This window comes from Carya illinoinensis, chromosome 1 (genome assembly GCF_018687715.1).
Source record: "Carya illinoinensis cultivar Pawnee chromosome 1, C.illinoinensisPawnee_v1, whole genome shotgun sequence".
In the NCBI taxonomy this organism is placed as follows: Eukaryota; Viridiplantae; Streptophyta; class Magnoliopsida; order Fagales; family Juglandaceae; genus Carya; species Carya illinoinensis.
In genome coordinates this window covers 5,092,156-5,199,117 of record NC_056752.1, presented here as the reverse complement: position 1 = coordinate 5,199,117, position 106,962 = coordinate 5,092,156, and the positions used below count along the sequence as shown (strand labels likewise).

The 106,962-nt window shown below is 34.5% G+C and overlaps 8 protein-coding genes and 1 long non-coding RNA gene across 23 annotated transcripts; 5 read left to right on the top strand and 4 right to left on the bottom strand.

Moving 5' to 3' along the window:
* Nucleotides 1-2,705: 2,705 nt before the first annotated feature.
* LOC122307305 (splicing factor U2af large subunit A) lies at nt 2,706-9,755 on the bottom strand. Of its 10 annotated transcripts, none has more exons than XM_043120098.1 (13): nt 9,475-9,754; nt 8,020-8,300; nt 7,691-7,804; nt 7,007-7,086; nt 6,299-6,369; nt 6,172-6,219; nt 5,943-6,002; nt 5,764-5,824; nt 5,536-5,648; nt 4,987-5,433; nt 4,741-4,876; nt 4,395-4,462; nt 2,706-3,135 (listed from the first exon to the last, which is right to left on the bottom strand). In XM_043120098.1, exons 1-13 carry the CDS (start codon nt 9,598-9,600, stop codon nt 2,998-3,000), a joined length of 1,743 nt encoding a protein of 580 aa, XP_042976032.1. In that variant the 5' UTR covers nt 9,601-9,754; the 3' UTR covers nt 2,706-2,997. The 10 variants fall into 10 exon arrangements, 9 of the variants coding, with proteins under 9 accessions (XP_042976032.1, XP_042976041.1, XP_042976089.1 ...); XM_043120107.1 differs by having other exon boundaries at nt 6,172-6,216; nt 9,475-9,752; XR_006241727.1 differs by having other exon boundaries at nt 3,051-3,135; nt 4,395-4,614; nt 9,475-9,755.
* A 14,803-nt stretch (nt 9,756-24,558) lies between these two features.
* Nucleotides 24,559-28,119, top strand: LOC122307298 (zinc finger protein GAI-ASSOCIATED FACTOR 1-like). The gene is made up of 4 exons (XM_043120084.1): nt 24,559-25,382; nt 25,480-25,876; nt 25,992-26,209; nt 26,739-28,119. The coding sequence occupies exons 1-4, from the start codon at nt 25,256-25,258 to the stop codon at nt 27,518-27,520; spliced, it is 1,524 nt and encodes a 507-aa protein (XP_042976018.1). The 5' UTR covers nt 24,559-25,255; the 3' UTR covers nt 27,521-28,119.
* A 7,641-nt stretch (nt 28,120-35,760) lies between these two features.
* LOC122307293 lies at nt 35,761-36,839 on the bottom strand. The gene is made up of 2 exons (XR_006241723.1): nt 36,142-36,839; nt 35,761-35,913 (listed from the first exon to the last, which is right to left on the bottom strand). It is a non-coding gene; the product is annotated as an uncharacterized LOC122307293 (long non-coding RNA).
* Nucleotides 36,840-36,939: 100 nt separating this feature from the next.
* Nucleotides 36,940-41,616, top strand: LOC122307276 (probable protein phosphatase 2C 80). 3 transcript variants are annotated; one of them, XM_043120064.1, is made up of 5 exons: nt 36,940-37,066; nt 38,006-38,754; nt 39,183-39,507; nt 40,433-40,582; nt 41,165-41,616. In XM_043120064.1, exons 2-5 carry the CDS (start codon nt 38,165-38,167, stop codon nt 41,459-41,461), a joined length of 1,362 nt encoding a protein of 453 aa, XP_042975998.1. In that variant the 5' UTR covers nt 36,940-37,066; nt 38,006-38,164; the 3' UTR covers nt 41,462-41,616. The 3 variants fall into 3 exon arrangements, with proteins under 3 accessions (XP_042975998.1, XP_042975980.1, XP_042975989.1); XM_043120046.1 differs by having other exon boundaries at nt 36,944-37,100; XM_043120055.1 differs by having other exon boundaries at nt 36,944-37,100; nt 38,003-38,754.
* Nucleotides 41,617-41,895: 279 nt separating this feature from the next.
* On the bottom strand, nt 41,896-45,481 carry LOC122307269 (vicilin-like seed storage protein At2g18540). Its single transcript, XM_043120037.1, has 5 exons — nt 45,129-45,481; nt 44,818-44,999; nt 44,560-44,640; nt 43,443-43,742; nt 41,896-43,355 (listed from the first exon to the last, which is right to left on the bottom strand). The coding sequence occupies exons 1-5, from the start codon at nt 45,466-45,468 to the stop codon at nt 42,195-42,197; spliced, it is 2,064 nt and encodes a 687-aa protein (XP_042975971.1). The 5' UTR covers nt 45,469-45,481; the 3' UTR covers nt 41,896-42,194.
* An 8,040-nt stretch (nt 45,482-53,521) lies between these two features.
* LOC122307260 (scarecrow-like protein 15) lies at nt 53,522-55,620 on the top strand. The gene has a single exon (XM_043120026.1). The coding sequence runs from the start codon at nt 53,662-53,664 to the stop codon at nt 55,306-55,308; it is 1,647 nt and encodes a 548-aa protein (XP_042975960.1). The 5' UTR covers nt 53,522-53,661; the 3' UTR covers nt 55,309-55,620.
* Nucleotides 55,621-57,891: 2,271 nt separating this feature from the next.
* On the top strand, nt 57,892-62,939 carry LOC122307253 (HVA22-like protein k). 2 transcript variants are annotated; one of them, XM_043120013.1, is made up of 8 exons: nt 57,892-58,041; nt 59,296-59,354; nt 59,672-59,769; nt 60,605-60,656; nt 61,823-61,886; nt 62,046-62,141; nt 62,417-62,489; nt 62,573-62,939. In XM_043120013.1, exons 1-8 carry the CDS (start codon nt 58,012-58,014, stop codon nt 62,677-62,679), a joined length of 579 nt encoding a protein of 192 aa, XP_042975947.1. In that variant the 5' UTR covers nt 57,892-58,011; the 3' UTR covers nt 62,680-62,939. The 2 variants fall into 2 exon arrangements, with proteins under 2 accessions (XP_042975947.1, XP_042975942.1); XM_043120008.1 differs by lacking the exon at nt 57,892-58,041 and adding an exon at nt 58,168-58,215.
* A 4,284-nt stretch (nt 62,940-67,223) lies between these two features.
* LOC122307244 (G-box-binding factor 1-like) lies at nt 67,224-73,293 on the bottom strand. Of its 3 annotated transcripts, XM_043119998.1 has the most exons (13): nt 72,844-73,293; nt 70,806-70,890; nt 70,477-70,617; nt 70,274-70,318; nt 70,054-70,143; nt 69,873-69,962; nt 69,514-69,677; nt 69,311-69,368; nt 69,094-69,142; nt 68,784-69,016; nt 68,307-68,384; nt 67,801-67,926; nt 67,224-67,646 (listed from the first exon to the last, which is right to left on the bottom strand). In XM_043119998.1, the coding sequence occupies exons 3-13, from the start codon at nt 70,534-70,536 to the stop codon at nt 67,545-67,547; spliced, it is 1,095 nt and encodes a 364-aa protein (XP_042975932.1). In that variant the 5' UTR covers nt 70,537-70,617; nt 70,806-70,890; nt 72,844-73,293; the 3' UTR covers nt 67,224-67,544. The 3 variants fall into 3 exon arrangements, with proteins under 3 accessions (XP_042975932.1, XP_042975923.1, XP_042975937.1); XM_043119989.1 differs by lacking the exon at nt 70,806-70,890; XM_043120003.1 differs by lacking the exons at nt 70,806-70,890; nt 72,844-73,293 and adding an exon at nt 71,379-72,812.
* Nucleotides 73,294-98,642: 25,349 nt separating this feature from the next.
* Nucleotides 98,643-101,274, top strand: LOC122307236 (probable NAD(P)H dehydrogenase (quinone) FQR1-like 2). Its single transcript, XM_043119974.1, has 2 exons — nt 98,643-99,422; nt 100,849-101,274. Exons 1-2 carry the CDS (start codon nt 98,881-98,883, stop codon nt 101,075-101,077), a joined length of 771 nt encoding a protein of 256 aa, XP_042975908.1. The 5' UTR covers nt 98,643-98,880; the 3' UTR covers nt 101,078-101,274.
* The last annotated feature ends 5,688 nt before the right edge of the window (nt 101,275-106,962 follow it).

Below are 106,962 nucleotides of genomic sequence, written 5' to 3'. Positions count from 1 at the left end.
GAAGATAAGATTACAATTGCCTATTTGGTGGATGTTTCATGGCCTGCATTGGTGGTAGTAGCACCTCCCTTTAGAGGAGGCTGTACAGCACAAGCAGTGGGAAGTATGAAATGCTTGGGATCCAACAATGTCCCGAACTAGGAGGAATCTTTTTAAGAGACATATGATTAAGGATGAATGCTGTCCCATTTGTTTTCAAGCTGCAGAACCAAATTCTCATGTGTTGTGGGGATGTGGCAGCCCAAGATATCTAGGCAGGTAGCCAGTCCTTTATAGAAATTTAAGTGTATGGAGATGGAGTTTAGTTTCATCTGGGAAGGGTTGATTATGCAATGTGAATCGTCAACTCTGAAACTTGTCTCCTGTGTTTTTAGACATGTGGCTGAGGAGAAATAAGCAAGTGTTCAAAAAGGTGTGTGATAGTCTTGGTCAATTGTGGCTTGGTGCTAAATTTGTGTTTGAAAATTTTCAGCTTACACAAAGTGTGCATATTAATCAGGGAGTGGGGCTATGGGGCACTAATGGTGTGATGAGATAGGTTCAACCAAAGGAGGGGTGGTATAAAGTAAATTGGGATGCTTATTTTGATGAGAAGAGGAAGAGAATGGGGGTAGGGGTAGTAATATAAAACTGTGAAGGAGATTTAATAGCAGGTGGTTGAGGGCTTATGTACAAGGTCCTATTATTGCCGAGATATTAGCATTGGAGAGAGCAACTGAGTTGAACATTGAGATGGGCTTACAACGGGTCATTTTTTAAGGTACTGCACTCCCAGTGATTAGGGACATTTTGAATCCTCATGCAAGCTGAGCTTGGTATGGGCATTAAAATTGAAAACTTGAAAAAGTTTTTTGCAAGCCCAAGGTCCTATTATTGCCGAGATATTAGCATTGGAGAGAGCAACTGAATTGAGCACTGAGATGGGCTTACAACAAGTCATTTTTTAAGGTGATACACTCCAAGTAATTAGAGACATTCAAAATCCTCATGCAAGCTGGTTTTGGTATGGGCATAAAATTGAAGACTTGAAGAAGTTTTTTGTACCTGGTTTCATTCTGAATAGGAGCCTGTGATTTACTCCTAGAGATGGGATTGTTGTTGCCCATCTTATAGCCAAACTAGCATTAGATTTTGATGAAGAGCATGTATGTATGGATGGAGGAGGGTCCTCTTGAGATTATAAGTTGTATTGAAAAAGAGCATTATGTAATTGATGATTGATATTAATGAAGGGCATGTTTATTTCAAAAAAAAAAAAACAATGTCATGAGCATTTCTCCCAATACATTGTTTTTATTTTTTATTTTAATTTAATGATTAAATAAGTATTTTTATTGATATTGTGAATTTTATTTTTCTAAATATATATATATATATAAAAAATTACATTTATCGAGATCCAAATTTGAATCCAAGTCGGTGATTGTAGATCCACTCTTTCCGAATATATGAATACTTTACAAAACACGTGTATTATATTTTCAATTTATACTTTTGGAGTTTTCACTTTTAAATTCATTGTGTTTATAATTTCTTTTTAAAAAAATATAGAGATAAAAACTAGTATATATATAGATTAGGAAAAAAAAAAACACGATGGTTGTGGTGCGACTAGGTGGCCAATTCATGGTTGCACATGGATGGCCGATTCAGGGGCAGACCTTGGTAGCCGATCTAGATGCCATGAAGAGCACCCAATTGGTCATTATCCTCCTTTAATTTTACTTGTTTATATATATATATATATATATATATATATATATATATATATATATATATATTTATAATATCATTAGATTTTAAGTTGAATAATGTTACATACCTATTATCTACTTTTTTCACTCTTGAATCATCTCTTATTTCTTTAAAAATGATATTCAAAAAAAAAAAATACTATAAACACACAAAAGCTATATAAAAACAAACTTATAATTATAATATGACATGACTTCTTATAATCCATTAGATCTATTTTACGATACCACATCAAACCACGTTATTCTTCAATGGTTGATGAACAATACTACCTCATCCAATAAAAGTGAAATAGTGATGCAATTATTAAAATTTTCCTTTTTAAGTTTTTAACTTGCACTCTCTAAAAATTACATTTTTTCTTTTTTCTTTTTTCTTTTTTTTTTTTTTTTGTAGTTTTTGGCACATTTATTTTTTAATTCTTATATTTTTATTCAATTCATCATCTCCAAATTCCTCATCCTAAAAATATTTTTTTGCCACATCAAATTTTGTTAGATCATTGGACTATAGGCCATGGCAAAAGGTTTTTATTAATCATTGGAATCATGGAAAAATAGATGTAATTATGAGAAAAAAATTTCGCTCCAAATGTTTGTCGAAACTTAGGCCTCAGAGCTACAGAAAATAAATCCTATAATATATATTTTTATAATACATCCTGTAATATTTGTAAGACATGCTTTATATGCCCAACTTTTTCCCACTTGAGACCTTCAAGTTATGCCTAAACGCCCAAGACTAATATCTTGATCATTTAATTGAATATAATTCTACCAAGATCGCAAGACTTTCAGTTGTCTATTCATACCATTATACGACATGAAATCATTGGAAAAACCCCTAATCACAAGGGGATATGCATCACCCCGAACACTCGAATTTACTTTCCAGAAATAAGCAGATACCATGAGAAATGAAACTAAAAAAATTATTGAAAACTTCCAAGGTGCAAATAAAGCTAATAATACCATATCATATGAAGTGTAAATATGTTCTACCCTAAAATTAAACGGCCAAGCTCAGCAATGAAGACAAACAGCACCAACAACTACAAGTAGTCGCACCCCAAATTGTATTTTGCTATTTGTACCAATCAGCAAGAACAAGGCAATTTAAATTGATTCAATAGCATCTCACATTTGTTACAACTCCAACGCAACAAGGGGGAATATACCTATCCCAAGGCTGTAATATGTCCATCCATCAACATGGAGGCTGTAATATAAGACTGGAGAATAACTATCCTTCGTAATCCCCCTGGGCGAACTTGTTCTCCGGATAAAAGACTGCCATGACTTGATTCCCACCAAATTTTCTTCCATTCAACCCAGAACGTGCTTTTGACGCACCATCAGTGTCTGCATACTCTAGAAAGACCTGATATAGACACACAATTTGTTTTCAGCAATGAGTTCAAAAAGAAAAAATGATAGGAACTGATAAGAAGTTTCAGTTGCAATGTTTGTTATCCTTTCTCACCAAGTAATTGTTTCTTACCTCTTAAGACTTTTTTCTGAAATACACAAATAACCTCTCCCCCACTTCCTCCGCCTGAAGGGGATTGAGGAGGATTCCTCCCTCCTCTCCCTCGCCAATCCTTCCCACCCACTTTTTTACCCTTCTTCTCTATCCTAGGTTGGAGAATGTCCAATCTACCACCTTTAAACCATCAAAAAATCATTCGCACCACAACATTATGGGTCCTGCTTCTAGGCCACCTAGAGTGTACTGCTTAGTGTGCCCCCTAGTGCAAATTGTACTCTTTTTTTTTTCCTTTTTCTTTCAATCATTTTTTAAACATCTTTAAACATTTTTTTTCTTAAAATCACAAATTTGCTCATAGTCACTTCCGTAACCATTAAAAAGAAATAAAATAAAATACATGAGCTGTCAAAATGAGAGGGCAAAACCAGAGGGCAAGTTAACTTTTCCCACCATTATACTTGCCATTGCCAACTTCAAAACTCACATGAAAGCACGCCACCTAGGAAATGAATGAGTTTCATACACCAGTGCACATTTTGACCTTTAATTACCACGTGTACCGCACATATGGACAGTAGTGTCCCTAACCGACGATTCAGTGAAAACGTGGAGATTCCTTCAACAACCCCTCAACAACTGACGTTAGTGTTGCTCTCCTGGATGTGGCCCAAAACCACATTTGAAGGGTCCACAATTGAATTATAAAACCGCTTCTTTAACGGTCCCTCCTTAGCTAAGCCAAGGAACATGGGCACAAGTCCACTTAAATGAATTCATTACCCTTTTTTATAGGTAATCAGATTCATTACCTGTTAATATTGTCTTTTTGCACTACTTCTCCTAGAAATGGGATTTTTGTTGAAATTCCTCACCACTCCTCTTGGATTTTAATTTTAATGAAATCTTGCTTTAAAAAAGTAATTTACTTCATCCCTCACATGACAGGGTCATTTGACTTTTTAAGTTTCCTCGAGCTATAAACCACAATTACCAATGATTTGGGAAAATGGGGGAGAACAAGAGAAAGGACAAGTATTTTCCTGGAAGGACAAACACTCAACAACTAGGACTCTCATACTCTAATTACCATGTCACGTTAGAGCAAAGATTAAATTGCAGGAAAATAAATGGAAATAGGAAAATCATACAACCTTTCCAACTCCAGGTGATGGTTCGCCATTTGGATTTGGGCGGGGAATGACAAGATTTACCAGTGCACCTGCAAATGACATCAACAACTCAAATTGCATAAGATTTATTAAAAATATACAAAGAAACATTCTTAGGTAAACATAAAATAAGGTTATGGAGGCTTCTGTCTGTGTATGTTAGGCCTGATTCTTTAAAGCAGAATGTGGGACTACAAAATGGCTGTAAAACAAAAAGATATAAAATGAAAAAGATTAATACATACGAAAGAACCTTAGCAGGGGAAATGACAAAAACATGGAAGTAAAGACTCTGAGCATGTAATCACTAGTTAGATCGAGCTTTTACCAAATTTTCCGCACTCTTCTCTCATGTCTTCCAAAATGTCTTGATAATCATCATCATCTTTAAGTTCATCAGGAGAAACCACTTGAGTTAGACAAACAACTTTTGTGGCCACTGAGCCAGGTTGTAAGATGAGCTTCTGCAAAACAAAGGGCATATATCAAACATACAAAAATAGTCACTAAATAAATGCAGCGATACTTTGACAAGAGCAAGAAATCTACAAAAATAAATAAGTTTAGGGTTCACCTGCAATGCAATCTGCTGCTGTGCATGCAATAATACATTCTCTTGCTCGGGTTTAGGTTGGCTAGCACCCTGGTTAGCACGTCTAACTGTAAGAGTTTTATCACCCATTTTAATTCCATTCAGAGCTGCACAAGCTATGTCTGTAACTGAAAGATCTTGGTAAACACAAAAGGCATAGCCTTTTGAATTTCCAGTCTCTCTATCTTTCACAAGATCAAAACCCCGAAGTGGCCCAAAAGTCTCTAACAACTCCCTGATCTGGGTCTCTGTAAAGTAATAGGGAAGCCCCCCCACAAAAATGCGATCAGGCCCCTCAAGCCCACCTGCAGATCCAGCTGTTAACCCAACAGCAGCCAGGTTCAGATTAGGATTGGGCTGGCTTGGACCAAGTGTTGCAGCAAGGGATGGGTTGTAATCACTAGGTCTCCTCACCTTAACAGGGGCACCCTGGAAAAAGTAGAAAGAATGAAAGATGTCAGTCCCATGTCATGTACTAACCCAATTTTTCAAGGGTAGACATGCAAATGTCCATCAATTCCAAATACACACCTCAAAAATAATCCCATCTAAAGCCATTGCATTGCTAGCCTCCTCGACAGATCTCATCTCCACGAAAGCAAACTTCTTTTCATGGTTTATGTAAACATTGACAACAGCATCTCCTGCCCAGAGAGAGAGAGTGAAAAAGAAAGAATTGGTAGAGAAACCATCCAGAACCCATCCAACTAAAAGGACTGGTAGCTTATGAAGACAAATTGAACTCAAGCACCAGTATACCTGGACCAGCAGTGTTTCCTCCAATAGCAGCCATAACATGACTGAAATATGTTGCAACAGACTGCAGTAGAACATTTAAGATAATTATGATCAATGGGTAAAGCAAGTTATTCAAACGATAATCAGGTGAGGAGGGACTCAAGATATTAGTAACAACAAAGTCAATGGGGTGGATGAACCTGTTCATTTGCTGTAGGAGGAAGGCCACCCACATACACCCGTCGAGCATGCCTTGTTGCCTGAAACCACAAATATTACATATTACATGTTAACATGATTTAAAAAATAAATAAATAAACTAAATAGATCATGGCCAACAACGCCAATAACTGCAGCACCAAGAACCATCTCTACTAGTGTATTTTAAAGTTATAAACACTTATTATTGTAGGTGCTAAATTAACTAACCTGTTGGGTCATTGCCTGAACCGGCATAACTGGAAGAGCTCCAAACTGCTGCACGTAACAAGTCATATGATAATTGACAATTAAAGCATTATCATGGAAATCATTTGCATGTGCACAAGAATCATACCTGACCAGTTGCTAAAGGAAACATGTTTGGAAACAACCCAGGAATGGCTGGATTAGTCCCAGGAAGCTGACCTGCACATGGATTTGACTATTTAGAATACAACAGTAGCATAAATCTTAGTTTACTTTAATGTAGCTAAACTCTTATCACTTGATTTTCCATGAAAGCACATTAAATTAAGCAGATCCTAACATCTTCAATAAGATTTATCAAATGAGATGAAAGGAATATATTATATACAAGTTATGGAGGTAATATTCGTAAGACTACCAAAACAGGCAATAGTTCCTGGTTGAAGACGAACATGACCCATCAAACCGGTGCATTGTTTCCTCCTTGTACATAAAAGCTACAGAAGTCGGCTCACGCCCATTGTCAGCTCAGTGGGGCAACTAGCCCAACATTGCCTTCTTACAACAAAAGACATGACATAGAAACAAAACAAACAAACACCAAACACAACAAAAAAAACCAGAAACATCTCTCAGTTCCGATTCCAGAATTATTTCACCAAGTAAACAAAAAAAAAGTATAGTCATCCAGAGACCACAGCTTGAAAAGCTGTATGTGCAAATGAAAGAACAAAAGATATAGCTTACCAAATCGCACCATGCAATTTGATACGAACTTTCCACACTATATCCAAAAAAGGAAAAAAGCAGTTAAGAAAATGATAACATTCTTAAATAAATAAGAGGGCACATTTACCTGCTGCAGCGACGGCGGCAGTGGCACCAGGCAACAATGCAGAAGCAGGAGGAGCCATATCAAAACCACTAATCCTTTTGCTGCACATAAATATTATTAGTATACCAAAGAGCAGAACAAATATTAAAGTGACACTTTCGTTTAAAAACCAGACATCTGAATAAATAAGGGAAACAACATTAGTTAAATATCGAGAAATGCATGTGTTGTACAAGAAAATACAGCATCTCCATCTTACCTAGTCGTTCATCATAACAAATATTTCATATAAAAATGCACGTGTCTGTATAAAATACTGAGAAGATCACATGGTATTAAAAAAGTATATATATAAGAAATCAGTTACAGGAAACTTAGTAAATCTGACTACTTATGTGAAAGGCAGATGACACTAAAATACTTATTACAGATCTCTAAATGACCTGAAAAGAAGAATGTACTTAGGTGTTCTTTTGTATACTTCTCACGTATTAAAAAAAAAAAAGGGACCTGAAAAGGTAAATAACAATGAAATTACATGCATAAACTGCAGCCGGCAAATACCATAACAAAAAATCTTGTTGCGGGCATAGTTCAACAATAAAATCAGTCCAAACAAAGTCTTAATCATGAAAAATCACAGCAATCTGTCTCCATGGAAGCCAGGTTTATCCTAGACATACTAATTAATCTTGCATAAAATACCTCTTTGAGCGAGAGCGAGAACGTGACCTTGATTTGTGCTCAGATCTAACCCCTGAACGAGATCGAGACCTGCGCCTGCGCCTATCCTCTATATCTCTGTCCTGATCCCTTCGTCTGTTCATCAATCAAGCAAAATATCATCATCTCAAGAATCAAAACAAGCTTCAGTAGTATTTCTCAGAAGACATGCACAATAATAGGCAATATAATGCACATACATGTAATAACACCCAATTATTTCATCGGAATTCAGTATATCAACGACATGAATGGTAGCTGATAAATGAATACATGATAAATAAATCAAAATGTATCAGTTCATGTACTACCTGTCATGATCCCGACTTCGATGATAATCATCATCATCTCTATCCCTGCCCCGTTCCCTTCTCTCACTGCGATCTCGATCCCCGTGGCGATCTCTATGATGACGGTCCCGGTCCCTGTCTCTGTCCCTTTCCCTATTCCTGTCTCTTTCCTTGCTTCTCTCCTTCTCACTGCCTCTGTCTCTCTCCCGATCTCTATCCCTATCTCTCTCCTTATCGCGCCCCTTTTCTCTGTCCCTCTCCCTACTTTTTGAAGGTTCTCTTTCATAATCACGAGAACCATGCTGCAAATGATTCAGTTATATTAGAAATTTTAATCAAACAAATGATAATGAGGAACAAAAAAGGGCAGATTACTAGGGAAACTAAGGAATATTACAGGCCCAATATTTTGTGAGTTAATTAATATGCGAAGATCACGAATTAAGTTTATGAAATTCAAATTAATCACAAGCATATCATACCACACATCAAGGAGCAAGTTGTCACTGTACAGAAAGAAGAACCACAAGACACATTAGATAAGCAGCCAAGCATGCTGCACTGCAGCCAGAACTAATAAAAAAAAAATTAACCAGAACAGGCAGGATTCTATCCTCCAGTCTATAAGATCTTATAAGATTAAAGATATATCAACAAGAAACAAAGCTAGTTCCCCAAGCCATCACCTACACCCCAAAACTTTGAATGGAACTAACAAAGATGAATATTTCAATGAGACCACGAAATGACATACCTTATTTGTTCTAATTGATAAAGAAAATGACCCACAGAGAATTGTACTATTAAATTCAACAAGAGCCATGAAATACTACATTTCAGATTAGATCTTTCCAACAATCAAATAAGTAGCAAAATCCAAAATTAATAAAAAACCAATCTATCGCATCCTATTTTTTAATAAGTAAAACTCAAATCTATCACATCTTGAACATGTTTATCATAATAGCGGAGATTTATCCCCATAATGTATCTACATTTTTTTTTCAGTAAATGAACTTACCCATAATGTATCTACACCCAAAAGGCAACCCTAAAAGTCTCGGAATGCAAGGAAAAAGGGTAGAGTAATTTCAAAACCCGAAAAAATAAAAGTTGCTTAGTTCTTTTCAACTAAAAACCGCAGATGCATCTTCCCAGAAATGCCTTAGTTACAACTGAAAGCAGTGAACTAACAACTTATCAATACCATAGCATAAATTAAGATATTGAAAAAATAAAACAACTTCAAATGAATTCAAAATCCAAACATATTAACAAAAAAAAAAAACCCTAAAAACACAATCAACCGATCCCTTTCATTTCAAGCCCTAAAATTCAAATCCACGTAAACCATATCCTTGAAAAAACAAGATTCAACCAAAACCCCTAATATTAATGCCCAGCCGACGCATCCTCTCAGTCCCATGCATACGCCTTCCCAATAAATGAGCAGTAGAACCAAGTGTGTAAGTATACCTGAGACTTGGAGTCGCTGTTATCGTCAGGACCGCCATTGCTACCACCGCGAGGTTGAGGAGGTGAGGAGCCACCGCCATAATTATCAGCGTCCTCCCCGTTGTATCTTACTTCGTAATCAGACATCTTCTACTAATTACTCTCACTCGATCTATCAGCGTGTTCTCGCTGTCTTGCTTCACTTTTGTTTACCGAGAAATTTGGTCTGCGTAATTCAGAGGAGAGACGTTTCCAAGCGCTGAAAATTCTAGGGCTCTACCTACTTTATATCTAGCGGCAGCACGTAGATGATCAAAAAGTAAAAACAAATCGGTCCTACTGCCGAACCGATCAAACCTACCGATAATTTGGTCGATTCTATTTTTAAATATATATAAATTAATAATTACTTTTTTAATTATTAAAAAAACATATATCTAATTATTTCAACTTGGTTTGAATGCTAAGCTGAATTGATTTGAGTTAAATTCTTTATAAATAGTAATGAGTTGAGATGGTAGAATAAAATTTTTGTGAGACTGATCTAAAAGAACTTTAAATTTATTTATACTAAATTGAAAAAAATTATAGATTTTAAGTGTAAATAAGTCTTGATTTAAAAAAGTCTGTAAGTTTTACTTGTAAAAATGTTTTAAATTGAGTGTTTTTAATGATTTGAGAGTTATATTTAAATATAAGAATAAGTCTAAAATAGAAATTAATTAAAATAAGCTGAACTCAAATCAAATGAAGCTTTAAGATTAAATGAACTCAAATCAAATGAAACACAATGAGGATGGGTGTGAGTGTTGAGAAGAGTTATGAATAGTAATAAAAAGTATATGAAAAGTAATAATAAAGTAATGAATAGTAATAAAAAGTAGGTAAAAAGTAAAGAATAGTAATAAAAATAGGTAAAAAATAATAATAAAATAATAAATAATAATAATAAGAGTTGAGAAGTATAGAAAAAAGTACTATTTTTCTACCAAAAGATAGTGTTTTTTTCCTTTTTTTTTTTCTAAATAAATAACAAATAGTTGGATTACATAGAATAATTACTTTATTAGTTAAATATTTATTTATTCGCCTTATAACATTTACAAAATTCAGAAGAAAATTTTTAAAAAAATTATCTTCCCAAACATCATTAAGAGGACATGATTTTTTTAAAAAAACTTTTATATCACCACAGTTTTCTCAGTCCAAAGATTTTCCACTGGCCACAAGTCCTCCAACAAAATTCCATGAAATTACAGTTTAAACTAAGGTTTGGTTTCGAAATTAAGATTTCTCATTTCAAATATAAAATTTTCATTTTATTATTATAACTTTTTTAAATTTTTATACAAAATATAATAAATAATTTAACTTTTTCTTAACTTTTTTAAATTTTAAAATAATAATAATATTAAAATATAATATTTTAATATTTCATCTTAAAATTCAAAATTCTCATATGAAAATTCTCAGTGATCAAACCAAAGATAAAATAAAATAAGATAAAAATTCTACCTTTAAAAAAATAATCTCCAATCCAAAGAATAAAATAAAATAAAATAAAAATTCTATCTTTAAAAAAATAAAATAATCTCCCATCCAAAGAATTTTGGATCGGAGAAAGATGCTTTTTTTAGTTTTGTGAAAGCCCTAGACATGTTTAGTTTGATATTATTTTTAGGTGTATTTGTTCGGAATTTTCTTATTAAAAAAGAAAAAAAAATGAAGAAGGTAGACTGTTAAAAATATGTTTAGGAGAAAAATTGTTGCGGTTTTTCTGTTAACGTTATTTTGATTGTCTCTTTTAATCTCAAAATTGAAGTCAAATGATTAGATGATTTTTTTTAAGAGACGAGGAATTATTTAAAAGCTTAAAAAATGTTTGGAATGAGATTGAAACAAAAAAATTCTAAAAAGTCTAAGTATTTTTATATATAAGCACAAAGACAGGCTTCAACAAATGTAGTAGAATCTCCAAGGGTTGGCCTAAGTAGTGAGAGTCATGGTCTTGGGATTTTACTACCTTCAAGGTCCAATATTTAACATCTCATGAGTGTAAATAATCATTTAAAGTCACACTCTCTAATAAAAAACTAGCAATTTAACCAGTTCTATATAGAAAAATTTTTGAAAGTATGATGTATGAGATCGAGATTTACTCTGCAAAAATAGATTCAAAAGATCCTACTTTGGAGAGATTCCTGATATAAAAAAAAAAAAAAAAAAAAAAAAAAAAAAAAAAAACAAATGTAGTAGTCTTTTTCATTTAGAAGTTAAAATATATTATTTTTCATATTTAATTTTCAATTATTTATTTGTGAAGTAATGCATAATGAGGTTAACGGGCTGATGAAATCTCTCTCTCTCTCTCTATTTTTTAATTGGTATTAGGTATTTGAGAACAAAATTTCGATTAATCTCGAGAGAGTACATCGGTACTCGACAAGAAATCTATAATCTACATCTCTCTTTTTTTATTTGATTGATACTGAATTTTTTACAAGTACACTTCGAGTAATTCAAAGAGAAATTCTCTCAATTTAATGATTTTTAGAAACAGTTTATATCCTAAAGTAATCAAATATTAGACTTGGAGTGAGCATACTACCAAAGTCAAAACCATTATCACTTGAGTTAACTCCTAATTATGAATGAAATCAATAAAATTAGAATATCACCTGATAAACAACACGATGGTAAAATCCAAAGAGGGCATCAAATATTTTCTTTCAATGAACTATCGCACTTAATCAACCCAAAATATATTTTTATTAATGAACAAAATTTTATTAAGCATCAAATAAATAAAGACCCAAGTATAAAGGACATATATAAAAGTATTACTTATGCGAACTAGTTTAGCAATAGAAGAAAGTTATGAAAAAACATGTTATTAAAATCAATTACAATTGACCAATAAAATAAGTAGTGAGAAATTAATTCTAATCTCATCCTTTGACCACTCTCTATCCCCAAAGCTTCTTGCATTCTTCTCCGTCCAAATATACCATTATAGACAAATGAGAACCATTTTTCACGCTAGTGCAATATGAGGATTGTCCCTAATGTCTTGCCAAGAAGTTAGGAGGTCAATTTCACTTTTCAATATCACCCAAGCCAATCACAACTGTGCAAAGAAGTCATTCCACAAGGTTGTAGCAATCCCACAATGAAATAATAGATGATCAACAGACTATTCTTTTGCACATACAACATCAATCTATGAGTATGATGTGATGTATCCGTAGGTTGTCTATTGTGAGTATGATGTGATATATCCGTAGGTTGTCTATTGTAAGAATCTTCCCTAATGAAGCCGCCCAGACAAAGAAATTTGCCTTCAATTGTGCTTTTGTCTTTCAAATACTCTTACATGGAAACAGACTTATATTATATGTGATCATGGCTTGATAGTAGGAGCGGATAGTGAACTTCCCTTTCTTAGAAAGGCGCCAAAAAAACTTGTCTTCAACTCCCCTCATTATATGAGTAGAGTATACTAAATCATAAAACTCCAAAAAATTGTCAACTTCCAAGTCTCATGCGTCTCTAAAACATGTAAAGTTCCATAGGCGAGCACAATGAGATAGAATTAAGAGGTCCGCAATTCAGGTTTCTTTCAATCTTGCTATGCCAAATAATTCTGGATAAGCTTTTTTAAGTGGTCTTTCACCACATCATACATCATACCAAAATTTGATTTTAGACCCATCACCCACCTCAAAACAAATATTCCTTGAATATGTGTCTCGTCCTCTTCTTATGTATTTCCATAGTTCTACCTTATATAGCCTCATTAGAGCACCATCATCCCCATGGTTCATCAAATTTTGATTCTATGACGGCTCTCCATAGAGCTTCCTGTTCGTTGTCGTATCTCCATAACCATTTAACAAGCAAAGTTTTGTTATAAGATTGCAAATTCTAAATGTCCAATCCTCCTTTTAGGGTAAGGGAGCACACCAAGGCCCATTTTAGCAAGTAAAATTTAAACTCATCATTCATCTCCCCCACCCCAAAACAAGAAATCTCATTGAAGTTTTTTCATGCGATGAGCCGCTTTGGTGGAAAACGGAAAGAGTGATAGAAAATAAAAATTCTATGTGCAGTAAATTTTGCGTACTCCTTACGCACTCTATTAATATGATTAGCTGCATCCTTTTTTTTAATATAAAATAACTTATTTAGTCAATCATATCAGTTGAGTACACAAAGAGTATACAAAAATTGTTGTATGTAGTAGAATTTGATAGAAAATAAGTTGGTAAGTTGGAAAGTGTATTTTTTTCTTAAAGTGATCCTACCACCTCCGGATAGAAACATCTTCTTCCAACTAGTCAATTACCGCTCAATTTTTTTTAAGTCCTCATCCCAAATCAATTTCAATTTGAACAGGACACCCAAAGAAAGACCTAGATATTTTATTGACTGCTGGGATAACTTACATTCCAGAATGTTAACCATGCTCTCCACATTCAGAACATTCCCCACTTAGACTACTTTTGATTTAGCCAAGTTTACCTTCAAACCCTAAGCAACTTCTAAGAATAAATAGGTGCCCTCGAAGCTTGAATTTGATCATGAATGGCACGACAAAAGATTACGGTATCACCAGCAAATGGTAGGTGAGATATGCATAGCGAACTAGTATTTGCCTCCCCCACTAAGAACCCACCCTACACGACACCCAAAACCATCTTGATAAAGGCTTCCGTTACAAAAATAAAAGATAAAGGAGATAGAGGGCCACCTTATCTCAAGGCTTGTGAACTTTTAAAAAAACCCTTTGGTGTGCCTTTCATTAAGACAGAAAAACATGCAATAGAGATACACTGTTTGATCCAAGAGCACCATTTTGAACCAAAGCCACATCTCTCGAACATATATATCAAAAATATCTAATTAACACGGTCATATGTCTTCTCCATATCAAGCTCACACAAGAGTCCTAGCACTCAGGCTTAAGTTTACTATCCAAGCATTCATTTGCAATAAGCATCAAATCAAGAATTTGCCTACCTTGGACAAAGGCATGTTAAGGCTTTACGATTAACTTCTCAACCACCATGCTCAATCTATTTGTCAGGACTTTTGAAAGAATCTTATAAATCTCACTTACCAAGCTAATAGGGCAATAATCTTTTACCTCTACAACGTTGAGTTTTTTTAGAATAAGAGCAATAAATATTGCATTAAAACTCTTATCGAACATATCGGTTTCATAAAACTCAAGAACCTCTCGTTATATCTTCTTTAATCACTTCCCAATAAATTTGAAAATAAGCCACAGAAAACCCACCCAGATTTGGAGCTTTGTCACCTGTCATTTTTCTTAACACTTTTCCATTTTTTGTTTCTTCAAAAGGCCCCTATGTTGTCGTGCTTCTTGCAATTCAAGAGCATTCAAAGTGAAAGCCATCTAGTTGCAGCTGCCAAATGAATTGTTCTAAAGCAAACTCTTATAAAAGTTGACAATGTGACTTGTGATCTCAATTTGATTGGAAGAAACCGCTCCATTGACCATCAATGTATCTATCGCGTTGTTCCTCCTATACAAGTTAGCCACCCAATGGAAAAATTTAGTGCATGTATCCCCTTCCTTCAATAAAGGTGCTCTATGTTGCCCAGATGACTAACTCAAGAGAGGGGTGAACTGAGTTGTTTTAAAAAATTAACAATTATAAATCAACTACACATGTAAAATGTGAATAAAGTAATAAGAAGTAGTAAATGAAAGGAGGATGGAAAAGAGAGAACCAAACTCAATATTTTAATAAGGTTCAACCACACTGCCTACGTCATCGTCTCAAGCTACCCCTTAACGACTCTCAATTTTACTATTCAACCTCATTCAGATGAAGATAGAAACATATTACACCATTTAGCAATACTGCTTCAAAGAGATCGTGTAGAACACACTATATACTTAGAATCACCTTACTAGCGATGATTCAACTATCCCCATTTAGAACTTTTACTACACTCACAAGGGTTACATCTACTCTCTTACTATTTATATAAGAGCAGATAGTTGATAAGTTATTAGAGCACACTCTTTAATGAGTAAAATAAAAAAAGTACATCGCAAACTATATTTTTATCAAAATGAACAAATGTTAAGGCTCAATACTTATAGAAAATAGATTGAAAGCTTTTGATGAATAAATGTTGTAAAGCTTGTAGTTGATGTATTGTGTTGTGATTTTGAAGATTTCAAGTGAACTGTTTATAGACAAATGAGACTTCATTTTTAAATTTCAAAATATTCAAATATTAAAAGGAGCATCACTCATTTTTCAAAAATTTCAAATAAAATTTTATCCTTTTTGCAAATTTTAAAGATAACATCATTTATTTTAAAATTTTCAAACCAAATCTTCTATTATTTGCATATGTCAAAAAGAGTATCAATCATTTTTCAAATTTTTTAAAATTATCATGCACATGTAAGAGATAACAACCAATTATCTTTCAAATTTTTAAAATTTAAACTTTCAATCATATCATGCGCATGTAAAAAATGAAACTTAATGCTTTATGATAAATGATTCTTTTTTAGCCTTAACCTTTTTTCAAATTTTGAAAAAGATGTACAAAATTTACTCTAAAAATTTTATTTGTAAGTTTGCTCCATTTCTTACTTATGCTTGATAAGTTGATGTGCTTAGCTCTATTATGTGTACAACTTGAGTTTGAGACTCATTTATACTTGAACGTGTTGGTTATCATCAAAATACATATATTATATGATGCTTGAAATCTTAGGTTCAACACTCTCGACTTTTGTCTCCAAGATATTTCTTCTAATAGAGAGACACTTTCGAAATTCGCAAATACTTGAATTTAACAAGCCCTCTCCATTTCAAATAATACCCTCTCTTCCTCTACTCCCTCCAATCCTTTAAGTTCCTCAAAGATAGTAGACTTTTAAGCTTCCACATGCTTGCTCATTCCAAGCTTTCAAATCTTTATTCAGAGACTTCAATTTACATGTCATGATATAACTTAGGGGTTGTTTGGATACAAGAAGTATCTCAACTCATCTCATCTAATCATTATAACTTTTCCAAACTCCCACACAAAATAAAATAAAAAATTCAAATTTTTTAAATTTCAAACAAAAATAATATTAAAAAATAATAATCTAACAATATCTTATTTAATTTTCAATTTTCATATCATCTAAACTCACTATCCAAACCTCTCATTATATCGCCATGGAATTGATAAGAAGACCACCATTGCAAACTCGATCTAGGAAGCCATCTGATTTCAACCACATGTTGGAGCACCTTGGGCCACTATGAATACCTCCATAATAAAAAAGGATGTAAAAGTGATCTAAACACAACTTGGGAAGCCTCTTTTGGATAAGTTCCAAATAATGTGCTTCCCATTCAGGTGATAATAGGAATCGATTGATCATTGACCAAGAGGATGTTCTCGTTTACTTAAGCAAGTGTAAGTGCCACCTGCAAAAGGAAGATTTAGTAAATCTTGTTCATATATGAAGTTATAGAACTCTACAATTGGTGGATTGAAGTTATAACCCTCCGATTTTTCACACGGGAATTGAGTAACGTTAAAGCCACCACTAATACACCAATGTAAATCTCATAGTTTAGGCTAGCCAATTCATCACATAATACTCTTCTTGCACGATCTAAGTTTGGACCAACACTTGCAAAGGTCCACTTATATCCATCCACAACATTCTTAAACGAGCAAGCCACTACATTATCCCTCGTGCAATCTTCTAATTTTTCCACCACTTTTTTTATTCCACATCATTAATATGCCACCCAAAACTCCACTAGATGGTAAATAATGCCCCCTACTTGATTACAACACCACAAACACCTAATAGTGCTCAGGGCATTCACAGCCAATCAGGTAAAGGCTAGTTTAGTAAGTAAAATGTGAAAAAGTGAGTTCAATTCAACTTCAACCGGCTAGTGGTAATAACTTTGGAATTAGCCAGCTGCTACAATGCTAGCAATCATTCACTCAGTAAATAAATATATATTATTAAAATAATTAATTTTTTATTAAAATAAAATAAAGTCAATTACATAAACTGAGACCGGTCTATTCTTTCTGTCTCTTTGCTTGTTGTTCATTTTCACAGAAATGGACAAGCGAGCTTTTAGCTTCAACTTACGATTTTTCTCTCTGCAATTTTTTATGGGCTTTATAAAGATTATGAGATGCAACTGCTTCTAAAATAATAGTTGCTTCACAACTATGGCCAAAATACATACATTTATATGCAGTTGGACAATATTTCTATCTTTAATGCATGCAATCAATGTTTCTCAACATTCTTGAGAAGCCACGAATTTCATTAATTGCTAGAAATCTCGCAACATCATCGTTTGTTGGTGACCTCAAGTATTGTTCCTAAAAATTACAAACCACCACTTTAGCAAATAATTTTAGACTTTCCATTGCAGTGGTCTTTGAAACTCTTAGATATTCATTCATAAAATCACCAGTTACTTCATATGCAATAATTCTTAGTACAACTGTAATCTTTTGAAGGCTAGAACAATTAAGTATTCCAGCATTGTCACTTTTTTGAATAAAACATGGATTGTGAGCTTCAACCTCATATTGAATTCGAAGAAAAACAGATCCACTCATCCTAAACCTCCTACGAAATACTTTGAGAAGATATACTGGTGTTTCAGCAAAATAATCATGAAAAAACCTCTCATGGCCTTGCAAACGATTACGCCAAATGTATTGACGAAATGGTGTCGTTTGTTGTTCTTCTTCCACAATATCATTCATCTCTAACTCATCATCTCATTAAGAAGTATATTGCAAAGAAGAGAAGGTCTTTAAAAAGATGATGAGCCTAAGATTAATAATTGAGATTCAATAGAAAAGAAACAAATGGTTCCTTCATCATATTCTTTAAAATACCATTCTCTCATTCACTAAGAATACTCTCAATGGTTCATTCATCCTATCATTTAAAATATATCACCAAAACTTATTTTTTCTATTTTATATATTAATTTTTATAATAAGTTGTATATCAGTTTATCCATTTTTACTCTATATCATTTAAATATTATAATTTTTAATATTTTTTATTCATTTCAAATATTTTCTCCAATTATCTATAATATCTTTATATATTTTAATATTTACAATATCCTCCCATATACAATCTCATATCATTATATTTTATTTTAAATCAAACTAAAATTGCCATTGATTCAAAATATAATAAAAAATAGAAAAAAAAATTATGCCATATTATAAATTATTTATTAAAAAAATATAGGCCCTTTCAGATATGAAGGTCTTAAAAAATTATGTCATTCCATACAAAATCTGGAAATGAGATGACAAAAAGTTAATGTGTTGCACTTAAAAAAGAAAAAAACATAAAGGGGTAAAATAATTCTGAGGAGAGAGAAATAATTAAAATTATTTTACATGTATGAACAGTAATCTATAAATATAGAGGGATTACTGTAGCTACTTGGAAAATAAAGATGATTTACAATATTCATTGGATCCTTATTTTGATAAACTTTCTTCATATTTTAAAGAAAATTCTATTTTAAAGCATCCATTAGGAGTACTCTTAGAATGAAGTGAATGAAAGTTGAAACAAAAATGAACTTATTTATATTGAAATAAAATTTACTATTGTTGGAAGAATATATTTTTTCAAGAATATGACCGTTAGATGAGGACAAAATTTGAATAAGAATGATTATCAGAAAGTTTTCAAATTTTAAAAATTCTAATAGTTAGAAAAAGACAAATTTTGAAAAATATGATCATTACAAAAATTTAACAATTTTGAAAAAAAAATATTGTTAGTGAAGAAAACTTGGAAAAAAAGATTGTTGTAAATATGAGCGTTAGACAATTGTAAAAAAATTCATAATATTTAAAAAATATAGATTTCGAAAAATATAACTCTTGGAATAATACAAATTTAAAAATTATGATTATAAGAAACATAATAAAAAAAAAGTAAAAAATTAATATTTTAATTAATAAAATTGAACTGCTAATATAGAAAGTGGGTTGTGAACCGATAACATGCCTTAATAGCTCAATCAGAAAAAGTACAAATCTTAGTTAAGTTTAGCTAAAATTTTAGCAAGCTGGCTAGGAATGGTCTTAGGGGGATAGATTCCAATTTGGTTTCTTGTAAGCAAACAAAGTCTGTTTTTCAGCTATGCAATTGGCTTTTAATTTGGAGACATTTTTCCTTCTCATTCAACTCTCTTACATTTTATGAAATAATTTTCGGCTTCATAAAATCACACTCATTGCCCTTTTCTTTAATTTTCCACGGATAGAAATACTAGTCTCTCATACTCTGTTGTTGATTATATTTTTTTTTCTAAGCAAGCAAGTAATCTTTATTAGAAAATTAAAATATGATACATGAGGAGGGGATGTGGTTTCCTAACAAACACCACATAACAATAACAACAGTGCAAAGAGGTGGACAAAAAGGAAAAATATAAATTTTTGAACCAATTTTTTGGTTTTCACTCATATCCTACAAAGAGGTCGTTGTCTTAAAAGATAGTAATAAGCTATTTGCAAAAACTTGCGAACAATGGAACCACCACTAGTGGCAGTGGAACCTTCGTTGAAAGCGGTGAGAGTGGCGGGTGCACTGTTGTTTGTTATCTTGAAATGATTTTTGAATAGATCCGTAGTCCCTTCTTTGAGATCACCACCTAGGGAAAACGATAATATAGTAGAAAGCACGGCATCGGGTGGACTAATATGTGGCCAGTGATCATCTGCATTCTTGCACTCTTGTGATGGCACGAAGCAACCACAATCTGGTGGGAAGGAGATGGGGTGGCCTAGGTCTGGAAGATCTTGGCAAGATGAAATTGTTGGTATGACGCATGTAGCTGTCGGAGGCGTTAGAGCGCGACGATGTGTGAGGCCAACACGCCTAACATTTTGGCACGGCTTCGCTTCGTCCCAATAGATCAGCAGCTATAGGATGGGGTGGTACATCACGTGTAGGCGAATGGCGGCTAGAGAGCAGTAGATTTGGTCAAAACCGAACCGTTGGATAGAGGAGGGAAAAAACACTACCGTAAAAGTGTATACATAATGTGGAAATGGAAATGAGACTAAGAGTAGGGTGAAAGTCACAGCTTCTCCCTCATCTCTGGCAACGGCTCTCACTGAAATGGAGTTTTCTAGAAAGAATGAAGACTATCTCTCTCTAGAACCGTGGGGATAGACAATATCGTTGACTATATGGTTAAGTCTTTTTATTGCTCTAGCTTTCTTCTTTATTGAATTGATCTCACTTAGTGAACTTGAGCAAGCCTATCCAACCTCTATAGCTGCAAAGAGCTGTAAATTGATCCTACAAACCATCAAACAATGTCCCCACACAATATTGAATCTCCTTGACTTTGTCTAAAACCCAATCAAAGACTTGGGTGTTGCTTCTTGGGTGCAACGAATTTAGAGGCATAGGTGCTTTTCAAAATTCCTCCTCACTGATTAAAGGATTTGTTTGTATGTCACCAATCATTTTTCATACATAAGACCACATCTGCCATTGCTCTCCCTCAACCCCATCCATCTCATACATAACCATATCTGGGATTGCATTTTCCTTTGTGTTACCCACTTTGGAAGCCCACCCTATCTTTGATCCTTCCTAGAACATACGAAATTGCCTAATTTCATAGACAACCCTTTATGGGGTGGTACCATGGTGTTCTCCTCCATTTGAAGCTCTCAGACGACATTTTCTACTTAGAATCAATATCATTAGATTGTATTGCTGGCGTAGCCATTTCATCAATCAGAGCCACCGTCTCACCTTCTACCATTGGTGGGTTTTGTTTCTCCAATAAATGCTTTGCTATGCTGAATGATGACCTTGCTTCAAGGCAAAATAAGACCGTGATGTCTTGTACCACTAAGGCCCTAAAAACTTTGGGCCTTAGATCTATCGATGTCGGTAAGTTTTGGGGCATAGAGCCCTTAGAATTCTAGGCTTTTCACTTTCCTATCTCGGCCCTCAAACGTCGTTTATTATTGAGGCCCACGAACTTCTTTTTAGCAATTTCTTTCATTTTTTTCCTTATTCAAGCCCAAGCCCATAAATTGGCGCATTTCCTAGTTTACCCATTATATTAAGCCACTAACATTCTCTCTCAAGTTTATCAACCCAAAACATAGGGTTAAAGAAACAGCACAAGAAATATGACATAGGATATGTTGCTTGCTCAGCAAGATTCATCACACAAGTTATTACTGTAGATGCAATATCATATTATAAATTTATATTCATTTTAGAAAAAATGTAACGTATTATATCTAGCCACGTAAATTTATAAACTTTATTACCTAAGATCTCTTTGTGCACCTAACATTTATTGAAGACAACAATGGCTTTGAAGCAATTAACATTAACTAAGAATAAAAATACTATAAAAAAAAAAAGCATGTTACATAAATTTTTATGTTTAAAATATAAAATGTATATAAATCTAAACTATAATATTATAAGAGCCTTTAGGAATTTTGTAATATGTGATTTCAATTTTCCAATTGATTCTAATGATTGTAGTATATTGGATATTCTGTCTGACACGACTTGAAAATAATAATAATAATAATAGTTTTTTTAGCAAATAACCCTTGCTTCGTCCTTGTGTTTTGGAACAAAAGGGAACGAAGGGAATGAAAAGGGAACCACTCGGCACTACGGAACAAAAGGGAGCGAACGTGGGGCACTGAATCATGTACAAAACGAAGCAACCCTTAACACATGAATTACATGAGAAGTTACCCCTAAGAAGTTACCAAGATGAATGTAATTATAAGGCTACGAGTTTGTACTTGTGAAATTGTATAGGTTGTGTACGAATCTAAAACTTTTGGATGCCCAGAAACGTGATTGGTCCTTGCCGTCTCTAAACTAGGGCCTAGGGGGCCCAAGGATGTTTTCAAGGCCCATATCATACCTACCCTTAATAATTACGAGTTTGAACTAACAATGAAAAGGAAAATTCAAGTCAAAGCAGGTGATGATGGGACTTGGAGAATAACATGTCGGGGTTTCAGGAAAAATTATAAACTTTTAATTATTTAATAATTAATTATGTAAAAGTAAAAATAATATAATTATATGAATTAATCGTAAAAAAAAGGTAAAAAGTTATTAAATTTTTTTAAAATATATAATTATCTATAAAATAATTTTAGAACTCAATCGTATGGTACTTTGAGTTGGTTGATTTTACGGCATTGCTAACGTAGAAGAGCGAACTAAAGAAAAGGATGTGTGAGCCTCCAAAGTCCATGTTGTGTCCTGGTCAGTCCTTCTACGTATGATATAGATTAGGAACAAAAAAATCATTCCTTTGCATATGCCGTATCCGTGCATATCCAATAATTTTACTTAAAAAATTTTACACCACATATTTATAATTTAATTAAAAACTAAATATTAAATATTATAAATTAAATTATTTATATTATGTAATTTAAAGATTTTAAAATAAAACTACTCGTGCATAATTATAATCACAACGCCAAATTGAAAGTTGGAATATGGAAAATATCTGCCCTGGCCAAAGATAATAATAATAATAATAATAAAATAATATATAAATTCTAAATATAAAGCCTTGTGCAAATATTTTATTAAAAAAATGATCTCATTATGAAAAGTTTAAAAAATTTACTATCTTTTTTTAACTCTACTTTTAAAAAAAAAAAAAATTGTACAAAGCTTGTGCATGTTTAAGAGTTGGTTTAGTTATATAAATAATTTCATCTTATATAATTATTATAATTTTTTTAAAATTTTTATATAAAATATAATAAATATTTTAATATTTTAATTTAAAAATAAATTAATATTAAAAAATTATATTATAATAATATATTATTAACATTTAATAAAATATCTCATTTTATTTTAAAAAATAAAAAATATATATTAATAAATAAAAATTTTATATATAATTATTTTTACATATTTTTTATTTATTTTATTAAAGTGATTGTTTGTATTTTTATAAAAAAAAATACATAAAAATAAATATATGACACAACTAATTAGAAAAATCCAATTAGTCAGTATTTTTGACTCTTGAGAACACCGACTCGCGAGACTTCGGAAGGCTTATTCGACGGGTGGTGGGGACCATTGTGAGTAATGAAGCTGCAAGGGTTGAAAAAAACGTAATCTCTTCCCCGCCCCCAAACAGACAAAAAAGCTGGTCATGCCATCTGGCTTCAATTTAATCCAACGTGTAAACCACGAGAGGCCATTCGACCGAAACAGTACTCATCCAGAAGAAGATAAGCTGCAAATAAATCCAAATGAAAAAGAAAATTTTAGAATCTTATTAAGAGTTTTGTTATATATCAATATAGTCGCATATTAATTTGTATATTAATATTAATTTATTTATATTTAAAATTTAAATTAATATTATTTTTAATAAAATTTATTTTTTAACTAATTACATCATATTAGTATATAAATTAATGCATAATTTATGTTTGTAATTATATTTTTTTCCTTATTAGAGATGCTAGACCTCAGTACACAGAAGCACGTGCAAGAACCGTATTGGCCAAAACGCTTGTTTGAAAAAAGAGGACAAAAGTGAGACTTTAGAGTTTATGCACCGGTGCCGCTCGCGGTCCCTGTTTAATGTTTTTATGAACATTGTTCTTCGACAACACAATTGGCAGTCGAACACTTCGCTACACGACAAGCACAGAACAGTGACAGCCAGTTGGATGAGCTCCGACAACGTGCCCAAGTACCGTGGCCTAGAATATCGCATAGTTTAATCCTCCCTCGGTATAAGATTAGAACTTGGTGGTCAAGAAGTTACTGCTCCCAAGGCCTGCCAATCTTTGTTAAAATACACCATTTATAAGAAAAAAGTGCTAAATCACAGGTATTTTAGTAGATTCATAAATGAGTGTGGATATATGTTATAATAAAAATGATCTTCGTTAAATTCTCGTGTTAAAAGGCCAGTTGAGCTTACTCAACAGCTTAACATATTTTAAAGCTACGTCCGTAGTTAATCATTTCTGCAGTCTGAAAAGTTAGAAAAAAGAGCACAGAGCGAAGACTTTACCATCCTCTCTGTCTCTGTCTCTGTCTCTCTCTCTCTCTCTCTACTCTCTAGCGTAGACTTGTACGAGATCTCCCATCCTTCGTAGTTTTCTCTGTCCTTCCTTAGCCGCCTTATAAAAAAACAGACCGTGTCTGATCTTTGTCTATTTCCTCTCAAATCTCTGATTGTTTATTGATTGATCCGAAAGGTTGCGATCCCTGAAACATATTCTTCGCTGAAGTGCTTCCACTTTGTTTGTTTGCCAAGATCAGAAGAGTTGAAAATTTTATTCATTTTGTGACCGTTGGATCAGGTAGTTCAGTTGCCGGAGATCAATTTCCCGGTGTTGATTGTGGGTAGTCTGTGTTTCATTTGCTTTGTGTTCTGGGCTGATAGAAAGCTATTTGTTTCAGTCATTGGGTTTAATCATTGAGGTTCTTTCGAGTCCTGTGAATTTTGGTCAGACACCCGTCAGAGCCGGTAGGTGAGTAAAGGGGAAAAAAATACGATTGACTGGTAGATGAGAAAGCAAAAGGCAGGAAGCCCTAAAACATTGTCTCCAAAAGCTTCTTTCGAAATCTGAGATAATTTATAAATACCTCGAGTGTTTTTTTCAATTTTGTCCTTTATCCCGTGAATCAGTTCCAGTTCCAGAGAGAGAAAAAAAACTAGCAAAAAATTTCTCAGTATCCATGCAGGTCGACTTAGATAATTCCTCTACTGTTTCCGGAGAAGCCAGCGTGTCTTCATCTGGAAATCAGAGTACTCAACCTCCGAAGCCCAGTGCAAAGAAAAAGCGAAACCTTCCTGGAATGCCCGGTACCGATAATAATTCCTTCCGTATGAGTTTTTTCAAATTCTATTGTTACGTAGTTTCTTTGTGATAATTTGCTTTAATTTGGACGGGGCTTTACAGATCCAGACGCGGAGGTGATTGCTCTGTCTCCGAAGACCCTGTTGGCCACGAACCGATTTGTGTGCGAAATTTGCAACAAAGGGTTTCAGAGGGATCAAAATCTGCAGCTCCATCGGCGAGGACACAACCTTCCATGGAAGCTCCGGCAGAGGTCGAGTAAGGAGGTGAAGAAGAGGGTGTATGTATGTCCCGAACCGTCGTGCGTGCATCACAACCCGTCGCGAGCTCTGGGCGATCTCACAGGGATTAAGAAGCATTTCTGTCGTAAACACGGTGAGAAGAAGTGGAAATGCGATAAGTGCTCGAAGAAATACGCGGTGCAGTCCGATTGGAAAGCCCATTCCAAGATTTGTGGCACTAGGGAGTACAAATGCGATTGCGGGACTCTGTTTTCGAGGTTTTGATCTTCTTTTTGGCTCAAGTGTTTGATTTTTGTTTGAACCCGTTTGTTAGTGCAATTGTTGCGTTTATTTTGGTTCTTTAAACTTCATTTGGTTTTTTATTATTTGAAGGAGGGATAGCTTTATCACCCATCGGGCGTTCTGCGATGCGTTGGCAGAGGAGAGCGCCAGAGCTCAGACTAAGACTCCGCCATTAGTGAATCCAAATTCGGAGCCAGACCCAAATACTCAGCCAGTTGATTCATCTCCGCCAGCGCCAGCTCCATCTCCACCAGCTCCGCCGCAGACAACTGGTCTGATATCCCCTGTTTTATCGGACAAGAGTCCTGGTAAATATCACCTAAATTTGGAAATTTTCCAGTCTTTTCTGTTGGCTTTTGTCGGATGTGTGTATTGGTCTTAATAAATGTCAAATATCAGTTCCCTTCCCCCCCTCCTCTCCCTCCCTTTGTTTCTCTCTCTGTTTAGATCTTGGACTTGGAGTTTAGCTATTTTGTCTGTTACTAATCTTGGCTGCCGTCTTGATTTGTATGACAGTTGACTGATTGAGTAGTCAATCTGATAAATGAAAAGAACAAACTTATTTGATTTCCTCCGAACTATTGAGATTCAATTCGTGTAATCTTTGTAAAGCAACCCAAGTGCTTCAAAAGTTGAAAAATAGGGGATTAGGGGTCGAGGGAAGTGGATTTAGAGAGGGTTTAGAGAGAGGAAACCATTATTGATTCTCCCTTTTCTTCTAAAGTTCTTCATAAAGAAAACCTTTTAACTTTCTATGTCTATCTCGGTTTTTAATTTAAACCCTTTTGCATTCTCTTTCATCTTTTGGCTTCTTCTTTTTTTTATTCTTTTTTACAGAATTGCCGGAAAAGCCCCCGCGTATAGTAGAAGCACCGGTCACGACAGGGTTAAATGGGAACTGTAGCAGCACCACAAGCTCGAGCAGCAATGGCAATACAAGTTGTAGTGTATTCGCAAGCTTATTTGCTTCCTCAACTGCATCAGCAAGCTTGCAAAATCCTCAACCTCCTGTCTTTACAGACCTAATACATGCTATGGCACGTCCTGAACCCCCAACAGACATGGCACGGCCTTCCTCTACAGAAACCATTTCTCTTTGCCTCTCCACTAATCATGGATCATCGTTGATTGGGACTGCCGGGCAAGAGCATCGGCAATATGCACCGCCACCACAGCCAGCCATGTCTGCCACCGCACTCCTACAGAAAGCTGCTCAAATGGGGGCTGCCGCAACAAATGCATCGCTGCTTCGTGGGTTTGGTATAATTTCTTCATCGTCTTCATCTGGGCAGCAAGATGGTTTACATTGGAGTCAGCGGCAAGTGGAGACGGAGAGTTCCTCAGTTCCTGTGGGACTTGGACTTGGGCATTGTGATGGTAGCTCAGGATTGAAAGAATTAATGATGGGAACTCCTTCAATGTTTGGTCCTAAGCAAACTACCCTAGATTTTCTGGGATTGGGAATGGCCGCTGGTGGAGGCAGCCCCAGCAGTGGCCTGTCGGCTCTAATCACATCTATTGGCGGTGGCCTCGATGTGGCCACAGCAACTGCGGCAGCAGCAGCATCCTATGGAGGCGCAGAGTTCTCCGCCAAAGACGTTGGAAGGAGGAGCTCATGACCCATTTGAAAGGGATTGTTACAATGTATTTCTCTGCTGATATGGAGAAAGGGTACTACATGTTAAGAGTGCCCAACCGGTCTTGGGCAATTTGATATTTTGCCCTTAGGAAGGCGCAAGCATTTAAGGCCACCGGCAGTTGGGTCTTTTTTACTGTTCTGCTGCCTATTGGAGACTGCAGAGACTCGTGGATGAGCTAGACGATGGCCTGAGACCCTTTATTTCCTCGAATACGTTAACCCCCGGGGGGGGGGGGGGGGGGGGGGGGTGGTGGTGGTCCCTTTTTTCGCAGTATACCATGTACCGATGGTCCGATAGTCTGAATTTGCAAGATTGCTCAAAGACGGGGAAACAAAGGTACCGGCAGCATGTCAGCATCCTCATTTAATGTGTGGGTTCTGTCGAGCTAGAGCTTTGAAATTGCAATGCAGGCGAGGATGTGATGAGGGTCTCCCATTTTGTAAATTCGGAATTGTGTTTTGGTTAGGAGTCGTGGACTTGGTCAACCTTTGATCACTTCTAATCTGTACTTAGTAGAGAAATTGTTTATTTGTTTTGCCTAATTTTTTATGTTTAATTTATATTCTAAGGTTTTGATATGAGTTTCTTCTAAGTTTTTTTTTTTTTTTTTTTTTATTATTATCTAAAAACATTTGCGTTACATTGACTGAGATTTACTTTTTGAGAAATAATATTTGTAGTCATCGTTACGTAAATACCATGTAATTTTTTTGAAAAAAAGTGAATTAATAATGGATTTAAATGAAAAAAATTAATTTTTTAATTGTAAATTTTACTTTTTTTTAAAACATTTGCGTAATGTTTACACCTTTCACGACTGTCTGTAATATTATTCTTATTTTTTATAAAAAGTAAAAAGTTAAGGCCTTATTTTGTTTGATCAATAAATTTAAAAATCGATAGTTGAATAAAGTATTATTAAAATATTATTTTTATTTTAAATTTTTAAAAATTAAATTATTTATTATATTTCATGGAAAATGTTAAAAAAAATTATAATGATTATATGAGTTGAAATGATTTGTGAAATCAAATGAGGCCTAAAGAAATAGCGAGCGGGGAATTCACAAAGCAGACTAGGAAATTTTTTTCAGTTAAGCAATGGGGTTTTAAGTTTTTAACTTTCTAAATTAAGTGTGGGTAATGGATATAAATCAAGAAATTGAAACAATGAACGTTCATTAGCTTGATTTTTAGCATATTTTTAATATTTGTAAATATTGTTGGGTATTAATTTAAGCATATTCTTATGATAAAAGAAGCTAATTAAGTGAGGTCTGGACTTTAGTGACCTAATGAGCTTTTAATATGACAAATGGCAATGCTAGCTAGGTAAGGATAGAGGTTGCTGCAGTTTCTTTTTTCACTAGCTTTTCAAGTTCTAAAACGGAAATACTTTCCAAATGTCAACTTTATGGAGGCCAAACTGGGTAATCAACATTCTTACATATGGAGAAGCATCTTAGCTGCTAGATCCCTTTTGGAAAAATGCACTTATTGGAGAATAGGTAATGGAATGGATGTTCTAATCAGGAAGGACAAATGGATCCCTAAGATTGATACTCACAAGATTGAGAGTGTTGTCAAAGTGCTGAATGTTGATGCTAGAGTCATTGAGCTTGTTGATCCTGATACCATGCACTAGAGAGTTCCTCTGGTTGATGAAATTTTCAAGCAAGAGGAGGTTGAGACTATAAAAAAAATTCCACCAAGCAGCTGTAACAAGCCTGAGAGATTGATTTGGAAAGGAGCAGTAGATGGCAAATTCGCAGTCAGGAGTGCATATCACTTGCATTATGAGATGATGGACCAAGTGAAGGGTCAACCTTCTAGCAACACATGGCCTAGTAGGATATGAGCAACTATTTGGAAGATGAGGACTTCCTCAGGAGCTAAAATTTTCTTATGTAGAGCTTGTAAAGAGGGTTTGCCCACTATGCTAAATTTGTATAAAAGGAAAGTGGTGGAAGAGCCTAGTTGTCCTATATGTATTGTGGGGGTGGAGTCAATTACATATGCCCGTTGGAGTTGTCCAATGGCACAGGACATATAGGGTCAGTGCTCTATAAAACTTCTCAGAAGCTTCAAAAAGGCTCTTACTCTTAGAAGCTTTTCTTGGACTTGATTGAACATCTTTGTGGCAATTTAGATATTGAGGTATGGAAGAGATTGTTGTGGTTTTCGAAGAGGATATGGTATAGAAGCAATATATTGGTGTTTCAAAAGGAGTTTAAACCTCCTAATGTGGTAGTGCAGCAGGCAAAGAATGAGATGCAGATGCTATATAATATTAGATCCCAACAAGTAGAGTAGACAAATTTTGGTAACTTGGTGAGTCAAAGTTGGACACTCCCTCCTCTGAATTTATTTAATATTAATTAGGATGTAACTGTGGATAAGATTACATGCAAAGTGGGTTTAGGCATTATAGCTAGAAATGAGAATGGATTAGCGATGGCAGCTATGAGAGAAAAGATGTCATTGTTCCCTGATCCTTTGTTGGCAGGAGCAACTATAGCTCGTGTAGCAATAAGACTTGGATTATAATTGGGTCTCTCCAAAGTCATTTTCGAAGGGGACTCACTCTAGATTATTCAAGCAATAAAAATAGATCAAGACTCTTGGTCAGAAGTAGACTTAATTGTCAATGATATCAAAGTGCAGCTTCAATCTTTTAGTCAGTGGTCTGTTAATCATGTCAAGAGGAACAACAACTTGGTTGCTCACTCTTTAGCTTGAAATGCTCTTACTCTATCTGATTCTAATGTAATTATAGAAATGAACGAGGCACCTTCATGTATTATTCAACTCTTATAAGTTTTGGAATCTATGAATAAAGATAAAATTTCCTTTTAAAATAAAAATCTATAGCGAATTTGAAGGTGGCGGTTTTAGATTTTGAAAAAGTTTTTCAAATGAATTTTAAGTTCGTGACCAAAATTTTCATGTTGATTGTTTTGTTGCTTTCTTGGATTTTGGCTTTGATATTTGTGATCATATCTGGGATTGCTTTGCAATTTATTGGATATTGGTCTATTAATTTTCGACTGATTTTTAAATATTTTTATAACTAATAAATGTTGTTGTTATACATATGAAAACTCGGCCATTATTTATATCTGTTATTTTTCAATTATACGGTTGCATTTGGGGAAAGTTCTTTACGGTAAAATCCTTAATGAATTTTAGAAATTTTATATGGTAAGATACTTCGGCTTTTTGGATGGTTTTTTCGTTTTCTTTTTTTCACACACACATAAATTTTATATGTTTTAGATCTTGTTTGGATAAAAAGTTATCTCAATTTATCTAATCATTATAACTTTATTAAACTTTCAAACAAAATATAATAAATAAACTTTTTTTAAAATTTTAAAATAAAAATAATATTAAAAACTATATTTTATTCAACTTTCAATTCTTATTCTCATTTTATCTCAACTAAACTCACCATTCAAATATTTAGAGAATCATGTGTTCCAATATTATCATTTTAAAAATTTGATGTGCAGTCATTTTTACATATTTTCTATATATTTTATTAATATGATTGACTGTATCACTTTTTTAATATAGAATAATTATTTTGATTAATTATATCAATGAAATGTACGAAAAAATAAAAAAAATTACATATTTATTTAAAAACATTTATTTAATCACTAAGTTAAAAAAAAATTAAAAAAAAAAATTCGGTAAAGACTTTGGATACAAAATTCCTATGACTAGTATCTTTTATTTATATTTGAGCACGTGTCTTGTACTGGGTTGCAATCATCCATGCTTTAGTACCCATCGATGATGAATATTCACAACTTCAATGCTTAGTTGACAGTACGGTGCCCACTGCCTTGACATTGATATCATGTCTATCTACGTATTAATGTTTTCAACTTACGCACAGTTCAAGAAGTTTTTTTAATAATTTAAAACTGGAACTTGGGTCTCCACAGCAATAATTGAACATGCATCACTTCCCGGCATCTTTCACATAAATACCAGCCTTTGCTACGATCAGCCATCTGTGGAAAATAGCTTTTATAGGATTTATAATAAAAATTCAGTTTTGTGAAAAAATAATAGTATTCTAAACAGAGAATGCTAAAAAAAAAAAGGAATTTTAAATACCATCTTTATTTAATTACAGTTTCTGTATATTTATTAAATTATTAGGGACTTTAATTGACGTACTCTTGATAATTTTAGAAAAGTCTTTTAATACTTTAATATTTTATCTTATATAATATTCAAGATAAGAAAGAATTTATTGTGGTCAGTGTTTTGGAAGCCAAGTCGTACCACAGCTGGAGTGGACCACAAAGAATCGCCATTTATTGAATTTAGACTTTAGATGTCTCAAAACACATCATATTTCCAGTATGCGTGAGAAAAGATGCAACTTGGACGGTTCTCCATTTTGTAGACACCAAATCATATTAATAAAATAAAAATGATATTATAAAATAATATTCTAATAATATTTTATCTCAACTCTCATCTCATCTGTATAAAAAATAAAATCTATAGAGTCATGTATGGTTGAAAGATTGTATTGATTCCATCATGATAAAAATAAAATATAAAAATAATATTAGATATAGTTTTAGAGTACACTCTCACTCACTTTCTTTAAAAAAATAGAGTTTATCATTTAAAAAATAAATTTTTTATGTGGTTCTTAGATTTAGTTGATTTTTTTTTTATTTTAAAAAGATTGTGGAGATTTATACATTCAAAGACTATAAATATTATTTCTCATATTTAAATATAGTTTTAAAATTTATAAATCTCGCATATTTTTTAAAGGAGCGGGTTACTCTGTTGCCTGTATAGTACCGCTCTATGTGATTGTTAGTTATTTTTTTCATTTTTTTTCATTTTTTAATATATTTAAATATTAAATATATATATTAATATATCTAAAATCACTCCGTAAATTTTTTTTACCGAATGGCACATTTGAACAGTACATCTTGTAAGAAAGATAAAAGTGAAATCTATCACGAAAAAGTTAATTTTTTTTAACGGGAATTTTAAATTTTTCTTGACAAGAATATGCGGAGTTTGTAAAGAATTATATAAATCACTTTCTAAAATTAAAACTAAAAAACAAAAACAAATCAATCTGATATTCTCTGAATCCTTTACAATTTTCAGAGCTGAAGTTACAGTTCCGATCACTAAATTCAACCAAAAGGAAACAGTGAACATTTCGAATACAATGCATGTGAAATTATTATTGTGATGTGTTGTTCTCCTTTCGCTTTCAGTTTCTTGTAGCAAGCTGGATTAATATGCCCTTTCGGTATTTGTAGGGATTTGATATAAAGATAATGCGTTGGTGTGGTTTGTATAGTGAGTTAAAATGAGATAAATTTAGATTAACATTAAAAGTTGAATAAAATATTATTTTTTAATATTATTATTATTTTTAAATTTAAAAAAATTAAATTATTTATTATATTTTTTGTAAAAATTTAAAAAAATTATAATAATAAGATAAGATGATATAAAACATTTTTATTATCCAAATGGAATTTAATAAGTAAAGAAGTATTTTTTGATAATATTGTGAATTTTTTTAAAAGTTTGAAGATATTAAAAAATGTATGGAAAAAATGGTAAAAAAAAAACCATTTGGCAATCTTAGAGTATGTCCATTGGCTTGGCCAAATGAGAAGTATGGCTAAAATATACTTCTCATTTGGCCAATCTATGCCAAAAAAACCCTATATTGGGTTGGACATATTTAAAATAATTTAGATTTCAGTTATAGTGTTTTACCAAAGATAGAAGACCATTGTTGGTTCATCAAATATTAAAGTATTAGTTTTTCACTCCAAGCGAACACAGTAGTTTTGGAGGTAGCGATGATAATTTTGAATTTGAGATGAAAATTTAAAATATTAATTTTTAGTATTATTATTGTTTTGAAATTTGAAAAAGTTGAATTATTTATTATATTTTGTGTGAGAATTTGATAAATTTGTAATGACAAGATGAAAATTTTGAGTTTGAAATGAGAATTTTGAGTTACCACGTTTCTCACTCCATGAAAATATACTGTTTGGTTAGTAATTTAGAAATTTAGATAAAAAAAATTAGATAGAATTTTAGATGAGTTTAATCAATTATTTTTTGTTATTAGGATTAAACGACATTAGAAAATATAATTTTTAATATTAATTTAATTAAAATATGATTATTATTATTTATATTTAATTGATAGAATTATAAAATGTGACAAAAATAAATTAAATAAAAAATTATTAAATTAATAATATTTTATTATTATATAAAGTATGAATAGATAATTCAATATATGGATTGAATTTAAATTGAAATAAGTAAATATAAAAAAGTGTAATATTAATATTTTAAAGATACATTTGATGAAGTCAATGAAGGTATTATTGGATAAATAAATTTGAATAAAAGAGTACTTAGCCAAAAAAAAATAATAAAAATCTCAGGCCTCTTCTCTCCGCATATAGTTTGTCCCTTTCCGGTTCCGAATCTTCAAAGTATTATTCGACTCACCCGTTGGCATGCTGGTTTTGTCCCTTTCCAAGTAACGCGGATCATATTACCCTAATATACAAAGGATCGAGAATGCTACTCTTCGAGTTTCCGTTGGATTTTTTAATTTAAGTTTCTTTATTTAGTGATTAACCAGTATTTTTTTTTTTAGTGATGATGTTAACTTTTTTATTTTTTTTTAAAATATTTAAAACTATTAAAAAATATATATATACAAAAATATAAAAATAAATATAGAAAATATACAAACAAGAGTCCCCTAACGAGAGCTCAGAGTGGTGGCTGTAGAACCACCCATATACAAATAATACAAAGAAGATAAACATATATAAATAATCATGTATCTTCTAAACAAACATAGATTTGTGGTAACAATTCTACACCCTTTTATTCATGAATCCCCATAGCTTAAAAAAGCTTGCCAGTTATAAGAGTGTTTGAAACATAAAAAATTACTTAAAATATACACTAATGTCAAATATATTTTTTGGACATGTAAATCTCACATATTCATTTTTTAGAAAAGGAAGTGGTTTATTATTAAAAATTAAATGTTTTTTTTTGTGAAAATTTCAAATATATTAACTTTTTAAAATAAAATGTATGAGATTTATATATTCGTAAAAATGATTTTCCGATAAGGATTCTATTCAACCTAAAATGATTGGGCCTCTCACAAATAAGAAAACAAGCAATATGTTCTTCGACTTTGAATATGGCCGAAAGCCCATGTTCCCGCAGGAGGCTTTAGCTTTGTATTCCAAACCCAAAGGGTAAAATAATATGGATATATAAGTTTTGAACCACTTGGGTCAGCTCTAAATAAGTTTTGAAACAATATGGATATATGAGATTAATTATTAAAAAATTAAATTTTTTTTATGTGGTTTCTTATTTATTTATTTTTTAAAAATAATTACGTAATATTTATACATTCACGACTCTAACTATCATTTCTCTATTTTAAAAAGGCAATTCTACTATATTAGCTCAATTTGTCTATTTGGTATACCTTAGTAGAAGATGAAAGGATAAAATGAAAAGACATATAACATCATTCATTTTAAAATAAGTAATTCTATTTATAGGCAGTCGTGCGATATATATATTTATGCAATTTTTACTATATGTTTTAATTTATAAGATTTAAAATTTTTACTTTCACATTTTAATAAATTCTATCATATCAACAACGTGAAAATATGTTCTCTGTGCCGACATACAACAGAATTCTTCCTTATTCGATGAGGAGCATAATTTTCCGACACGATGATATGAGTTCAACTCTTGTGTGTCTCAGAGGTGAAATAAAAAACTGTATTATAACGCATGGAGGACAGGATTATTCATAAAAAAATTATAATATTTGAGAGAAGTGTTATATATCATATTTTCATATCAATTTAGTTTTTAATTTTCAATACGATATTATTCATTATTTATTAAATTTTTATTTAAAAAAATAAATCCAGAATTTAATAGATAATTACAAAAAGAGAGGCAGAACCTAGAATATAGGTGAAGCCACATGCCTCTTATCACGTGCCAGGATTCCACGTTTTCGCGCTTAAAAATGTTAAATTACCATATACCTTTAAATGATTTCGATTTTCAGGCCCTCTTCTGAACGGTTACGCCGTTCACAGTCCTTCAACGGCAACAAATAACAAATAGACACGTTAGCAATCCACACTAAATTCCATGAACCACATTACAGGGGATAGCAAACTGTGAGCGAGTTGGACCAGTTCTTCACTCTTATCGCAAACGTTTTTTGTGAAGCTTTGAATAATGCTAGAAAATGGAGACCCAATCCGTTTAACCTCTTGCACCTGTTTCAAATACAATGAGTTATGCAAGATTCAAAACCCAAATATAGGTAAAGGATACCATCAAATTCAGAATTTGCAATGTAAAGGAACCATATTCATCCAAAAAGATGACACTTTCGCAAAAAGAAATTTCTGAATAAATGGCCGAAATCTTTCATTTTCCAGTAAAAAGAAATCCAAAACAAGGAAGAAGAAAAACTTAAAAGTAAAATATAGAGAAGCGCGTACGTTATCAAAACGTTGATGAAATCGAAGGGGCTTCCGGCTGTGGAGCTGAGTTTGCAGAGAATAGAAATGACAAGATCATCAGGCAAGGCATCGAACAAGTCAAACTTTGTGTTTCCGTCAATGGCTTCGATTTAAGATACCAACTATTTCTCTTGCTTGCTCTGTCTTTCTCTCTCTTTCATGGAAACAACTAGTTCTTTGTTTTTGGTGCTGAGCAATGTGTGAAAGGAAGTCTTTATTTTCACGATCTAAATTTTTTCTTTCCTCTGAACCATGCCTTTTCACCAAGTGGGCTTCTTGTTTCGTGCATAAGTCATTCAAAAAGTTGCTCTGTTTTTCTCTATTCAAGCCCACAAGGTTAGGGTTAGAGAAAATAAGGGTTCTTTGCTTTTGCATTTTCTTGTACCCTTTACTGTAAAAATGTTTTGAAGGTCCTAAAGAAGTGGCTCTGCAAATTATGGTTTGTTGCATGAGGTAAGTTGTCCAATTTTCACTGAAATTTTGGTTGCTTACTGCTTAGGCTCTTGGTGGCTAGCGCTCGATGGAGGGAGTGGTTCCTGAGGGAGGGAGGGAGGGAGATGGAAAAGGGAGAGTTTCACTGCAATGCGGCTACAAGGTTTGAAAATGGAGTGTCTACGTGGCACATTCTCATTGGATGCCGTTTTTTAGGGGAGAAAGGCCACGCCTGTTTGAAGGTTTTCTCTTCGATTTTACGGTCGCTTTGTTCCCCCGTTTCTGCGCGCGCTCATGGGGACTTTTATGTCCAAAAAATTATCGGGGAAAAGTACAATACCGATGACCATCTGGTCCCACGTGGTCCTCTTTAGGTTGTTTGTGTTTCGCAGAAGCGGAAGCGAAGAGGAGCTTCCGTATGCAGCCAGCTGGGTGTTTCTGTAGATAGATCACATTCGGAGCTATCTTCTAGGTAGGGCTCAAATATCGTATTCGGTCCGAACGAGGTGAGATTTTTTCAAAAATTCTGATAATCCCGTGTTAGAATTCAACCTTTTTCTACTGGTTCGATTTTGAAAGCGGTTTATTTTTCGATTACTTTGGGCTAGAAATGCATAGATTGTGGGGTTTTGTTTTGGGAGACTTATGCAGTTTTTTTTTTTTGTAAATGGGGCAAGCTGTTTCTGCTTCTGGGAATCTATATTGTTTAAGCTAACAAATTTAAAAATGGGTTCGGTTGTTTCTATGTAAATAAATATTTCCAAGTAATTCGGTTATGTTTAAGTAATGTTGTAAAGTTCGATTTTTTCTTTTCTCTCTATCTCTCTCTCTCTCTCGAGTTTGAGTTTAAGTTCACTATCTGTTGTTTTTTTAGTTTAATTTTAATTCCGAGAAAGGAAAGCAACATCCCAGATAGCTTTTGGCCACTAGATTTTTTTCGAAGCCAGAGGATTGGTTTTCGGTTAAATAACTAGGTGGAACTCTGGTCGTCTTAGTGAATTTGTTTTTATTCATGCACATGTCGTTGGCACTGTCTGTGGAAATTTCAACTATCTTTGTAAAATCATCACTTGTCTAAAAAACTTAAGTTTATGAGAAGATGTAGATTTAGTTATTTATATTATATTCTTAACACTTCTCCTCACGTGTGAGTTAGGCTACCCCTCAATGAGTATGCCCAACACGTGAAATATTTAATTAAATAGGATAGAGCGTAGAGTTGGGATTCAAACTCAGGACTTCTGCTATGATACTATATAAAAACCACAATTTGTCTCAAAAGTTTAAACTTATGGAGAGGTAGATTTAATTATTTGTAATGTATTCTTAACAATCTCTGCCTTTGTGTGTGTTTTTGCATCTTTTTAGCCGTTCATGCCTTGTAATACCCCGTTTTCTATTTTCATAGCAGGCTTCGAAGTGGTATATTTCACATGAGAAGGCTTTGCATAAATTGTGTATAGGTTAATTGGTGAGGGGATAATGATATCTTATGTTATAGATGATATCCAAGGTTGGATTTTCCTGGAGAGAGTAATTGATTTGAGGGCATTCTATCTACAAGGCTAAGATGCAATCTGGCATTTTCTCAAAGCTGAATACTACTATCTATTCTGTTTTCCCTCGGGCAACAGTTCAGCAACAAGGTGGGTGGCGTTGTTCAATAAATTTGCTACTTGGTCCTGGGGATTTGTTGTTTGGGAATTCAGCGCTGTTGCATTCCTTGCCATATTCAGCTTCTTTTATATCTGGCACTTCTCGGTTTCCTCTTGGCTGTGACCGCAAGAGAAAATCTATGGCTGCTTCTACTTCCAAAGCTTTATTGGGAGATGTTTATGTTGATGAATTGATCACAAGTTGCGGAAATGCATTAGAATTCTCAAAACCTACTGGTGTTTTTTACAACAATGGAAGCCGTAGCAGATGCCGCAAAGCTACCTTGAGTTTCAGAAGGCAAAAATGGCCCAGCAGTCATCTTATCTGTGGGAATTTCAGTTTTGATGGTTTGCAGTGGAATGGTGACCCCAGTTTATTTGTCAAGCCATGTTCAAAGAATGTCCATACTTCATCTTCTGCATGCTATTCTACAGGGGCTGATGTTTCTTTTGATAGCAATTCTCGTGATGAACAGCTTGTGGATTCCACCATTTTGTCTGGCCAGTATGCACTCTCATATTCTTCAATCTTTGCTTTTCCTAGTCATCTTAATTGATTGATTAATGATCTCCATTGTCTATCATTTGCTTTGTACTTAATTGGTAGTTTAGTTGATATGGATGCTACAATTTAAGCTTGTCATCTATAGCGTGTACTCACTATTTTCTAATGAGAAACAGAATTGGTGGGCCTGAACCAACTTATGCCTATGAAATGAATATTATCATTCACCTTTTGTAGTCTGGACTGTGTGTGGGTCCCCCTTCTCCAAATACCAAAAGGGATAACAAAATTTGCTGATAGAGGGTTTGAACTTTGTCAAATGGGCTTTTAGCAGTCTGAAAGAGGAGGGTTTCTGTAGCTTTACAACGGAGTTTGATTTTTGCTGGTTTCTCACTGTTTTTACATGGATATCTTGTTTGGTTGTTCAGAATTATTATGGGGGACAGAACCCTGAAGCTAATATCAGGATCATGTTACCTGCCACATCCTGATAAGGAAGAGAAAGGTGGAGAGGATGCTCATTTTATTTGCATAGATGAGCAAGCAATTGGTGTTGCGGATGGTGTAGGTGGCTGGGCAGATGTTGGTGTTGATGCAGGACTATTTGCACGTGAACTTATGTCTTATTCGGTGGCTGCAATTCAGGAGGAGCCCAAGGGTTCTATTGACCCGGCCAGGGTGTTAGAGAAGGCCCACTCAAGCACAAAAGCCAAAGGTTCCTCAACAGCATGTATCATTACTCTCACAGATGAGGTTTTTACCCCCCCTCATATTCACTAGACCACCCCCCCCCCCCCCCCAAAAAAAAAAAAAAAAAAAACAAAACAAAAAAAATCTCCCATTTCTTAAAAGCCCTCACTTTTTGGCGGAGGAACACCTTTTACAATTGAATTATATTCACAAACCCCCTATAAATGTTGCTTTTATTGAGTTTTGATAGCTATGGAAGTCAAAATGTTTTACACTTAAATATTGTTGTTTGGGGACATGCTTTTGATGAAAAAAGATATGACTTTCTCAGGCCTTTTTCTGACATTTAGGACATATATATTTTGTTTATGCTTGTATACATGCACATATATCTCTCCATCTCATTGAGAGTCTTGTCTTGATACTACATGTATGCTTAAATTTATGAACTTAAACTGAAGTTTTAGCAGTTGTGGCGGAACAGAGGCTCTTCCCTCCTTTTGCTGTTCTTTCTAGATTAGCAGATTTCATGCGTTTGAATTTCTGGAGGGTTACCCCTGTTTATGTCTTCAACCAAGTGACATTTTTGAAAAATGGCAGCTGTTTTTCTTGGTTGTATCATGTATGAGAAATTTAATCTTTGTTTACTGCAAATAACTTTCTTACTTTGTTCACCTGGGATTATTGCAAATTCCCAACTGTTCTTTTTTTCCCCTGTTAATTGGAAGCCTCTTAAGGCAAAAAGGCTGACTAGTTGCAACTGTTAGCAGTATGAAATCACTGTGAATGGTGTGGTAGACTGCAGGCATTGGCACAGTTAAAATCTGAATGGAATATGTGATGGAGATGCGGGTCACAGAAACCTTTAGCAAATTCTTGCTGTCCATGTTTGATTATGTTTATGGCCCCTTTGATTAATTTACTCGAGATTAAAACGAAATTTTTCATTACCTGTAATATGGTTTAATCTGTTTGGTTTTTTTGGCAGGGACTACATGCTATTAATCTAGGAGACAGTGGATTTGTAGTGGTTAGAGATGGATGCATTGTCTTCCAATCCCCAGTGCAGCAGCATGGCTTCAATTTTACATATCAGCTGGAGAGTGGCAATGGGGGTGATCTACCCAGCTCTGGTCAGGTCAGCTAACTCTTCTATACCTTGCAAGCATGTATTCTGTGCTAGTGTCTGTGACATATTGCTCCGGATATATTCGAGAAAAGAGTTTCAGCTTACTTCTGTCACGTATGTGATGGCATAGAAATTTGTCCTCTTAAAGTTATTGGTATGTTATAATGAAGTTATATGATTTAATGAGTTTAAGAACTTACACATGCTATAGTGCCACAGACAACAGTACCCTATAAGGCTGCTGTCATATTCATTGTTGGAGAATATTTGGTGCTCTCTCTCTCTCTCTCTCATAGACACAACATTTAAATTCTAGACGAGGTTAACTGGTTAAGTAAATTGGCTCATGAGTTTTGAAAATCTGCATAGCATTAGGTTTCCATAATTCTGGAACCCTTGAATTAAGTTATTGTTAACTAAACAGCTGGGGTTAATTATATGATAAGAACATATCGTTTTTTCCTTAAGTAAGCTAAGAAAGGTATGTCTTGAATATTTTCCCACCGATAGTATTCATCAATTTGACCACAGCTTAATCAGTACACTCAAGTGTCACAGACTTAACCATGTTTCTGGGATCAATATATCCAGGTATTTACAATTCCCGTCACCGCTGGGGATGTCATTATTGCTGGAACGGATGGATTATTCGATAACCTGTATAATAACGAGGTTACAGCTGTTGTTGTTCATGCGGTAAGAGCTGGCTTGGAACCTCAAGTAACTGCTCAGAAGATAGCAGCTCTGGCGCGCCAGCGAGCCATCGATAGAAGTCGGCCAACACCATTTTCTACGGCTGCTCAAGAGGCCGGGTTCCGCTATTATGGAGGCAAGCTTGACGACATCACAGTTGTTGTGTCATATGTAACTAGTTCTGTCGGTGTGTGAGTTTCTCATCTCCAACTCCAAGTCCATTACTTAAAAATTTTGGCCGTGAAACTCCCGGGAACTTGTATTTGATATATCTTGCTTATATTTGGTCCTCTGACGAGCTGAACTTTTTTGAACTACAATGGCAACGCTCATTTATTTTTATTTTTATTTTCCGTCCTAGTCCAACGTATGACCTACTGTATGCAATATGAACTGGGAAACTTTTTACTGGTTAACAGTAACTCTGGAGAATAGGACTGGTCAATTTTAAGATACGATCAACAAGCTGTAGTTTGATTGTGTCGATCCAATTACACAAAGCTTTGAAGGAGAAAATAGCACTGTGCTTCTTGCCATATCATAGGAAACTACACCTAGGAAACATCGAGCAATCCATGTTTCGGAGTTTGGTGAGCGAGCACCAGAGCTGACTTTGTCATAACACAGAGTAGTCAGAAATTCTCAGAACCAATTTAAGGTTGGACAACACTGCTACACAGGTTTAAGACTGAAAAAGAACTACAATTTGCCTCTAGCCATGTTTATTTTCAATTACCGATGCAGAATTTCGTACCCATTTATCAGAAGAGTCTCATCACAGCTACTGAAGTAAAACTTATTGAACTATCAAACGGTACGGACATGGGTCAGAAAGCTTATTCTACCAAAGAGACGTCATAAGATACAGACATCCGACATGCATGCTAGATTTGATGAAAAATACCCAATTAAATTGGGTATCCAGTTCTCAAATACTCCGCATCCTTGGAGCTTTTCTACCCCCTTCCCTGCTGTCTTCCTCCTCTTGCTCTTCGCTTGTAGCTTTCTCATTCTGTCTCCTTTGTTCTTCTCTTTGTTCAGGTTGTCTTCCAGCAGGTTCTTGTATTTCCCTCTCTCTTCTTGCTTCTTCTTCCTGTCTCCTCCTCCTTTCTTCTTGGCTCCTGGTCTCTTCCTCCTCCCACTCTGCTTCTTCTTGTCTCCTCCTCCTTTCTTCTTGGCTCCTGGTCTCTTCCTCCTCCCACTCTGCTTCTTCTTGTCTCCTTTTCTCTTCCTCTTTCTGCCTCTCTTCTTCTTCTTCTTCTTCTTCTTCTTCTTCTTCTTCTCGTTCTCTCTCCCTCCTTTCACTTTCCCTTTCTTCTCTCTCTCTTCTCGCTTCTTCTTCTTGTCTTTGTTCCTTTTCCTCTTCTCGTCGCCTCCTTTCTTCTTCTTGTTCTCTTTCTGCTTCTTCTTCTTCTCTCCTCTCCTCCTCTTCCTCTCTCCTTCTGGCGTCCTCTTCTTCCTGTCTCTTCCTAGCCTCCTCCTCCTCTCTCTTTCTAGCTTCCTCTTCCTCCCTTTCTCGCTCTTCTTCTCTTTCTTTCTCTTCCTCTCTCTTCCTAGCCTCCTCTTCTCTCTTCCTCGCTTCCTCTTCCTCCCTTTCTCTCTCTTCTCTCTCTCTCTCTTCTTCCTCTCTCTTCCTCGCTTCCTCTTCCTCCCTTTCTCGCTCAATTTCTTCCTCCAATATCATTTTCTCCTCCTCAGCACAAGAAGTACACTCCAGTATGAATGACTCAGCCTGCCCAGACAAAAGATTATCAATCGTACTGTTGGTGACATTGAAGGATACAGCCAAGACTTGCTTGTCCAAAGTTTGAAGAACTGAGCTCCTTCCTGCCAGAAATTGAGGGTGATTTCTCCTTCTTGTTGTGCTGAATCCCATGAAAACAAACGAGTCATTGTTGAAAGATATCTGAGCCATGGGATGGAACCTAGGTACAGCAAAAGCATCTCCTTCTTTGACCATAAACCTCATATTTTTGCATTCTGGTTGTTTAGCACTGCTTGAACAAATCACCCTTACCATCCCTTGCCCTTGTAAGACAATTGCAATCTCGGTTGCCATTGGATTCCAATGGGGCCCCATCATTGAGCCCTTCCAAAGAAAAACAAATGTTAGAATTACGAGTTGAGTTTCCAATTACGAACAAAGCAAAGGTGTTTGCCACCACTCATCACTAACCTTTGTCAAGTTCACCATGAAAAGACCAATATTGGAACCCTTCAATAAATTTGCATTTCTTCCGGTCACTGTTAGGCTCCACCCGTTACAGTTCTCGAAATCTGGGTCTGCATCAAGAATATTATAGGCTCTTGTTTTCTTCTTCTTGTTGAATGTCATGCCGCCGGCTTTGCCTCCAAGGAAGACTTTCAGGAACCGAGCCTCCAATTCCCAGAAGTTTTCTTCTCTTGTTTGCACCGCATGCACTATGGCTGGTGCTGGGGTTCCTTCTATTATTTCTTCTATGACTTCTTCAGGGACCTTGAGAAAAATAAAAAATAAAACATCATCGTTTTATAGTAAATCTTACATTATTACACATAAAAAAACATCTCACGGTTCCGCTTCTGATCATGAAGTGGTTCAGAGGATATTCCTAGTAACTGGGATACGTAACATAAAGTTAATCTTGATAGAGTTTTGTTATATACAAATACAGTCGCGTACTAATCTGTGTACCAATACTGATTCATTCATACTTAAAATTTAAATTAACACTGTTTTCAATAAAATCTACTTTTTAACCAATCATATCGTATTGATGCACAGATTAGTACACAATTGTGCTTGCAACTATATTTTTTCATCTTGATATCATCTCAACTAAAACGTCAAAAAAGCAGATAATGTCGTGTCAAATACAAATTATAAAATTGGTTAACCTTAACAGCATTATGCACACAAAATTTGGCCGTTGATAAGATAGAATATCGATCTCATCATTTGAGTTAAGATTAGAATATTTTAAAATACTTGTGAAATAGTTTAAATTAATATGTTTTATTAAGTTTTGGAAAATAAAAGAAAAAAATTGAATAAAAATATTAAAAAATAAAAAAATTATTTGAATATAATTTTTGTTAATTGCATTATTTTTTGTATTTTGTTAAGTAGTTTGAAAAAGATGCAATAATTAAATAATAATTAGATGAAAAAAATTGAATATTTGAATTTGAAAATATTTATATTTAAGTATTGATTGGAAAGAAAATAGGTGACAATTACTGAGAATACTTTAATACCTTAATTGTTGGTTAACCTTAAAGCATGGCAAATGTCAGGATAAAACAGCTTATACCTTAAAAGCTGCTCGTAGGACTCTCTTATCAAAGCCTCGGACAAGGTTGCTAATGCTCGAGTATGCTCCAATTAACGGATCCTGTAATATTGATTCTAGAAATTAACATCAATTAAATAGCAAGACAATTAATAGCTAGGCAACTAATTCATGTCATTCATCAGATCTGCTGGAAAATGACAAGAAAATGGAGAAATTAATGAAGATATGTAACAAGAAAAGGAGGTCTGCTAATTATTTAAGAAGCCAGACTCATACATAGGAGTCATCTGGTGTGTTGGAAAACATTGCATGTATCCTAAGCTTCTTGCGCTCCGGTTCTAAGCTGCTGTTCACATAGAAGATAGAGCCTGCCCGGAGCATGTAGATGTCTCCTCGACGTAAATTCACCCTCTTCATTTGATTATCATCATCTTCAGCCCAGCTCAACCTCCCACTTCCTACACATACAAAAAAGTAACAAAAATCACAAAAAAATAACTTTTAATGAAAACATATCAAACGTACCGATCAGATGCTGAGGCAATGATACATAATGATCTATAGAGAAAAATCTTTCAAGACACCACCTGTGTGGACATAGAAGAACATGTCTGCATGGAGGAGTACTGGGAGAAAGAGAGAGTTTGGCTCCAAAGTGATGAACTGAATGTGGTAGAGCCCGATTCCATCACTGATATCAGTGGCTGTGACCTCTCCGTACTCGGTCACAACAAGGGACCTCCTTTGATCTTTCCTCACCAGAGGCCCCACATCTGAGACATTAAAAGCCTCTGCATGCAAATTAAAGAAAGAGTGACTGAGAGCTAACAAAAGAAAGAGGAATGAAAATGGTGAAATTAAAGCTATGTTGCTCATTGTTTTTTCTTGCAGATCTAGAGACGAAAGTTGTTGAGATGAAATGATCATGGGCTCATGGCGTTGGAATTTGAGGGTATATATAGAAGAAGGTGACGGGAAGCAAAAAAGAGATACGTGTCTTTCTTCATGGACACGTGCATGTTCATGCACACGTGGCAGATGATTTGGTCCAGTCTTTCCCGCAAAATTCCAACCAGATGAGAATCTTTCTCATCCGGAATGGAGGGGTTTCTAATGGTGTATATATATAGAAATAAGTGGGCTTCCGACAATGCAATTAAGGATGGTCTGCGATCAGAGTTTAGACTCTCTATCCGGGTTACTTGCAAATTGGGTTTTGACTTTTGAGTTCTACTTTAGGTAGATTGATAAAAAGGGTTTTGCTTAGTACGTTTATATGGGCTTTCCAATAGTTTTAGGAATGGGATCTCAGGCTGATATATGATCGAGCCCTTTTGGACTTAAAGTTCTGACCTTTTGGGCTAAAACCTGCAACTAGGGACAAAAACTAACTGAAAAACTAGAAAATGGGACTGGATCGGTCTGAATTGGTGGAACCGGTTTCCTTAATTTCAAATCCGGCCAGTACCGGTCCTATACTTTTTAGGGCTATATTATATATTTTAAATTAATTTTTTTAATATTATATATAATATTTTTTATATTATATATATAATATATAATAATATAAATTATAATTATATAAAAGATAATATTATTATAATTTATAACATAAAATTTTAATTTTAAAAATGAAAATTTATTTGATCATATGTTTTAATCATAAAATATATATTAATAACATTTTATGGCCTAATAGATTCTCAATATATTCTTTTTGATAAATATATTAGTAAATTAGTAATACTATTAATGTATATTAATTACAACTTATATTTTATGGCCTAATACTAATAGTCTAATACTATATTACTATTAGTAACATATTTTAAGTCTATATATAAATTACTATATAAATCACTATACTAAATAATTATATATGAAATGATATAGTAATACTAATACTATCACTAACAATGATATAGTTATAATAAATTAAAATCACTATAAAAAAAATACAAATATATCGTTATTCTATTCACTATAATTAATATTAATATATATACTAATACTATTAAAATTGGATCAGAAAAAATAAAATTGAAAGTATCAGTTTAAGAGGATAATCAATGCGTAATTTATTTTAAAAAATATAAAATATATATTAATTTAGTCTCAAATTTTATCCAAAATGGAACAAAAGTGTACATGTTACACCTATACCTGCAACAATATATTGGAGATGCCTTGATTTGATGGAAGCCTAAATCACGGGTTCGGGACAAAAATCATGGCTGCTTTAGGGATTTGCCTTTCCAGGTACAAGTATTTAACTTGCAAAAATTGCTTATCAGTAGCCATTTCAAAGAATCTATTCAGAAAGTTGGTTTGGACAGTTTGTATTTGAAAGCCAACGAAGAAAAATGTCCTATTACAAAAAAAACTTTAGGAAAAAGTTCTTCATTAAATTTTATCATCACGTAAGGTACTGCTGTACTATGTTTTAAATTGTGTGATTACACAATTGAGATGAGATGAGATGAGATATTTTATTAAAAATTAAATAAAATATTATTATAATATAATTTTTTATTATTAATTTTGTTTAGAATTTGAAAAAGTTAAATTATTTATTATATTTTATATGAGAATTTTAAAAAAATTATAATGATTAAATGAGATGAGATGAGATGAGATAAGATAGTTTGGTATTTGGTATTCAAACCAAGCCTAACTTTTTGTTGAAATGATTAACTTCATAAATGATTTGAAATGCATTATTTTACAAATCCAAGATGAAGGGCTCGCTTAGAAACTTAGAGTATCTCAAAATTTTTTAAATAGTAGTGAAATAGTTTAAATTAAGATATTTTATTGAGTTTAGAAAAATGAAAGAAAATATTGAATAAGAATATTATAAAGTTAAAAAAAAATTTAATATAATTTTTATTTTGAAGTTCGTAAAAATTGTATTAATTTTTGTATTTAGATAATTATGAGGTAATGATTAGATTGAAAAAATTAATATTTAAAATTAAAAAGTGTTTTATATTTAAATAATATTTAAAAAACGAAGTTATGAAAAATTTTAAAAATTCTGTATCTCATCTTTACTACTCAAAATCCATCTCTAACGTACATGATGAGTTTGAAATTGCGTGTCTCATTTCTGTACTCAACCGTCCCCAAAGTTTAAGTAGCAATACTCAAAATCCACCTCTGGCCTGAAGATCAGTACTTTGAAAAACGGCCTGAAAAATCCTAATCAAGTGGAAAATCCGTGTCGGTCATGTTAGTTCAGGTGGGCACGAAAGACACCGCATAAATTTAACTGGTGATGATGAGATCAGTACTGAAAGTTGATAGATGAAAGAGTGGGGCCTGTGGATGAAGGAATCACATGATATAAAAAGAAATAACTCATGGTGGTGGTAAAGAAACTAATAATTGAATCAAGGGGTATTTTTCTTTCTTTTCTTTCTTTCTTTTTTCTTTTCTCCAAAGCAAAACCAACATATCCTAAAGATCCCCTTCATGTCAAGGAAGGATTTCACGTACAATTAAATAAACGATAGAAGATCCGCCACGGCCATTATACGTACCCAGATCGTATTTCCAACAGCTCCACTGGCTTTTCCTTTTGAGAAGTGGGGGGGAGACCCATTCATCTTTTTTTTTTGAATGCATGATATAAAGATGATCAGGAGAATCTCAACCCCTATTCATCTTTTGTATTCAACAAGCTTCCTCCCTCTATCCCCGCGTGCATTCAGTGTTTTCAGAGCCTTACTTGCTAAGTATTTGACGAATTTATAATTTATAAGTAAAATTCTCAGAGATCGAATACTTCATCATGATCGTGTCCTTGCCTTTGTACGTACGTGAAACACGAGTTTGAGTGATTATTAAAAATATTATTTAGTTACACAGTTTAGATGAGATGAATGAAATCATGTTTTGAATGGTAATAAATAAAATATTGTTATAATATAATTTTTTAATATTAATTTTATATTGAAATTTGAAAAAATTAAATTATTTATTATATTTTGTATGAGAATTTGAAAAAATTATAATGATTAGATGAAATGAAATGAGATAAGATTGTTTAATTTTTAGTAATCAATCTAGAAAATCATGTGTTCCTAAATATATTGTTGTTTAATTCGAAGATGCTAATTAGCATGCATGAATCCTTTGAAATTCTTATTCCAGTGTTTGGTTTTTTTCGTTTTTCATTGTAGTTTATATTATATGTTCTTGCTCTCCAAGTATGAACTAGAAACTTCTAATTAGGAACCCTAGCTACCGACATGACGCTCATGATCTATATTCTTTTTTTTATATTTACATTGATTATGTAACGTCATTTTTTTAAAGATGCTGCTCAATTAATTTTGTGACATAATCAAGATGAGATGCGATGAAAATTAAAAATTGAATAAAATATTATTATAATATTATTTTTATTTTGAGATTTGAAAAATTGAATTGTTTATTATATTCTATGTGGGAGTTTAAAAAAGTTGTAACGATTAGATGAGATGAGTTGAGATATTGATCTCTCAATCCAAACAAGTAAATGATTCCAATTGCACTGGTTCTAATAATTATTTATTAATCAATGTTATTCTTTTGCCTTTTGTTAAATCCTTGAATTTCATGCATGTAGCTAGCTAACTAGCTATATATATATCCTATTTGCTAAAGTATGTGATATTACAAAACTCATTATATATATATATATATATTTATATATATATATATATATATAATTCTTTTGCTAGAGTTAAGTATTTGATGGGTGATTTTTTCCCTTCAATTTTATCATCTTAACAACATGTTTCATCTCATCTACTCGCATGATCAAATTGGATGATCTAATTTTAAATTAGAAAGTATTAGACACATCATCGCATGTTCCGTACCCGACATCATTTAATGTTGTTCGTGTAGAATTTTCGAGCAATATTGATCCTATACAAGCATATAATATTGTGTCTGTCAATCTGCATCGGATGATCCAATTCTCGGTCAAACAATATAATTAGAAAAACGACTTCAATTGTCCATTCTCATTTAAGCTATAAGCATGATAACCTCTCTACTTTAATTTATTTCATCAAAATAATTCCTTAGCTAGCTTCAATATTAAATATTGATTCAAGGCTGCCAAACGTAGTCGCATTGGATACCTCATAAAGAACTAGTATAAAGAATGAATCATTTATAAACCATATATAACTATATAGAAAAGAGGGTATAAGAGAATAGAAAAAGGAAGTTGGTGATGAAACACATCATATCATGCATGCAGCTTGCTTTGATTGAGACATGAGTGCTGCTCGTCCGGCCATAAGAGGACCCAAAACATCTTTTTGCAGGTGCTCAAACTTTCCCAGCCCCTTGTTAAAGGCATCATACTGAACAACACATGATCTCAGCCATGGACACCTGCTCTTTCACTATCACCACTGTAGATCAAACGTCAAGCAACGAGAAACAGGATAATACTATAAGAAATTGTGATTTTTGAAGACTGAAGAAAAAGAAGGAAAAAATAAAAAAAGAAGAAGAAGAAAGGAGTACTCATCTTCTTTTCTATCTAATAAAGAGTTCATTATTGGGTATGCTTTTGGTAACGTCGGAAATGTCAAAAAGGCTATTAATCCTTTCCACTCCTTCGTACCACATGCAAGATTTATTTTTTTGTCGTAATCATGTTAGTAATATTCTTAGAGAAATAAAGTAATTACAATGTAGGGGTCAAGAGTATTATTTCTAACGATTTTTCAAACTAGTTTCTAAAATGCTACAAAATGAAAAAAATCTTGAGATTAAACTACAATAACTCGAAAATCATGAACTACTTAAAAAGAGTGGCAATTAGCTATGACTAATGCTAGATACCATTATCAATTGTGTAAATGCCGTACACTCATTTTGAAAAATAGTGAGATCTATTATTAAAAAATTAATTAATTTTTTCATGTGGGTCTTATATTTATTTACTTATTTCAAAATAAATGCGCGGTACTTACATACTCTATGATTGCAAATATAATTTTTCATGAAGTACTATGTAGTGATCATGTATTGCATTGGTTGGTAGGGTGCATGATAGCAACAAATATGGTGTTACATTGATGTAGCGGTGTATTTTTGGTTTAAAACGGATTGTTGTAGTAGTTCTCCATTCTTAGGATGTAGGAGATCATTACGAGCATGAGAGCACTTGATCTTAAGAAAAGCAGTAACATAAACGGATACAATAAATTAGATAAATTATAATTTTGTTAATTTTTAAGATATAATGTAAGTTTAGACGGTGACAGAATGTATATGATCGATTAAATCTTAAAGATCAAAGATCATAATCATATTGATTTAAGTGGTACTATGTGTGTTTATATATATACATATATATATATATATATAGCTTAAGCATGGTGGCTGCAAGACTCAAGCACTAAGCATTTGGTTGCATACATTGCTTTGAAAAGTACTTTGGGGTACTGTGATGTATGGTAATGGTGAAAACCAAAGGTACATATTGGTGTTGTTTTGGTCCAAAACAGAAATTGCATTGATAAGGAAAAAATGTGTAAATCTCAATCAAAATTGGCCTGTGAAAGGGGAAAAAATCGTCGATGTTGGTCTCTGCATAAATCCAGTCAGTTAGCCGGTATCATTAGTGGCGTGATGAGAGAGAGAATGGAGAGAAGTGAATGTCAACGATTGTGCCACTGTCGCGTCCACGTCGTGATGAGAGAGGGAGGTGTGATGATGTCGCGATGAGAGAGAGAGAGAGAGAGAGAGAGAGAGAGAGAGAGAGAGAGAGAGAGAGAGAGAGAGAGAGAGAGAGAGAGAAGAGGGAAGGGAGGCGAGGGGCTCAAGGCTTTATTCAAATCCTAATTCCAAACGACGTTGTTTGGTTTATTTTAAATCAAATGGTGCATTTCGTTTTAACTTTTTTTTCTAAACGGTATGTGTAAAACGACATCATTTCACTTAAAACCGTCTTCGTTTTATATAAAAAAATATATATATTATATCGGTTGGTTCGATGTTCAAATCCGGATTGAACTGGTCGGTATTGATTTCATCAAATTTTTACAACTTGCTAACCTTTTATCTATCGGTTCCTAATTTTGGCGGCCGGTTCCTATCAGTACTAGCCAATTCTATTGGTTCTTGTACATGCCTAATGTATGAATAAAAGAGGTGCAAAAGATAATAGATCAAATATTTTAAAATAACCAACCTTGATATATATAATTCATGATCATGAGAAGTTGAATTTTTTTTTGAAATTTTTAAAACAAAATTATGAATCCAAATGTATCTCTGAATTGATCATATGGAATTATTGGAAGCACCAAGAAAAAGAAAAAAGAGTAGCTCGGAGCTGGCTTTGAACGAAATTGTACACGTGTATTCTTATAGAAACGCAAAGGTGGGGTTGGGGATTAGCAAAATAGAGTGCCGGAGACAACGGTGGGATGTGGTTTCTTTGCTGTACGTAAAACTGGACGGACGGACAGATGGCTTTGTGAGTGACTGATAACAATAATAATGCTCCATCACCGGATTGGAACATATTCTCTCCCTTTTTTTTTATTTATTTTTCCTTAGTCTACCGTCGCCGCCAAATTAGGGCGAAGGTCCCCAAAAAAAAAGAAAGAAAAAAGAAGCCATTTCCTACGTGGGCGTGTTTTGTACGCGCTGACGCTAACTACCCTAGTTTTGTCTTGTGGAGGTATTGGTGTCGTTGCATGCAATCCATGCATGCATACCCGACAAAAGTAGCCACCAGTGGGTCCTACAGAAGGTCATCCTATTGGCCAATCAGGCCATACAACCTTCTCAATTTTGTAGGGCCTACGTGCTTTGATGGGTCACTTATCTCGTGCCAACAGGCCGATTTGTGCTTTCTTCCTTTCTTTCTTTTCTTTTTCTGGTGTGAACGTACGTTGGAGAGGATTCTTTAGCAACACGTACATGGGCTACTTTCTCTAACTCGTCAATTTCTCTAATTTCCGTGAAACTCTTCATCAGATATGATATCATATGATTGAAAATTATAAAGTACGCGTGGCGAAAGTTATTAGTAATTGAGTAAGAGTACTTACTAGTAAACTGGGTTTTACCTTGCTACCATGCATGCATGTGAATTGTCAAGCTGGAGAGGATACAACATTTGCCAATATTTCTTTGGTGAAGATGACCTAGTTAATTAAAGTAAGTTTAAAGTATAGTCTCCTCTCAAAGCACTTCATTATGGCACTTTCTCTAATCTTTTTTTTTAAAGGGAATAAGTAAAGGTGGGGGTGGTGGAGTTTTTTCTTTGGGTCTGTACAACTTTAGACACAAGTGGAAGGCGACAAAACAAACATAACTTTAACGCCACCAATTTGACTTGTTTGATCTCTTAATATTTCGGTTAAGAACATGATTGATTTGAACCTATAAGCGGTTGTCATGTAATGCTAGCTCTTTAAATTTTAGCCTTAGTTTCTTGGTTTAAATTAACGAGGGTTATTTTGTTTTGTTTTATATATAAACTAGGGTTCAACACTAGATGATACAATATACATACATACATACATAAATGTATGAAAAGAGAGAGAAAGAAGGAAGACTACTCACTCTCGCAAACGCATACACATCTTGATAAGATTATTGTCAAAATCGACAAACTTGGATTGTTTTAAGAGTAATTACCAAATTTTAAAAGGGTGCTCGACTGATCTGTATATATGGTTGTAATGCTTGCATAAAAGCAAGCCTAGTTGGGAGAGCAACTCTGTGATTGCATGGGCAGGTCGCAAGCTTAGAAAATAAAGGGAGAGAATCACAAAAAGCGAAAAAAAAAGCATAATTAGTGACTTGAATTAGAAGCTTCAAAGAGATAAAAAAAGAAAGAAAGAAAGAAATAAAGAAAGCAAGTAGTCCTCCGAGCGTGTCGAGCATGTCATGCATGTGTGAAACCATGTATATACATGATCTCCCCTCCCATACATACACACACGCAAAGATAAAAGGCAGCCATCATGACCTCTAAAAGTCCCTCTCCCATTTCTCACTTTGAAAAGGAAGCTCAGAGCGCAAGAAGTAGAGACATTTACGTACCTACAGCTCTCTCTGAGCTCCGTTTCTCACTTTTCGATATCCCTAGCGATGAGAGTTACCGTCAATCCTCCACAAACCAGCCAATCTCCAAACCCTAAACCGGTTCCTTGCAACAACAACACTGTCCGAAATATCGGCTTCCACGGCTCTGTCAATACTCCCAACCAGCTTTCCTACGAACCCACCTCGGTTCTTGACATACGTCGGAGCCCTAGCCCCGTCATCGAAAGACCAGCCTCTACTACCGAAAGCTCTGCCCTTAGGGACGTGTTGTCACGGCCAGAGGACCCGATAATTGATCAGTGGGACGATCATGTTTTGCATACTCTGGATTGGGATTCCATCATTAAGGAGTTGGGTTTACACGACGATCCTGCCCCTGCCTTGAAGAGTGTTATCCAGTTCAATCCATGTGAGCCTCATGTTCCTCACCTCCCGGAGCTCCCACAATCTCACCCGTTCGATCCCATTCACTTTGTTCAATCTGATTTCAATCTCTCTGAAGTTTATTCCGCTCACAATCTGGCCCACAGTCTGAATTCTGTTGATTTGGCACAAGATTTTCATCATTTCGGCCTCAACGGGTTTGAGATTGTAGAAGACCTTCTTCGCGCTGCTGATTGCTTTGACACCAACCAGTTGCAGCTCGCCCAAGCGATATTGGAGCGGCTCAATCCACGACTCCGATTACCAGTCGGAAAACCGCTCCAAAGAGCCGCGTTTTACTTCAAAGAAGCTTTCCAGACCCTCCTAACCACTGCAGGTTCGAACCGGACGCCTCGCCTCTCGTCTTGGTCCGAAATCGTCCAGTCCATCAGGACGTACAAGGCCTTCTCTAGTAACTCCCCCATCCCCCTCTTCTCTCACTTCACCACCAACCAAGCTCTCCTCGAAGCTCTTCATGGCTCAAACTTCATCCATGTCGTTGACTTCGACATTGGTTTTGGAGGTCAATACGCTTCCTTCATGAAAGAAATATCCGAGAGATCCACCGAGCCTTGCAAAGCCAATAACTCGCCGGTTCTTCGAATCACCGCTGTCGTGCCTGAAGAATATGCTGTCGAAAGTAGACTGATCAAAGAAAACCTCACCCAATTCGCTCATGAACTCAAAATCAGACTCCAGGTAGAATTCGTGCTCCTTCGCACCTTTGAAATGCTATCTTTCAAAGCCATCAAATTCATGGACGGCGAGAAAACCGCTCTTCTGTTATCTCCAACCATCTTTCGCCGTCTCGGGTCAACCAACAGCATCGCCACTTTTCTCAGTGACCTACGCCGAGTCTCGCCGAGCGTCGTCATATTTTCAGACAATGAGGGGTGGATGGAAGGCCCTGGAGTGGCGTCATTCCGACGGAACTTTGTGAACAGCCTTGAGTTCTACTCCTTGATGTTTGAGTCTCTGGATGCAGCCGTCGGCGGCGGTGATTGGGTCAAGAAAGTCGAGACGGTGTTGTTGCGACCGAGAATCGTTGCGGCGGTAGAAGCAGCCGGTAGGCGGGTGCCGCCATGGAGGGAGGTTTTCTGTGGGGCGGGAATGAGGGCGGTGCAACTGAGCCAGTTCGCTGACTTTCAAGCCGAGTGTCTGTTGGGAAAGGTACAGGTCAGAGGCTTCCACGTGGCTAAACGACAGGCCGAGTTGGTGCTTTGCTGGCACGACAGGCCCATGGTTGCCACTTCAGCTTGGAGGTGTTAGGCAGCGAAGCTAGGTTTAGGGAGGGGGGGTAATTAGTAGGAGTAATATGGATTCAACCGTAATTAGCCCCGACCATTATACCACATATGTTTCCTTACGTTTGTATTGTTGTTTGTGCTAGTGTCCTGTTGGAGAGCAGCAGGCGGCTTATATAATCCGAAGTGTCTGACTCTCTGTCTTTGTATCAGTACTGTTTGTCCTTAAGAATAGAAGCCCATCCAAAGAAATGGGTATCCGTTCAGGAAATCATGGAGGTATCATATATTAGGCAACCTGTACTTGGAATTATGTTACGTTCTGATCTTCTTCTCATTTTAACCTTTCTATATTCTTTCTCTGCATTTTTTTTATAAATTTTTATACGTCGCTGAATTGCCAATACCTTTGACCCATTTCTATTGCAAGTTGAGCACAAAATTAATCTTTTCATGCTGCCCTATATATAGGAGGTTATTCCTCGAGATTGGATGGGTTTCCACACAGTTTTTCTACGTTGAAGCCTAAAATTACTTGTGTCAAAAGATGACTTTGATGTCAGGGAATCTTGTACCAAAATCTATATAGTAATATCTATATATATATATATATATTAATGTTGCGTGATGTCTGCACTGCAGTCATTCAAAGAAAAAAAGAGAGTAAAAAGTAGGATGATTAAAGATGATAAATTCAGCATGGAAGAAAAACATTTCTCGTATACTTGTTATATATGAAGATACTCTCCTGTAAAGATATATTATATGTTTTAGTAGAATATCGTGTCACGACTCCCAATCCAGTTCTGCATCATCATCCTGTTTATACTCATTGACTTATACATTAGCAATGAAACGAGCAATGTTCTTGGTGATCTTGACTGCTTATGAAGTTTTGGGCTATAAACTTCATTTCTAGCTCGTTGTTAAATCCGCACGTACTTCCATGAACAAAAGCAGATGATCCGTGGCATTTAAGACTGAATTTTTTAAAGTTATTTTCCAATCATACAACAACAATGTGGTATTAGATGGATCAGTTAAATTGCATATTGAGATTTTTTTACAAATTTTTGTCAGAATTTATAGAGTGATATATGTAAAATGCACACATCATGTTTATATCTCTCTCAGAGCATTCCCAATGATGCTTTATAATACAATTTTCTTTAAAATATAAAAAAAATTCTCACAAAAATGTCTTCTAATAAATTTTGTATTCCATTTTTATTTTACACTCTGTTACAGAAACCGCTAGATGTGGAGGGAGCTGTGTATCATTGTAAACATTTTAAATTAATCTCTCTCTCTCTCTCTCTGGGTGTTGATTTTCCCTCTTTCTTCAAAAGGCATATATTTTTCATTGAGGAATGCTACACATCATCCCACACCACACACTTTATATATTAAAATATTATTTTTTATTTTTTTATTTTTTATTTCATTTTATTCTTATTAAACTAATTAAATTATTTTATTTATCATCTACATACTACATATTTATTATAGAAAAAATGAAAAAAAAATTAAAATAAGTATGGTGTGTGAAGTGTGAGGATGACAAGAAGAATTTTCCTTTTTTATTTGAGAGGCTCGATCTCTCTCGTGGGATGCTCCCATGCTTTCTTCTTTGTGTGTGCCAAAGACAAACTAAAAGTTGAATTAATCTTTTTTTTTTCATTATATAATCTCTTCCTTTTATTTTTTGAATTAATTTATATTTTGGTTTAAATTTGTCTTAATTTAAAATAAAACATAATTATATTACATTGTATATATGAAGATATTACAAATATAAAAAGATATGAGGATATTATTAGTAGTTAGAGAAAATATTTGAAATGAATATAAAATATTAAAAAGTATAATAGTTAAATGATATGAAGAAAAAATAGATAAGTTGATATATAGTATATTATAAAAATTAATATGTAAAATAGTAAAAATGAGTTTTGATGATATATTTTAAAAGATAGAATGAATAATCCAATGAAAATGTTCTAAGTTTCGTAAAAGAATTATGTTGTCTACCACACTTATCTCGCTTATGTTGATATTCCCCAATCAACCATTATATATAGTTTTGTTTTTGGATAATAACATATACAATCTTAAAGTGTGTAGTTCCCGTATACTACATTTGAGAAAAAGCAGCTAGGGGTTATTATTAAAAAATAATTTTTTCATATAAATCTCATATTTATTTATTTTTTAATAGAAATAAATGAAAACTATATACTTTAAAATTGTAAATATCATTTCTCTCTATTTTTTAATAAAACATTATGTCAATGAAATGATGTGCCGTACATATGAAGTAGATCTAACAAACGGATTACATAAAAGTGATTCTACAAACTGACATAACTTAATATGATTCGTCAGATTGTAAAGTTATTTTTATTATAAAATAAATCTAACATATTACATAAATCTATGTTAATATATAAATTTATTTTTATATAATTTTTTTATCCCTGCAATACTCATTTTTTATTTAAAAAATAAAAAATTCAAGCATGCTTTAAGAAATGGGCTCAACAGGTTGGTCAATGAAACATTAATAACCCAAAAGAATACTACGAGAAAAGCCCAGACTGACTTGTTCGACTATTACTTTCCAAAATCCAAATGGAGTCTGACGATACAGTTTCTTCTCCAGTTCCGATTAGGATTATTATTTAAAGGAGTTGCACAAAAGAATGATTAGGCAATCGGAACGGCAGAAATGGCTCTTCTGGGACCCAACGTAAGCGAGGTAGGAATCATCTTTCTCCGTCTGTTTCGATGCGTGTTCTTCTTCGCTCCTTCCGGCTAAGGTTTTCTCGATCTTTCTCTGTTAGAGTGTGGGCCCAATTTGGGACTGGAGTGTTTACTTGTTTCGATCCTGAAAATTTCCATGATCGCCACTCTTAGGAACCTGCAAAATTCGGTAGGAGTTCATGTTATGGAGGTTTAACATTGTGGAAAGAATATTTACAAATTGGCAAGTGAGGGCTTAGAGACTTGAATTGTTTTTTTTTTTTTTTGGACTTTTGATAGTCTTTCTGCTTGGTTTTGATACATGAAGTAATTCCTAGAATTCATATTATTGAATTGGCTACATATGTTTACGGAGTGAAGTATAATACATGAGATCAGGAGTATTTAGATCAGGGCTGTGCTTTTTAGTGAACGGTAGAATATTGCAGAAAGTACCAGCAGATCAAGAGTTTTGTATCAGATATAGGAAGAAACATGTAATTATCTGATACAAAGAGAAGCAATAAAATTATTATGAGAGATTGTAATGATCTTTTGTATAACCAGTATTATCTCTATGTTATCTAAAGCTGACGTATGAGATTGTATTACTGAGTTATATAAATTAGGTCTTGTTGTTTTATTTCATTTCATTTCAGAGTAATATGATGTTCACTGGCACTTTCGGACGTGGTGGTCTTAGTTTGGATATGAAACTATATAAATTTTTGTTGATCTTCTAAGTGTGAGAAAATAGTTTTTCCCGGATGGGTGTTGGTAGTGTAAGAGGGATGATTCAGTTAATGTTTTTTTTACACTATTTATGTATTGGCTTGGAATCTATAGGTGTTTGTTATTTTTGCTTTACATATTGGGGATGAGTTGGGTAATGTCACTCCTTTTGTGTGGGTGAACTGGGGTGTTTTGAAAGATAGAGTAGAAAAAACTTGGAGGGTCTGAAGTGTTTTGCTTTGGGTTAAAGCATATAAGCAAGCATCTTCTTGAGATTTTTCTAGAATTGATTTAAGTTGTGAGAGGGCTTTGTTTTCCGGAACCTTTCTTTATATGCCATGTCTATTTCCATTTATGTTTATTCTCATCAAATTATTAATTTGTAGTGAAGTAACTGGTACTATCATTAAACAACTTATCAAAAAAAAAAAAAAAACTGGTATTATCATTAAACTTGTTATTCTGTATCATAGAGTATTAGAACTACTTTTTCTAACAGATACAGGATTAAAATGACGTTAAATAATATTTCATGCAGGTGGGTTTGCGGTTGCTTCTTTGTCCTCTCGGTTCTAATATTGTAATACGGACAGCTTGGTGAGCTTGATCAATGTTGCTTTGCTTATTATTATTGAATGCCTTTGTTGCATCTCCTTGCTTGATTTATTTTTCATTTTTAAGCTAGACTCTTTGGCATGCAATAGCACCTTGAAGATTCTTTTGGAGGTCTTTTTGGACTTTAAAATATGTATTCACCTGGCAAAAGTCTGGCCTAAAAAGGCCATGTTTCATCATCCAAGATTTGATCTTACTCTTTAACAACTCAGTGCTGATATGTGCTCTTTCCTCTACAAAAGAAAAGCAAAATACTCTTTTTTGGCATGTAATTGGAATTTAGTCTTCTGCTTGTGCAGCTGTTCTGTTGGGATTGCTTTACCTGTGTACTCTACATTCAAGGCAATTGAAAGGAAAGATCAAAATGAGCAACAAAGGTTGCTTTTATATTGGGCAGGTTGAGTTTTCAGATTTTGTCAATGTTCTGACTGTAGTCCATCTGTGTTATAAAGTTTGAATATTATGTTTGTATTGCACTTTTTCTCTTAAACTTGATTCTTAGTTATTGTGTCCTATAGTGGCTAATTTTCATGGTCGGACTGCTGGCCATTTTCTTAATGTTTTAAGTTAGTGTTATGGCCCAGAATGTTTCTAGTTTAGATGCTGTGCGAGTAGGCTCAAAGGCTTTTAGAGGTTTGGGAAAGCCAAATGGGGTAAGGGTCAACTCTAATTTGTAAAACACCCCTTTTCATTGTAGGCCCAATGTTATCGTTTTGGGAACCAATGAAAGCCTTTTTTTCTCCAATTTTCAGTTTTGTAAGGCAGGAGATGGAAGGAGTAGATTGAATTTCCTAAAAGGCTAGGGTTAAACTTTGTCACATTCCTGAATAAGAGTTATGAAAATCTACATATATGAACCCTGATTAGGTTGAATGGACAAAAGAAAGCTTTTCAGTAGCTAGCTCCATGCCACATGGTTTGAGCTGCATAATGGATAAGGAGGTAAATCATCAAGGTTTTTTTGTGACAAGAATTGAAATTGAAGAGTCAACCAAGGAGCCATTATTTCATGATAGTTTTTGTGGTACTCTTGAGTTGATGGAAAAGAGCCACACAACAATAACCACTCTTGGTGACTTAAATGTGCATTTTTTCTTTTCTGGTATGGGACAGGTACAAGTTACCTAGATGATATTATTTGTCGTGGTTCCTGAAATTTTTGAAGTACATGACCGCTAGCCTCTACATGCAACTACTCTGATCCAGTTCATGTCTGATTTGAATGATTGCAGCTTATGGATCTTTCAGCATTGTGGAAGTCTTTTCTGACAAGCTTCTTTCTTGGTATATATGAACCCCATTTTATCTGATCATAACCGAAATTGGTTATATTAGACATGCTGTGCCCTTAAGAGACCCTGTACGAGAGGTCTAGGTGTTGGTTGGTATAATCAATGTGATAATTACTTGATGGTATCTTATTTACATTCCTCCCATGTTTACCCAGCTTTTAAATACTTGTAGATTCAAGCAATTTTTTTCTCTCTTTTGATTTTGGTGATTAGATTGGTTAGGTTACAAGTTATGAGTAACATCAGTTATCTAAGTTAATCAAAAAACATTTTGAAAAATTAAAATATTGTCTCATGCGTGAGCTGAAGCTCAAATTGCACTTCCTTTCCAATTAGAGTGGTCTGGAGGGTAAGTTCAAGATCTACTTGATGGGGTGTGTTCGTTTCCAATGTGGAGACAATTTATCTCCAGAATGCTTTGTGCTCTGGTCAGCTTTTTATACAATTGAGCATTACAAAATCTGTTTGGCAAATGGTGATAGCTCACAAATACGTTAAATCTCCTGTTCCCTTCTACTGCACCTCTTTAGTTGCATGCTTTATATATGTTGGGCAGCCCTTTCTTCAATTACTTGTGAATCTTTTTTGGTTGGTAGGTAGCAAATGGAAATTAAATAATCATGGACCCTCCCTAACATTACTACATGAAAATCAGACCATTTCACAAGGAAGATGTCCTGAAGGGAACTCAAGAAATATTACTATAGTCATCTTCTGACACAAAATTGGCATGTAGTCACCATACTTGTGAATCTTATGATAAGAAAGCAGTTGGACCCTACCAATCAAATTGTTTATGAAAACTCAGGCTGGCAGATTGAAAAATTCTTGTTGGCAAAATTGATGACAGAAAATGTTCTTGAACTCTATTGACTATTTCATGTGATTCATTAACAGCGGACAAAGTGATTCAAATCTTATCCAAATCTCGAGTAAAGATGACTACTCGTATGAGTTTCTTGAAAGACGCATTTATTGTATGGATGCATGTGAACTTGATAAGTTTCCTGATTTTGTTCAAATGAATTTGAGCTCAAATGGCACTTTATGGCCTTGTAAGAACAAGGTGAATGGTGATGTTGAGGGTTCAAAACTCACTGGGTGCTTGTAACCAGTCGAAGAAAGAAAAAATTTCCTTATATTTTTCATCCTGTGCAGGTTTCCTTTGTACTACCACGTGAAGTTTGCATTTCTTGTTTGGCTTCAACTTCCATCCACAGATGTGAGTTTAATTAAGCTTATGCTTCTTTCGAGTATGTGTCAAGTTCTGAGAAGAAGTTGTGTTTTGCTTCTAACAATGATTTGTACCCCTTGACTGTAGCTTGCTAAGTTTTTGATGCGAATAAACTCATAGTTTGAATTGACTGCTTGCTTTCACCAGGGGGCCAAGCAATTATACATGAACCACCTACGACCATTCTTCTTGCGGCATCAAGTTAGAATTGATCAAATTATGGGTATTGCATATGGTGAAATGGTATGTCTTTGAAGTCTTCGTATATTTTGGTATATATTGTGCGAATGTGTAAATGTAAGGTATTTATGTAACTTCGCAGATTAGAAATTAGTGTTAACTTAGGTTGAGTACCTGTAATATATTGGGATAACTGAGGTGCATTTACTCGATGCATATTTACCCTGGTTGATAGTACGCTTGAAGTTTTTTTTTAATTGAACTTAAAAAATTGGTGTGCTGACTGTTATATATGAAATGCTGATTTAGCAAGGTTCTCTGGTTATCTAAATTTTCAGCTTAAACTTATAAGCGCACATCAAACTGAAATTCAATTCGCTAGGAATGTGTTTGTGAAGATTATGGGGGCAGGTGAGGACTGGTTGACAGTGCTTTCAGTCGCTTGACAAGCTTTATCTTTTCAAATTCTAATTGTTTTACTTCTCTTGGACCAGCGGACCAAATGTTAAGAGGGGCTATGAAGCCCGATCAACCTCGACAGAACACTGCAATTGAAGGCCCGTTAAGATCCCCAGATACCCACTCAGATCATAACGATTGATTCCTCTTGTAAGTTTGCATACAACTGAATCATTTTTCCTTGCCGATGAATATAGTCAGCTTGTAGCTGTTATCACTCTTTTTCATTTCCTTGTAAGATGAAGGACCCTTTGCTGTATCTTATCCAGGGGATAGGTGGTATTAGTCTTTGAATGTAAATATTCGGCCATACATGTGGACCTTTAGCGTACATGCGGTTGATTAAAACTCGTATCTATTTGTTTTACCCTGTAATAACACTTCATTTTGTTTTTGTTTTTATTTCTTTTGTGGTATGTACTAAGAACATCTTGATGATTATGGAAGTAAGAAAATAAAATTTTAGTGCATCCTCTGTTAGGAATTCAGTCTCATGCTTTCAAATGACATTTTTCATGGTCCATTGGCCCACTGGTATAGCCTCCGGAGGAAATGAGCGGAAGAATCTCCACTTAATGCAATGCTTTCATTGCCTTGAGTCAGACCGCATGTTGATTCGCGTTATTTATTTATTTATTTTTTTGAAGTTTAAATCATTTCCAATCTATTGAACCAAAGAAGAGATGCAAGAAGGAATATCCTCCTAAGTTACAATGAAATCATCAATGGAAAGAGCATCTTTTGCTAACAAGTGAGCCATACAATTGCCATTTCTCTTAACATGAGAAGTCTCCCACAAAGTTCTTAATTAACGTTTTGCTTCACAAGCAAACATACTAGCACTATTGCTACCATTGGAGTCCCTTCTAATGGCATTGACAACTTGTAGGGAGTCCCCCTTGAGGATCACTTGTGATAGGCTAATGTCCAAACCAAATTGCATAGCTATTAGAGCTCCAAAGGCCTCTGTAAGTAAGGGGTTAGGGAAGAGATGTTTCTTTGTCCTCAGTGTAGCAATGATCTGACCTGCATTATCCCTAATTGCCACTCCTACTCCAGTAACACCTTGTGCCGTATTCACAGCACTATCTCAATTCATCTTGAGCCAGCGGGAGGGAGGAGCCTGCCAAGCCTCTAGAGAGACACAAGCCTTGCTTGCTCGTAATGCTCTACTAGTGTCCTCCTCATTCAGTAGATCGAGGGTATCTCTAGCTTCCTTAATAATATCATTAGGATGAGCAAATTCTCCCTTAAAAATGAAGTTGTTCATTCTCCACCATATTTTCCTGGCAACCACAACAAATTCTTGGATTATCTGACTGTCCATGGACCTGAGTAAGCCTTCAAACAGTTGCAACATAGACATATGTGGGAGGCAACATTTTTGTAATCTTTTAGAGCATTGACTCCACACGTCCCTTGCAGACTCACATCTCCACATAGCATGAGTTAAGTCTTCTTCCTCCCTGTAGTAGATAGGACAGAGAGATTGATCTACCACTCTCTTCTTGAACATGTTTGATTAAAGGTGAAAACCCTACTTCGGAGAGGTTTTTGGGCAAAAGCGACACCGACTGACGAGAGGAGAAACAGAGGAGCAATCGATTGTAACCAGTCGATAGGGAGGAGAGAAACCGACAGAATCGACCTTGGTGGTTCTTTGACTGTTCTTGATTCCTTCCTAGCGGCGATGGTCCTCTGATAGAGTAGAGAGAGAGAGAGTTGCAGATGAGAGAGAGAGGGCGAGAGAAATAGCGAATGAATTGGTGGAAGAAAAAAGGTGAAGAAGACGATATAAATTCAGAATGACGCTGTTTAGTTTCACTTTTTTTTTTTTTCCTTCCATACATAATGAATAAAATGACGCCGTTGGATTTAATATCAACGACGTTGTTTCAGGTATGTTTTAAACACAACTCCAGTCATAAAACAACTTTGTTCTACTTAAACTTAAGTGGGATAATGTCATTTCACATAGGTATAATATAAAAAAAAAATAAGGGTATATGTAATCGGCCGGTTCAGCAGTTTGAATTAGCCTTAAATCGCAACCAAACAAACTGCAACCAAACCGATGTCAGTCTATTTTGTTAAAACGTTGTCGTCCACCGACCTGTTACTTGTTGGTTTCGGCCGGTCTGTGTCGGTCTCGGCCGGTGTTGCAGTTTTTTGTACACCTCTAGGTTTGATTGAGTAGGAAGGGCCTCTATGCAGGCTCTCCATAAGAAGACTTTCACCCCTGGCTGCACTTTAATCTGCCAGAGCTGTTGCCAGAGGTCTTTGTAAGAGGTATTGCTCGAGGCTTGATCACAATTAGACATGCCTCTTTCCAATTCCTTGTGGTAAGCACTCCTAACCGAAAACTTCCCATCCTTAAAGCCTTGCCAAAAAGCCTATCCCTACTGTTTAGGCAACTTATGGGAGTTTTCAAGATTGTTTCAGCTTCTCTTGGATAAAAAATCTCCTGCACCAAGGCTGAGTTCCATTGCTTTGATGTAGGGTCAATGAGAGCTGAGACTATGTCCTTGTGCTCTAGCAATTTGACAGCACTTTGAATCTTGTTGAGAGTGGGGTCTGCAAGCCATTTTTCTTTCCATATCTGTATATCCTTTCCATTTCCAATCCTCCAGTAAGAGCCTGCCTCTACAAGTGATCGAGCTGCAAGAAAACTTCTCCAAACATAGGATGGTTTAGAGCCCAGCTTAGCCTCCTGAAGATTGGATCTTGGATAGTACTTAGCCTTCATCACTTGTGCTACAGAGACTAAGGGTGTTGGATCAATCTCCAACATTGTTTGGCCAGTATTGCTTGGCGAGGTCCCTAAAGCCCATCCCCACTTCAGATTTTTCTTTGCTCATCATTTTCCAAGAGACCTAATGGATCTTATGTTCTCTTTCTTGCTGCCCCCACCAAAAATTATGGATTACACTGTTGATGTCTTTGAGGAGGGACTTGGACAGCTTAAAAGCACTCATTGTATAAGAGGGGAGAGCTTGGAGCACTACTTTTATATAGATCTTCTTTCCTGCTTGAGACAACAGTTTAACTCTATAATTGCTTATTCTAGATCATGCTATCCAAGATCCCTTCAAAAGATTTCCATTTTCTCCTTCCCACCACTGAGGGCAGGCCTAAATATTTCTTCTAAGTCATGACATTCCTTACCCCCATAATGGATAGTATGTATTGTTGGGCCATCTTTGCTATGTTATTGCTAAAAATGATAAGAGGTTTTCTCCAAATTGAGTCTTTGGCCCAAGGCTGTTTCATACACTCTCAATAAGCCAAAAAACCTGTTCCATTCAATGGCATTAGTCTTACAAAAAAAGAGGTTGTCATAAGCAAAGAAAATGTGGAAAATTTTGAGCTTGCCTTTGGCAACAGGGATGAATCAGTCCATTACCTTCAGCCTTGTTAATCTAGTTACTCAAGGCCTCTGCACATATGATTAATAGATAAGGTGAAAGTGGGTCACATTGTCTGATGCCTCTAGTTGGTTGGAAAAAATCCAGTGGGGTACCATTCACTAGGATTGCATAGGAGACTCTTTCAATGTACCTCATCATCAACTCTACCCATTTATTGCAAAAGCCAAATTTGTAAAGCACAACCCTTAGAAATCTCTACTCAATTCGGTCATAAGCCTTATTCATGTCAAATTTTAAAGCGATATAGCCCTCCTTACCTGTCATTTTACACTTCATAGTATGCAAGGCCTCAAATGTCACTATAACATTGTCAGATATGAGTCTATTAAGAACAAATGCAGATTGAGTGTTAGAAATAATATGGGGCAAAATAAGCTTTAAACTGTTTGCAACTACTTTTGAAATGAGCTTATACAATACATTACAAAAAGAGATGGGTCTGTATTCAATCACTCCAGGGGGTTCTTTTTCTTGGGAATGAAGGAGATAAAGGTGGTGTTGACTTCAGTGAGGATGCCATTAGAGTTCAGAACAGATAGGATAGCTTCACTTACCTGTGCTCCAATAAGAGGCCAGTGTTTTTTATGGAAAGCTACAGGGAATCCATATGGTCCTGGGGAGCTAAGACCATCCATTTAGAGGAGAGCCTCTTCAACTTTCTGATGGGTATATGATTTGGAAAGCATGTCATTTTGTGTTGTTACACGTTGCTGCATGGACTCTAAACACTCATAAATGTTGCCAGGGTTCAAGGTGGTAAAGAGTTATTTATTGAAATATTGGAAAATGAATCTAATGCCCTCTCTGGATTGCAGTTCTTGCCCATTATCATCCACTAGCTTCTTCTCTCTCTCTCTCTCTCTCTCTCTTTTCACTAGCTTCTTGATCACATTATTCTTCCTTCTTTGTGAGGCACATTGATGAACAAATTTTGTAATAGTAATAAGTTAAGATAATGAAGTAAGTTTTATAGATTGCACCTAAAATGAGTTTAGATATATTTATAGAAAGTTGGAAAGATTGTAAATCCAGCATATAAATAAATGTTAAGTTAAAAAAAGTTATAAATTTTACATATAAAGAGATTTTAAATTAAGATGAATTAATATTTTGAAAATTGGAGTATTTGAACGTTAGACTTAACTTAAAATTACTGATCTTAGTTTAGTCTAAGTTCCAAACAGGGGTCTTCCATAGTGGAGCTCCCTCGACAGAACAATATGGTATTGATAATTATAAGCATGGCAAACATAAAACATTTAAATAGTCAAGTGCTGATGAGCAATTAAACGTGAATTTCTACAATATCCATTGCGATTGCACTCCATATCTAAACAGTTGCCGTGGAATTCTCCTACATGATAAAACTCTCTTCACAACAGTCCAATACACTACAGATGGAGTCATCAACGTACCCACTCAGTTTAGAATCATAAAAGTTATAGTTACAAGAGGTTATGGCTATAGATTAGTAAGAAGAATAAATGTTCCACGCTCAATGAGAGCCAGTGTCATTACTTCCTGAAGTTTAATTAAAATCTGTTTTCTGACTACGAAATCATCTGTCATAGGAGGTTTACTAACTGTTGTCATCACCATCATCAGACTGAACAACTGTTGCGGTGATGTTTCGTTCAAGGTTAGCGAGTGCATCTGGTCCACATATATGCGTCAATTCTTCCTGTTATAGCAGCAAAAATAGGTAGAACTTTCCCCATCAGACTCGTGGGATCTTCAGGAGATCAGAATTGATTGGAATTGTTTTGACATATTGGACAATCAATTGATAATCAGGGAAAAAAAAAATCAGAAAGAAGAGGGTTCTAAAATTAAACCTTGATGGAACTGTTTTCTGATGTAAGCTTTTCACATTCCTCAGAAAGCCTCTGCATCTCGTCTCTGAGGGTGCGATTCTCATTGCTCAAGTTTTCCACCCTCACCTGTAGTTTTTCACATTCCTCCTGATTGATACAAGTAATGCAAGATTGATTTAAAATATATGCAAAATCACACAAGTATTTCAACTTTCTGACAAGATTTAAAAGTCCAAGCTATTTATTCCTGCAGTATGCATTACAATAATATCAAGGGCCGTAAAGTTCAATTATGAAAATGATGTTCCCTCATTCAACTTCATAAAGAGAGGGAAAACACATGTAGCAACTTGCTTGAAAGATATATATGATTTTTTTGTCACAAACTAAGATGGTTAAAAAATTGAAAGAGGCATGCCTAGGGATTCAAGAACATGACTGAACATAAGAATTCAGGTCGGTTGTAATATTAGTAAAGAAACGGGTAAACAGTTAAACCCAGCAAGCAGCAAAAAGTACATCTGTACCTGTTTTCGTAATCTTGACCTCCGAGCTGACTCCCTATTAGACTGCTTCCTCTTCTGTCTTTTCAGTTCACGTTCATCCTGTTAACATTGGCAGCTAGAATTCAACACACAGGAATTTATAGAGATCTTAATTGGTATAATATAAAGGTGGATAATAAACTACTATAATTACACAAGAAACAAAGTTATTGAACAAGCGTATATGCAAGTCAACCACAATCACAGGAAAGCATATCAAGTGATAAACTAAAGACACCATGCCATATAGACAGACTAGGATATCAGCACTGCTGAGATGTCATAGTTACAGGCGCATGTGTGCACAAGCACGGCCATGGTGGACAATGAGACAAAGGCTCAGAAATTTGACAAGAGATTTCATTGTTAGGTGATTTATTTTTAAATATAAAAAAGTGGAACGGAAAACAGGCACAAGAAAAGAAAGAAGAAAAAACGAAAATGCTTAAAGGCTAGTACCTGTACCCACTGATCAGGCATTACTCCTTCGCATCCAATCATCGTTTGAGGAGCAAGTGCTGATGAGGCACCAGATGGATTTGGTCTCACTTTTGCAGCTCCAGCACCACCAGGGGATGCGCTCCATAAGTCCATTCCAATATTCAAATTAGTTGCAGGCATGGAGACCACAGGCTTCCCAGGAACTGAACCTTGAACAATGCCCCCAGCAGTGCTATTTTGTGCATTGGCTCCTGAGGGAGTCATGGTGAGTACATCATAGCTAAAGGAAGATAAAAGGGACAAATTAGATTGACGATGAAAAGTATACCATCTGCCAGCATCTGGTGAAAGCTTCCCTTCTTACTCGCAGCAAAATCCTACAGAAATGAGCATATGTTCATTAGGAGAAAAAAAAACATCATATCAACAGGCCAGATTAATACAGATATAAGCACTAAAAAATTCCAAATACTAAGGACAGCCATGCAGAAACCAGAAAACATAAATAAGTGAAAAGCACACCTCTTGATATTGATATGATGTACCTGTTGGTCATTATTCTCATCACTTCCATCTGATGAACCCTCAGTACCACTTTCAGCACTGTTAACAAAAAAAGGGGAGGGGGAGCAAATTTCAGATCAGCATGTACTGGTGATGGCAAAAATCTTGATGGCCAATGGCAAGGAAAAATTCATGCAAGAACTTGTCAGAAGAAGATCCAAAGTTACACTTTATGTTGCTGCACCTTTGTGAAGCACCATCATTTCCCGAACCTGAAGTTGCCTTCACACTCTCTCCAGCCTTGCCTGAATTGCCAGAAGTTCCTTTGGGTTTTTTAGCTGAAGCTCGGTCCTTCCCATCAGGTCCTTTCCCTTCCAACTCTGCATTTGTCTGTACTGCGTTTGGGATCTACAGAAGCAATGGGAGAAAAAAAGTAAGATGACCAATTCAAAAACTTTCCAGGGTTTTGCTTGTAAAAAAATAAAATAAAATACCTTTCAGTATTCCACAGCAGTGTGTGTGTAAGCACGAGTTTGTCTTGTTAAAAAACAAATGCACCAGGGCAACTAATTTAGAATGAAAGTGAAAGAACACTAGGATTACCGTGGCCATATTAGGATGAGCGTAAACTCCTCCTGGAGGATATATAGCTGGGTATGGAACTGGGGTCCCATATGGTTGGATCAAAGGGTGCTGAAAAATAGCCAACATAAAAGCATATAAGAACCTTCAACCCTCTAGAATGTATGCCTCTACATGACCCAAAGAAAAGGGAGATATGCACCTGGCTTCCCCACAAATAGGGGTGGGGTGTTGGAGATGCAACAGTTGAGGCAAAAAATGGAGGTGGAGTAGCTCCAGGACCATAATAAGCCTAAACAAGAAGCTCATTTATAAGCCACTAACACTGATTATCCATATATTCAAATAATCCTGATACATAAAGCAAAAATTTCATAAATGCACAAATAAATTGAAAAATTAAACATCGGTTCACCATAAACCTGCATAGAGCTCGACCAATCAGGATACGGTGTTGTGGGTATTTCCTGTAAATACATATAATTATGCTTTGGAACAAAAAGAGGATACCTACAAAAACGAGAAAAAAAAAAAAAAAAAAAAAAAAAAAAAAAAAAAAAAAAAAAAAAAAAAAAAACAGAAGCAAAAGAAAAGGGAGGAGGGGTGAGGACGAGCATGGGGATACCTGAGTTGAAGAAGCTGGTTTGGAAGGCTTAGGAGGTGTGCTCTCTTCCCCTGCCCCCATTGAGGTCGTTTCAGAAAATCCCTTCAGGCGCCTCAATTAATGACCAGAGCACTTGTATACTCAGTAAAATCTATGAAGCAACTGACAACACCATATGAAAAACATACATGTGAGATGTAGCAAACTATAAGGAATATGTAAAAGATGAGAACTTACATCCCACAGATACTGTTTTGAATTAAACAAAATCAACTTATCTCAATTCACATGAAAATGTGAAGCTGTAAAATCCAAGGCCTCCTTCATACATCAAAATGAAGTAAACTCACCACCACAACGAACAAGGTCATGGAGCTCTTCTTTTACAAGTGGAAAGGTGGCAACATGCCCAAGGGAAGAATAGCACTTTTATCTCTAATACTTGTAACAAACCAATCATTCAGTAATACACAACAAAATTGTAGCTCACTTGAATGTATGTGTTTTTTTCTTTTTTTTTCCATTTCTTCTGATAAGCAATCAAAACAAGACAAAGATACATGTAATTCAAAGCTGAATCTGATCAGAGTTTCTTCATACGTCACTTTTGATATAACTCACTGATCTGATGGCATTTTACAATCCCCCCACCCCACCCCCCCCAAAAAAAAACCAAAAAAAAAACCCACCCCTTTTCTTCTGATAAGCAATCGAAACAAGACAAAGATACATGCAATTCGCAATTCAAAGCTGAATCTGATCAGAGTTTCTTCATACGTCACTTTTGATATAACTCACTAATCTGATGGCATTTTACAGTTATCAATATATATTTCAAAGGAATCTTTAATAAAAGATATATATGTTAACGAAATCTTGATTCATGGAACATATCCATCATAGGATACTCAAGAAAGATTTACCTTCAAATAATTGAAACACACGAAGCCTTAAATTTCTGCTCCTGGTTTACTAAATTGATCCAAATCCTCTTTCAAGTCATAGACTGCCATCCCATTACTCACCATCAGACACATTGTTTATCACCATCAACATCTTCAAGCGCCTAAAAACTTATCCAACACTCTATTCACAGGTGCTAAACTTATACCGTATCTATATGCACTGGCGCACGCATTTCAGACCACACGACATAGTGTACCATCAAGTGTTCTATGTTTATATACAAGGATCAACACCTGCAGGATTGCATGGGTTATCTTTGATAAGTCATGCTTTAACCTTTGATGCATTACCATACTGGGAGCAGACTTCAAGTTCAGGGCCCTGTGGATGCCCTACAGCTAGGAACACAATAAGAGAATGTGGATCGGAAAGATTTGAGTAAAGCCAAGTCATGGAAAGGCGTCCTCCCAGTGTAATGCGCCTTGCCATGACAGTCTCAAATGACAGGACCGGAATATTCCTTGGATGGTCCTAATTCCCTCAGTCGTCAGAATAAGGACACGTCATAAATCCCTAATTTCTCAGAATCTTAACAGGCACCTCAATAATGCAATAAGATTCCTATAGACCATAGTTTTCCTGTCCTCGGGGTCAATTTGCATTCTTATGTGCCGCTCTTAGTGGTCCATACATAGATATCAACGCGGATTACAGGTACTTGTCTGGTTATACATTCAGCAAAGACACCACAAAGGAAAATGAGCATATCACATACTTGATTGAGCTCGTCCCAGAACCAAAAAAGCTTTATTTAAACAAGATGACTGTATCTTTTCAAACTATTCTCCTATCTTTTGACATGTTACATCCAAGTTTGTAAGGGTTTTTGGTAATTAATTCGTCCCATAACTACATACTCCTGTAAGTGTTTCTCTTCGACAAATATCCAAGCTTCTGACCACTGAATAACGTATTATCCATTTGAAGTAATCCCTTGCACCAAATGAACAAATCCCAAAAGGTAACTAGACATTAAAGCTTCACTCTTCCTCCTATAGGTTCCTTCAAAGCACATATATCCACCAGCATCTTATATATACATTCACTCCCTCACTTAGACCAGCAACCATTTAATATTTACACGGATAAATCTAACCATCAAGCGACATATCTTACCGAAAGATGCTCAATTATACTTCATAAGCCTAGTCCGGGCATTTTATTCATGAATTTTCTTCTGCATACCTATTTCAATTCGTTAGCAAGCTCAAGACTCAAATCTAATCGGATTAGAAAAGCTTAAATTATAATCATTAGCTACAGAAAAAAACAACTGAAATCCAGTAACAGAAATCGCAGCTAAGAAATTTGAGATCAGGCGCTTAATTCTGAGAATTAATTTTTTTTTTTTTTTTTAAAAAGCAGAAAATATTGGTAGCCACCAACACGTAGGCGTAAAGAGAGAGAAAGAGAGGGACTGACCTGCTTTCATGGCGGTTGGAGAAAGGTGAGGTGGATGTCCAACTGGGATACAGCCCCCTTCTTTTTCTTTCTTGTATATACTTTCTTTTTCTAATTTTTCCTTTAAATCAACGGCCGATAATTTTAGAGGCTGAGAAGCCAATCTGTGCGGCGTAGATTGCACGCACGTACGGCGTAGAAAGCCTTCCCTTTCGGCTTTCGGCGTCTCCTCTGTCTCTCAGGACAGGAAGCTGTTTTGTTGTTAATGTTATGTAAGGGGTTGTCGTCGTTGATGTTTGTGACGATTATAGATCGTACGGCGAGGGAGTGGGTCCGGCGTGGCGTGGTCGTATTGGAAGGGAAGGGCGGTGGTGGGAGGAAACGGAGGTTAGGGTTTGGCTAGAACGACACGTGAGAGGGAAAGAGGAATCCAGCTGTCCACGTTATAGTGATCGTGACGAAGTATCAACCCACCATGACTCCTCCTCATTAACTTATGGATAATCTTAAATATTTGCGGCCTTTTTGTTTTGTTTTCTTGACCGCGTCCGAAAAGTCCACGTGGCATCTATCATAAACCATGGGCCGCCCCTCAGCCTCTCCCCTGTTTCGGATTGTCGAGAAAAAAAGTATTAATAATATATACAGTTATTCTTGTTTCTATTTTATGTATTTTAATTGATTAAAATAATTATTTTATATTAAAAAAATAATACAATCAATCACATTATTAAATTATATAAAAATAATTATAAATAAAATTTTTAATTCCCTTCATTTAGGTCCAAAGATTTAAAGCTATTTCTTTAATGTTGTTCCAACAACAATGTATGCAAGGGATTCAGGGATTGAGATTTCATCAAATTTTCTTACTTTAATTCAGATGCATTCATTTATTTTTTAATTAGAAAATGCATTAAAACTAAATTCGAGATATAAGAGGAAGTAGAGTGTCCAATACAAAAATTTCATTACAGTGACTGTAACGAGACTGTAGGGCTCGGAGAGAGAGGGTAAAGATGATGCTACTGGGAGTAGTGACGAATGTCCCTACCGATCATCCAATCGATAAGTACATTTCATTTTTTTTTCAGTTATTTTTTTTTATTATCATTTTTCTAACATTTTTAATTTTTTTTATATAAAATACATTAACTTAATAATATTCACTTACATAATAATTAAGAAATTTTAAAAATACATAATAAAACAAAAATTGGTTTAAGTGCATGTTTATAATTGCGGTAGAAAATATAGTTTATAATTTTAGAACTTATAGCTTATAACTTAAGTAATAAGTTTAAGTAATAAATTTTCCTATTAAAAAGTTATTTACTATTTGGTAACTGTATGTTTAATACACTTTTAAACATCTTAGATTTGTTTAGAAATAAATTTAAAAAGTACTTTTTGAGATAGAAGTGAAATTATTTGAATTTTTAAAAATTATGATTATATTTTTAAAAGTATGAAAGTTGTAATTATCTTAAAATTGTATGGAAGTTTTTGTCTATTGTCAGTTTTTTTAAAATTTGAATTATGTTCTTGATTATATCGAAAAACATGTTTGAAAAAAAGTATCAAAATCCTTAAACGTACTTTTTAACTTACTTGAGATTAAAAGTGTATTAATATATAATATCCAAATGATCTAATTTTTTTATTAAAGAACTTTTAAGAATATTTAAATATTTTTTAAAATTTATACCACAATCCCAAATAAGCCTTAAACATCGATCATGTTATCAGTTCAAACAGCATTACTAAAGGGTAAAATAAATGGACAATGAACCATAAATAACAATTTTATTTAGAAAACGAATAAATTCAACAAATCTTCTTGCGCTCACGGTTTTAAGTTATTCCCAAGTATTGCTGGCACTGGGAAAGTTGAAAGAAAAATGGAACCATGACATGAATGGAGAGTGTGAAAAGCATTGGGAAAGAAAGCAACCCTTTCCTCCTAAGTCCAACCACGCCGGCCCATACTACCTTTTTCTTCTTTAAATGAAAAAAAGAATCCCACTTGCCCCAAAGTACCTTTTTAAACCACTCTAGATAAACGCCAGTGCTCATCAATTCATTAGGTAGATATGGGAGTTTGTGGTGTAAAGATCTACACATATATTATGGAGCAAAAACTCAAAATAAAACGTGTTTGGATGCTGAGATCATTTTAGATTATTTTATTATTATTTATAAATAGTTTATTATTATCTATAAATTATTTTATTATTATTGGTGAAATTATATAATAATATAATAAAAATTATAATAAAATTAAAATTGAAACGAAGTCAATTTAAACTGAGGCACGGAAATCTCATTTTCTTTAAGGATATTCAAGTCATCTACGGTGTACAAAGTCTTAGATTAACTGGTACAGCAGAACTCTTCTTAACTTGACTCATTTAGGATACAAAAGCCAAACTGATCGTCGTATAACCTAAACCAACTCTATACAAGTGATTGAAATCAAAACTCCACTCAAAAAACATATTTCTATTATTTGAAAAATCTCTCAAAAATATATACATTTTATTTTAATATATATTTCAAAAGGTAAACAGTATCTTTCTACGTAGATGAAAGAAAAAGTGCTACCCTTTCATAAAACCACCCCTTGGACGCAATCTCCATCTAATTTTGTTTGTTTTTAGAAATGAGATGAGATGAAATAAGTTGAGATAAATTAAATAAAATATTATTAAAATATATTGTTTTTGTATTAAAATTTGAAAAAGTTGAGTTATTTATTTTATTTTGTATAAGAATTTGAAAAAGTTATAATGATTAAGATGAGATGAGATGAAAATTTTGTAAAAATAAACGAGGTTGCAATTCAAAAAATAGAATCGGTTATGAACAATGAAAAGATGAATAAAAAGAAAATAAGGAAAAAAATTGACGTTATTCCAAATGATCCGACCACTGGTAATTCAAAAGTAAAGCAGGTAGATCACGTTCAAGTGATAAATACTATAACATCTAATAATTCAATAGTTATAACTATAGCTTGAAAAGCTCGGCTTAGGCAATTGAATAGTAAGACAAATATGTTATGAAACTAATGAAGAGAGAGAGAGAGAGAGAGAGAGAGAGAGAGAGAGAGAGAGAGAGAGAGAGAGAGAGAGAGAGAGAGAGAGAGAGAGAGAGAGAGAGAGAGAGAGAGAGAGAGATGCTTCTTATTCCATATTGAAAACCTTGAATGATACCCATATATATAGGAGTATAAAGGCGGTCTTGATCGTCATAATTGACGGTTAAGGACGGTCAATTATGATAGTTACGGGCGATCATAATTGACAGTTAAGGGCGGTCAATTATGACGACTACGGGCCATTATAATTGACGGCTAAGTACGGTCAATTATGACGGCTAAAGGTGGTTATACAAGTCAGTTTATAACACTCCCCCTTTGGATGACCACATATAAAGAATATATCTCGTTAAAACCTTACCAAGGAAAAACCATGTGGAAAAAAAAAAATAGCAAAGGAAAAAAAGTATAGTATTCATGTGTACCGTCAAGCGCTTTAGGATTGCCTCATTAAAACCTTGCAAAAGAAAACTCAATGGGAAAAAACCTTAGCGAAGGAAAAAGAGTACAATCAACACAAGTCTTTAAGACATTACTTTCCCTAAAAAGTGCATGATAATAGGTTTTCAAGTCTCCGCATTCCAATCATCTGCATAATCTTCTTAAATGTTGCAGTTGGTAATGCTTTAGTGAATAAATCTGTCAGATTATCACTTGATCGTATCTTTTTGACATCAATTTCACATTTCTTCTCATGAATTGCAATGATCTCTCTGTGTGGATATGAAAGATAACCTGCATCCGTATATCCAATTAATTGTTGACTCGATCCATGTTGATAAAATAATCTCATATCAATCGTACCTCGAAGGTAACGAATGACATGTTTAATACCATTCTAATGTCTTCGAGTTGGTGCGGAACTATATTTTGTAAGTAAATTAACTGAAAATGTAATATCAGACTAAGTGCAATTTATAAGATATACCCGGGCTCCAATTACATTGAGATAAGGTATTTCAGGATCAAGAATTTTTTCATCGTCTTCACAAGGACGAAATGGGTCTTTCTGTACATCAAGTGATCGAACAACTATTGGAATACTCAGGGGATGGGTTTTGTCCGTATAAAAGTTTTTCAAGACTTTATAGTGAAAGGTCTTTGGTTGATGCATCTCAATATTGTGTACCAACTCTTTAAATGATATAGTTGGTAATATTTTGGTAAACAAATTCACCATATTGATTCAAGATTGTTTTAATATTAAATTCACTACTTTTCTGGACTTGTGTTCTTCTAGACTTCTTGTAAATAACATAGTTAATGGAGAAGTCATCAAAATTAAGCCGCCAACCTCCATATTCAACAAAAATGGTGGCCACCTTTTTAGACCAGACAAGCACCGCAGGATTTTACACCTCTTCTACAGCTGTCAGACGCCGCAGAACTATGATGCTATATCTTTTGTCTTTTGTAGAGAGATGTTGTGAAGCAATAGAAATGCTTTGTACTTCCTTTTACTCACCTGAGGATGTTGCTCTTATGATAGGAGCATAGATTCATTTTTTTGGAAGGATTTATTTTGATATCGTTTCAGAATCAAGATTTATTAGTGCACAATATTTTGCCTCTGTTATGACCATGTCTCGGAAGTTATTAGCTAAAGTGAATGAGGTTAACCAACTCAATAATCAAATATTTTAATTGCGTTAGAAACTCTATGCGAAGAGTTGTAAGAACAAGAAACTGAATGAGGAGAATAAGAAGCTAAAACAATATGACCGTGATCTTCAAGATCAGCAGAAACGGATATTTGAAGAAGTTCAAATACTTAGAGAATAAGGACAAGCTGCATTTAATCTTGCCGTGAATATATGAAAAAGTCCAACTTCAAAGAGAGTAGGCGCAAGCTACTTTCAATTTCACGACTTAATAAATAACTGTGAGATATCTATGTTTAGCGTATCTTCTATCAATATATATATAATTTTGTCTTACTTTCATAAATTTCTCTATAAAAGAAATATTCAACTCATTTTCATTCGCATCTCATCTTCTTTACTCTTCTGTAATTAGTCTGCATTCTTACTCTGCAATCTCTTTCTATATTCTTACTCTACAATGGCCCAGCAATTTTCTTGTGACCAATATATGAAGTATTATACACCTCGTTCACCAGTTGTTTATGTTTCTACCATAGGTGCTATAATGCAATACAATAATGATCTGACTAATAAGTTAGATAATGATGCTATCTATGAGCTTGTGAGTCTCGGTATCCAATACTCATCAACCGTTGTCGCATTTTCTCAGCGACTACAATCCAAAACTTGTGAGGTTGACGAACTCAACGAGAAAATTTCTATCCTTCAGCGAGTCATAGAAAAGTCCAACATGAAGATAAGAATAATAAAGTAAGAAAATATAAATTTAAAATCTTTACTTAACTCTTCTTTTTTATTGTCTATTCCTTTATATATGAATGCCATGTAAATTTTTGAAAAGTAAGATCGTTTTAAAGAATGAGGCGAAGAGTCTCAAATTTCTGTAGTTTTGTTGAGATAATAAAATAATATTTTACAAATATTTATATTGTGTCTATATCTTCTGGTAAATGTTTTGTGTGCTCCATTTTATTTCTCTTTTAATAATACACATTTCTTACAAAACCGTAATATGAATCTGAAATACTAATTGCATTTAAGAGAGGGTATTTCAGAACTAATAATTTAATTCATCTCTCCCTTGAAGCCGAAAGGGTTTCAAATTTATATTTTAAATATGTGCAATTTTCACGAACTCTTCTGGAGCCTCAATGACATTTAAATTATCTATATAAACTACAATAAAAGCTAATCTAGATACTAAAAATATATGGAAAATAGTTTGTTCTACATGCGTTCAGATTGTTTTAGATCATATAAAGATTTTTGAAATTTGATAGAATAAGTATTTCAGGACTATATGTTTCATGCATTTCATATATAGTTATCCATATAAATATGCAGTTAATCATGCATACCCAAACTTTTGGTAACTATCAAGCTAATAAAAACCTCAATATAATTTTATCAACTTCGAAAGCATATCAATATTATTTCTGCGAGAAACCGACTCGTGATTTATATATCACATTTTTATTTCCTTTATACAAATACCCACTGATATTCAAAAAGTATCACCTCTTAGGTGTTTGGACTACTAGTCCATATGTATTACATTTTACTAGTGATATCAATTCTGCAGGAATTGTTTCTTTCTATTTTAGCCAATATTTTTACGTCGGTATTTTTCGACGGTTCTTGACTCACTTTTTTCATTACTTCTGGTAATGTCAAGTGCCATCTTATATGAAAATATATTGTCGACAATGATTTTATTTCTATCTAGAATTTCTCAAATACTCATGAAATGTATCGAAATCTCATTATTTTCAAGTACCTGTCCCTCTTCAAAGAAATACATTTTATGAAAAACCTCTTTAGAAGGTATTCTTCAAAAGGATTATATTTTTCAAGAGTTTTTATTATGAGAGAATTTTGTACAAAAAAATTTGGATAGATCTTATTACTTATTTTGTGGGTACGGCCTCTTTAGGAATACAAATTTCTTTTCTTTGTGCTTTTCTCTTTTAGGATGCTTTATCTTTTGTATCAATAAGTCTCCTACGCTTTTAGACGTATTTTATATTCATTAGACTGCTAAATTTCTTAATTGTCCTATGGGGACTTCAATTCTCGCTGGGATTTTAGCAGTTAGAATATGAGACATTTTTATCTTATTGCATCCATAAATTAATTATCATCTGAACTTCTAGTTCACCTATACTAATCAAGATAACGTCAAATTATTTCATTTTATTGGCTTCTAGTAAATTTTTCTTTCCGTTCATGGTAGGAAGACTTTATAGTAAAAGAATCTTCTGGTTCTTTTATAGACGTCCAAATGAAAATTATTTGACTTATCGTAATTAGTTTTGGATGATCAAGATAATCATGAAAAACATACAAATATTTTGAATCATATCACTTTTGATGTATCATAATATTTGATTCAATAATTGTATAATATCATCTCAAAGAGAAAGCTGGTAATTTTTTCAATACGAGCTTTTGACCCGCAATCATAGAAGTACTATAAATATATTCACTACCACGTCCAAGCTCTTGATTTTTTTTGAAAAAAATGCATTATTCTCTTCTGAGAATAATATAAATCCAATATCAATCACTTCAAGTAATGATGTGGAACTAGTAAGACGTGACTCGTGACTCATGATTTCTTAACAAAAACTTATTATTTTGCTCAGCCACTAGAAGATAAGATATAAGTTTAGATATCTTGTAAACTTTCGCACTTGATATTTCTACTTTAGGAGCATATTCGATGCATTCATTTTAAATAGATATTCTTTAGTGATTTTTCTCTACACGATTTTAATTATGCAACTTCAGGTGCATTAATCATAATGAGTTTTTGGTATACGTATCAATCCTTTAAACTATCTCACAGAATCAATAGATATTTTATTATGAGATACTCAATAAAATTATTGGTTTAGGGCGATCCTTCAGGGATGCTCCATTTATATTCCAAGATAAATCTTATCATCAATAATTCATAATAAGTATAAAAAATAAATAGGACTTGTATATAAATTATGTGAATAAAAATTGACTACAGATATAACAAAAATGTAAATTATATAAATTTTAATTCACCATAGATATAACTGAGATGTAAACTATGTGAATAAATGTAGAATTTTATCAAGTAATAATAAAAAATATAATCTTTAATACTCACATTAAGGATTGCAAATAATATATTGAAAAACTTACTTGAAGTAGAAGACCACTAGCTTCAGAATCAATATAACCTCGCGCTGATAACGTGTTATGAGACTAATAAAAAGAGTGAGAGCGAAAGACAAAGAGAGAGAGATCTTGAACGTGAGAGAGAGGTGCTTCTTATTCCATATTGAAAACCTTGAATGATACCTATATATATGAGTATAAAGGCGGTCTTGGTCGTCATAATTGACGGCTAAGGACGGTCAGTTATGACGGCTATTATGACGGCTAAAGATGATTATACAAGTCGATTTATAACAAAATATAATATATAGTATAAAAGGATGTTTTTTATAACCGAAAGGCAAGGCAGCGGTTATAAAAGCAAGGCAGCCAACATTTAACCTAAAGCATTTTTATTTTAATCCCATTTCGATTACTCACTTGAATGTCAAAGTAAGTGATCATCTTTGAAACAAAAAACGTTACAAATAAAACTATTTATTAAAAAATACCAACATTCCCCCCACTATTTTTTAATAATAATAAAAAATATTATAAATAGGAGAAATACTTCCAGGCAAAGAAGGATTATTATATATCGTGAAGGTGTGCTCTGCATTGAATCTTCACTTAGTAAAATAACAACTTTTATTTTAGAGTCAATAATAGTCTCAGACTTGAACTATGACTGCTTAAGGAAAATAAAGAATTATTACTCACACATAACAATTCATGTATTGACATGAGATTTATTAGCCAGCACATTACGACCTTGTGCTAATCCGGATTTCATGAGTGTATTTGAGAATAAACCCGTTTCTTATAGAGAGCGGCCCCACTTCCACACTCATATTGGTGAAATCTGTTAAGAGTGCTCTTGTAATTCTTACACCCTACTTATAAGAGCTACAAAATTTCATTAAGAGATTCTCCAAAAACTCATCATCCACAACATTTCAAGACAAATGCACTCACTTCATAGGAATGCAAAATAAAATAAATAGTGCATTTCTTACGATCATCATATGATTCATTTTTTCCATTAAATCGGGTTCTTAAGATCTCTGGTCTCCAGATTGGATATCCTCATATATGGTTTATGAATTTATGGGTTTTAATCTTATTCCCCTCAATGTATTCCAGATCATTTTTCTTGTAAAGGCCTTGATTAGTAGATTTGCAAAATTATCACAATACTTAACATAATCCACATTAATAATACCATCAATCAAATAAAATATCATATTACTGTGTTTTTTTTTTAAGAATCTAGATTTACCATTATAATAACGGTTTTGTACTCTATCTATTGTAGTAGTACTATCACAATAAATTAATATGGATGAAATTGATTTTTTCCATAAATGAATAAATCTCTCAACTCATTTGCTTCTTTATTGAAGCCAAATCAGTTCAACTCCATATTTGACTTGGGAAAAATGCGGCAGGCAAAGCATGCAATAAAGCTCTTAAATTCTAAAACGGCTTAAGCAATAAAAATACAGCCAAAACAGTCCAAAGATTCACATCATATAAGCTTTAAACAAATCCAATAAAAATAATAGATGTACCCGACATAAATATAAAATCGTTTGGATAAGTTGCATCTTTTTTTGAATGGAAAAATGGAATTTCATTAACTTGCCAAACCAGCAAAAAGATTACAATCCGGATGAATAAACACCTTAACATCATCAGGTTCTAATAAAAGAGAACCCTTAGCAAGATTGTGGGCAAACTCATTGCCACATCTTTTAACAAAAACAATTCTCCAATTACTAACATTTGAAAGTAGAGCTTTGGCATCTATAAGAATCATACCAACCCGATCATATCTGGTCCTTTGCTGTTGAAGACCAAGAACCACTTGTCTTGAATCACCTTCCAAAATAATTGAATTCACTCCCAGCTCAGTTGCCAATTCTGCAGCAAATAGAGCTCCCTGTGATTCAGCTAGCAAAGGGTCAAAAAAACTGGGCCTTGAGAATTGCTTTGTAGCTAGAACCCGTCCCTCATAATTTCTAGCAACAATACCATAACCTGCTCTTCCCTTAGCTTCAGATAATGCAGCATCCCAATTTATTTTAATTTGACCAATAGGAGGAGGATTCCAGGACCCATTAGCTGTTACTGATGCATTAGCTGGCTCTTTTGAGGCAAAGAGGGCAGCATGAAACTGAGTAATCAGTTCCCTAGCCTTGCTTGCTAAAACAGAAGGATGAACAAAACCTCCTTCAAAAATAAACTGATTTCTCCTGTACCATATGCTCCTAGTTATAACTGCAAACAGTTCGATGGTGAACTGGTCACAAGCTGAAAACACCCACTGAACCAAGTCTCTAAAGCTTCCTGGCCTGACAGAACTTTTACTGAGCACACTGGGACCTTGACTCCAGACATCCCTTGCCGAGGAACAATCCCACAGGGCATGAGAAACTGTTTCTTCCTCTCTTAAACATATAGGGCATAGAGGAGAAGTAGTAACCTTTTTCTTAAATAGGTTGAGATTGGTTGGCAAAGCTTCAAGGCATGCTCTCCAAAAAAAGACTTTATTAGCATTTGGAATGCAGAGTTTCCAGCATGAAGTCCATTCTAGTGTCATAGGAGCCCCTGAAGAAGTCTGTCCTTTAGGTCTGTTATCAAGCTCCATTTGTAAATGATAAGCACTCTTTACAGAGAAAGAGCCATCTTTAGTACCTAGCCATATCAACCTGTCACTTGAGCCAATTAAGCTAATGGGAATTTTAAGGACAACAGAAGCTTCATCTTCATTAAAAACTTCCTTTACCAGATCCTTCTTCCATTTCTTAGACTCAGCATCTATGAGGTCAGCCACCTTAGCAGTTCCAGATAAGCACTTGATAGGTGACTGAACCTTGTGGCTTGTAGGAGTTGGTATCCACCTATGTTTCCATATCACAGTATCTACACCATTACCAATTCTCCAAATAGACCCTTTTTCTACTAAATTCCTTGCTGCACAGATACTTCTCCACAGGAAAGAAGGCCTCGAACCCACCTTGGCATCAAGAAAACCAGAAGATGGAAAATATTTCCTTTTCAAAACCTGTGAGGCCAAAGAATCAGGATATTGTAGGATCCTCCAGCCTTGTTTGGCCAACAAAGCCAAATTAAAATTTTCCAAGTCTCTGAAACCCAAGCCTCCAGTATCCTTAGCTTTCCCCATTTGTTGCCATGACACCCAATGAATTTTGTGCTCCTGTTGTTGCTGACCCCACCAGAACCTATGCATGACCCGATTGATTTCTTTAAGAAGAACTTTAGGCAATTTAAAGACCCCCATGCAATAAGTAAGGAGGGCTTGAATAACAGCTTTCAAGAGTATTTCCTTCCCTGCCATAGACAGCAATTTAGTTTTCCAATTACTAACTCGAGACCTTACCCTGTCCAATAGACCTTCAAAAGCTTTAGACCTTGATTTGCCAACAAGAGTAGGCAGCCCCAGATATCTTTCATAGCAAGAGGTAGATCTGAGTCCAGCCATCCCCAGAATATATTCCTTAGTCAACCTCTTAGTGTTTTTACTGAAGAAGATAGAGGTTTTATCTGAATTAAGCTTCTGACCTGAAGCTCTTTCATAAAGATTCAGTAAATCAAGAATTTTAGCCCACTCCATGGCATTAGCTCGACAAAACAACAGACTATCATCAGCAAAAAAGAGATGATTAATGCTGAAAGAACCTCTGCCTATAGGGAAGCCATGGATCTGCTTGACTGACTCAGCATGGTTCAAGAGAGAACTAAGGACCTCAGCTACAATAATGAAGAGATAAGGGGATAAAGGATCCCCTTGTCTTATGCCCCTAGATGGTTTGAACCAGCCTTGAGGTGCTCCATTAATAATGATAGAATAGGAAACAGATTCCACACACTGCATCACCAACCGTATCCATCTAGAGTTAAACCCCAACTTGCTCATAGCTTCAGCCAAGAACCTCCACTCCACTCTATCATAGGCCTTGCTCATATCCAACTTTAAAGTCATATAGCCTTGGTTGCCCTTCCCCTTCAAGCTCATCGAATGCAAAGTCTCAAAAGCCACAATAACATTGTCAAGAATCAATCTCCCAGGCACAAAGGCACTTTGTGTAGGGGAGATGATTCGAGGCAATATGAGTTTGAGCGTATTAGCAAGGACTTTTGAGATTACTTTGTAAAGAACATTACACAAAGAGATAGGCCGAAAATCAGAAACAGTTTGAGGTTTTTTAATCTTAGGAATCAGTACAATAAAAGTCTCATTAACGCTCCCCACCTCTTCTGAAAAGTTAAGTACCTCGAGTACAGCTTTAGTAAGATCATCTCCCACTGTATCCCAGTGTTTTTGGTAGAAAACAGCTGAGAAACCATCTGGGCCAGGAGACCCCAGAGGGTTCATTTGGAACAAAGCAGCAGAGACTTCTTCCTTTGTGAACTCTTTTGATAGAAGACAGTTCATATCCTCATCTACCTTAGTCTCCAACTTGAGCAAGCAATCTGCAATATTAACAGGGTTAGAAGAGGAAAATAGATTTTGGTAGTGCAGGCAAAAGGTTTCAGCAATTTCTTCATCCCTGCACACCACACTGCCATCTTCTTTATGTAATTTCCTTATCTCATTAACTTTTCTTCTCTGATTTGCACTATGATGGAAAAACTTGGTATTTCTATCTCCATCTTTCAACCATAGTTGTTTAGCCCTTTGCTTCCACTTCATATTTTCCTCCTCTAGTAGTTTGTCAACCTCTTTCTGAATTTGCTTCACTGCCACTGTGTGATCTCCTACATTGAGATTTTGGAGCCTTGAGAGTTGCTTTAGCTTGTTATTGACTTCTTTTCTATGCTTGCAGACTGTATTCCTGTTCCAAAACAGCAAAGAGTCCTTACAGTTCTTTAAATTTTGTTTGATCTTGTGTAGGTAAGAACCATGCCTATATTGCTGTTGATGCCAACTATTGTGAATGATGCCTTTACAGTCTTCCCTCTGATCCCAGCTAGCCTCATACCTGAACAGGTTCCTTCTCCCTCCCCCTCCAATCACCCTCTTCTCAGCCTTATTACTTATGGAAAACAAAAGAGGGCAGTGGTCAGAAGTTTGTGCTGCCAAGACAGTGATCTTAGAGTCACTGAACTTTCTAGTCCAAGCCAAGTTGCCAAATGCACGATCCAACCTCTCCCTAGTAAATTGAGGCCCCTCTCTGTTATTACACCAAGTGAACTTAGCCCCTTCATAGCCTAAATCACTTAGACCACAATCTTCCACAGCTGCTCTAAAACTTTCCATATGTTGATAAGGCCTGCTATTAAAACCTTGTTTCTCATGTTGAAACAGCAGCTCGTTAAAATCCCCAAGACACAACCATGCTTTAGACTCTACAGGTTTTAACATTCTCAACAATTGCCAACTCCCTTCTTTTTGAGCAGTTAATGGATGCCCATAGAAACCTGTAACCAATAATTCTTCACTATCCTCGGCCCTCTGCATAGTTACTGAGATGTGATGCTGGGAAAAGGATTCTAGTTGAAAATCATCAGTACTATGCCATAAGAGGGCAATCCCCCCACTAAGACCTCTGCTGCCCACCACAAAACTAGCATCAAATCCTAAAAAATTCCTGACAGACTCCACTCTCTCCCTTCCACATTTAGTTTCCATTAAGAAAACTAGCCTGGGCCACTTTGACTTCACCCACATGTGAAGTTCCCTAACTGTACGAGGGTTCCCAAGCCCTCTACAGTTCCAATTAAGGCCTATCATTGCTGTTGGTGGAGCTGCATTGCAGCCTCCACCAACTTAGCTTCATAGCCAGTAAGAACCACCCCCTCTTCACATTTGTTTTTCTTCAGTACACTGCCAGACTCAGCAGGTGAGTCAGCCTTGTTTCTTTTAATTCCTATCTTATGCTCCACCTCAGTACCTTCTTGGTCATGTCTAGCACCTCTTGCCCTTCTCTTCCACGTGGCTCCTTTTAGCTTGCCACTGGAAGATGAAACACGTGGCAACAGTGTGTTTGTAGTAGTAGGATTCCTAATACCATCAATTGTAGTGGAAGGGTCTTCATTTTTAGATAACCTTACCAAATTGGGTTCAACTTTTTCAACTTCCATATGGCAATCATGATCCCCCTTAACTGTGGTAAAGGATTTATAACAGGAAATAAACCCCTCCTTCTGAACTGTCAACCTTTCCCCCTCAACTGAAATACTTTCCATATCCTTTTCCTTTAAATTAGTAGAGAGGCAAGTATTCTGCACAGCTGTACGTGAATTGCAAAACTGTACCTCCTGAGGCTTTACCCCTTCCCTTTGGTCACTTTCCAAATCAAACTCAACTGCCTTATGCGCCTGTGTTTCAGAAGGCAATTCCTGCTTAACAGCCTTAATGTTCTCCTTAATATCCTTCTTACCAAATTGGACTCCACCATCAGCCCCACCCTGTGAACCAGCCTGTTGCCACCTTGGATGGTGGTTTTGGCTATGGCTCCCACCATACTTTCGACCATCAAAGATGTTATTGATGATAGGTTGGGCACGAAGCCAGGGGCCATATTGCTGAGCATTCACTCCTTCTCCTTGCTGTTCTAGCCTCTGCCGTGAGCAACCCCTCCCCTTATGAAACAGCACTCCACAATTGAAGCAAAAGCTCTGGAGCCTTTCATATTTGAAAGAAATCCAGTATTGATGGTCCCCATATTGCAGCCATCGTCCTCTTAGTAAAGGCTTGTGCAGGTCAACAGCAACTCTAACTCTAAGGCATCTCCCCCATGCCAGGCCATCAGACTCAGCCTCAACACGAATGACATGACCTATTGAAGTCCCAAACTCCTCTCCCACTGCTTTTGTCATGGCTGCCAGGGGCAAGTTGTGAAGTTGGACCCAAAAGGGTTCATAATTAAATTGTAAACCAACTATGGAGACAGATTCATCAACTTCTAACATAGTCAGAAGATGTCGATCAAAGAACCACGGACGACCACTTAATACTTTTTCCTTATCAGATAACCATTGGAACTCTATTAAGAAACTCAGATCACCCAGATCCTTAAACCTCACCCAGCCCTCTAATCTCCATACTTGTGACATGGTAGTCCGAAAAGCTTCATTATTAACACCTTTTTCAGACAAGATCTTGCCAATAATACAGTGCTTCCCACGAATACTTCCCTCCTGAGCACCCTCATTTTGAACATGGAACACCTTACTCTCCTCCTTGGACAGATTCAACTTTTCCCAACGTTTTGTCAACTCAAACACTTCCATAATCCTCCTCCTCACTCCTCTCAAAAACTCTCAGACAACGAGAGACGTACACTCTTGCATGGGCAAGAGGACTCAACCTTACTATTTCTCTAGAGAGAAAAGAAGGACCAAATCAAATTCCACAGTTGGACTTCATTTGGATAAGTTGCATCTAAATGCACTAAAACGTATAACACTAAAATATTAATAACACTCGGCTTTATTCAAAAAAACTTAAAATAAACTAAAGAACAACGTACAAGCCAAAATCTTTTTAAAAAAATTTCTAAAATCTTGACCCGGCCCCACTAATTTTTGGATTTTAAAACAAATTTCCTTTTCATATAAAAATAGTATACCTCACTCAAAAACCACTTTATTCCGGTATGAATAAAAAATGGACTGTTATTTTTTTATTCCACATGTAAGAAAAACAGAAGACGATGTGGTTTCATCGAGAATTTAAGAGTGTATTGCGAGTATTGAAGTCAGCCATCCGGTCTATGCCTTCAGGCCCATTTTTCAATTCTCCACAAACACAATCGCATTTTTTATATTATACAAATAACCTTTGTCAGATTTGCGAATTAAACATAAACTAGTGATTGTAACATATCATGACATAAATATGCATGTCAAAAAAAAATAAAATAAATAAAGAACAATGCATATAAAGAGAAATATTCTATGCTTTATTCTCAATACTACATTTAAACATTCCATCACAAGTATAGCCTTCGCCTACAAAAACTCTATTTTTTGTAATTACATATTGGTCATATTCCATAATTTGTTTGAAACCCGCTTTATTGAATAAAAAACATAACCTTTGTCTACAAAAACTCCATTTTTTGTAATTACATATTGATCATATTCCATAATTTGTTTGAAGCCCGTTTTATTGAATAAAAAACTCGACATTAAATTCTTCCTTATGGACGGTATATAGAGTACATCTTTGAGCATCAATATACGTCCCAAGGTGAATTCCAGCTCAACCTTACCACTCCCAATGACCTTGATTTTACTTGAATCACCAAGCATAATAGTTTTCTCTTCTTCAAAGGGAGTAAAATTTTTCAACCAAACTTTATCATAGCAAATATGTCTATGAGTACCAGAATCTACCCATCACCCTTCAACAAATTCAACCACTTTAATGTCTGTAATTATAGCTACAAAAAGGTTCCTCAGTTACGTTAACTTGAGAATTATTTTCTCGCCTCCAAAACTTACAAAGTCGAGCAAAGTGCCCACTTTTGCCACAGACAAAACAAGCTTGATTTTGTGAAGGGGCTCCTCGGTTCTTATCATTTTGGCTTTGAAAGCCCTTTTTGTGAGGTCTACCAAAGTTTTTGAAATCTTTTCTTTGCGGCTTCAAATAATTATTTCTTGTATTTTGACCTTTGGGCAAGCTAATTTTTTCAGAAATTAAATTTAGCTTTGTCATGGAATTCCCTTTAGCATTTTGAAACACCAAAACGTTTTGGCCTCTAGCTTCCTCTTCTATGCGAATACATGTGATTAACGTCTCTAAAGGAGTCTCCTTTTGTTTATGGCGCATCGACTTATGAAACTCTCTCTACAAAGGTGGTAGCTTGTTGATGATGCCACAAATAATTAGATTGTTTCCAATCTTGATGCCTTTGGATCTAACTTATGCTACAACTATTTGAAAATCTTGGGCTTGCTTTGCAACGGACTTTCCATCAATCATTTGATATCAAAAGAAGCAACTTCTCGCATATTTTTCGCTCCAGCTTCTTCCGTATTATATTTACTCTGTAAAGCTTTCCAAATTTTCTTTGCAGAAGTGTAAGTAGTATTGTAGTAATCATAAAATTGATCAACAAGACAATTTAAACGATAACATCGACATTTATATTCATCTTTGGCATATTGTTCAATCTTTTCTTTATGAACTTTCACTTGTGCTTCGGTCATGTTCTCGGTAGTAATCTTGTTAGGATTTTTTGCAGCGATAACATAAGAGACATTGAGAAGGCTTAGATAAAAAAGCACCTTACACTTCCATCTCTTGAAATGAACTCCTTTGAAACGGAAGGGCTTGTTAAGATCTCCAAAGTTTTCCGTGGATTTTTCAGTTGTAGGCTCCATGTTGAATCTCCTTAAAATTGTTAGTGAAATTACACAATAATGTAATAAAAATCCCAATAAAGTTAAAATTGAAATGAAGCCAGTTTGGATTGAGGAAATGAAATCTTGCTTTCTTGGAGGAGATTCAAGCTTTCTACGGTGTACAAAATTTCAAATTAACTGGTGTAGCAGAACTATTCTTGATTTAACTCCTCCAAGATATAACAGTCCAACTGATTGTCATATAACCTGAACCAACTATATATAAGTGGTTGAGTTTAAATCTCTACTCAAAAAACATCTTTCTATTGTCTGAAAAATCTCTCAAAAATATATGTACGTTTTTTTTAATTAATATTTCAAAAGGTAAACACTATTGTTTTACGTAGATGAAAGAAAAAGTGCTACCCTTTCATAAAACCACCCCTTGGACCCAATCTCCATCCAATTTAAGCAATTCAAAAAATAGAATCGGTTATGAACAATGAAAAGATGAATAAAAAGAAATTATTGAAAAAAATTGACGTTATTTCTAATGATCCGGCCACTAGTAATTCAAAAGTAAAGCAGGTAAATAACGTTCAAGTGATAAATACCATAACATCTAACCAACACAATGGTGTAGACTAATTTAGAAGAGTTGCTTCAAGAATCTCCACTAATACACAGCTCCCTTTGAGTCGAACACGATCAACTGTAAACCCACCATAAAAATCAAAGTGGAGGTAATATGAAACAACACAAGTTCAGAGATTTCCACAAGACATCCAAATAAACCCAGATTTTTTGTTTAATATGTAGTTGAATTATCACAGTTGTCTGTAGTTTAGCCCCGAAACAAGAGGTACAACAACAAAAGAATAACATAATATTCTGGCCACTCACATCCCCATAAGAATAATGGATGCTGATACCTTTCAGGCCCAAAAAAAAAAAAGGATGGTTTCAAGCATAACTACAAGTTTAGGAATGAGAAGGGAGTTTCTATTTTAAGCTGATTTGAAATTGTAAAAACTCCACAAGTAGACTATCTCATAATATGTAACATGGTAGACTATGATATCATCTACACTAGAGGCAGACAGATACTCAAAATAAAAAGGTGGCCATCAAACAGAAGAAAAAGAGGAACATTGATTCGATTAAGAGCTTTATATTAGTTCTCCCATTTCCATTAATTTTGTACTCTCTTTCTACCCAGAGTCTTGTACTATGTTCAAACCGTAATGGTAATGCAGTTGAGAATCTGTCTGGCTTTGAAGGTAAAATAATACCATGGAGAGAATACAAAATAAAACTATGTTCATCCATTTTAAGCCTGGCTCTACCTTCTTGAGGCTCTTGGAATCTTCAATCTCAACCACCTTGGGAGGCTTGGTCAGTTTTGAACAAAACTTATGGAGAAAATTATTGATTTCCATGAACTGTGAATGGCATTTTGGGTCTTCTGGACTCTAAAGAGGGGAAGGGGAACTGTGTGCATTCTGTGTGCAACATTGGCAATTTGCTGAGGAAAAAAAAAAATAAAGCAAGTCATGCCTGCTAGTTATAATCACTTTCAAATTTGGCATGACTAGCTGTAATGTATTCTTTCTTTTTTTCATCCTCCTCTGTTAATAACAAGGGAACTCCAAAGTCTCGAATGTTGAAAAATTTGGACCTCGTAAATTCATCCCCTAGGATCTACCTTTTGTAGGCATAACAAAAAAAATAGAGAAATAATAACAATACAAGATATTTACGTGGAAACTCTTAAACAGGAGAAAAAACCACAGATCCAGAGAAAAAAATTCACTATGAAAAAATTATTACAATCACACAATTTTTCTTCTCACCCCAAACACACCCACAAAGCTTTTCCACTAACAAAACTTTAACTCACACCTCTTCTCATTTTACAAAAATGGACAATAGAGGAATTTAATTAGAGTTAAAAGTTACTATCTAAGCATTTAACTGGTGCACATAAACTAAGAGGCTAAGTCTCTTATTTATAATTTAGGGCCTATGCCCATTACCTTAATCCCACCGATGTGAGGTTAAAAAAGTAGCAATATGTCAACAATTTCCACCTTGCTATTTTGACTGGTCCCATAGCCAAGGTCCATCTCAATGAAGATCTTCATAGCTTCCGCTATTATGCTTCACCATAAAAACATACCCATTCAGAATAAACTAATTCCAAGCATTTCATTTCGGCCCATGTCGAAAAACAACCTTGCTGAAAATTATGGTGTAACTTCCACATTTGGCGTTCTTGGAAGTTCATCAGCTATCGACATGAATTTCCACCACACACCCTGCATCAATGCCAAACCAATGTCTGTGTGCAAACTTGTGGATCTGCTAACATTAACACATCCTCTATCATGACAACTTTGAGAATTAGAAGCATGCTATGAGAATATACATGTCTCTTTTTCCATGGAGAGAGACACAACGTTAGCATCAATACCAGTATCTCCATTTACTGACTTGGAGCCACTTGCCGAATCTGCTCCTTGTATTAGCCGTTTTACCAGTCGCTAGTATCACTGCTAACTTCAGAGGTTGATATGGCCCTTCAATGTCTTATGTAAACCTGATTGAATCAAGACATCATTGACTTGTACTTGCCACAAACCAAAATTGATTCTCCCATCAAATTTCTCCACCTCAAATTTGACAAGATTTGAAACCCTACTTTCTGATATTGCTTTGATGAATTTACTGTAGAAATGAATAGTACCTCACTAAATAAGTTCCCAGGAAAGATTAGAGGGTCACAATAGACACACTTAAAATTTTCAATCTCCTAGACAGAACCTACCTAGACTGTACGTATCCACACTACCATACCAAAATTTCACCCCACAAAAAGAACCTAGTGGCTCTGATACTAATTATTGGAGAATTTGGACCTTCCAAATTCACCCCTTAAGATCTACCTTTTGCAGGCATAACAAGAAAAATAGAGAATAATAACAACATAAGATATTTACGTAGAAACTCCTAAACAAGAGAAAAAATCACCAGATCCAGAGAAGAAAATGCACTATGTGAAAAATTATTATAATCACACAATTTTTTTTCTCATCCCAAACACACACACAAAGTTTTCCCACTAGCAAAACTTTAACTTACACCTCTTCTCATTTTATAAAAATTGATAATAGAGGAATTTAATTAGAGTCAAAAGTTACTAACTAAGCATTTGACTGGTACACATAAACTAAGAGGCTAAGCGTTTTATTTATAACTCAGGGCCTATACCTATTACTTTAATCCCACGATTAAGTAGCAATAAGTCAATACCAAAGTCTCAAAAAAGGAAGCGGTCACCCCATTTTAGAGGGAGCCTGGCCAGACCAGCCACCCTGGGCGACAAGAACCACCTGCGCAATTGGTTCTAAAGCCACTTCCTTGTTTTTTTTTTATTATCCTTAGATATGCTTTACTTTGTTTTGTCATTAATGTTAAAAGTCATAACAATAAATTTTAAGCTTAAATAAATTTGAGGGAAGGGTCAGGATCTCTAGAAGCTTTGAGCATTAGTATTGGGGTAGGCAAAGGTAAATGCAAACTAAGATTTAGCTAACATTCTCACTAAATTGTCTATATTGGAAAAGGCAAGTGAATTTTTTTCTTCTTACAAGCTACAGTAAATTTACCTATTTGCAGCATTACTGTTTCCCATCTATTGAATATTTTATGAGTTATTTCTCTCTCCTCCAAAATATTATTAGATTGGTAGAAAAAGATAATTGAATAGAAATTTCATATAATTTAACTCAAAATTATATTTTCTCAAATTTATCCATAAATTTTATTCATCTTCTAAGAGCATCCCAATTCAGTACCGCAAATGGTACTTATCCCCATAATTTGATAGAAATTTTAGGGTTTTGCTTAAAATGATGTCTACATCTGGATCCCTATTTTGAGGAAAGTATTTGTGAAATGTACAGTGATTCTCCATATTTGAGAAACTACTATACATCCCCATATTACTTTTTATTAATATTTTATTCTAATTATTTACACTTTCTATTATATTTATCTACTTTCAATCATCTACACTTTCTATTATACTCATATTTATTATAGTTTTAAATAATAATTTTAAAAATAATTTAAATAATTACGAAAATATAAAAAAATTAATTATAAAAATATTATCATACCCACAAAAAATAATTTAAATTTTTGTTTAAATTATTCACTAGAGTAATAATTCAAAAAAAAAAAAAAATATTGAGTAGTTAAATTTGTAAATAGAAGTGAAAGAAAAAAGTAATAAAGAAATAATAGAGAAATATTATTTTAATAGAATAGAGAAATAATAGAGAATGAGATGTATGAGGTTTTTGAAAGATGAGTAAATTTTAGAGAATGTATTTTTTAGTTAAATTATAGGGAATTTTATGGGGAATTGGATGTTAATACTCTAAAAACCTCTTACATCTCATTCATCATCCCTATTTCTATTCTATTAAATAATATTTCTCTATTCTTTTTTTATTATTTTTTTCTCTCTCTTCATTTTACAATCTTGACTAGTAATTCTTTTGTCTTATTATCTTCTTTTCAAATTTCACTTTATACTAAATAGTTATACGATCTTGACTATTCAATACAGTATTATTTTTCAAACCAAAATTCGTATTATAAAAATAATAATTTTTTTAATATGTACATTGTCTAAGCCAATTTTTTTTTTTAGTACTCTTTATGAGTAATACCTAGTCACGGATAAATCGAACACCTCGGACTCTCCATCAGCCATTTTATAGCCATTACTTGCCTCTCTCTCTCTCTCTCTCTCTCTCTGGTTGAGTTATGGCTTCCACTTCATCAGTAACCCTGTCTTAGGCACTCCTAGCCCGGGCCATTTCCCACCACCACCATGCCTCCAATCCATCCTCATCTGATCGCGTGGTCTCGGATAGGGTGAGGGGGGGATCTGTTGGAATCGATTTGAGTGAGAGGAGTCGGAAGAGGTGTTGGAGGTTAAGCTATGGACGGGGATTATTGTAGCGCTCGTCTATCTTTGGCTTCGAAGAGGTACCATTCACGCTTCAATCCCGATCCGGTGAGCCCGATTGGCCCTTTTCCTATGCTTGTTCTTGGTTGTTGTAGATGTAGGGATTGGGGAGGGTCTACGTTTGATAAGGTTGATGCGGTTACATAGCCTAAATATTGCCTTTTCTTTTTGTGATGGGAAAATGAGGGAAATTCTTGGCTGTGGAAATGGTTGGACCTTGAGTTCGTGGTTATTTATATGTGAAACTGGAAAAAGATTTGCCTTTAGCATCGTTTATGTGGTTATGTAGCCTGAATAATACGTGGTCACCCAACTGTCGAGGGAGAAGAAGACGTGGGACAACGATGACTAGGGAATGAAAAGTACATTTGGGTATGTACAGTTATTTATCAAATATGGAGAAAAACTATAGCGGCCGTAAACCTCATTCCCATTTTAGGGATTGGGATGGAGATAACGTTTTGATGTAAACGAGATACTTTTCCCCAAATTATAGGGTTTATTGCCGGATGCATATTGGGATGGGGATGCTCTTACAGTATTAGTAGTTGACTCAACAAATTTTAACTAAAATTTAGTTAGAAAATTCACTTTTACGAATTTTAGTTAGCTACTTTTTATAACACCAGATAATAGATTCAACAAATCTTTCAATATTCTAGTAAAATATTGATTTTTAACTTTTCATTATTCTAATTCTAAAAATTCATTTTCACATAAAACTGAATCCTGGAGGGAAAAGTGAAATTTTGAAATTCTGGGAATGAACCGAATCCTTTTCACATAGCAATAGATTGCGACATGAAACCTTGAAAATCATTTAAAAATAGTTGCATACTTCACCAACAAAAGTATAAGAATTATCAATGACCTGGACATCAAAATCCAATAAAAATAAATTTATACATTGTACAAGAAACTAAAATGGAAGATATGTTTTCAGCGGCAATGAGGTTTTGTGGCCAGAAGACAGAAAACAGATCTTGAAGGTGCACCCTATGAAAGAACTTAGCGGGAACATCATTTTTTAATCCAAAAATAATATATGGGTAGTCCTTTCAGCTCAACAAATTTGGCTAGCCATAGGATCAAAAGTTAAAAATACTGTTTATTTGTTGATCCCACTACTATACTTTATTTGATACTTTAGTTATTCTTTGGCTAAAATTTAATTTTAGCCAGCCCACTAGTAGTACTCTTATATGTTACCTTTGTATTCACTTGTGGGCGCTCGCAAGCAGTGGTATACCATCAATGGAAACAATTGATGAGACTTAAAATATGTTTTTTGGAATGAGAAATGTTATAATGAAACTTTATATCATACACTTTCACATAACTAATATATAATTTGTTATTTTTGTCATTTTATTTAAATGTGTATATATTTAAATATTAAAATACAAAAATAAATGACAAATCACATATTAATTAGGTGGTATTTGGTGTGAAACTTCCAGATAAAATTTCTCTTTCAATATAGTACATCCGATTGCTCGCCATTATTATTAAAGAAATGATTAAAGAAAATAGAAGGGACCATAGGCAGAGAACATTGTTCTTGAAAATGGCCCCAGCATGCTTAAATAGAAGGGGCCCTATAAGCATGTAGGAGCATGAGATCTCCGATATTTTTTTATTCTATTTAAGCACGTGTTGGGAGGCTTGAACTACGTTCAAAGTCCAGAGTGTATAACACTTCCTTTCTCTCTTTTTTAGGAAGAACCTCAGTGCTATTCTTCTATTGAGAAGTGGGTTTTGTCAACACACTCGATTGATTTATTTTTATAAGCACAACACACTCCATCTAAGAATGCAAGAGATGCAAGACGAGTGAACTTCGACCGCCCCTTTAACTAAATGCGCATCTTCCTTCATCATTACTGGATTTTTTCAAGTAATCCAATCAATATCATGCACTAACAACCACTTTCACAACAGTCAATACTAAATCAATTATGAATAATGCTAGTTTGCTCATTTTATCTCCTCATTTTAATCATTCATGTATTTAATATTTTTAAAATTTTTTTGTTTATTGAATTGATTAGATTTGGATAGTGAAATGAGAATTTTTAATTTTAGATAAAAATTTAAAATCTTATTTTTTAATATTATTATTATTTTAAAATTTGAAAAAGTTGAACTGAGATTTAGAAAAGTTAAATTATTTATTATATTTTGTGTGAGAATTTGAAAAAGTTGTAATGATGAGATGAGATAAGATGAGAATTTTGTATCTCATCATCCCACCTGCTAAACCTGATCTAAAGTGTATTGATATTTTTTCTTATTTTTTAAAAATGTTTGAATATGTTTAAAAAATATTTGAAATAGAGAGTAAAAAAAGAAAAGTGCAATTTGTACCGGAGAAGACACTGAATGGGCAAATTGAAGGGATATAGCAACACCACCCATAAATTATTTTGGATTATTCTTAGATTAACTTTATCTTTCTACATCAATATTTATTATAAAAAATTTTATGTGCAGTCACTTTTGTATATTCATTTTATTGATTTTAGTGATGTGATTTGTTGTGTATTAAAAAAAATTAATCTAACTAATCATATTAATTAAATGTATAAAAATTACGTAAAAATAACTATATATAACATTACTTATATATTATATTGGCATAAATGTTAAGCTTTTATTTGGCTTCGTGTAAAAAATTATTTGAATACGGGAAATTCAGGGCCTTGCCCAAGTCGACGCTTTTGCGTTATCACGTAGATTGTCAATTTTTTATTTTTTTTACGTAGAAATATTTTAATTACAAAAATTTACATATAGCGCTACTTTTATATAAAAGTAAATTTATAAAATGATATAATTAGATATGATAAGTTAGATTTAACAATTTACATAAAATTTTATCAATTTATAAGTTTATTTTTATGAAATCTCTTTATATACGTAGCATTTCTCTTTTTCATATATTTTAAATAAAAAATATCTTTATAAAATAATTTATAAAAATATTATTGTCTAAATATTTTAAAGCATGATTGTGAAAATATGATCAAATGAAAAATTGTGCTTTTGTTATTCATCTTTATTTGATCCCTTTTGGTTTAGTGATAAAAAAAGAAAGAAATAATTTATACAAATTTTAAATAGATAAATTTTGCATAATTTATTTGTAAATCAATAGGCACTATAACTCAAAAAGTGTAAAAGAAAAAAAAAATCTTTTCTAGTAAAATTCACTTATTTTTTTTATGAAAAATATACATAAAATTTATTTATTTGAAGTTTATACATGGTATTATTCTAAAAATAATTTCTTACGAATAGAAAAAAGTCGATCAGGAATACAAACGCGTAATTTTTTTTTATTTTTTAAAAATGGGAAATTATAATTCCAATTATATTGTTTATTTTTATTCATTGATATGACATCAGTATTTAATATTACGTGATTTATTAAAAAAATAAAAAATATCTTTAAAATAAAATAGCATTAGAAAATACAAAAATATAAAGATTAAAATTCTAAACTTTATCTATATTCTTTCTACGTTTATATTTATAATTTTTTTAATAAATCACATATATCGTTACGTCATGTTAGTGAGATAGAGTGAGCTGTACAAATGCAGATGCACCCAAACATTGCTCTTATAAAAAAGAAAGGGCAAATTCAAAATTACCCAGACAATCCACTCAGATTCAAGAACCAGTCCTACTTGGAAGGTATCGAAATTTAGATTCCACAATTCAGATCCGAAGCTCCACCAATCCGAAATGACTCAAAGCTTACTCTAAATTCACATTGTCAAGAATCATTTTCAATTTCCATAATTGGATCAGAGTTTTTCCAGGTTTGGTTCCCATCTGCGCTCGTTGGAAATTCCTTGATGGGGAAAGGAGGCGGCTGCGTTCCAAGCAAGAAGAAAGTACCTTCAGCCGTCGCCGCGGCCGATTCCCAGAGCGGCTCAGTACCGATCGCGGTTGAGGAGGAGTCTCAAGATGCCGAGCCCAGCTCCGCGAACGAAACTACGACCTCACTCCCAATTGCGAAGCTGAAAATCTTCGTAGTCTTCTACTCGATGTACGGACACGTTGAAAGCCTGGCTCGGAGGATGAAGAAGGGCGTCGACGGGGTCGACGGGGTCGAGGGAGTTCTGTACAGGGTTCCGGAGACCTTGCCGAACGAGGTGTTGGAGCAGATGAAGGCGCCACCCAAGGACGACGGGATCCCGGAGATACCAACAGCGGAGCTGGCTGCGGCGGATGGCTTTCTGTTCGGGTTTCCGACGAGGTACGGGTGCATGGCCGCGCAAATGAAAGGGTTCTTCGACTCGACGGGGCAGCTCTGGAAGGAGCAGAAGCTCGCTGGCAAGCCTGCCGGCTTCTTCGTCAGCACGGGTACCCAAGGAGGCGGTCAAGAAACCACTGCGTAAGCTTACTTTTACCAATGGACTAAAAATGCTGCGTGATCGTATTGGTGCCTATAATCTGTTTGAAGGACTGCCTCTTTGCTGTATGCCATTATAAGCTTCACATGGATTTTGGAATCGAAGACCATGATGATTGTTTTCTTATACATAATAGGGTGGTGGTATATATGTCTTTATTTGATAAAATGTTTGTGTAAAGGAGAACAATTTCAAGCGAGGGAGTTTGGTGGAGGAGATGAAACGAGAGAGGAAAATGGGAAAAATGGCCGACTGAGGTGGAAACGTGGAGTCGTGTGTGAAACAGGATTAGCATATTATAGGTATAGAATTTTACTTCTCAGTAAGAGAGTTATTGCTTCCAGTACTAGATGTTTACGTAAGGTGTCCAGGACATCACTTCTTCCTTCACCAGTGTCTGTCTGGTAGGCATGATTTGCTCAATTAAGTGGAATTATGAAATCTGTTTTTAAGGAGACATGGGAGTGTAATTGATAGTGGAATTATGAAATCTGTATTTAAGGAGATATGGGAGTGTGTTTGATAGTGTTCAGAAAATGGATCTGTCCCATGCTTTTAAAGTTTGACTTAATATGTGCTCTTTGAATTCATTGCAGTTGTGTATGAGAAAGAGATATATTGAAAAAATATAAGTTATATAAATTGTTGAATTGTTTAAAATTGGGGTCATTGGCTATTCTTCATTATGGATATAATATAGGCTGGCTAAAGGCATCAACTCACAACTTCAATGAATTAAGTGCCATGCTGTTTTATGGCACATACAAATCCACGTACGATATTTATGTCTATGTATACTCCCGACATAGGTTGGAACCTTCTGTGTGTGTGTGTGGGTGTGGGTGTGTGCGTGCGCGCGTGCGCCTGTGTGTATTTTGGTTACCCAAATCCTTCATTCTTCCTGCCACATCCAATGGTGTGGATAAGGGTACGGATTTTATAGGTAAGAAGACTAATCCAACAGAACAGTACCAGCATCTGACACCCAGAATCAAGTCCATCTAACATACATGACTTGTAGGTGATGAGAACTATTTTTTAGTGTCTTAATAATCGCTGTTTTTTATTTCTTTCTTCGAATGGGGTTCTGCTCTCTATACGAAAGAAAGCTGCCACTTGATTCTGCTTCACAGAAGGTTTAAGACTCGACCACCAAATTCCTAATTTGAAGGATTTTAAGATGTACTTTTTGGTTTTGCACTTGAACTTTTATGTGATTAAGCTGTGGGGTTCCACATATAATTTTGCTTGTCAAAGTATTTATACACATAGAAATTGAACTGTTGTTTCTTTGTTTAAAGAAGTGCATCTGTGCATTCTCTCCTTGGTTCTGATGGTTGTCAAGACCAGCAGAAATGGTTGAAAGAATAGATTCTAAAGTCTCTCCATTTCTCCTATTGGCTGCAGCTGGACAGCAATCACCCAGTTAGCCCACCATGGAATGCTGTTTGTTCCCATTGGATACACCTTTGGAGCCGGTATGTTCAAGATGGACTCCATCCGAGGGGGTACTCCATATGGTGCTGGAGTTTTTGCTGGAGACGGCACAAGAGAGCCAAGTGAAACAGAGCTGGCAATTGCAGAGCATCAGGGCAAGTATATGGCTGCAGTAGTCAAGAGGCTCAACATAGCATGAGGTCCCATACCACAATTCATATGTATAGATTAGTTCAGTCTTTAAAATTTCTGGTGTTCTGGACAGTTCTATGGCTTTCTGTCTGCTGCTACTCCCTCCCGGGGTGTCTCTCTCCTTTGTTCTCTTTAGCATGTTGTGAAATTCTTCTGCTTGATTCAATACAAAAATAATGCGAAATGCGTCCCGATTGCTTCTCATTTTTTACTTTTTTCTATGACATGAAATTAAAATTAGTAGCTTATATAAAAAAGCTCTACTTCTTTTCAAATCCCCAAAACTAGGTTTGTTTCGTTTGTGTTTCTGAATGATAACAACTGCAGGATGATAGAAGCAGTTGACGTGTTGAAGTTGTGATGACGATATGGCGTTTACTGGCAAAATGAACAAATTTTTTATATGGAAATTAAGAACTAATATTGTCTTTGCCTTAATTATTATTTGAAAATTTATATTTACAAGCCAATGTGTGAGAAACACTCTCCACACTACTGGCATGATAGGGTTTGATAGAGTATTTCATCTCATCTCATTTCATCCCATCTTTACAACTTTTCTAAATTTTAACACAAAATATAATAGAGAATTCAATTTTTTTAAATTTTAAAATAATAATAATATTAAAAAATAATATTTTATTTAATTTTCATATAAAATCATTTCATTTTATCTCTAAATCCACACTAGCCATAAACTTCTTTTGTTAATTAAATCACGCCATCTTGACAATATGGACCATGGAAGATGTATCCTTTATGAAAATATATTGATGATATGGTGTTACCTGATGTTGACTCCAAATATTTTAGAGAATTTTCGACTACTGCTACTTTAAGGTTTTTATGTCAAATACTGCTTACGTGACATAGTTTTAAAAGATATATTTTAAAATTTAAATTTTATAAATTAAATCTTATAATTTAAGTAATATTGATAGTGTGTTATACATTATGACTTAAAAATAGAATAATTTTTTCATTTTTAAATGACCTGTTGAGCGGACAAAATTGAAACCTACAATGATGATATAAAAATATTTATTTGTAAATTTGTTTATTGACTTACATATCAAATATTAATGTTTTTTTTATATTTTTATAAAATAAAACTGCTAGAGACAAAAATGAATCTAAAAAAGGAATCCCAAAAAGGAATCAATATATTGATGTGGCACACTATAAGTGTATCACGTGTCCTTTATTTGTTTTCCTCACTCTTTATCTTTCTCACCGTGCATTTCCCTTCTTCCCATTTCCCTTTCTCTTTCTCTCCATTTTTTCCTTATCGTCGGCTCAGGTTTTGACTACCATAGACGGCTAATGGACGACCACCACAATCGACCATGCAAGCCGTCGGCTTAGAATATGGCCGGTGTGGGAAGAGGGCATAGGGGCAAACACGGGGGAGGGGAAGGGAAAAAAAAAGGAGAGACGGCGAGGTAGTCCTAATCCCCGACCACCATGGCCTGCATGGGGGGGGGGGGGGGGGCACAAGTAGAGGGCAAGGGGCGAGCACGAGGAAGGGGGAGAAAAAAAGAGAGAAAAAAAATATGGAGACATGTGGCATATTGGTATTGTGTTACATTAGTGTGTGAGATGTTATTTTATCATTACAATTTTTTTTAAACTTCCATACAAAATATAATAAACAATTCAAAATTTTTTAAATTATAAAATAATAATAATATTTTGTTTAACTTTCAACTTTTATTAATCGAATAATAGTACATATAATCACTATTTTCTATGTACTTAACTAATATAATTGACTATATCAATTTTTTTTAATAATCAACTAATCATATAAGTAAAGTGCTTAAAAGAATATGTAAAATTAACTCTACATAAAATTTTTGTTATCTAAAGACTAAAACCCTTTTTATCTTTGTATTCAAACATATCGAAAAGAGCCATAAAAGACAAAGATTTCGTACGCATAGTGTATGACAATTTAATCCCAGCAAATAACAATATATATATATACTAGTAGAATTAAAACGTCCAATGGACGTTTGCCCAGTGGAGGCAAACTATAAATGTAAAACTTTTCCATGAAAGCAAATAATAGTATAAAAGAAAAATATAGCAATTGTATTAAAACAACTGTATGTCTGAGAAATTGAAACATAACAAGTTGTCTTCTACAACAATAATAGATTGTGGCACCCAAAGACATGGACCATGATCGAAAGCCTGATGTACAACCTTCACTGCTAAATCAACACAAAATGATAAAAATATATATATATATATATATGAGTCCTTTGATGTTTTTATTCTGATCCATCATTTTGTGTCATCCTGTACAGCATCAATAGAGACGACATTGAAATTCTTGAACTGCTTTTGGTTGAGTCAATCGAGGTCTACAAAAAGTTCAATCTTCCACTGTTTCTGTGAAACTTGTGCCACAAGATTTTCTATATATGACAAATGTTCCTGCAAAGGGAATTTTTAATTATAATTGCATAATTAATAAAAATTTAAATAACTTATATGCTGAAAATTTATGTCTTCTAAATTAACACAAATTTTTGAATGCAATGTTTTTAATTAAATTACTATGCATGTTATAAATAAAAATAAAATTGACATAATAGACAAGTATATAAAAATCAATTTTAACGATTTTTGTTATAATTTACTTTTAAAAGTTTTTTTAATATAAACCTCAATGTATTTATAGATAATGTATTAAATATGTTAAAAATTTTGAGATTGTTATAAACTATCTTGAATTGTATGACCACATTTATCTAGTCGTCAAGTGCATAGTGCTAGCATAGTGCCAGCATAGTACTACATAGTAACTGGCATAGTAAATGGCCGACATAGCACAGTGTGCATAGTGCCAGCATAGTACTGCATAGTAACTGGCATAGTAAATGGCCGACATCGCACAGTGCATAGTGCTAGTATAGTACTGCATAGTAACTGGCATAGTGAATGGCCGACATAGCCAGTGTGCATAGTGCTAGCATAGTACTGCATAGTAACTGTCATAGTTCCCTTTGTAAACCTATATATATCGTTGAATTCTTTAAGAAATTCATAAGTTTCATAACTTCTCTGAGTTCTATCTCTCTCTCTCTCTCTCTCTCTCTCTCTCTCTCTCTCCTTTCGATAGTTTTATAACACGTTATCAGCACGAAAGTTCTGACGATCTTGAAGCTAATAGTCCTCTACTTCAAGTAAGTTTTTCAATATATTTTTATATTCTTGATTTATATATGTAAAAAATGTCAAATCTTACAAAATTAAAATTCGTTGCTCTTGACATTTCTGGAAAAAATTATTTATCTTGGATCCTTGATGCTGAGATCCATCTGGATGCGATGAACCTGGGAGATACAATTAAAGAAGGAAATCAAGGGTCCCTGCAGGACCGTGCTAAGGCAATGATTTTCCTTCGGCACCATATTCATGAAAAATTAAAAACTGAGTATCTAACGGTGAAAGATTCACTTATTTTGTGGAATGATTTAAGGGAGAGATATGAACACCAGAAAACTGTAATCCTCCCAAAAGCTCGTCATGATTGGATGCACCTGAGGTTGCAAGACTTCAAGAGTGTTAGTGAGTATAACTCTGCACTCTTTAAAATTAGCTCTCTATTGAAATTATGTGGTGAAAAAGTCACTGATGATGACTTGTTAGAGAAGACATATACTACTTTTTATGCCTCGAATGTGCTCCTGCAGCAGCAGTATCGAGAGCGAAAGTTCAAAAAATATTCTGAACTTATATCTTGTCTTCTATTAGCTAAGAAAAATAATGAGCTTTTGTTAAGAAATCACCAGTCACGTCCTACTGGTTCTATATCATTTCCTGAAGTAAATGGTACTAGATTTACATCATTCCCAGAAGCGAATGGTGCATCTTTTCAAAGAAAACAAGGGCGTGGACGTGGTAGGAAAAACTATGGAAGTGGAGGTCCTAGAAGTGACCACACTAAAAGGGACAATAATAGATATACACCGTACCACCAGAAGTGGTTCAACTCAGAGAAGGACAAAGGTCCCCAAAATAAATTTTTAAAGAAAGATGAAGATGGATGCCATAGATGTGGTATGACTGAACATTGGGCTCGTATCTGTCGTACAGATAAGCACTTGGTTGACTTATATCAATCTTCTATAAAAGAAAAAACAAAGAAATTTGAAACAAATTTTACTGAACCATCATATGCTTTAGATTCTATAGATGGAGAAGATATTACAAGTCTTGATGTTTCTGATTTCTTTGAGGATTCTAGTGGTAGAGTTGATCATGAAAGTGTTCCTTTTTAATTAATGTATTTCCTTTATCTTATTATAAAATATTTTTATATTCTACAATGTTTTGTAGTAACGAAAGTTTTATTTATTTATACTTGTTATAAATTATTGATGATATGATTTATCTGAGAATGAAAATGGGATGGGATCGCCCTAAATCAATAATTTTATTGAGTATCTCATATGAGTGATACTTGTACCAAAAGCTCATTATGATTTATGCACCTGAAGTTGCATAATTGAAATTGTGGAAAGAATATATATTTGAATGAACGTCTCGAATGTGCTCCTGAAGTAGCAATATCGAGTATGCTCCTGAAGTAACAATATAAAATGTAAACGTTCACAATATATTATAAATTTGTATCAGGTCTTTCAGTGACTGAACAAAATAATGAGCTTTTAATAAGAATCATTATTCACGTCTTACTAGATCTACATCATTCCCTGAAGTGAATAATAATGAATTTATATCATTCTATTCCCTGAAGTGAAAAGAATAATGCGTTTCATTCAAAGAAACTAAGAGATTGGACGTGATAATGAATATCTTTTCGGGCCAGAAGCTCGTATTGGAAAAGCTGTAAGCTTTCTCTTTGAGATGATATTATACAAATTATTGAATCAAATATTATGATGCATCAAGAGGTGATATGATTCAAAATATTTATATATTTTCATGGTTATCTTGATCATCCAAAATCAATTACGATAAGTCGAATGATTTTCATATGGACGTCCATAAAAGAACCAGAAGATTCTTTTACTATAAAGTCTTACTACCAGAAGTGGAAAGAAAAATTTGCTTGAAGCAAATAAGATGAAATTATTCAACGTTATCTTGATTATCATATGTGAACCAGAAGTTCAGATGATAATTAAATTGTGGATGCAATAAGATAAAAATGTCTCATATTCTAGCTGCTAAAATCCCAGCGAGGATTGAAGTCCCTGTAGGACAATTAAGAAATTCAGCAGTCTAAAAACATGTATAAAGGCATGTGAGACTTATCGATACAAAAGATAGAGTATCTCAAAAGAGAAATGCACAAATAATTTGGTGCTCCTGAAGAGACCATACCCACAAAACAAGCAATAAAGTCCATCCAAATTCTTTGTATAAAATTCTCCTATATAAACTCTTGAAGAGTGCCTCCTGAAGAGGTTTTTCATGAAAATGTCTTCCCTTGAAGAGGGACAGGTACCTGAAAATAACGAGATCTCGATACATTTCATGAATAATGGAGAAATTATGGATAGAAATAAAATCGTTGTCGACAACGTATTTCCATATGAGATGGCAATTGACATTACCAGAAGTAATGGAAAAAGTGAATCAAGAACCGTCGAAAAATACGACGTAAAATATTGGCCAAATTTGAAAGAAACAATTCCTGCAGAATTGATTCACTAGTAAAATATGATGCATCGGGACTTATAGTCCAAACACCTAAAGAGGTGATACTTGTTGAATGTCAGTGGGTATTTATAGAAAGGAAATAAAAATGTGATATATAAATCACGAGTCAGTTTCTCAATTCCTGCAGAATTGATATGCAGAATTGATATCACTAAGTAAAATGTGATAAATATTGACTTGAAGTCCAAATAC

Excerpts from the sequence above, each read along its gene's own strand:
- LOC122307260 (XM_043120026.1), top strand. The coding sequence starts at position 53,662 with ATGAGAGTTACCGTCAATCCTCCACAAACCAGCCAATCTCCAAACCCT.
- LOC122307298 (XM_043120084.1), top strand. The coding sequence starts at position 25,256 with ATGCAGGTCGACTTAGATAATTCCTCTACTGTTTCCGGAGAAGCCAGC. Across the intron at positions 25,877-25,991 it reads TGCGGGACTCTGTTTTCGAG|GAGGGATAGCTTTATCACCC; the intron begins GTTTTGATCTTC and ends TATTATTTGAAG. Across the intron at positions 26,210-26,738 it reads TTTATCGGACAAGAGTCCTG|AATTGCCGGAAAAGCCCCCG; the intron begins GTAAATATCACC and ends TCTTTTTTACAG.
- LOC122307305 (XM_043120098.1), bottom strand. The coding sequence starts at position 9,600 with ATGTCTGATTACGAAGTAAGATACAACGGGGAGGACGCTGATAATTAT. Across the intron at positions 6,370-7,006 it reads TGCCGCCGTCGCTGCAGCAG|GTCAGCTTCCTGGGACTAAT; the intron begins GTAAATGTGCCC and ends ATCCATGTGCAG. Across the intron at positions 6,220-6,298 it reads TTCCTTTAGCAACTGGTCAG|CAGTTTGGAGCTCTTCCAGT; the intron begins GTATGATTCTTG and ends TGTTACGTGCAG.
- LOC122307244 (XM_043119998.1), bottom strand. The coding sequence starts at position 70,536 with ATGGGGGCAGGGGAAGAGAGCACACCTCCTAAGCCTTCCAAACCAGCT. Across the intron at positions 70,319-70,476 it reads AACCAGCTTCTTCAACTCAG|GAAATACCCACAACACCGTA; the intron begins GTATCCCCATGC and ends ATGTATTTACAG. Across the intron at positions 69,143-69,310 it reads ATGAGAATAATGACCAACAG|GATTTTGCTGCGAGTAAGAA; the intron begins GTACATCATATC and ends TCATTTCTGTAG.
- LOC122307253 (XM_043120008.1), top strand. The coding sequence starts at position 58,183 with ATGATCGCCACTCTTAGGAACCTGCAAAATTCG. Across the intron at positions 59,355-59,671 it reads ATTGTAATACGGACAGCTTG|CTGTTCTGTTGGGATTGCTT; the intron begins GTGAGCTTGATC and ends CTGCTTGTGCAG. Across the intron at positions 60,657-61,822 it reads TCTGACAAGCTTCTTTCTTG|GTTTCCTTTGTACTACCACG; the intron begins GTATATATGAAC and ends CATCCTGTGCAG.
- LOC122307236 (XM_043119974.1), top strand. The coding sequence starts at position 98,881 with ATGGGGAAAGGAGGCGGCTGCGTTCCAAGCAAGAAGAAAGTACCTTCA. Across the intron at positions 99,423-100,848 it reads GGCGGTCAAGAAACCACTGC|CTGGACAGCAATCACCCAGT; the intron begins GTAAGCTTACTT and ends TATTGGCTGCAG.
- LOC122307269 (XM_043120037.1), bottom strand. The coding sequence starts at position 45,468 with ATGATCATTTCATCTCAACAACTTTCGTCTCTAGATCTGCAAGAAAAA. Across the intron at positions 44,641-44,817 it reads ACACACCAGATGACTCCTAT|GATCCGTTAATTGGAGCATA; the intron begins GTATGAGTCTGG and ends TCAATATTACAG. Across the intron at positions 43,743-44,559 it reads TCCTACGAGCAGCTTTTAAG|GTCCCTGAAGAAGTCATAGA; the intron begins GTATAAGCTGTT and ends ATTTTTCTCAAG.
- LOC122307276 (XM_043120064.1), top strand. The coding sequence starts at position 38,165 with ATGCAATCTGGCATTTTCTCAAAGCTGAATACTACTATCTATTCTGTT. Across the intron at positions 38,755-39,182 it reads TCCACCATTTTGTCTGGCCA|AATTATTATGGGGGACAGAA; the intron begins GTATGCACTCTC and ends TTGGTTGTTCAG. Across the intron at positions 40,583-41,164 it reads ATCTACCCAGCTCTGGTCAG|GTATTTACAATTCCCGTCAC; the intron begins GTCAGCTAACTC and ends CAATATATCCAG.